Source organism: Carassius auratus, chromosome 47 (assembly GCF_003368295.1).
Source record: "Carassius auratus strain Wakin chromosome 47, ASM336829v1, whole genome shotgun sequence".
NCBI lineage: Eukaryota > Metazoa > Chordata > Actinopteri > Cypriniformes > Cyprinidae > Carassius > Carassius auratus.
In genome coordinates this window covers 1,316,772-1,438,667 of record NC_039289.1, presented here as the reverse complement: position 1 = coordinate 1,438,667, position 121,896 = coordinate 1,316,772, and the positions used below count along the sequence as shown (strand labels likewise).

General features: G+C 36.8%; 10 protein-coding genes and 2 pseudogenes across 24 annotated transcripts in view; 6 read left to right on the top strand and 6 right to left on the bottom strand.

Moving 5' to 3' along the window:
* Positions 1–1,584: 1,584 nt before the first annotated feature.
* LOC113064706 (uncharacterized) lies at positions 1,585–19,377 on the bottom strand. The gene is made up of 2 exons (XM_026235586.1): positions 19,277–19,377; positions 1,585–4,301 (listed from the first exon to the last, which is right to left on the bottom strand). The coding sequence occupies exon 2, from the start codon at positions 4,258–4,260 to the stop codon at positions 3,223–3,225; it is 1,038 nt and encodes a 345-aa protein (XP_026091371.1). The 5' UTR covers positions 4,261–4,301; positions 19,277–19,377; the 3' UTR covers positions 1,585–3,222.
* A 5,391-nt stretch (positions 19,378–24,768) lies between these two features.
* Positions 24,769–27,781, bottom strand: LOC113064529 (BTB/POZ domain-containing protein KCTD6-like; annotated as a pseudogene).
* Positions 27,782–28,770: 989 nt separating this feature from the next.
* Positions 28,771–37,541, bottom strand: pdhb (pyruvate dehydrogenase E1 subunit beta). Its single transcript, XM_026235583.1, has 10 exons — positions 37,416–37,541; positions 37,251–37,310; positions 33,594–33,701; positions 33,450–33,512; positions 33,326–33,361; positions 32,959–33,244; positions 32,773–32,883; positions 32,441–32,532; positions 32,211–32,352; positions 28,771–29,184 (listed from the first exon to the last, which is right to left on the bottom strand). The coding sequence occupies exons 1-10, from the start codon at positions 37,449–37,451 to the stop codon at positions 29,039–29,041; spliced, it is 1,080 nt and encodes a 359-aa protein (XP_026091368.1). The 5' UTR covers positions 37,452–37,541; the 3' UTR covers positions 28,771–29,038.
* Positions 37,542–40,576: 3,035 nt separating this feature from the next.
* LOC113064702 (PX domain-containing protein kinase-like protein) lies at positions 40,577–55,532 on the bottom strand. Of its 9 annotated transcripts, none has more exons than XM_026235580.1 (19): positions 55,211–55,532; positions 53,478–53,528; positions 52,508–52,555; positions 52,111–52,297; positions 51,949–52,026; positions 51,132–51,205; positions 50,859–50,933; positions 49,453–49,557; positions 49,252–49,353; positions 47,134–47,295; positions 46,910–47,027; positions 46,446–46,524; positions 45,467–45,515; positions 45,297–45,374; positions 44,967–45,053; positions 44,812–44,875; positions 44,680–44,739; positions 43,820–43,847; positions 41,909–42,038 (listed from the first exon to the last, which is right to left on the bottom strand). In XM_026235580.1, the coding sequence occupies exons 1-18, from the start codon at positions 55,322–55,324 to the stop codon at positions 43,831–43,833; spliced, it is 1,548 nt and encodes a 515-aa protein (XP_026091365.1). In that variant the 5' UTR covers positions 55,325–55,532; the 3' UTR covers positions 41,909–42,038; positions 43,820–43,830. The 9 variants fall into 9 exon arrangements, with proteins under 9 accessions (XP_026091361.1, XP_026091362.1, XP_026091359.1 ...); XM_026235578.1 differs by having other exon boundaries at positions 44,680–44,742; positions 55,211–55,530; XM_026235581.1 differs by having other exon boundaries at positions 41,919–42,041.
* Positions 55,533–56,407: 875 nt separating this feature from the next.
* rpp14 (ribonuclease P/MRP 14 subunit) lies at positions 56,408–59,086 on the bottom strand. The gene is made up of 6 exons (XM_026235573.1): positions 59,011–59,086; positions 58,517–58,640; positions 58,334–58,418; positions 57,823–57,899; positions 57,488–57,566; positions 56,408–57,178 (listed from the first exon to the last, which is right to left on the bottom strand). Exons 2-6 carry the CDS (start codon positions 58,588–58,590, stop codon positions 57,110–57,112), a joined length of 384 nt encoding a protein of 127 aa, XP_026091358.1. The 5' UTR covers positions 58,591–58,640; positions 59,011–59,086; the 3' UTR covers positions 56,408–57,109.
* Positions 59,087–59,404: 318 nt separating this feature from the next.
* On the top strand, positions 59,405–67,557 carry LOC113064696 (ranBP-type and C3HC4-type zinc finger-containing protein 1-like; annotated as a pseudogene).
* On the bottom strand, positions 66,675–74,372 carry LOC113064697 (TBC1 domain family member 20-like). Its single transcript, XM_026235568.1, has 8 exons — positions 74,327–74,372; positions 73,452–73,637; positions 72,361–72,441; positions 72,074–72,260; positions 70,647–70,748; positions 70,339–70,480; positions 69,212–69,384; positions 66,675–69,133 (listed from the first exon to the last, which is right to left on the bottom strand). Exons 1-8 carry the CDS (start codon positions 74,370–74,372, stop codon positions 68,863–68,865), a joined length of 1,188 nt encoding a protein of 395 aa, XP_026091353.1. The 3' UTR covers positions 66,675–68,862.
* A 580-nt stretch (positions 74,373–74,952) lies between these two features.
* On the top strand, positions 74,953–77,211 carry LOC113064699 (biogenesis of lysosome-related organelles complex 1 subunit 1-like). Its single transcript, XM_026235572.1, has 4 exons — positions 74,953–75,227; positions 75,643–75,715; positions 76,673–76,805; positions 76,915–77,211. Exons 1-4 carry the CDS (start codon positions 75,167–75,169, stop codon positions 77,023–77,025), a joined length of 378 nt encoding a protein of 125 aa, XP_026091357.1. The 5' UTR covers positions 74,953–75,166; the 3' UTR covers positions 77,026–77,211.
* A 963-nt stretch (positions 77,212–78,174) lies between these two features.
* Positions 78,175–81,398, top strand: LOC113064698 (retinol dehydrogenase 7-like). 3 transcript variants are annotated; one of them, XM_026235570.1, is made up of 6 exons: positions 78,175–78,547; positions 79,550–79,588; positions 79,684–80,009; positions 80,084–80,342; positions 80,456–80,619; positions 80,927–81,398. In XM_026235570.1, the coding sequence occupies exons 2-6, from the start codon at positions 79,572–79,574 to the stop codon at positions 81,145–81,147; spliced, it is 987 nt and encodes a 328-aa protein (XP_026091355.1). In that variant the 5' UTR covers positions 78,175–78,547; positions 79,550–79,571; the 3' UTR covers positions 81,148–81,398. The 3 variants fall into 3 exon arrangements, with proteins under 3 accessions (XP_026091355.1, XP_026091356.1, XP_026091354.1); XM_026235571.1 differs by having other exon boundaries at positions 79,524–79,588; XM_026235569.1 differs by lacking the exon at positions 78,175–78,547 and having other exon boundaries at positions 78,697–79,588.
* A 1,025-nt stretch (positions 81,399–82,423) lies between these two features.
* LOC113064695 (glutaminase liver isoform, mitochondrial-like) lies at positions 82,424–88,963 on the top strand. 3 transcript variants are annotated; one of them, XM_026235565.1, is made up of 18 exons: positions 82,424–82,769; positions 83,642–83,738; positions 84,301–84,422; positions 84,507–84,636; positions 84,712–84,791; positions 84,866–85,029; positions 85,219–85,277; positions 85,716–85,748; positions 85,964–86,022; positions 86,099–86,165; positions 86,247–86,297; positions 86,383–86,559; positions 87,793–87,924; positions 88,023–88,115; positions 88,244–88,305; positions 88,387–88,463; positions 88,563–88,626; positions 88,706–88,963. In XM_026235565.1, exons 1-18 carry the CDS (start codon positions 82,597–82,599, stop codon positions 88,863–88,865), a joined length of 1,800 nt encoding a protein of 599 aa, XP_026091350.1. In that variant the 5' UTR covers positions 82,424–82,596; the 3' UTR covers positions 88,866–88,963. The 3 variants fall into 3 exon arrangements, with proteins under 3 accessions (XP_026091350.1, XP_026091351.1, XP_026091352.1); XM_026235566.1 differs by having other exon boundaries at positions 82,425–82,769; positions 83,645–83,738; XM_026235567.1 differs by lacking the exons at positions 82,424–82,769; positions 83,642–83,738; positions 84,301–84,422 and having other exon boundaries at positions 84,584–84,636; positions 84,906–85,029.
* A 7,144-nt stretch (positions 88,964–96,107) lies between these two features.
* Positions 96,108–104,557, top strand: LOC113064694 (natural killer cell receptor 2B4-like). 3 transcript variants are annotated; one of them, XM_026235560.1, is made up of 6 exons: positions 96,108–96,165; positions 96,535–96,858; positions 97,838–99,090; positions 99,460–99,783; positions 103,325–103,627; positions 104,220–104,557. In XM_026235560.1, the coding sequence occupies exons 3-6, from the start codon at positions 99,042–99,044 to the stop codon at positions 104,312–104,314; spliced, it is 771 nt and encodes a 256-aa protein (XP_026091345.1). In that variant the 5' UTR covers positions 96,108–96,165; positions 96,535–96,858; positions 97,838–99,041; the 3' UTR covers positions 104,315–104,557. The 3 variants fall into 3 exon arrangements, with proteins under 3 accessions (XP_026091345.1, XP_026091347.1, XP_026091346.1); XM_026235561.1 differs by lacking the exons at positions 96,108–96,165; positions 96,535–96,858 and adding an exon at positions 97,299–97,450; XM_026235562.1 differs by lacking the exons at positions 97,838–99,090; positions 99,460–99,783 and having other exon boundaries at positions 96,114–96,165.
* A 12,811-nt stretch (positions 104,558–117,368) lies between these two features.
* LOC113064528 (natural killer cell receptor 2B4-like) overlaps positions 117,369–121,896 on the top strand; it is a 5,067-nt gene continuing 539 nt past the window's right edge. The window contains exons 1-2 of the mRNA XM_026235390.1: positions 117,369–117,679; positions 118,051–118,374. Of these exons, the coding sequence (XP_026091175.1) occupies positions 117,631–117,679; positions 118,051–118,374 (373 nt within the window). The 5' untranslated portion in view covers positions 117,369–117,630. The remainder of the gene's footprint in view (positions 117,680–118,050; positions 118,375–121,896) is intronic.

Here is a 121,896-nt window from a genome sequence, read left to right as displayed (position 1 = left end):
TCACACTACATACGTTATCAGGTGTGGCTACTTTTTTGGCTATAACTCTTGAACAGAATTACTTATTTTCATAAGCTTTGGTACACCCAAGGAAAGGTTCACCTTGAGAATACCAAAAAGATTGGGTGGGGCTTGGCCATTTGTTTGTGCCAATATGGTGCTAAAACTCTGGGACTGTTTGCAAAATTTACCCACCAACAAATTCAGTTGATTATCAATATTTGCCAAAATTTGGTGGGCATTTTTGACTTCAGGGAACTGGATAAAATATGTAATTATGTGTTACATGTACATTTGAAATTGAGACAAAGCATACTTGATGGGCCATCAAACAGCGTTCCTCATATCATTCCAATTATTTTATATTTCTCAATGTAAAAAATAAGGCCGTACAGTAAACCTCAATTATTGATTCTTGCAGCTTTGTTTTAATCTGTCCAGACTGGCATTTCTCCAAATTCACATGCCCAGACCAGAAAAGGCAGGGAAATACAGGCCAACAAGAGGCCTATGGCAACGTCAAAGAAACAGCAGTCCTCCATGACAGATGGTTGAAATGGTGCACAGCTTAACAATGCCCCACCCATTCTATTAACATAAAAGAAAGCTTTTGTTATAACATACCAATTCCTGGCTGGAATTTGTCCAATGGTATGAGAGATTTTCAACAGTTTGCTGTTCAAGCCAAACAATTAGAGTTACTGAAATGTTGAAACTGTGCGAGGAGACCAGACTTTTAAAAACATATAACCTTGATGGTAAGATCTACATTGGTTGGTTTGGTTTTGTGAAAAGAATGGTGGTGGCAACTTATGTTTTAGGGATGCTTCTCTTTTGCTTGGGTGGAAGACTTGAAAAGGGTTGGGCAAAGCGCAGAAAAATCCTGGTGCAGCTTTCCATAAAAGCACTAGAAAAGCAGCAAAGTTGGAGTTGGAACATTACTGCAAAAGACAGATTACAGAAAAATCAAAAGTATTGCATAAATTGAATTGTCTTTGAGTTTTAATGGTTTTCTCTCTTTTTTTTCTGGCCATCGAGTGCCAAAAAACATTACACATTTTGGTTGAAGAAAATGGATTAAAATATTTATAGATATTTATATGGGTTGGATTATTTAATGCTTAAGAAATGCTGTACGGCACATTAAACAGTCCCTAAAACCCCTTTTAATTATAGGAAGCAACATTAATATGGCAAACACAGTGTTCAATAAAAAATTAAATATACTTACAGTAATTATCACAATAAGCAATTCATCTGCTAAATAACATCTGGCGAGTTTATTAGCCAAACAGTAAGTAATTTACAGTTACCAAGCAACATGGCATAATAATATAAATTTGAATTAGTGCAGTTTGCTGATGTTTATATAAGCTAATTCTAAACAGCTTTGAACATGGCTTATCCGGTGAGATTTTAGAACAGTATCCCCAATTCTGAAATGGAATTGAATTGCTCTCAAGATCACTGTCCACGCCTCAACAGCTAACATAGACGTCTTTGAGAAAATTTCTTTGCTCACCAATAATCTTACTTGTTCATTTTAAAAAAGGAAACTCTGAGACTCCAGTAATCCACACCAAACACTTCTCAAACATATTTTAATCCACAACGTGATAACAGTAACTAAAGATACAACACTGACATTTACAGCTTTTGAGTGTCACGGATTCAACTGGATGAAAATAAAAATTGATTAACAGGAAAACAAAATCGGCTTGTATTTTGTGTGTGGACAAAAGTTTTTTTTTTTGTTTTTTTTTCTCAAATGGAACCCATATGCTGGTTAACTCTAAACTTAAATGTATATAAATAAAAAATTAAATGATAAATAGACTGCTGCATTGCCATAATCTACATTAGTTTGATTTTTTTGTTTTAAATTTATGAACCAAAGGCCTTAAGGCTTGTTAAACGCTTACTTAAATCTCACATATGTGTACCTCTTGTGCACAAAAAGCAAGCATCCATCCTGTTGTGCCTTAAAATGATTGCTCTATGCACATGTATCACCATCAACAAATGGAACCTGGTGAGGCAGAACATTGACCTTAGTAAAACATCTTGGGGAGATTTAGCAAACAACCTAAATTAAGTTTTTCTTTTCCAATTTGCTTCCTTCAGAAATCGCTGCATCAACACCACCCTTTTGAAGATCAGTTTGTAATTTTCAGAATTTAGTTAAATGTGTAGAAGGCGATCAAGATTGCCACGTCAAGGCGCCACAAATCGTTAAACAAAAACAAGGACTGAACAACTAACGGATGCATGGAATGAGCAATATACATAATTAACTGCAGGACTGATGAGGACAGCATTTTCTTGTTCAAGTGTTTGAGGTACGTTCAACCAATGGACAAGCAAGTCCACTGCTTGACGGGATTCTGAGAACTCTGAAAACTAAGAATTTTTTTTTTGCAATTCTTTGTGGTCATGGTACCAACAAAACTGTAAAATCATGAAAAACTAGGATTGGCACATTAAAAGAAACAGAGGAATTTATGAAAAGTGGAGTGCAGAAAGAAACAAGTACATCGAGAAGGAAAGCGTACAAAGATTCAGTTATATTCAACTCATCTCAAAGAATAAGGCCATTTATTTTGCCCTGAAATTAAATTAATGTGTAAAAAGTGCCCCCAATTTGAACATGTTAGAGTCTAAACAAAAGTGTCATATGCAGTCTATGCCAGCAGACTAACATATTACAAAACTGGTGATGTCAAAAAACCTGGGTGACATAGACATCAGCAGGATCCAAGGACGAAGAAAGCCATAAATACCAAATTAGGTTAGGCTATCATTGTCTTTTCAAGCAGTAGCATGTAATAAATCACTCTACAATTTCAGTCTGTTCCCATGATCCAGTAAGACAGCAGTCCATGCCCATTTTTCCAACAAAAGGAGCATTCTGGGAACTGCATAGTCATAAATAAGGTTTTGCTCATCAGTCCAATCCTTCAGAAGTTAGATAAAAATACACAAAATAAAAGGTAGGTTGGGATGTGTTGAGGAAACAAAATACTGTGAGAGCAGAAAAAAGTATCCCATCTTTGGATTATGATGTCAGTAACTACTTGACAACAATGGAAAATTTGGAGGTAACTGCAATGCTCCCAATCCAGAGATAACCTTGGGTTTGTTTCCAGAAAATGCAACTCTGTGAAACAAGAAAAAAAAAAAAGGAAAAAAAAGGAAATGAAACAAAAAATCTGCAGCAAGGGTCTATACAGAGTCAACAAGGGGATGGATCTGTATCACAGGCGACAAGTTAACTTGCAAGATTTTCTGTGCCTTTCTCCTCACCTCCTCATCCGTGACTGAATCATCTACTTTTATAACCTTCCATTCAAGACCATTGCCATTAAATCTAGAAACGTCTTGGCCATTGGTGAGTGCTGACTGGGACCAGTTATAGCTTTGGAAACGGAGTCTCCTCACTGAACCACTGTCCAGACCACTGGTCATCACATCAGGTTTACCTGATACAGTTTCCATCTTTTTATAAATGCTACCATCTTTAAGACCGAACCCATTCTGACAGACGACTGGGGCAGAGTCTCCAATCAGGGCATCTTCTACTTTGAACGGACACGACAAAACATGTTTGTTATCCAAGGCAACTACATTTGAGGTCTGACTGCCATTTTCGGTTGGTGAGTGAGGAATTCCCGAGAGATCCGGTGGCCTTCCCAGAGCAAAACTTGGGGCACTTTTTGAATCTGCACCAAAGTGAATTTGCAACCTTGCAGTGTGGCCTCCGGTCAACCCCTTTATGTTTGTTAGCTTGAGGCACTGCTGTGCTTGAACAGAATGTTTATTTAGCATTGTCGATGCAACATTCTGCTTAAGAGTGTCCACCGAGAGATTGGTAAGCAGGATCTTGGGTTGGTTTTGGAGAATAGTCTTTGCTGCTCTACTTAGCATCGCATAATTCACATCCTTGGTCTTGCTCAAAACCTTCCGCCCTTTCTTCTTGGAAGGTTTCGACACTCTCTGAACCTTGCTGCCAATCCTGGAAGTAATTGGCTCTGTGGTGCAAGACGTGTATCCATACACATCTTTGCTCCTCAAAATCACAGGCTTGGCTCCCTCCTTCCTCAGCTCTTGAAGAAAGGACACCATTTGTCTCTCGGTGTCCGACAGGTCCCTGGCCATGGGGTTAAAGACCCTCAGGGCCTCTTCGAGGGCAGTTTGTCCAGCTGGGGCAAATCTGGCCCAGGAATGGACTACTCTCCCCATGCCCTGCTCTTCACAATTCATGGTGCACCTTCACAGCTGGTATGCATAAGGACTTCAGGTGTCTGTGAATACGAAAAGGATATTAGTTTGAAGCTTTTTCACTGAACGCATGAACTACAGTTTATCAGTTTTACTATGAACAGCAGTGTAAACTCTGCAACACTAGTTCCAAATGGATTAGCAGAAATATGACTTGGCATCCCAACTTCAGTTGATCAAAAAACAGGTGGTCCTATCCCAAGCACACAACATTGGTTGAGCTAGCAGTCCAACTGCGTTATCCAATACTCGTTAGTCTGAAAATTCTGCTGATAGTTAAGATTATATCTTTGTGGATGTAGACCTAGATTTAAACTACTCACTCTACATTATCCCAGTCAGTCTTGACTGATGCTGTTCGGCAAAATGTTTTTTATTTATTATTGTTTGCTTTAGGACAAATACTCTGTATTGCTCCAATGCTGCGATTTTCTGCAGGATCGAAAATCTGATATTGTGTATACACACCATGTTATTGTTGAGCCCCACGAAAGGCACATTATAAAGCACCATAAAGTTTTTGTGCACTGTATTTAAAGTGTTCTGAGACCGTTCCATAGTTTAATGTGAGGTTCAGGTGAATATTTCAGTTGCTGTATTCAATTTCACAAACTATTCTCTTCGCTGCAGCTGTTGGTAATCCTCCACTCAGCATTCAAACTGCACGTTGCGTTCGGTTATGATAGTCAAGACGATGAAACTCTCTCTAAAATGGTACAAAGTTCATATTATAATTGTTCTGTAAATAAAGATCAATGGTTTTGCATTAAAGACATATTGAAAAATAACAGTTTTTAAACAGTTCTTTAAAAGTGCTCTTGAACTATAGGCCTAATACTTCACTAAATAAAGTATACTTCGCAAAGTAAAAAAGCTTGTAGCACTTGTATTCCATACAATCAAATTTGCATAACTGTCCCAAGAACATTTTTTGGTTGAGAAAATGACTTTAACTGTGAACTGGGCATTGACAGGAGTTCAAGTAGTGTAAAGTAATAGCCTTATACTATATACATATCTTCATATCTATCATCTCCAAATGCTTATTACCTTTATAATTTCTTTTTTTGAACAAGCATACACAATAAATGTTAGAAATAAAAAAAGAGCCATAAGATGGATCCATGTTCAAATTCAATCAAACTGAACTATTTTGAGATCTGATAGTGTTTGAAATAATTCCACATTGTTGAATGTTTTATTGCAAAATATTTGGCACTATGCCCATCGTAAAATACTGATATGCACTGATGCATCAAGAACAAAGTGTTTTGTTAAGCAAATTCCACATTTAGCAATTCAAGCATTCATGATTTTCTTTAAGGCTGTGTCTGAATGTTTGAATCACCTTACCAGAACTTTTTTTTCTCACTTCTGCTGACTGTGGGACATCGGAAGACGTGGAGGCGGATGTTGTAGTTCATGCACAAAATGAGAAAAAACCTTGGAGGATTTTGAAATGAGTCAAGAGGAGACTGGTTTCCTTCTCAAATTTAAGGAAACTTTGTTTCCTTTGCTCCTACATTTCCCAGAGGTGTGCGTGCGACGCATACATATTCAATCTTCCACTTGCACATCTTTGGTGTCCCGCAGTCAGAAGATGTTAGGAAAAAAAAGTGTTTATTATATTTGAAATTTGGATATTTATCTTATAAAAATGCATGGATTCACTACAGGGGGACCTTATTCACCCGCCGGAGGCGTGTGAGGGATGTTTTAATACAGATGCGTTTTAATCCTTTATTTCACGTCTCCTGAACAGTTGACAACAAACACTTGTCTTGGAAGAGCAAGGACAATTTTTTATATAACTCCGATTGGATTATTTTGAAAGAAAAAAAGTCACATACACCTGGGATGCTTTGAGGGTGAGTGGAAGATGTATGAATTTTCATTCTCAGGTGAAAAGGCTGATATATTCTTTGTGCATATTATAGTTCAATACAAGTCAAAAGTTTGGACACTTTCCCATGCTTGTGTCCAAACATTTGACAGGTTATATATATATATATATATATATATATATATATATATATATATATATATATATATATATATATATATATATTCAATTCAAGTTTATTTGTATAGCGCTTTTTACAATACAAATCGATACAAAGCAACTTGATTATTTATTTATTATATATATATATATATATATATATATACACACACATACACACACACACACACACACACACACACACACACACACACACATCACACACACTCCCCTAAAGGATTATTAGAAACACTAATACTCTGTTTGACCCCCTTTCTCCTTCAGAACGGCCTTAATTCTACGTGGCATTGATTCAACAAGGTGCTGGAAGCATTCTTTAGAAATGTTGGCCCATATTGATAGGAAAGCATCTTGCAGTTGATGGACATTTGTAGGATGCACATCCAGGGAACGAAGCTCCCGTTCCACCACATCCCAAAGATGCTCTATTAGGTTGAGATCTGGTGACTGTGGGGGCATTTTAGTACAGTGAACTCATTGTCATGTTCAAGAAACCAATCTGAAATGATTCAAGCTTTGTGATATGGTGCATTATCCTGCTGGAAGTAGCAATCAGAGGATGGGTACATGGTGGTCATAAAGGGATGGACATGGTCAGAAACAGTGCTTAGGTAGGCCTTGGCATTTAAATGATGCCCAGTTGGCAATAAGAGGCCTAAAGTGTGCCAGTAAAACATCCCCCACACCATTACACCACCACCAGCAGCCTGCACAGTGGTAACAAGGCATGATGGATCCATGTTCTCATTCGGTTTACGCCAAATTCTGACTCTACCATCTGAATGTCTCAACAGAAATCGAGACTCATCAGACCAGGAAACATTTTTCCAGTCTTCAACTGTCCAATTTTGGTGAGCTCGTGCAAATTATAGCCTCAGCTTGAATCAGTCGTCCCATTCTCCTCTGACGTCTAGCATCAACAAGGCATTTTCTCCCACAGGACGGCCACATACTGGATGTTTTTCCCTTTTCACACCATTCTTTGTAAACCCTAGAAATGGTTGTGTGTGAAAATCCCAGTAACTGAGCAGATTGTGAAATACTCAGACCGGCCCGTCTGGCACCAACAACCATGCCACGCTCAAAATTGCTTAGAATCACCTTTTTTCCCATTCTGACATTCAGTTTAGAGTTCAGGAGATTTTTTTTATTTTTACTTTATTTATTTGAACAGGGACACTGTAAAATATACATTAACCTTAAAAATTTACCAGGACCACACCCCTAAATGCATTGAAGCAACTGCAATGTGATTGGTTGATTAGATAATTGCATTAATGAGAAATTGAACAGGTGTTCCTAATAATCCTTTAGGTGTGTTATATATATATAGAATACAGTATATGCATAAACAGAATAAATATACATAATTTTTTGCAATGATCACTCAGATGTGGTGATCCAACACTTGACGTGTCGTGACAGAGTAATGGAGGCAGGGCATTTAACAATTTAACAATAAACGTTATTAACCAAAATGGGTCATCAGTGCGCTGAACAGTAAACTTGATTCATGGATTTGCACTATATACCTCTGTAAATAAATACAATATACGTCTCGCACATATATAATTCACTTCTCGCACATTTTACAAGAGACCTCCTTACTGAAGTGAAAGTGTTGACTGGTGTAACTCTCGTGAACGGGCCAGTGGATCTACACCAAATTTGTGAGAACCCTTCAGTTGGAGGAACCCTCTCGAACGCCACCCTTCACGTATAATTCAATATGTATCATGATATAATTTTTTTCAATAACAGTGATATGATATTTAAACATTTCCGATATACATTACCAGTGTTTCCCGTACGTTGATTTATTTGTAGCGTTTGACTTCGTTGAATAAACATGAGCCCTGCACGTTTCAAAATCAAAATGCATCGTGAGTTTTTTTACATTAATGTATATCTGAAGGGAACCGACTGTCTTCAGAAATGTTTGGATGGCATTTCCATTTTATCTGATAAAGAATTGTTCACGAGCTGAGCTGATTTGATTACAGCCGTTACTGGAGAAACCGTTAGTTCTACCGCTCTCACAGTGCCTCCTTGTTGGCGGACAAGGTTTTTTTTTTTTTTGGAAAAGAAATTATAGAAAGTTCTATTTCTGCTGGTGCTTGTTATGATTTTTGCGTCTTTTAGTTTTAAATGCTTATACACTGCTGACATGTTTGTTGCATTATAGAGTGCGTGCCTCTCACTCTACACTGGTTGGTATTTGATTGCATCACGTCACTGTTCAGTAGGGTTGAATACCGAAACCCATACCTATGGAACCGATATAAACCAAACGGAATGAGAAAGCAGATATCTCAGAAAATCTAGCCCTTAACTCATAGGAACGCATTAGGGCTGGGACAACGTGTTGAGGTCATCGATGAAATAATGCCAAAATATGCGCATCGATTCGTCGACCTGTTTTTATTTCTCTAAAAACAGCGCTGAATATACGCGATGGCCGGATCAACATTCTGTCCAACGTTATATAACCAATCCAGGGGTTTTCCTGCATTGATCTTTTTTCTTTTTGGCGGCTGTCAAAGCCTTATTTGATTGGTGAGTGAATGACTGCTGCGCCTGACAGGGCGAGAGAGAGCGCCCCGGCTGCACGCGCACTCACAGTCTTCAAACAACATGAGCTCTTCTTGCTCTCTCTCCCCCTTGTGCATATTAATCAAAATCATTAAACACAATAGAAAAAAGGTGAAACACCAAAGTTTCACGCGCACTCGCGCACTCACAGTCTTCAAACTACACGAGCGCTGTCTTTCTCTCTCTCTCTCTCTCTCTCTCTGTCTCTCTCTCTCTCTCGAGCATATTAACCAAAATCATTAGACACGATAGAAAAAGGGCGGAATGCCAAAGTTTCACGTGGAGCATTCGGAGATTTTTTTTTCTCCATGACAGGCTGCTGGCTCCCACTGTTAATTTATTTATTTTTTGGAAAATCACTCTCTGTATTAGCTTAAAGCCCTCAAGTTTACATTGGTTACTGTATTCTTTCAATTGCTCTAAACAAGTATTTTGGGTGACCTTTTTTATTGAATACTAAACATCAAACTAGGCCCTATGTGTTCAGTAAGCTTGTTTCAGTAAGCTATGTGTTTTCAAGGCTTCAGGGTTTTATTGAATGCTATCTCTATAAAAGTGCAAAGTAATGCATTCTTAGTCAGTCTTTTATTTTGTAATTGTAAGAGCAATAAACATATTGCAATGTTAAGGAATTCATGTTTTTTCATTCAGATATGTAAATCAACATGTATAAATTGTTAGTAGTCAATTAATGGGGAGATAATTGAAATCGAATCGGTCTGAAAAAATTAATCGTTAGATTAATCGATGCATCGAAAAAATTATCGCTAGATTAATCGTTTAAAAAATAATCGTTTATCCCAGCCCTAGAACGCATACTTTAATTATATTTAAATATACTTAATTTTATTATACTCACTTCATACATACACTACTGTGCAAAAGTCTTAGGCACGTTAGTATTTCCACCCAAAAGAATGGTGTTCAGCCAGTTATTTATATCTTTTGCTGTAGTGTGTCAGTAGAAAATATCAGTTTACATTTAGTTTGTTTCACTTTCATCTGTTTCTTCATGTAATCACAGACAGATTCGATGATGGTGAGATCAGATCTCCATGTGGAGCACCGGCTGTTGACTGCTTGTGCATTCAAAAATCTCACTAGATTATTATTAAAATTAATGACAAAATGAATCTTTGGAAATGTAAACTGGTATTCCCTACTGACACACCACATCAAAAGATATAAATAACTCTTAAAACCCTTTTTGGGGTGAAAATACTAATGTGCCCAAGACTTTTGCACAGTACTGTACTTTACAAATGACATGGTTGCTACTTTATAATGAATGACCATAAAGTAATCCACAGAACTGATTAAAGACAGTGACAGACAGCACTACTTTAAACTAAATACCACACTGAATTTATTTTTATTTGATATAAAAAATACATGAAATCAGTCCTGGAGAAATCAGATACCATGAAAAATGAGATTCCTGCAACCATTTTTCTGATACTATGTCTAGCCCCCCCCAAATATAAAAAATATTTCCCAACTGTATAAACTATTTTAGTCATTAAACATTCCACTGCATAGTTTTTCAATTATAAAACACATCTTAGACATGATTTGAGCACTAGAAAAATACAATAAGAATAATTTGAGTAATAAAAATAAATAAGAAAAATAAAAAAGACTTAACTATGTATGCCAATTACAGTACATGCTGAGATTGCTAGAAATCGAGCATTTACACTGATTTCTGCTCATATAGTCAATTATCATGTGTTGACATGATGATGGTAATCATACAAATGTGCCAGATTGCTAAGTTACACCTCCATCAGATGACAGGTGCGTCACAGCGCACGTCACAAGAGAGCGCCAGAATTCAAACAAACTATATTCCGCTTATCTTAGGTTTTTTTTTTTTTTTGTGTGGATAGTCTCATTGTGTTTGTGACACTGTAGGATACAAAACCATGCTGTTTTTTACTACCAAGATGCAGTTGTCTGAGTCTGAGTTATACCATAATGGACACAAATAGAGCTGAAACAACGAATCGATTTAATCGATTAAAATCGATTATTAAAATAGTTGTCAACTAATTTAGTAATCGATTCGTCGCTAAATAAATTTTATTTGCCATAAGCGGCTCATTTCGTGCATATTTCAAATCTGCGGTGACCAAAGTGTGGCAGTAATGAGCCACCGGAGGTTTTACTCAGCCAGTACAGCAGGTGAAGTAGCGAATAGCCAATAGCTGGCCTCGTTTTATGTCACGTGCTTCCCGAACAGCGTCTCTGCAGCATTCAGCGGGAAGTGGGAGTACTTTACTTTGAGCCTTTAAAATGAAGAGTAACCTGTAAACTCTGCACTACTGAACTGTTTAAGGGGCCGTTCACATATCGTGTCTTTTGCGTGCTCAAGTTCGTTATTTCCTATGTAGGCGCGCAGTATGCACTCTCATAATGGAAGCGACGCGTTCGCGACACGCACGCGGTGCGATGCGCCCATTTTTCCAGGCGCGTCCACACCGCATCCATTTATCCTTTGCTGAAATTTCCGGGTCTTCATGGAGAGGGCACGTCATGGAGAGAGCACGTCATGGTTGCTTAGCAAAGGCAGACGCCTCAGGGGCGCTTCTGCCCGAGCGCTTTGGAAAGAAGGAGAAAGCGACGCGACTAGCGTTTTCCACGCGTTTTTAGGTGCGATATGTGAACGGCCCATAAGAATTTTATTTGTGCAGATTCTCCAGTACAAGGTTGTTTGCAAATGTTTAGTCGTAAAAGCTGATAACATTGCTTTTTAACAGTTAACATTTAAAGCTTTACAAAATGTTATGTGATCAGTTTGTCGTTTACCAGTTCATAATTCAGACTTGCAGCCTAATTATGACTGAATGAGAGAGGTAAAATGCACTTCTTTTCTAAGTATTCACTGCTCTTTTTCACACAGCAGGTTTTTTGTGTGTGTCCCATTTTTTTTTTCTGGACAACCTTCTGATGGATTTTACTTTAAATTGTGAGTTCCATTCAGGTTTCATGCCATTGGCACTTTTTTTCGAAGGATTGTTTACAATTTCACAGCATAAGCTATAAAGCTTTTTCCCAGTAAATAATAAAATACAATGCACTGCAATTTTATTCTGTTTTATCCTTATACTTCGTGAAAATATGTTCTCAAAGATTCCTTAAGCTTTGTTTGGGATGTTAAACTACTTTAGGAGCTCTAAGGACTGCCATGGTGAAAACAATATTTGAAATCTCCTTGTGAATTTTGCTAGAGTATGGGTCAGTGTTTTGATTGCAGAAGAGTTCGACAAAGGATTACTAACATAAAACAACTCCAGGTATATTTTTGATGAGGATATGACAATGCAAAATGGTTAAAATCTCTTAAAAATCTATGCTGAATGATAAAGACCCTTTATTAATAATTTACTTGGGGAAAAAATGGAAAAAACTAAAATATAAGTACATAAACCGATTAATCGATTAATCGTAAAAATAATCGACAGATTAATCGATTATCAAAATAATCGTTAGTTGCAGCCCTAGACACAAACAATACTGTCCCTGAAGAACTGAAATGTAAACAAAGGAATTATCATCCATATTACAATGTTATTGCTTCGTTGGACAAAACGTGCTCTATGAGATGTCGTTCAGTGGACCCTTACCTTTCTAGCTTAACTGGGATTTACAGCTGTGGATGTGTTTATGACTCGTTATTATGACGAATCTGGTATGGACTGCATTTTTATTCTTCATGTTTTGATGTGTACTGCTTACACAAATTTAGCAAATACATTCTTGATAAGCTTTCCATCTGTCGTGATCTGTCGCCGATGTTTGAGGCTTAGATAATTATAAAGATGTTTGTCATGTTTAATTTTGTCCCGTTTCATTTAATCTATTCTTAAACATTTGACATGTGCAAACAGAGGTCAGTGCATGGGTATCCAGTTGTGGGTTAACAGGTTAAACTTTTTTTAATAATTTATGTACGTTAGTTTATATTTTTACAACTTATGTTTTAGACAATGTTAGTTGCACTATTTTAGTGTCAATGTATGTTACCATGATGGTGTTTTGTATTTGTGTTGCTTATATTGCATGTATTTCTGCTTGTGGAAAAGTTACTTTTGGTGAGCTTTGAGTCATCCTGTGGCTTTTTTATTACCACTTTTGTTTTTGAGTGGTTGTCAGTATATTATAACACTGTGTCTACACTGGACACCACTGATGCTTGTACTAACAAATAAAACAAATGTACAAATGATTTGCAATGTCCACTTTGTCATGTCTGGTGCAGACATGGTGTCAGGTACAAAAACAGATTTTAGTACTTCAGTAGGTTAGTATATTACACCAGTTAATGAAAAACAGGTTTTTACTGTAAATTTAAGTTCACCTAGGTAACATCTAAAATATTACATCTGTATTTTTTACAGTTAATTTCTGGCCACCACAGCTTCCACCATTTTGAGCACCACTTTGCAAGGCTCAATCGATAAATAACGCATTATTGGGGGAAACACTGAAGCTGATCTTTTACCCATAGTGTGTGCATTGATTCAGTGCATTGATCATTGTTGATGCCTGTCATGAGAAATCCCCTGAAACATTGAAAGGATACTACAACAAAGATATCACTTTCATCTTTGGACAACTGATGGCAAACCAATATATTTTCACAAATATATGAGTGGTCTCAAGGAAGGACAGATGTTGGTCCACACACTCAGTCGACCTATATCTGTTTAGGCTTCTTGAGAGCAAAATCAATGATTTTTTTTGCAGAGAAAAACAATGTAGATGACATTTTCAGAGAATGTGCCTTTAATACAAGTACACTTTTTCTTACAGCAACTGGCAGATTTTTTATTTGTTTCGACCATAAACAACTTAAAAAAGTGAAAAGATCTGCCAGTGCAGTAAGGTAAAACACACCAGATACTGTCTATGAAAACAAGTTTTAATATTCCAAGCCGCATTGCTTCCCGTGTAAATTTATGAAGTCCATGATGATTGATGATTCAAATCAATAAAGGCTAAGTAATGATTTTGGGATATGATACTCAATAAAAACTATAAAAAATTATAAAAAATAAAATAAAAAAACACCACCTACATCACTGAAATTACTTCAATATCATAGCAATAAAGAAAAAAAGAAATCAACAACTTGGCGTCACCTGGCCACTAGGATGGCAAAACCATGACCAACAGTACTCCTATATTGCTTTTCCATTACCGGTAACAGCTCAACTCGATTCGACTCGCTTTTTGCTCCGTTTTCCATTGCAGATAGTACCTCCACAATAGTACCTGGTCATCATAGCAATGCTGCAGTAAACTGCCGTGACGTAATCTTCTACGCGACACACACCCGCTACCCACACACACAGGACAATAGAGGAAATCGAGTGTATGGATGAAACACCTCCTCTTTTGACCATGGTGTATTCTTCTGAGTTACCATAATAGTAAAGGGTATATCACGCAATCTCTGTCCAAACTATTTAAAAACTCGAGCTGGTACTGTGTAGTGGAAAAGCACCAAAAGAAAAGATTGATTCATCTTTTTGTTTCATTCTTGGATTGAATGGGCCTTAGACTTATGAGACACCCGATTCTGAAGACTAGGGCTGCATCGATATCGCGCTGTAAGAATCCACGATAGTCACATCGCAGGACGTGCGATGTAGGCTGTCGTAGTTGATCCGTTATTCATTAACTGTATGGGCCAGCTGCTTCCCGGCCCTTGACGAATGTGATTTGCGGAGAGCACGTGAGAGAGAGCGCGTGCAAGAGAGAGAGAGAGAGACAGAGAGAGAGCGCTTCAAACAACATGAGCGCTGTCTTGCTCTCTCTCCCTCGCGCATATTAATCAATTGACACTATGGTGTCGATGTTTAAATCATTTAAAATGAAAATGTAAATCTGCTCACCCCATGTTTGTTTGTACAAAAATTGGATTAGATTTCATATCGCAATAAATCACAGAAAAATTTAACATCGCCAATGTCATTTTTCCCAATATCATGCAGAGTTCACTCATTCAAAATGGACGACCACACAAAAGCACAGTGGAACTGAAGAGCAACTATGATATCCAAAGTCCTACTCACATTGCAACCAACTAGGGATGTAACGATTAACTGCGAACCGGTCGAAAATCTACAAAATAATGTCACGATTCAAATCGATTGAGATGCCAAACAAATCACAATACAATTAGAGTAGGAGTTTATATGAATGTATCTCTGAAGGGAACTGACTGTCTTTATAAAAAAAAAAAAAAAAAAAAATTTACTTGGTATTTTCTTTTAATCTTGCCTCTGAACAATTCATATTAAACTAGTGTTCATAACTGCAATGATGCTTTGTTTACACTGGTAACCCAGGAAAAAAACACTGCATCATTGCGGTTCATAAGCACCACCTGCTGTCAGAGAGTGAATCTGCATCTCATTCAGCTTGTATGCGGTTTCGTGCAGATATGTTTTATGCATAATATTTTTACAAAACTTCCATTTTAAATGGAAAGAGCACAGACAAATCCTTAGTTTGTGCATATTAAGATATTTAATTACTAGACATACTTTGCTGTATGTCTCGTCACTTTATTTGATGTGTTTTTATCATTTTAGAGTATTTATCATCTGTAACGTCTAGAAAATGTAGTTTTAAGAAAATAATCAGATGTTAAGAGCCGCTCACACTTAATGCACTCCTGCATTATGAAAAATTGAAGTGCAGCACATGGCAAGTTTAAAGGATTTTTATTCATCCGATTTATAAGTAGTGACAGGTTTTTCGTATAGTGTGGCACACTGAGGGACTTGTTCAAAAAATAATAAATGTTGGATGGGGACGTGGTTCTATCTATTGTTGACTGGAAGAATTGCGGATGTGTATAAGACTTTGCAATAAACTGTAAGAAAGTGGCAGGGTTTAGCCACACTAAACGTTTTGAAGTTTAACATAAGTCAGGAGAAGTCTATCATTTCATTGGCAGAAAAAAAAAAAAATTAACCCTTGTGCGTTGTTGGGGACGTTTTCGTCCACTAGGGGGTAAAGTTGAGTCTTACTTTGGCCACAACTTTCTCTGTTTATGCTAATGGAATGATTTTTGGGGACAAATCTTATTTTGACCCATATTTTGGGAAAATACTTTGAAATTTTTCCAAAAACTCAATGGTACACTGTGGGCAAATTCACTACCCTTTCGTTATGTTCATGGATGAAAACGTCCTCTAAATTTAACTGCTGTAAAAATGTATCAGATAAATATTTTTCAAAAATTTATTTGCATAAATCTATTAATCAACCTCAGTCCTGATCAAAACTACCAAATGTTTAAAAAAAAATCCAAGATTTTAATTCTTTAATTACCAAGTTCATAAATATTGGGCATGTCAAAGATTAGTAACAAGATTGGCTTTGATGCATTGTTAGTTTTTGTGCAGCATTAGATTTTAATTTTTTCTCTCTCATTTGTTGTTAGTGGCTGTTTTTACCCCATTGACTTCCATTATAACGACATTTTTTTATTGCAAAGCCATGACACCATATAATCATGCATTCTTGATTGTTTGTGGTTTTCCCTTTTGGGAAGAGGTAAAATTTGTTATTTTTACAGTTGATCACTAGGTGGGACCATTAACCCTTTAGATAGGCCTGTGCAAAAAAAAAAAGGCTTAGTTTCTGGCTTGTATATGGAGTATAACAGCAAATTATAGTGTTTGTGTGTGTGTGTGAGATTCTTGATTGTTGGTGGTTTTCCCTGTTGGGAAGAGGTAACATTGGTTATTTTTTACAGTTGTTCACTAGGTGTGACCATAAACCCTTTAGATAGGCCTGTTTAAAAAAGGCTTAGTTTCTGTCTTATATATAGTGTTACAACAGCAAATTATAGTGTGTGTGTGTGTGTGTTAGAGAGAGAGAGAGAGAGAGAGAAAGAAAGAGTGTGTGAGAGAGACCTTTGTGCACATACCTTGATGTATCTGAAAAAAATCAAAATATGCACCTCAGCTCTCAGAACTACACGGAGTAAACAAAAAATAGTAGTGTGTTTATGCTCCTGCTGCCTTCTGATGGTGACAAGAACGGATGGCCTATGTGTGAAATGCTCATCTTTCTTGATCGTAAAGCCAGTTTAAAACCTTAAAATCCTGTAAAACAAAATCTACTTTGCATCAAATTTATGAACAATGTATTATGAACCAAAATGCAATACCTACTTCAAATAAGCTGCAGCTCGCTGGAAGGGTCAAGCTGCATAATCATTTCTAAAACTTCAGTACAAGTCAAGCCCTTTCTCGTGTTGCTTGCTTCTCTTCTCACCATTAAATGACCAGCACAATGGCATGCAAGTGTTTAAATCCACGTACTTTGCTTTTGTTTAGTCTATACTTATCACCACCATTAAAAGGCAGCAGGTGCAAAATACACTTTTGTTTACTCCATGTAGTTCTGAGAGATGAGGTGTACATTTTGATTTTCTCAAATACATCAAAGTGCGCAAAGGTCTCTTTCACACACTCTCTCTCTCTCTCACACACACATACACACACACAATATAATATGCTGTTATACTCCATATAGCTTCATATACAATTCAGAAAGTAAGATTTTTTTGCACAGGCCTATCTAAAGGGTTAATGGTCCCACCTAGTGATCAACTGTAAAAAATAACAAATGTTACCCCTTCCCAACAGGGAAAACCACCAACAATCAAGAATCTCACACACACAAACACTATAATTTGGTGTTATACTCCATATAACGCCATACACAAGCCAGAACTAAGCCTTTTTTTTGCAAAGGCCTATCTAAAGGGCTAATGGTCACACCTAGTGATAAACTGTAAAAATAACAAATTTAAAAGGGAAAACCACAATCAAGAATGCATGATTATATGGTCTCATGGCTTTGCAATCAAAAAATGTCATCATAATGGAAGTCAATGGGGCAAAAAGAGCCACCAACAACAAATGAGGGAGAAAAAATTTAAATCTAATGCTGCACAAAAACTAAAAATGCATCAAAGCCAATGTTGCTACTAATGTTTGACATGCCCAAGACTGTTATAAAAAGTAATAAAAAAAATCCAGCCACAATAACTCTTATATTGAAAATAAGTAATTTTGTGTGTTTTTTCCCCCCAAATCAGTGACATCATTTATGAACTTGGCAATTAAAGAGTTAAAATCTTGGTGTTACTACACAGAGCCGTTGTTAACTGAGAAGATGCGCCAAAAAACGCTGAAAATGAAGTGGATTTGCGCATCTTCTCTATTAACAACGGCTCTGTGTAGTAACAGCTGCTCTATGTGAAATCACGCACCTGATGGAATTAACCGCTGATTAGAAAACCGGCTTTACTGACGAGATGCGCATAACGATCGGCCGATCGTGATCGGAGCACCCCTATGATAAACGCATGCGATTCATCGTGCAGTCCTAGTGTGAATAGTCTCTTAAAAAGACATGAAAGAGCACTTTATGACATTTACAATTTAGAGAAGTAGGTGTTTTTCAAAAAATTTGCGGAATATTATTCTGAATAAGTATAACGCATAATTTTAACATGTTCTTTAACAAACATCTTGATATGATAGTTAATACTGGAAGCTAATTCCATCCAAAAACATAAATTATTGCAAATTTCTAGTTTGTATACAAAATGTGTTTTATTTAGTTGAAAAGTAATACGCCGTCCAAGTAAAGTTCAGCCAATTCTGACAATTTTACGCAGTCTAACTGAAAAATAGGCATGTCTTTTGTTTTGATGATTATTTGTAATGAAATCTTTACTTTATACCCATGTTTGTATTTTAAATTCACAACAAACACATGAATACAGAAACCTCTTTTTAGTAGCTAGATAGCGCGCGCAGCGCCCCTTAACTGCGATACTTCACGAGGTTTGACGTAACCAAGCGCATACGAAAATACAGATCCGGTCTTTACACGCTATATTAATCTTCCTTAGCAAACAAAGCGTTAAATAGATCGAATGATATGTAAGAAACCAACTGATACGGCGAAATAAGAGTTTTGTAGCAGTAAACGTCAATAATTTCGAATTATATTCAATAACATTTCAAATGGCGATGCAACACAATACAATAGAGCAACATTCAGCTGGCGAAAAGGAGAGATAAACATTCGTCTGATACTTAGAGGTTGAACAATACCTCGCAACTGGACCAGATGAAAACGATTCAAAAACAACAGACGTTTTTCTGCCCCACTTTGGGTGTCTACTTGAGAAAAAACTAATACGCAAAAAGCCAGGCTAAAATGTAGTTGAGCATAAGCCATATACGGAGACATTATGGCGAGCCTGCTTTAAGTAAATGTCATACAGCTGTAACACGCGCTTCCTCCTCAAAATAAATACATAATTTTTAAATAACGTCTTACCTTTAACCGAGTCCCTTATGAGAGCATTGAAATGAGAGCTGCTGAGCTCCCTGCCATGAAACAAAAATGGCTCTCAAAGCCTCAGAGGGCGAGAGTCTCGGAGTGGCTGACTGGAAGAAGGGGCGGAGCTATCGCGAAAATAGCTAGCTGAGGTTAAAAATTGTTTATTTAGTGCAAAAGAATAATTTCATTTTGTTGTGGGCAATGGTTTAGAAATATGTATGTAACATGGAAGGAAAAACTGACCACGGATCATTAAATTATTAAACATTTAATGTTTAATATCAATAGTAATGCAGTCAAGAATCGTCATAAAAAACTTGGTATAAATATAACAAATGTACATATATATATATATATATATATATATATATATATATATATATATATATATATATATATATATATATATATATATATATGTGTGTGTGTGTTTAATAAAAAGTATTACAAAAGGGTGATTACGTTCCTACAGGATTTGCAGATTAGTGGTGGGGGATGGGCAATCAAGAGCCCAACCGCCATAAATGGGACTGAAGAACATATGCTCGACAATAATGATGGGAATGTTGGAATGTCCAACTGTCTACTAGAAAAAAATATAAAAGAACACCACTTGAAGTTGAACTTCCAAATTCTTTTTTCACAGATTTCACAGAGGTGTGGCTGTATGACATTATGTTAGCATGGCGTCTCTCAGAGAGGTGAAGACAATTCACTTTTAAGGAAATAAAATGCATCAAACTTCCCACCATACACTATAATAAAACCTCTCTAGCCAACATTTGGAGAGACTTATGAGTATAACATGACAAATGATCCTCCATTTTGACAACTGTAGAACTACACACTGTACTACATTGCATTGCTGATCCTTAACAGTTTGGTTGCTAGGAGATTTTTTTTTTGTTTTTTTTTTTGATGATGATAATGAACTGCAATGCTAAAGACAGCATTGCTATGTTGTTTCCTTACAGATAATGGAACATCTTCGTAGTCAGAAGTTGGACATTTCAAGGTGGATTGTCACAAAGTTTAGAATGAAATTTTTGAGTACATTTTTTTCTTGACGCATTGTTTTTACTGGTAACATTGGACACCTTGTAGTGAACTCAATATGCCTTCATCTAGCTCATGCAATACTGTTGCTAACCACTAATGGCTTTATTAGATAGATGATCATAGCGACCATATGCTTTCTTCTAATGTTTTTGCCTTGTTTATTTTGGTTTGGAGGGACATCGTCCCAGTCCCCTGATGGCGGCCATTTTATGTTTTGGTGGATGGGTCAATAACAGTCTAACATAAAAAATAACGTTCTGCAATTTAAAAAAACTTAAATATTATACACAAATGAAGAAAAGACATGAATGCACTTTTCTTTTATTTTTTAAAATCTTTGATATTACAGCATTTGTTGAATTTGAGTGAAATTTATACTGTATATCTAAAGAAGCATTAGAACATTAGCATTAGCTTTCTTTGCTCAGGCATGTTGTTTAGTTGTAGCTAAACCTTGGTGGTGTTAGCTTTGTTGCAAGCAATGGTGCCCAGCAATGGCAGAAAGACATCTTTGGTGAGGTGCATAACATTAAATGAATAATTCCAATCATGTGGATTGTTGAGGTGATCTGACTTTTTTTCTTTCTTTCTTTTTTTTTTTTTTAATTGATCAGTCTTAGGCCAGAAATCGACAAAAATCTAATATCTGTACTGAATGGGGAACTCAAGCTTTATCTAGAGACCAGAATATCATAGAGCCTTGGTGATGGGCTATTTTTACTGAGGTTAGTGTGCATGCACATAGCAACCATCCAGAGCACCCTAGCAACTGCATAGTAATGTGCTAAAAACAACCACATTGCAATGCTATGGCTTACAGCCTAGTATAATACCAGTGGCTTTTACACAAGCAAACACCAATTACATTTTCTTCAGAAAAACAAACCTCACCTAACCTCACCTCCACCTGGTGGCCATAGGAGAACAGTGAACGTTGGGAAATATGCTTATAAAATGGTAAATATTTGTGCCAAATTTCTGCCCTTTCATTTCCTGCTATGATTATAACTGAATATTGGCATGTAGATGTAATTCAGCCCAGGACTCTTATCAAATGTGAAGTTTGGGGCAGATCGGACATTGCATGTTTAAGCTAGTTTAAAACAAGTAATTTCCTGTTGCCAGCAGGTGGCGGTATGATTATAACTGAAATATCGGCCTTAAGATCTGTTAAGCCAAGGACTCTTATCAAACATGTGAGGTTTAGTGCAGATCAGACATTGCATGTTTAAGCTAATGTGAAACAAGATATTTGAACACTGGCATAATTGGACACTTGCATTTCGATGTGTTCAGGCCAGGACACTTATAAAACGTGACGTTCGAGGTAGACTGGGCAGTGTATGCATGAGTTACAACAACTTCCTGTTTCATAGCATTAATAGCATGCTTTAGCACTTAGTAAGCGTTGCCAGCATGTTTGAGAATATATATATAGTATGTTTAGCACACAATGACATATTTTACAGTGTTGCTAATAGTGTAAAACAAGTTACTTCCTGCTGCCAGTAGGTGTCGTTATAAATATAACCAAATATGAGCTTGTAGATACCTTCAGGGCAGGACTCTAATCAAACTTGTGTAGTTTGAAGTAAGACTGGAAATTGTATGCACGAGTTGCATTAATGTTCTGTTTCATGCATTAATAGCATGCTTTAGCACTTAGCTAAGTGTTGCTAACATGTTTTAATATGTTTCTAGCATGTTGACAGTCTATTTAACACTTGTTGACACTTTTTAATATGTTTCTAAGAGTCCATAACAGAGTTAAACATGTCACTTCCTGTTGCCGGCAGCTGGCACTATGACTATAACTGTATTTGGGCATGAATGTTTGTTCAGAACAGAACACCTATCAAACGTGAAGTTTGTGTCACGCTGTCTAGTCTCTGTTTCCCTGGGTATCCACTAGTGAGCTCACTTCCCCTTAGGCACTAGAATTCCTCTAGTCTGGTCCTGTCTCCAGTTAATTGCACCAGGTGCAGGCAATATATTGTCATTAGCCTCCTTATAAATACCAGTCTTTCCCTGTTGTTTGTATGGAGTCCTTACCCTTCGTGTATGCAGCTTTCTCGTATTCCGAGTTCTCTCATTATCTTCTCGTCCTCAGAGTTCCTTTTCCTTGCCTCTTCCCTACTTGTTTATTTATTTGTTTGTTTGTTTTCGGACTGTCTGTATGGATTTGACCTCTGCTTGTTCGACTACGATTTGGATTACCCTATATTGATATTAAACATCTGCGATTGAATCTCGCTCTCTCCCTGTGTCTCTCTGCTGCACGATTCGTCACAGTTTGGGGCAGATCGGACATTGCTTGCCGAGTTACAGCAACTTAACTATTTCATGGTGAAACATCAAATTTTGTCTTATCTTCACAGTTTAACGTCACAAAGGTGTTATGATGACCCTTACCAAATCTGAAGAAGATCCGTTTAAAAATAAAGGATTTTGTCAATGTACGAGGCATGGAAATGGCAAAAAACTGCACAAAATTTTTACAGGAAATTCAAAATAAAGTAGGTTTTAGATTTTGTACCAAGATACTTTTTTTGTAGGTAATGGTCTGTTACACGTGTGTACGACTATTGAGCCATTTTGCCACACCTAGTTCTGAAACCTATATCAATAATGGGTAAAAATTAATAGCATGAATGCACTGTAAGTCGCTTTGGATAAAGGCGTCTGCTAAATGCATAAATTTAAATTTAATATCAGATGTAAATTTTTGCAAAGTTTTGTGAGGATTGGAGCATGTTTAGGTCCTCAAAAATGCAATTCACTTTGAAGTAGAAGAAGAAGAAGAAACAACCCAAGGCCCTAAATAGAACTAGCACACAAACACATGCACATTACTGGTAGACATCTCTTTTAGATTGGTGGCAGTATCACATATCCTGAATAAATTATCAATAAAACCACAATGACAAATGCAAGCTAACAAAATTATGCTAAAGCTGTCAGTCTTAAAAGGCCATGCGAGCTGTTCTATTAATGGTGAACCTTGATGTGAGCATTGTACAAAGCTTTTTAATATTATTGATGAATCAGGAAATGTGGCTAATTAGTGTGTCTTACAGGTCAGTTACCAACTTCTTTAGTGGTTAGGTAACAAAATTCAACTGCTGATACTTTTTTTTCAATGTTACAATTGTAGTATGCATAAATAGATTATTTAAACAAGTTTCCCTATTTATCACCCCTTACCCCAAACTCACACCACTGGTTGAGTTATTGTTGCTGTGCAACACCACTCAAACAGACTGAAATTTCCTTTGGCGTCTCTTGTGGCACTGAAATACACACTGCAGCTTAAAGTGCCATATTCACAAAAAGAGAAGCATGTTCATAGATTTTCATCCATTTAAGACTATGACTAACATATTAAAAATCCATAATTCATATATAAGATCTGCTGTTTTCAGCATTTTGAATAAGATTTTATTGTCAATTTCAACACAAAACCCTCAAAAAAAGAAAAAGAAAAAAAAAGCAAATATATTTATATAATCCTGTTATAATTTATTCAGGTTTTTGCATTTAAAAGAGAGAAGCACCAAAAGTAACTTAATATTCACATAAATATTCCATTAGAATAATCAATTAAATTAATTCCCATAATAAAACAAAAGGTCCTTCCAATGAAATGTTATACAAAGACACAATGTATAATGAAACTCTTGTTTTTCATGTGTAGGTCAAATTCATTACACACGTGAGTGAACTCTTTCAATTTCATATGGGTTTTCAAAACATTCAATGGATGCTCTCAGCTTCAAATACGCTAACCTGAGTCTAAAACGCATTTGAGCCTAACATGAATTTTAAATGGGACATTAACTCTGGTCTAGAACTGGTCTAGAAGCTGATCATAAAAGGTATTGTTTTGCTTAAAGCTTTAGGCCACAAAACATTGAGCAATATGCAAATTACATAAATGTATGTATCTCAAAGGGGGAAAATATTACTGTATCAATAATAGTGCAGATACCACAATCATGCAACCCATTTACATTTTATGGGCTCACTCACAAGACAAAATATCTGCAGAAATACTATAAATACAACTCAATACTGTATATTTAACACTGATGAAATATATATAAAAAGTTTCTGATTTAAAGGTTGCATAAATAGATTTGACAATTAAGAAAGAAATTTGGGTCACTCTTTCCTAGTATATGATATAGTACTTTTAGAAATTGTTGAGGTTCTTTTTATCCATAAACATCTGAAGACACATAAAACATCATAGGACTAGTCCACCCAAATATATACAGCAGAAAACATTTTCATTGTGTTCATTATTGGTTAGTCTGAACCAGGATCTGCAGTGGAGATGTGGTGAATTGAAGTAATTTTGGAATTACCCTAATTACGAGTTCATAAAAAATCGCTCAAATCTTTGTTAAACTCGTAGTTGCTCAAGTTGCTCTGAATATTAACAATAGATATGGTTAATATTCAGATGCAGCATAAATCAGTCCTCGACCTTCTGCGTAACTCTACAAACTGTCCAATAATGTTCTACCGTATTCTCATTGGCGCGTTCACTTATTTGATGCACCCGCGTGTTGCGAATCGAGAAGCCTTGCTTGGAGATGTACTCTACCAGATGCACCTGAAGGGAAACCTCTTGGTGGTAGTCACGTGGTCCAAAGGTAAGTCTCTGGTGTCCATCATGTGTTTATTCCATCTGGTGAAGTTGTTGGAGATGCCTTCCAGTAGTGCATGAACTTTGGTGGTGACGGTGAGTTGAGTGATAATGACCGCCACCGGGTTTGAGTACTTGGACAGCTTACGAGTACTTGAAAGTTCAACCACTTGTTCAAAAGTGTCCAGTGGATAAAGGGGTTTGGTTTCTCCTAAACATTGGATCAGGGGCTCTATCTGATAGAAGTTTGCTTCCTTCTGAAGGAGCTCTGTTTCTTGAAGGTTACATGGTAGTGTCAGTTTCGAGGTACGTAAAAGTTCAATATGTAACGGAATAGAGGACCACCTCGATCTATAAAATAGTTGCCCTGGGCGTTTCGTGCAGTGAGAAAGTCTCCACGAAACATGGCGCCCAACATAGAGTCTGGATAACGCTGGAGGGTGGAATGCAACATTTAGCATAATGTCCACCATCTACAACAAACAAGAACATAACAATAAACATGCATTTTGTTCCTGCTGAGAATGAGAAGATACTTGATACAGAAAAAACTGCCATGCAGGCCCATGGATATGGTGCTGTTCTAGGTGGTGAACCATCAAACCAATGTTGTTCTCCAGAAGTACTTCAATCAGCTTGGTTTTTCTTGTAAACTGGTTCACCAAGAAAGACTTTCTTGGGTCCATCCTTGAAAACAACATTTGCTGCTTTCAGTAGCTTTGACAATACCCTTAGGAACATAGGTTTCTATGGGAAACTGAGCTTCAGGAAGTATAGATTGTATGGTTTAAACCACCACATGAAATGTTTTCAATTCAACCCTGTTATTCATAAAATCTTGGTCTCAGAGAAAATGGACCAGTGAGAAAAGACAAAATGGCTAATCCTCAATGCATGTTTTCTTTTCCTTTTTGAGTCACTGGAGGTCCTGTTCTTAAAGTGGCAAGCATCCATTTAGTAATGACCTAGCAACTACCCAGAACAACCTAGCAACTTCCTTACAACAGCTTAGCGTCCAGCTTGACCAACATTTAGGGAAACTGTATCCATCATCTACAACCAAGAAGAACATAAATAGTTGATGATCAAAGCATTAAAGATGCATTTTGTGCCTGCTGAGATTGTCAAGATGGTACTTGCACTGATATGAAAGACCAGTTTAGACCATTTGGTGCTGTTCTAGTTGATGGACCATCAAAACCAAGCTGTTCCCAGCTAAACTTCAACCAGATTGGTTCTTCTGTAAAAGCTGTTTGACAATGAAAGCCTTGAAATAAACATATGCTGCTTTCAGCTGCATTGCCAATACCCTAAGGAATACTGGTTTCTATGGAAAATATAGTATGGTAAACTGAGCTTCACACCAGTAGTATGGTAAAAACCACATGAGATGTTTTAGAATTTAACCTTCTTCTCCAAAAAGCTTGCAAATTGGACAAATTGGACCACTAGGTTTAAAGGTGCAGTATGTAACATTGACAACTAGTGGTTGAAATGGTTACTGCAGTCCAAATTCAAAATGTTGTCTAGAATTGTTTCTCCCACCCCCTCCTCCTCAGACTCGAACCTCATATGAGTTGTCAAACTGAGGGCACACAACAGGAATGACCCCAATTGACAAAATTAGATACAGCTCCTTTAAAGGAGACGGCGCACTGGACGAGAAGCGCAGTGGATATAATCACCAAACAGGAAAACTAAACAGTTCATCAAACAGTTCATCTCATCACCAAACAGGAAAAAATTAACTTCAAGGGTCAATAAAATTGCATTGATCAAATATGGTGTTTGACAAAACAGAGCTAACAGAAACATAAAGAACATAACTCTCTATATAAAGCGCAAAGACTTTATTCAAGCCACAGAAAGCCAAACGTTTTGCTGAAAAACGCACAATTCACAATCAGCTGGAGAAGAAGACATTATATACATTAACAATCATTCTGGACAAATATAATGTGATTTTATGAAAAATTATGTAAGTGGCGCTCTGCGGCATGGCGGGATTTTGTACAGTGTCCCGAGTCCTAGTTGGGCGCCGATGTGCGCACACTCATAGAAAACAATGTGTTTGAATTTTAAAGGCTTGGCATGATATGACGGGGCACTGCGCTTCTCGTCCAGTGTGGGACAGCCTTAAGACAAAATGGCTGACCTTTCAAGCAACTGTTTCACGAGAGCGCCCTCTGGCCTTCGGATGGAGGTTTACTGCTGGTCACAGAACCATGGTTCACTGAAAGATTTGCATAAGAATCGCAGCTTCTGTCTTATTGCGATTTCATTTAAATTAATCATGCAGCCCGAATAGAAAGCATCCAAACTGAATATTAGCACTGGAATAGGGTTTCCCAAACTGAAAATAAGGCAAAAACCTATTCAAAAATAAAAACAAACAAATAAATAAATAAATGTTTGTTCTTAATGTTTTACTTATTTGTTTTTGTAAACGAATATGTGTTTGTTTTGGTTAATGTGAACATGAACAGCAAATTTTTTGTTAAATTAAAATAAAACAACACATTATTATTTTAGATCAAAAGGGTCAGCTGACAAAAATATTTGGGAATTCTTGCACTAGAATATCATAAAAACATGGGAGTTGACTCTTTTTACATGGAAGTGGGGAGTGATTATTAAATAATATCCTAGCAACACCTTAGCAACCACCCGAAACAAACAACATGTATTTTTTTATTTTTTATTTTTTTGGTACAGTAAACAATGCTGACACTGTTTTGGGTTCCGTGTCGCTGCTTTATATTTACCATGTGTGTCCAGTCTCCATTCTCCATGTGGCCAATTGTTCCTCTTCGATGATGCGATGAATGACGCTCTCTGCAGCCTTTATGGGTTATAAACACTACACCTGCAGTAAACTAAAGAAGTATTCAAAACTCTTCACAGTTTAGACAGCATGCTCAAGGGTAGTAGTGATGAATCAGATTAATGTGAAATGAATGACGCATTTGAAGGGTGTCCCTGCAATTTTTGTAACATCTCAAAAACAAGAAGAAATGTAAACGTAACTAGCTACGAAAAGCAGCAACCTATCGATATTGATGAAATGACTGACAATGACATAAGATGCTGCAGCACGCGCATCATTTATAGCGGCTGCAATATCATATAGAATGACAAAAAAAATGCATAATCAACAATAAATCGCATAATATGAATAAAACCAGATTACTTATATTACTTCGTTGCAAATATGCTGAAAGCTGAAATGACTCGCCCACGAAACAAACCCCGCCCCTTAAGCGAATCTCCGCCCGTCTTTATTGCCGTGTTTATCCAAAATACTTAAATCGGCAAACCTTTTACTTGTAATCTAATGCTGACAAGTGTACTTGTATTTATAAGTATTTCTTTTGTCAGAGTTGTTCTTTTTTTTAAACGAACAGATTTCAACATTTTCTGTTATTTATTTTTTTTTAGTTATCATTTATTTCTACCTTATTTATGCTTTTAAATGCCCTTTTTAGAATACTTTTATAGTAATATTTTATATTCTGATATTTATCGTTAAGCATCAGACTAAACAATCTGTTTGTTTTTTTACTTTTACTATTATTTATATGCATTTTTAATTTCCAAGTAGCCAATATATAGCTGTACAAAAAATGTGAAAATAAAATGTAAATTAATTTTGGTGTTACATCCACCCGATCATAATTTTACAAAGCTCTCCTAAATGGCTATGCCTAAAACTTTATTGCTTAAATACTGCAATTTTTTTTTTTATATTAATAATCAGATTAAAGAAGTCAGAACTCCTATAACCCATTGTGATAAAAGTTTATTACTTTAGCTTACAGTAGAATTTACACATAATACACATGGTAGGTTGTTTATAGCCATAATGAATGTCACCGTTATGACAAAATGAGAAAATGACTTTAAAATAGTGCCAATGAAGAAAGGGTCATGTAACAGAAGATCTGTATAAGATGAAAGAGCACGTCCTATTCCCCAAACACTGAGGCAGAAACAGGAGAGAACATGTCGTATTTAATATTTAATGTGGCCTGATAGGGAAATCTATTATGTTAAACATTCAAAGTCTTTTTGACGGTGTAGATGATGTCCTTGATTTGTGGTACGCTGTTGTCCTCCAAAATCTTGGCGTATGGCATAGGAATATCTACACCCGTGACTCGGACAGCAGGGGCGTCAAGGAAATTGAAAGCGGGACCTTGAATTAAAAAACAAGAATTAATAAATATGCTTATGACAAACTCCCTAATATTATCCAGAGAACATACGATTTCGTATAAAATGAATCATCCAACATAATGAGGTCATGAGACTGAAATACAGCATACTGCAGTTTCAATCCGTCTCAATCTCAAAGATCCCACGTTTTGGACCTGGTTCTTTCTCACAGCTTTTTTTCTATTACTGATGTTCTTGATCCTTTTATCAGATGCCTGTTCGACAACTGACTCGTTCCTTTTCTTCTCACTTTTGTGATGACTTCATAAACTCCTTTAACGAGATGTGCTTGTCTCTGTCCTTCGAGTCATCTTTACCTGACTTGGAAGCTGATCAGTATCGCAATCTGTTAAATAATGCCTGCTCAGAGGTTTTGAATACCAAGTCAAAACCTAAAACTCAACCATGGCTCAATGATAACATCCGCTCTGAGGCAAACTTGTAGAAGAGCTGAACGAAAATTAAAAAAGAAGTTAAATAAAAAGCCAGCATCCATCAATTATTAACTTGTATTATTTTTTCGATATTAACCTTAAATTGATTGCTGTCACTTTTTTACTTTATGATGGACAATATTTTCCTGAACTGATTAAATGTACACGTCTCTATTTACGTTGAATTCTTACTTGTGATCAATACATTAAGTTATTATTCCAAGACACTGTATGATTGCAGCTATTCGAATGAAATCAGCATCAACAAACTCCATCTGTCCAAATCATAAATAATGTTATTAGATTAATGTTTGACTTTTTTTGACATACAAATACGAAATGTTGGAAAAATTCAATGATACTTTTAGATATGTAATTAAACCACCAGTAGGTAGTAGCAAGTCACTGTCTTAATGAGTGAACCATTGTTTCACAACCAACCGATTAATTCAAACGGCTGTTTCATTCATTAAATAAAGCAAGTAACTGTTTTTATAAATGGCTTCCTGAATCATTGACTCGTTCAAAAATGAATCATTTAGTAATGAAAGACTGTTGGATGTTGCTCGCAGATGCCGCCTTCCTCAATTTCCTGTCTTCTTGTCCTGTCTACCCCCTTGTAATATTGTATGTATGGACAGGTTGATGGCTAATTTCGCTGGTACTTGTGACTTGATTTCTCCACGAGCCTCAACTGACGCAGCCTTGATACTGTAAATACATTATCCGTTATTAGTTGCCGTTTAAACTGAAAGCAATTAAATTCTCACCAAAGTTTCGGTGCTGCCCTAGTTATTGTTTGTTATTCAAATTTTGATCAGGTTACTTGTCCAGTCGGGCAAATTAAATTCTGTTTCACATGCCCCACTTTTTTGTGCAACGTTGGCCTCATACATCATCCTCCCGGAGCTGCTTCAGTGTACAACTGTTGATGCAAGCTGTGTGAGAAATTTTTTTAATGGATGGGCACTTTTTATTTCACTTCCTTTGGACCGATTCACTGCAACACCTGCTGAGTATCATGAAACGGCTTGAAAGATCAAAAGACAATTTTTTTTTAAATAACTCTGACTGGATTCGTCTGAAAGAAGAAAGTCATATACACCTTGGTCTCATTCAAGCTGAAGGTCTGTAATTCATGGCAGCTTTCATTGGCCAAGGCTCACCCATGAGGCTGTTTGACCGACATGTCCAACAAACAAGTTCAACCAACCACGGTTTGTTTCGTTCATCGTCATGTTTCGAAGCGAGGAAGGTCGCCACAATAACTATAGGACTGGTGTGTAAAACTCTCAAGAAATATTTGAAAGATTCTATGCCGCAAACTTTAAATTTTTCACATACATATTAAGACTTAATACTTAAGTATTTGGCACTGTGACGAACATCATAACAAATACACAAATCTGATTGGCAATTTTAAATTATTAAATAGGTTTTAGAAAGTAGGGCAGCTAGTTTATTTGTGGTGTTTCAAAAGTAAGGAATTAATTTTCTTTAGTTTAGCGCCATCTGCTGTCAGAGAGTGAATGTGCTTTCATTCAGCGCGTCTCTCACGTGCTCCTCCATGTGCTTCTCATGCCTGCTTGTTTACATCAGAGCGCATCTTTCAAACAGCATACAGCAGTTGTGCCTTTTGACCAGTTGATGGGAATGGTATTCTTAAAATGCATTCCAAATACGGAATCATTTATAATATATAATTATTCACGGTATTTAGAAGTGCCCATGATAACAATATCGTGCATATTCATTACCGTGATATATCGCATTACCGAATACCTGCACATATGTCCCATATGCATATATCTAGTCCCATATGCATCAGACGTTTAGCCAATGGTCCATGGGCATGACGACTGAGACTATATACACCAAGGATGACTTGAGGGCAAGTAATTAATGGCCTAATTAACATTTTTGGTGAACTAACCCTTTAAAGACTGTGCCGATCTGATATAGTTTGAAAGGCTGTTCCACAGGCTTTAACCCTGATCTGGGGACAGAGACGAGTCTTTGATCACCAGACCTCAGATTTTGTGTAGGATAGTAGCATCAAGTGAAGGTTTCTTAAGAAGAGGTGTTACAGTAGCTTCTTTATCAGGGATAGTCTCTGAAACTAAACAATTACTCAGAAAAGACGCCAAACTAGATCCAATCAAATCAAAAATTTGTTTTAAAATACATAGAGCTGCTTCCGTTTAAAACGGTGAACGCAAGCTAGATCGAAGTAATTATTAAGTTTTGAACAAGGATATTATTCTTACAAAAACGCATCGATTTTGCTATAGGAGGCCTTTGTTCAACAAGTTTACTCATTTGTATTTTTGGTGTAAAACACAGCACATTTCATTTCATTCATCATCCAGTGGGCTTGTTCCTGTTGGTGCAGTCAATCTGTCAAAATGATTGTACATCAAGTCTGAAGGAGGATGGGCCGGGTGAAAAAAAACCCTCTCCAATATTTTGAATTTGGACTGCAATACCTAGTTCAAGCACTTGGTGAGCATTTTTGCAATATTCTTTCATTAAAAATCATGTCATAAACTAAACAGATAAAAAAAATCTTTACCTTCCATGATCTCGGCAAGAATCTCAGCCCCAACTCCAAAATGAGGCCAGCCGCCCTCGACAGTGATCAGATGATTTGTTTTCATTACACTCGTTTCAATGGCTTCCGTGTCCATAGGCCGGATTGAGCGCAAGTTGATCACCTACAGAACAAAAATACAAAATATCACATTTTAAGCCGAACTGAAAATGGCACTTAAACCAACTACACCATGAAAAAAGGTGTCATACCTCACACTCGATCCCTTCCTTGGCCAAAACAACAGCAGCATCGAGACACAGACTGACCATTCGGGAGTGAGACACCAGAGTGACGTGACTTCCTACATCAGACCAACAATATTAATACGCAGAGATCAATTCAGTCGCAAACAATGGCTGGCACTTAATTGTCGCTCAATTAATACAATCAAAATAGCAGTTATAGATTTTTTTTATAGGCTAGAAAAAGATGAATAATATTAAATACATAATAAAAATATATAAAAAGTTAGATTTTTTAAATGCATAAATTCTAACTAAATATACATGAATAAATATTTTTCATTTATAATATTACCCACCCTGTCTTTCAATCTTAGCTTTTCCGATTGGGATGAGGAAGTCTTTTGACTGAGACTCTTCAGACATTTCAAATGGCACACCGTACATCAGCTCATTCTCCAAAAAAACCACTGAAAGAGACACGACAACAGTCAGAGCCACCTTCACTTCCTGTGAACATCAGCTTCACGCGGTGAGGAACTCACCGGGGTTGTCGTCACGGATGGCTGATTTCAGAAGGCCCCTAGCGTCCTCGGCGTTCCATGGACTGACCACCTTCAGTCCGGGACAGTGACCGTACCAAGCGGCAAAGCACTGGGAATGCTGAGCCGCCACTCCGGCCGAAGCGCCGTTGGGTCCACGAAACACAATGGGGACGGGCTGCAGGCCGGCAGACATGTAGTAGGTCTTGGCGGCGGAGTTGATGACCTGATCGATGGCTTGCATGGAGAAGTTGAAGGTCATGAACTCACAAATGGGCCTCAAACCAGCCTGAAAGAGGACGCGATTGGATTAGTTTGGGAACATGACGGAGTTTCACATTCTTCTATCAACATTACAGGAAAAACTCACCATGGCAGCACCAACAGCAATGCCAGCAAATCCCATCTGTATGAACAAATCAGGAAATTCTATTAAACATAACAATCAAGAACATACATAGATGAGTTCTGGACCAGTTTATCATCATTCCCACCTCTGTAATTGGTGTGTCCATGATGCGTTTGTCTCCATACTTCTTCCAAAGACCTCTGCTAACCTGCAACCCAATACAAGTAACTTTAAAAGATGGTGTGGCATTATTTACAACTGACTTATAATAAAAATCTTTGCATCAGACCTTGTATGCGCCGTCATACTGTGCGACTTCCTCTCCGAGAAGGAAAACCCGTTCATCCCTCTCCATCTCCTCATCCAAGGCCTGGTTGAGGGCATCTCGGACTGTCACCTGCAATAAAATGCAATAATTATACATATATAAGACGATAAAACATGGTACTCTGAATATAAAATGTTACTGAATAATTATCATGTTCATATACTAATGAGATTTACATGGTACTTCAATATACTGTGAATGTCTCAGAAACATAGTAACAAAAAGGTATCATTATAAAATTCCATATAAACCATAATATACTAATATGTATATGCCGAATACATATGAAGATTATCATTATAGATGGTAAAAACTATGCCATCCAAGGGCAAGCTTTTTTTTCCAATCCAACTCTCTAGGGTACGGTGCCCGTAAGGTGACTTGTTCGGTTTACTTAGTTTTGTCGTGGCCAAGAAATAATAACTTGTGGGAACGTGATAAAATGTTGTGGCCACGAGATATAAAATTGTGGGAACATCATATTAACTCATGGGAACGTCATATGTAGTGCCCATGAGATAATTTTGTCGAGGTAACAGCATCCTTATGTCGCGCTCCTAGCAAGGGGATTATCAGAGATATTTTATTTTGAATTATTTATTTTATAAAAAAATAAAATAAATAGTGTGTGCTATTTTAAGAGTATTGCAGAGATACAGCCTAAAGTGTCATTTTGGCATCATGCCTTAAATTCGTTGCTGTGGTATGCTTAAATGTTTATATCTATTCACACGAAATCCCAAAAATTTTCAGCACAGTCTGAAGATCATCTGACTATTTTGGTAAAAATAGGACCAACGGTTGGAGTTAAAAGTAGGTTTTCAACATAAATCAAAATGGCGGACAGGAAGTTCATCTTAATCTGGCATATGTTGTCAGCATAAGCCATGGAATATTTTGAAACCAGTTTCAATAACTGCAATAGGCTAATGCAATCAAAAGTTATTATCATTTTTGTAAATTGAATTACTAAAGGTTAATTACTCTTGACCAATAGGTGGCGCTGTTAGCATTTTAATGTGACATGGTCAGTGTGAGGTGGCAATGACACATGCAAAGTTTGGTGCAAATATGTCAAAGCTTTGCAGAAATATAGCCTAAAATTTTTAGTGGTGCTGTATGAAAACGTTTTTTTGGCAATCGACACGAAATGCATAACTTTTTGTCAGCACAGTCTGAAGATGATCAGACTCGATTTAGTTGAAAATCAGTTGAGGAGGAGTTAGAAAAAGTAGGATTTTACCATAAATCAAAAATGGCGGAGAGGGAGTTCAGATTTCTTACAAAAAAAAACTTATATGTCTGTTGTCGGCACGACCCAAGAAATATTTTGAGACCAGTTTAATTACAATAGCCTAATGAAATCAAAAGTTATTAGCATTGTTGGAAATTTTTTTATTTCACAATTAAAGGTTAATGAATGGTTTATTACTCTTTGCCAATAGGTGGCACTGTTACCAAATTTATGTGCCATGGTCAGTGTGAGGCGGCAATGACACATGCAAAGTTTGGTGTAAATATGTCAAACCATTGCAGAGATACAGCCCTCAGATATAGTTTGGCATCTTTCCAGCAAATTCGTTAATGCGCTAAACAAAAACAGTTTTGTGTATCGACACAAAATCCATAACTTTTTGCCAGCTTGGTCTGAAGATGATCAGAGCCAAATTTGTTGAAAATTGGACCAACGATCTAGGAGGAGTATGAAAAATAGATTGTCAACATGAATCAAAATAGTGGACAGGAAGTTCAGCCAATATTGGTAAAATTGGTATCTGTGTTCTCGTCATGATCCAAGAAATCTATCAACATCAGTCCGATTACAATAGGTGGTGCTGCCCCCAAACCTTTTGAGTACCATGAGGGTATGGAGCCAAAGATTTCTGTAATTAGTTTAGTAAAGATACGCAAATGCATTCGTAAAAATACAGCATTTTAGAGTATAATGCAAAATAGCCGATGTCCAAAATGGCTGACGTTGGAAAACTTGGTATCATTCAATTCAGCTTGATGCACCGAATCTAACAAGTTTTGGCTAAAGCATTCAGAAGTTATAAGCAAAAATATGCATTTCAGGGGGCACAGTGCCGAAACACTGCAGGTAGTCTCAGGTCATGCTTCAATAGGCCAAACTAGGGCTTCAAGATATTGGGAAAAAATTACATTGCGATATTATATTTTAATGCGATATATATTGCAATATGAAATCTAATATAATTTTTTCTTACAAACAAAAAATGAGGTGATCACACTTACATTCTCATTTTAATTTGATTTCAACAACAACACCATCGTGTCAATTGATTAATATGCGCGAGGGAGAGAGAGCAAGACAGCGCTCGTGTTGTTTGAAGACACTGAGCGTGCGGCCGGGGCTCGCTCGCTCTCTCTCTCTGTCTCTCTCTCGCGCTCTTTCTCTCTCTCACGTTCACTCGCTCTCTCTAGGACGAGTTCAAAAAAGTAGTTTTTACAAACAATTGAAAATAACGAAAAAACTAAACCTCACGATTTTTTTATTTTGGTGTCCTTTTGACTCTCATGAGCCAAGGTATCAGAAGAAAAAATAATTTTAATTTTGTGGTTCACGGTTCATAAGTTATTAGCATAACATTTTTGAAAGTTTAGACAAGTGGAGGCACTAGAGAGTTTGAGTTAGAGACTTCAAATTTGCTATGGTCAATTTTCTCACAGTCTTCTATCAGTGCGCAAATTTCACAACTTTCCCACAAGCGGTTCTATGGGCTGCCATAGACTTGCTGCCAAAAAACAACAACACACTAACGGATACTATACCAAATTTCTATTTTTTCCACTTTCAACCTTTTTTTCTTTCTTTTTAAGATCTTTCTAAAAAGATGAGACAACTAAACAACAATTTATTAGAGGCTCTGACAAAATGTTTCCTTGCTTAAGGCCCCGTCCACACTGAGACGCATTTCTGTGAATACGCACAATTTTTTTTTTATCGGATGGGCATTTAACGTTTATCCCAGTACTTCCGTTATCTAAATGTATTCTAACACTTAAACAATAAATCTTGTAGCTCTCATGTAAACACAGCAAACTGTTTTGCCAATATTATTGTCATGGTCTCGCGAGGACCAGTCAGACCAGTCGAGATCTCAATACATTCCTAATAGCTTTACCAAGTTACATATGGAAAAAAAAATTGTCATTACCATTGAAGATTCCAAAAGATTGTCAATTAAAAGATGGTAAATGTCTAATGTACCAAAGTTTTACCATGTTACATATGGAAAAAATTATGGCATTACCACTGAATATTACCAAAGATTGTCAACTAAACATGGTGAATGTCTAATGTACCAAAGTTTTACCATGTTCCATATTAAAACATGACTTTATCATGGTAAACGTGGGATTATCATGGACTATTACCAAAGAAAGTAAACGCTCATAATACCAAAGTATTACCAGAGTAACGTTACACACACAAATCTTGATATTACCACGCTGTTTTTGTTAGCACTCTTGACATGTATCGTTACTGTGCGTTCGGTTCGACAGACCAAACATAATATTAATGAACAGATTCACAGTTGTTTTCTGAAGGATTGGTGTTTATTCGCTGAAGATGAGAGCAGCTGCATCACTGACCTGAACCGCAGCCGGCGGCGTCCCGTGAAACTCCCGCCGCAAAACCGCTGCAACGGCATTCTGAGAGACACAAACACATCCAAATCAGTCTCAACGCTTTCATCTTATTATCATGGGCGTAATATGTTGCTAATATATGAATATATCATATTTCCACACAAATACCTTCCCCGAGCGCAGGAGTAACCTCAGAGACGCCATGTTTCACTGTCCTCTGTCTGGAAGCGGGGCTGTCATCCTAGCGGTTTCGACCAATCAGAGGGCGCGTTGTGAAATCAGAACAGGAAACACAGTGGCAGCGGCCAATCAGCGCAGCCGAATCATGACAGAGCGGAAGCTGCCTTTACTGTCATTGGGTTCCGGTCCAAGGGCAAGGAAAAAATCTTTTTATAGAAAACAAAATAAATCAATGATTTCTAAACAAATTGCTTCACTATTTAAAAAAGGATAAACGTGACGCAATATTCATTACTGTTAAAACATTGGGCGTGTTAAAAATTGACTAAACTAGTTTTAATCGATGTCCAAAAATATGCCATAATAGAGGGTTAAGAAGGTCAAACTAAAAGTCAAAAATATTTTATTAAAAAAACATCAGTTTTTAATATTTAGTATCAGTTAAAATGAATATGAATATAAGTAGTATAGTATATAGTAGTATATATAAACTACTATATACAACTCTTAGTAGTATTAATTATAATTTATATTAACCGCATTTACAATGTAATTATAATCCACATGAGATCTCATACCGTTTCTCCCAATCTAGTATGGATGAGGCGGTCTAGATACTTAACTGAGCAACAATTTTAATTCTCTCTCTCTCGCTCTCTCTCTCTCTATACACACACACACACACACACACACACACACATATAAACACACAGTGGCATGCGAAAGTTTGGGAACCCCTTTCAGAATCTGTGAAAATGTGAATAATTTTAACAAAATAAAAGAGATCATACTAAATGAATGTTATTTTTTTTTTATTTAGTACTGTCCTGAGTAAGATATTTAACATAAAAGATGTTTACATTTAGTTCAATTAACAAGACATGAACACGAATAGCATGTTAAATTGTATATATATATATATATATATACTGTATATTACAATTTAACATGCTATTCTTGTTATTCATATCTTGTTAATAAAGATATTATTATTACTTTTTTTTAGGCAGTTGGTTGAGGAAGGTTCTAACTACGGGATTACAAATGCATACATATTGATAAAGCATATGGTTAAATTAATATTACAATAAAAAAATTAATATTACAACTCCCAATTTAACTATATTTTCTGTTATCTATGTTTACATAATTATAAACCAAATGAGAAGAACATATATTAATTGGTCATTAAATATCTGAACTATTTACTATTTCTAAAATAAGTTACATTATAATCACTAATAAAAAAAATAAATGAATGTCAATGAAATTAAAAATCTTATAAATATTATTACAAATAATTACTTGAAACAGTAATATAAAATGTATCCATCATTATATATATATATATATATATATATATACAGTATTGTTCAAAATAATAGCAGTACAATGTGACTAACCAGAATAATCAAGGTTTTTAGTATATTTTTTATTGCTACGGGGCAAACAAGTTACCAGTAGGTTCAGTAGATTGTCAGAAAACAAACAAGACCCAGCATTCATGATATGCACGCTCTTAAGGCTGTGCAATTGGGCAATTAGTTGAAAGGGGTGTGTTCAAAAAAATAGCAGTGTCTACCTTTGACTGTACAAACTCAAAACTATTTTGTACAAACATTTTTTTTTTCTGGGATTTAGCAATCCTGTGAATCACTAAACTAATATTTAGTTGTATGACCACAGTTTTTTAAAACTGCTTGACATCTGTGTGGCATGGAGTCAACCAACTTGTGGCACCTCTCAGCTGTTATTCCACTCCATGATTCTTTAACAACATTCCACAATTCATTCACATTTCTTGGTTTTGCTTCAGAAACAGCATTTTTGATATCACCCCACAAGTTCTCAATTGGATTAAGGTCTGGAGATTGGGCTGGCCACTCCATAACATTAATTTTGTTGGTTTGGAACCAAGACTTTGCCCGTTTACTAGTGTGTTTTGGGTCATTGTCTTGTTGAAACAACCATTTCAAGGGCATGTCCTCTTCAGCATAGGGCAACATGACCTCTTCAAGTATTTTAACATATGCAAACTGATCCATGATCCCTGGTATGCGATAAAAAGGCCCAACACCATAGTAGGAGAAACATGCCCATATCATGATGCTTGCACCTCCATGCTTCACTGTCTTCACTGTGTACTGTGGCTTGAATTCAGAGTTTGGGGGTCGTCTCACAAACTGCCTGTGGCTCTTGGACCCAAAAAGAACAATTTTACTCTCATCAGTCCACAAAATGTTCCTCCATTTCTCTTTAGGCCAGTTGATGTGTTCTTTGGCAAATTGTAACCTCTTCTGCACATGCCTTTTTTTTAACAGAGGGACTTTGCGGGGGATTCTTGAAAATAGATTAGCTTCACACAGACGTCTTCTAACTGTCACAGTACTTACAGGTAACTCCAGACTGTCTTTGATCATCCTGGAGGTGATCATTGGCTGAGCCTTTGCCATTCTGGTTATTCTTCGATCCATTTTGATGGTTGTCTTCCGTTTTCTTCCACGTCTCTCTGGTTTTGCTCTCCATTTTAAGGCATTGGAGATCATTTTAGCTGAACAGCCTATCATTTTTTGCACCTCTTTATAGGTTTTCCCCTCTCTAATCAACTTTTTAATCAAAGTACGCTGTTCTTCTGAACAATGTCTTGAACGACCCATTTTCCTCAGCTTTCAAATGCATGTTCAACAAGTGTTGGCTTCATCCTTAAATAGGGGCCACCTGATTCACACCCGTTTCTTCATAAAATTGATGACCTCAGTGATTGAATGCCACACTGCTATTTTTTTGAACACACCCCTTTCAACTAATTGCCCAATTGCACATCCTTAAGAGCGTGCATATCATGAATGCTGGGTCTCATTTGTTTTCTGAGAATCTACTGAACCTACTGGTAACTTGTTTGCCACGTAGCAATAAAAAAATATACGAAAAACCTTGATTATTCTGGTTAGTCACATTGTACTGCTATTATTTTGAACAATACTGTATATATATATATATATATATATATATATATATATATATAAATGTATATATGTAAACAGTTATTATATTCTATTTCCACATACATTTATATTACCCACAACACCTATATGTAATCGTTATTTATTAGTTTATACAAGTTTGAAATAGAAATTAAACCACACACGATCTGTTCCTCTGTCTTTACTTCGAAGTTCACAACTAAGAACACAAGACCTTTCTTTGAAAATATTGCCAATATAAGTTTTTTAGAACAGGGAAAAAAACTGGTATCATATTGAGGATGTCCACCTTCAGTGGCAACTGTACAGAGGAAAAAATAAATGGCATTTTCTTTTATTATTAATCATTGATTACTCGATATTTCTCAGACGTACATAAATCTCTGTGTAACCTTGTGAAGGTTTCTTCTTCTCCAGACCACTGCTAAATATTCAGCGGTAAAGTGCTGTAGCAAAAACTCTTTCCCCACGAAAAAGCCAGGAATATGTGTTTCCGTATTCATCTGCAATGTTTTCAGTGTCTGTCTGTATGAATCTATATACAAATGAGTTTACGGTTACAGGAGCAGAACATGAATAATTGTGCCTCACTGTACATCGTTCTAGATCACAAATGGATCCGACTTTTAACAGGACCCCCGAAAATGAATATGAATGATAGAAGTTTCTTTCTTCCTATATGTGTGCAAAACAAGAAATCCCTTCTATTTACCACCACTTGCCTGATTGGCTGAAATTCTCTCCCAGGCCGCGACAGCCAATAGGATTAGAGGATGTCAGCCGCATCACACTGGTCATTATATAAATCACGTCAGTGGTAAATCAAAGCCATCGATCTTCTGGTACAGCAACTGTATCGTTAAGGGGCGTAAATGATACACGGATTGTATAAATAACTCTATTTTTGTGCAACATATTGATTGTGATATTGCAAAACGGAAATACAAATATTAGATTTTTCTGAAAGAAAATACGAACAATGTAGCTCCGCAGGAAAAAAAACGAAGAGAACAAAGAACGCTCTCAGCTTTTGCAGGCACAATGGTAGATGTGACAAACGCTTAAAAAGCATCATCCCAAACCCTCCGAAATAAACCATTACTGAAGTTGAATTCAAATATCAGAATCCGATATCATGAACCAACGATAAAATCCAGTTACGTTTTCATTCATAGTAAATGTGCCGCCCGCATTCTCCACCACACTGTGCCCTCGCCTTCAGAAGTCAGTACTTTGAAATGAAGATTGTTTTCATTTGCGTCTGGTCCAAGCAGAACTGTTTAGGTTACATCGAGTAGCTCGAAACGAAACAATGCAGGGCTGTGGATAAAACAAACACTGAAGACGTTCAGGTACAAATAGTCACGTTTCACTGCTGGACGTAAATGGCTTGGACGAATTGCACAAACAATGACAAGCATTTTTTTTTTTCACAAACGTGGGCCGCTGTGGTCAACAGTCTCTGATTTTTTCAGTTTGCCTTTGTTGAAGGACTGGATGGAGCTGAGGAGGGCGCTCCTGCCCACGCCGTTGGCACTGGGAGGCGAGAGGGACGGAGGGACGGGTTCAATCCCCGGAGGAGGAGGAGGAGGAGCAGCGGGAGGAAGAGGAGGTGCAGGAGGTGCTCCTGCTGGAATCAGAGAGAACAGTCCATCACCATCGGTCAAATATAACTAAACCGTAAGAAAACTACCGTATTTTCCGGACTATAAGTCACACTTTCTTTCATAGTTTGGCTGGTCCTGTGACTTATAGTCAGGTGCGACTTATTTATCAAAATTAATTTGACATGAACCGAGAGAAATGAACCAAGAGAAAACATTACCGTCTCCAGGCGCGAGAGGGCGCTCTATGCTGCTCAGTGCTCTTGTAGCCTACACTGAAAACATAGAGCGCCCTCTCGCAGCTGGAGACGGTAATGTTTTCTCTTGGTTCTAAATAAATGCAACTTATAGCCCAGTGCAACTTGTTTTTTTCATTGTCATGATGTATTTTTGGACGGATGCGACTTATACTTAGGTGCGACTTATAGTCCGAAAAATACGGTACTTAGAATCCTGTGCAGCAAGTAAGCAGGAAGTGATCAAGTGCAATAGCTGTTCAGAATGATACACTTACCACAAGCGGCAACATTTAAACAACATAAATTAATTTAATAGATTTTTAATTATGTATATTTAATACGTAAATACGCAATATTGCAGTATAAAAAAATACTATGCAATAAAACATGAAAAACATATATATTTTCAAAATATTAAAAAATATAATTAATGGGTAAAGATAATTTAAATTATATTTATTAATAAAAAAAGTATTATTATATATTATAATATTTGATATTTAATATATATATATATATATATATATATATATATATATATATATATATATATACACATATATACACACAAATACACATTATACAATATATATGTACATATACAATACACTACCTAAAAATATTAAATATAATTAGATTATTAATAATTATAAAATATAATATACAAAATATAAATATCTACTACTAATAATATAATACCCAACATATTATGATATTTAAATATACTGATATGAACTCTAATTCTTAATTATATCATAAACAATTGAAAACGTGCAATATTTATAAATAAATATACAAAATATAATGATATAAAAACATACTATGATATAACATAATTCAGATAAAAATACACAAAATAATTTTTTATACCTTTAATATTTTGATATAATAAATAAATATACATACTATTTTATTTAATAAATAAATATACTATATTTTATGAATATAACTTTCTATATAATAATAATAATAATAATAATAATAATATATTATAAATGACATAATTATTCATAATAAGTTAATATTAAATATAAATATAAATTAATATAATATGTATAACTTGTTATACAATTTGAACGATTTATATTTGAAACATTTTCTAAGCAAATATTTTATACAAAATATTTGAATACTAAAAATTGAATAGTGCCCTACTTGTGCTCACTTGTAATTGCTTTAAAACTAAACATTTTTTATTTTATTCCTCTTTCAAAAGAGTATATAGAATATTATCTACTACAGTATATTTACTAATATAAACACACAATATATAAGAAGAAAAAAACAACAACAACCATCACAATCCACAAAACGTTACCCTCAGAAAAGTCCAGAATGAAGCAAATTTGGTGCCTAAACAGACAATTGCAGATTGTGAACTTTTAAAGTTGCATAACCCTTCTCAGTAGGCTGGAAAGTGTCTGGAGGGACCTCATTTGCATGCATTTACATGCATTAATATTAATGAGCAACAGTTTTGCGGAGAGGAATCCGAATGTACTACTGAGGGAGGGTGAGCTGCAACTTTAAGGTGGAAAGAGATTATTATTATTGAATTACTTTACCCCAGACACGGTCAAAATGGTGCATGCTCTAGTTTTGAAGACAGCATATAAGAGAGAGAGGGAGAGAGAGAGAGGCACACACAAGTTACTGATCATATCAGAATGAGGCCACAGATCGGATGAGTATGATCTGGTAAGATGAATGGAGATTTGCAACTGATTTCATGAGGAATTTGATGATTAATTAAGGGAATGAAAAAGATTAGCTCTCAATTAGACAGAAGAAGAAAAAAAACAGGAGATGTTAATGCACGGATGAGTCACAATCGAAAACGTTTTACCAAATCATGCAACGAATACAGAATTATATGTGATTTACTGGAAAAACTGATTGTTTACATGGACATACTGACTGTGGAAAGTAAGACCAGGAAAAAAAAACCTCTTCTGATTTATTTGTGTCCCTGGAGGACAAAAGCAGTCTTAAGACTTTGGGGGTATATTTGTAGCAATAGTCAAAAATACATTGCATGGGTCAAAATTATAGATTTTTCTTTTATGCCAAAAATCATTAGGATATTAAATAACGTTCATGTTCCATGAAGATAGTTTGTAAATTTCCTACTTTAAATATATAAAAACTTAAATTTTGATGAGTAATATGCATTGCTAACAATTCATTTAGACAACTTTAAAGGCGATTTTCTTAATATTTAGAATTTTTTGGCACCCTCGGATTCCAGATTTTCAAATAGTTGGCCAAATATTATCCGATCCTAATAAACAATACATCAACTGAAAGCTTTAAGATGATATACAAATCTCGATTTCGGAAAATTGACACTCAAGACTGTTTTTTTGGTCCAGGGTCACATTAGACATAATGGTTGAGGATGGACGGGGTTATAAACGGGACGCACCTGATCCAGGAAGAGGAGTGGGCGAGGACGGGCAGGTTGGAGGTGAACTCGCCCCAGAACCTGCTGGAAGACAATAAATACTACTCCAATACGATTCCATTAATAAAGGAGAGTTAAAGCAATGAAACCTACCAGAGTTGTTATTGTATTTGACGGAAAGATCCTCCTCAGTTTCATACGTCGACTGTCTCGATTTCTGAAACCAAAACAGGAAGTTTTATTTTTAACAAGCATGTGTTTAGCACAAAACGGTGTAAGCATTAAATGCGACTCCTAATCTCATGCACCTTTCTGGCCAAGATCTTCCTTTTCCTCTTCTCTTCCTCCGAGCCGTGGTGAGACTGCGCTCGCGTCAGCCTCTTGTGCTGGTGGATCTGAAAACACACCAGGCTGCAGTTACATCAAAACCTAAACTTACAGGACTGCCAAGAAAACGTTTAATGCGAATTCCTGTTTTAAAGCATCGCATTTTATTCAGCCGATATCATCAAGTCGGCTTTTCCACACTGAAACGATGGAATCTGTGTTTGTGACACTGTTGTGTGATGTTTCCTAAGTAGGCCAAGTCAAACATTTGTTACACAAGAGTCTAAAAGTGGATCAAGCAATGCACTAACGGTCCTCTGTTCCTCCACTAAGCGCTTCTCCAAGCATTCCTTGGACGATTTCAGGGCCTCCTTTAATTTGGAGCTGATCTGAGTTTGGAAAGAGAGAAGAAGATTTAACCGATTATTTAAAAACAAAAGCAAAAGCTGCTTTGGTTAGTTTTTGACTTCAGTTGGTTTACCTTAAACTGGGGTTTCTCAGAGTTAAACAGCAGCGTGTCACTGAATAACCTGTTAGAAGCAGAGTTTGTGCTTCAGTTTTAAACAATGTCAACATTCACCATTACCACCGTAAAGAAGAAAACCACATGCTTCGGATTCACAATAGCGTGACTTAGACAGACAATGAAGACTTTATGCTTATGTACACATCACATCCATTTTGGGATGAATCACATAAAACGCTAGCTCATATTTCATCCCTAAAACAACAGAAGAAAACAGAAAATTGTATACTGAATAAAGAAAATGATGCCTTTCTTAACACCACTGCATACTGGCATATATATAAAATGTAACAAACAAACAGAATACCCAAATAAAATACTATATAAAAGGAAAATTATTTATTAAATGTTAACTAATTGTAAAAAATGTATTTGCCCTAAAGGAATAAGATATTAATTGACATGTTCCATAAAGAAAATGACACCTATTTTTTGCAATTTGACATTATTTTCATGATATTAAGCAATAAATGAACTGATTTATGACAATGACGTCCATTATTTTATTCTAAAAGAATAAATTATATTAAAAAATAAAACAAACAAACAAAAACCTAAATAAAATACTATGTAAAAGGATGATATATACAATGTTAACTAATTGTAAAAAATGAATTTGCCTAAAAAGGAATAAGATATTAAATTACATGTTTCATAAAGAAAATGACACCAATTTCAATTTGACATTTTCATGATATTATGCAATAACAATATTTTTTTTCTAAAATAATGTAAATTGTATACAAAAATGTATATATAAAATATTTAAAAAAAAAATGTAAAAAAACAAAAAAAAAAAAAACATAAGTGCTATAAAAAAAAATACATGCGAGCTAAATAATATTATAAATAAATATTTGAAAGTAATTTCAGAAATGTTTATGGTGCCAGAAGGAATAGGATCATTCTGTGCGATTATAAAGTCGTAACTCACGGTGTTTGTAGGAGCTGGGAAACGGTTGGCATTCCCGTTTTGCAAGCTTCTGTGGACAGGATGGACTGAAGTACAGAGACTGTGGGAACATGGAAAAACAAACGTATCACAAAAATACATAGCTATAAAAATATGACCCACAACAGACTTTGGGATTATCGCTGGATGGAGTCAACTAATGTATAATACTCAACAGCTGATGTTCTGTAGCTTAAAATAGCAAGTTCAACTTGAAATATAACTTATCTACTTAATGATTTAGCCAATTATACATTAGACATCCATGTTCTCCACATTCAGACCAGTGCTAATAAACACCTGTAAACTCCTACACATGCATGAAATATTGTGGCTAGTTTCTACTCTACTCCTCTACTACTCCCGACTTAAGCATATTTAAATCCATTTCTTTTTAGTCAGCTGCTAATGCTAAGCTCTTTAGTCAAACTGAAGATGGTACTGACCCACAGATGAGGACGGAGGCGGAGGATACTGATCCACAGGAACAGCGTCAGGCGGCCGGCCGTACGTCATTTCATAAAGCAAATGTCCAAACGAGTAGACGTCTACGCTTTCTGTTGTCTGATAAAAGTAAAAACATCAGATTCTGAAAATCAAGCATTTTAATGATCAATGTTCTAATTATTTACTACTAATAAGAAAATAGTAATATAAAAAGGTATCTTACATTAATTTTCCTGAACTGTGTTACATAGGGTCGGTAATATGACGGCAGTCCCAGTAACGAATTCTCTATATCCAACAATTTACACGTGTCCTCCTCAATCAGGACGTTAGACGCATGAAGATGTCCATACGGAAAACCCTTGTCGTGGAGAAATTTTAATGCCTGGAGTAAAACAAATGACATATTTACTTCTCTAGAAAATAAAGAAATACAACGGCAAAATAAGTTTAAAGTTTGAGGTGAAATAAGACTTGGCGAAAAAAAAAAAAAAAATATATTCAGCTTACCAAGGCTGAATTATTTAATCAAAAATAGATTGATACTGTGAAATACGATTATCATTTAAAATAACCGTTTTGTATTTTCATATATTTTATAATGTAATTTATTCCTGTGATCAAAACTGTATTTTCAGCATCGTTACTCCTGTCTTCAGTGTCACATGATCCTTCAGAAATCATTCTGATATTGCTACAAGTGTGACTGCATCATATAATAATTGCTGTTAATAATATTCATCGTCTGGCTGACTATGTCTTGTATTAATTTTTCAGAAAACTCCTGTCATACGCGCACGAACTGACAGTCACCACTTATAAGCTACCACTAAATATTGTAGAAACGTAATTTTCTGTAAAGTTGCTTTGTAACGATTTGTATTGTAAAAAGTGCTATACAAATAAACTTGAATTGAATTCTAATATGATGATTTACTACTCAAGAAACATTTCTATTATTATAAATGTTGAAACAGTTGTGTTGCTTCATATTTTTAGCATTTTTTTGTTGAATAGAAAGTTCAAAAGAACAGAATTTTTTTGAAACAGAATTCATTTTTAACATTAAAAATGTCTTTATCGCCATTTATCGTTCACCTTTTGAAGTGCCCCTATTATGGGTTATGAGAAGTTTATATTTTGGTTTTGGGAGTCCCAAACAACAGGTGACATCCATGGTCAAAGGTCAAAAACACTTTCATTTTCTTATAATATGCATATATTTTTACCTAACTTGTTCAACGACTCCCAAACGATTCGCTCAACGATTCATTTTTCCAAACCCCTCCTTTGCATGACGCTAATCTGCAGTGATTGGTTCGATTGGTCTCATTTTTATTTCATCATACCTGATAAAGCTGCTTTGTGTACAGCGTTACCATGGAAACTGCTAATTTTGCCGCCAAAAGTGGCATCTAGTGACAAAGAATGAATTTGCGTTTTCATTCGAACCAACTCGAAACGACCAAAAGTGGGCGGGGAATATGCTAATATTTCATGTTGACGTCAACATGAAACAGCTTGAAATAAGTTTGAAAAAAAAAGTTGTTTAAATGATTCAGAGTCAACTCTTTCTTTTGAGAGAAAACAACTTTTTACACATTGTTATTTTCAGATTTAAAACTTTGCAGGATATTTCCATGTTACACACTGTAATTTTAAATAGTCCATAATAGGGGTACTTTAATGCATTCTTCCTAAATAAAAGTATAAAAGAATAAAAATCTTACAGACCCCACATTTTTTAACAAAGCCTATGAGGATGGATGAATAAACAGATGCAAAACAGACCACAGATCAAATATAATTCTGTATGCAAATAAATGCAAAAAAATGGCAATTCACCATGCAAATATTACACTGTTGGTTAGATAATGAATGCAAACTGCTGACAACTGTGTAAATCAATGGGAGATGTTCAAACTTGAGTATAAAACCCAATTGGAGGAAGTTAAGCCGTTCAGGCTGAAAAAAACAGCAGAAGCTGAATACCTACAAACTAACAGTGGGTTTAGAAAAGAATCTCCCCTTTTAAAAGAATCACATTTTGTTGCTTGAAATGTAGACGGACATGGTTTTTGCTTTATCCAGCTGTATTTACTTAGTGCAACTTATAACATCTAAGTGAAAGATATAACAATTAAAGACTGCGTCCTTCTTCACTTCAGGCTGCAAAGCAACCAAATATATCTACTTTAAAGGGGGTTTCATTTCTATACCCACTGTAGAGATATAAAACAAACTTTAAATGGGATGTTTTACAGTGCTGCCTTAAAAGCTCAGTAAAGTCAAGACTGGTTCCTGTAAACTGGTTATTATAAGCATGAACTGGTAACCAGACCTCCAGAATCTGTCTTCCGTAGGTTTGGATCTGCTGCTGCTCCAGTCCCTGGATCTTTTTGGGATTGCAGTACTTCTTCAGAAAGGGCTCTTTGGGCTTCACCTGAAGGGTTGAACAAAATTCAAGAGCGAATGACAAGAGATACAGGTATGTTACAATATGAAAATACCTTGTCGATCAGCCAAATAAAAGAAAGCTAACCTTGCAGATGTGATCCCTGAGTGTCCCTTTCTCGCTGAAAACCCGAATGACTAGAGCAGATGATTCACTGGTTGCAGCGAAAGTGACGGGAGAGATGTTTGAATGCTACGGAAAATACCGAAAGAGATGAAGTCAGACACATACAAACACGTCACACTTGGTTTTCTCCATGCAAAATACATTTTTAGGACGTATGAAGTCGACGAACTTCATCTGACTGACTATTTGTCTTTAAGTAACCCTATTCCATGGTATTATATGGAATATTAACTAAATCTAAACTTATTAAAACCATTTTTTATATAATATTTTTGAAACAAAGCTGAAATAAAATAAAATATAATGTTTAGATGAAAAACTAAGCTTTAGCAACTAACTAAAATTACTAATTGGAAATAAATGGAAAACAACCTAATAGTAACAATAACAATGCATTTCTATAAAAATGATGCATTTCTTCATTGTTGCACACATTAGTTATTTAAATATACCTATTTAGTTGACAGATTTAACATTCATTTATAATATTAAAATTATTAAATATTTTATATAATAATTATAACATTAAAATAATAATAAAAATGAAATAAAAATGACAAAAGCGGTTAACAAAATTACTAAAAATTGAAATATATAATGTTTAAATAAAAGCTAATTAAAAAGTACTCATATAAACTACACCGTATATTTGAATTAAAACAAGAACTGAAAATAAAAAACATAATAAAAACTAAACTGTATATCTGTATTTAATTCAGAACTAGAGATCTAAAAAAATAAAAGCAAATTCAAAAATATTAGATGGAAACTAACTGCACTGTATACTTGACCACTAAAATATTTTGTAAATAAAATAAATAAATTTTTTTTTATTCAATATGTTAGTTGCTTTGTGTGTTTAATTGTAAAATTTACTAGCAATTTCTGAATTAAAATATATATAGAAATTATGGGGTGGATTATATTGGGGTGTCTACACATGATTTCCACAGCGAGTTAATGTGAGATGTGTTTCTCTCAGTGATCGGTTTCATCTCACTGCTTACGAAAACAAGAGCACATGACAGCATTCACACACAAATAATCCAAACATTCGGGTGTGCACAAAGACAGGCTCTTTTAGTTTCTTCCCCGCAGTGTGCCGGCTCTGCTTAACAGAGTGAAATTGAAAAGGTATATTCTCATTCGTTTTGCATTACTATAATAGCAGGGAAGCTGTGCTTAAGTATTATGAAAATAGTACTACAACAGTATTTTTTAATGAATAATAAATTATAATTACTACTAGTATATTTATGCTGAATTGATTTGCAATCAAAAAAGAATTGCAACCTAAAAACAAGCCATAAAACATTTTAGCAACCATATAGCAATGCCCTGGTAAGCGTCATGTTTTTAAGACTTACAGACAAAGTTGGAAGCAGCTTCATTGCAGACAGGAGATCTTTGTCAGACAGGAACTTATCTGGACCCAAATCCACCTAGAATTGGTAAAGAAATGTTTTATGGGGTACACAATGCTAATTACAGAAAAGAGCTTCATCAACAGGATCGACATCATCAGGGTTACGCAAAAATGGGAATTAAATCTGTTGAGGGTCAAAGTACTGGATTTACAGATCAGGAGTATCCAAAAAAAGATGTTGGTCTGTGTTAGGAAGGGTTGAGACCAAACTTACCCAACTTAATACTTGTTTGTCTTTGGGTTGATCTTTGTCTTTGATTAAGAAGTACCTCTTTCTCAATCGCCAGCCTAAGACAAGACAGATATTAGATGTCTGGATTCATCTCATGTATTAATGTCATATTTCAAACCAATACTAGAAAATATAAACAATATAAGAATTATAAAATATAAAATGTTTTGCATTGTGACACTGATTTAGTCAAAATAAGCATATTTTCTGCTTTAAATTTTCATTACCGTAACTCGTAAAAATCCAATTCTCATTACAAATGTACATTTTAAATACATAAAAAAAAAAAAATTATATATATAGCCTTTTTTGCATTACAGTAATGATGATGAGATTTAATTTTACTTGAGATTTCAAATTTGAACACGTCAAGGTAAATGTTAAAGCTTTGTTGATGAATCTCCCTACAAGAAACAAAAGATCAAACGTTTCTTCTCAATGTGCCTCGGCTGTAAAACTCAGGCTGTTTTTAGTGGATAAAAATTTCCCATGAGCCTCAAGTTGTCAGGAACGCTAAATGCGTCAAAATAAACCAACACCTGACACCGCATATAAACTCTCACTGGGAGAAACAGATCAATAAACCTTAAATCATTAACTATTATAGATGTGATATATCTCAAGGCTGACGGTGTTATCATTCATGGTCATTGGAAATGCCCATTCTGCCCAATATATTAAAATAAATATATATATACACAACTATTATAAAATGTTAAATATAATATAATATAATATAATATAATATAATATAATATAATATGAAACTGGATGGAAGTAACTGAACTGCTTTACTCACCAATGTCTTTTAACGGCTCAATAACCTCCCATTTTGGATCGGATCTGAAGAACATGGACACCTGCTGTAAGGCTATTTCTGAAAAATAAGGAAGGATTTTAACAATAATTCTGATGCAAAACATACATTTTCTAGTGTTAAAATAAGCCCCGGTTGCATTACCTGTGTAGTTTGCGGAGTAATTGTTAGTGTCGAGAAACTTTTTGACCAGCTCACAGCCGGAGAGGATGTGATGACATGTGATGTAGTTCAGATAAGCCTGAAGACCCTTCTGACGCTCGGCTATAAACTCTCGGTCCATGTTTCCTAACAGCTTCTTAGGAGGAAGCGGCAGGTTGAGGCCGGAGATCTGTGAACACAGACAGACTGACTCATGGTTACTCTTTCACTGATGGGAAGGCTAATGTGAAAAGCTTTGGCATGGGAGTTTTTGAGGACTCAGCAAGAGTGAATCATTGCCAATGACACGTCAGAGCAATGCTATGCAATTTATTTTGAAACAGCAGCTCTCAAACGCACACGTTTGTCCAGCACAGGTTTGTTCTAACGGTTCACTTACCAGTAAACTATTGTTCAGCATGTCAAAGTCGCTGTATCTCCGGATGACCTGCGAATACCAGAGCTGAAATCAATCATTCTGACAATAACAAACATGAGAGAGAAAGAGACAGACAGAAAACAGTCAGAGATGACAGGTGGAGGGATATACAGATGGACAGACGGACAACTTATAAACAGATAGACAGACGGACAGATAGATAGACAGATGACAGGAAGAGGGATAGATTCATAGATAGATAGATGGATAGATGAATGGATGGATGGATTGATGGACAGTTGGATGGATGGATGGACAGTTGAATGGACGGACAGACATAGATGAATGGATAGTTTGATTATAGATAGATAGATAGATAGATAGATAGATAGATAGATAGATAGATAGATAGATAGATAGATAGATAGATAGATAGATAGATAGTTAGTTGGATGAAAACTTGGATGGATGGATGGATAGTTGGATGGATAGTTGGATGGATGGATGGATGGATGGATGGATGGACGGATGGATGGACGGATGGATGGACGGATGGATAGATGGACGGATGGATGATGGATAGTTGGATGGATGGATGGATAGTTGGATGGATGGACAGTTGGATGGATGGATGGATAGTTGGATGGATGGATGGATGGATGGATGGATGGATAGTTGGATGGATGGATGGATGGATGGATGGATGGACAGTTGGATGGATGGATAGTTGGATGGATAGATGGATAGTTGGATGGATGGATGGATAGTTGGATGGATGGATGGGTGGATGGATAGATGATGGATAGTTGGATGGATGGATGGATGGACGGATGGATGGATGGATGGACGGATAGATAGTTGGATGGATGGATGGATGGATGGATGGATGGATGGATAGATGGATGGATGGATGGACGGACGGATGGATGGACGGACAGACATAGATGGATGTATAGTTGGATAGATAGATAGATAGATGGATGTAACTCACTGTCCAGCTGTTGTCTGTGGAAACTCCTCTCTGAACACGAATGATGTACTCCTGTTAACAGAGAAAAACACTGATGACTGAATCAGCAAACATACATTACATTAAGTGATAACATAAAGACCCTGCTGAAAAAAACTGATTTAGCTGCTCTTCAGTCCCCAAATCACCTTTAAATCACCAAACGAGTTCAGCCTGACTCGTGGAAACCAGCCTAAACAAGCCCATCATTCGTTTTTTCTTCTTCACTATATTTGGCATTCAAGGGATCAAAGTCATGCTGTCATGGATTTGTGGTTTTTCAGCAGAATTGTGAAGCAAGACCAAAGCAGGAAGTCAAGAGGCCAAATGTAACAGAGTCTCCAAAGTCCCTGCAGCAGCCTCCGACAGCCACTTCTCATTCACATTAATGTTTGACTCTCCTTCAGAAAGTCACCTGATGGTTTCCAGAAGACTAAAACAAGAGCAAAGGCACTCGGTTTCCATTCGCAACACTATTTCACATCACATCCGTTCTGTGGTTGATTATTTACACACTCGCCATATCTTAAGATCTTAACATCTTTCAACCTACAAAATAACATTAAATATACATAACTGATCATCTACCCTGAATCTACTCTACTCTAAAATGAACGTTTATATCACATAGAACTGAAAGCGGTTTACTAGATTGCACTTTCATTATGAATGACATTGAGAAACGAATAGATGAATAAATGAGAAAGGAAACACTCGTGTGTATTGTGGCTTCGGTTTCACAGCCAGAGGAAATGTCTTTCTGCACAAATGCAAATGATAAATGGTCAATTCCGCCGGTAAATTCACTAGAACAGATCCAGACTGCTTTATATATCACATGAGATCTAGCAGTATATGATGTTTTTATTTATTCATTTTTTTAAGGCTTATATGATGTTTACGTTAACTAAACCTATAGATATAATCAAAATTTAAAAAAGTAATATGCACACATTTTATTTTAAAGTTGATTATGCTCATTATATCATAAACACATATTAATATAAATCATATTTTTAAAGAATAGACAGATGACAGATAGACAGATCTCTAGACGGATAGACAACTAGATAGATAGATAGATAGATGGATGACTGGCAGAGATAGATAGATATTGAGATAAATAGAAATTAATAAAGTAATATCTACACATTTTCTTTTAAAGTCGATTATGCTCATTATACCATAAACACATAATAATATAAATCGTTTGTTAAAGAATTTCAATCACAATTTCGTCATCACTTTATTTAAATTTGATTATTCAAGTTTGAAAAATCTTAAAACTAAGGTAATGTATCAAATATAATTTTTAAAAAATTTACCTACCGTTATTTCTACATTCAGGATGTTGCTACATTTGAAATTTTTTTTTGTTTACATTTTATTTCACAAATATTTTCGCTTTACAAAATGTAATTGACTTCTGGCCTTAACATTAAACAACTAAACAAAAACGAATCTAAAACGACACTAAATGCGATTAATCTGATATTAATCGACTAACATTGGAGAAATACCGTTAAACGTCAAAAAACGACATACAAAGTAGAGTTTGACTTTAAACCCTTTTATAATCTAATCGAATGTTACTGACATGTAAACGCATATTTATAACAGAATTTAAAGGTGTAACTTAACGGATCGGTCTATTCGAAACCGTCTCCGCGCGCACATAAACAGCGATCCGCGCGGCTCCGGTTTGTGCCGTTTACCGTGTGTGACTGTAAACTCTGGCTGGCCTCGATCACGGCGGTCAGCGGCACGGTGTCGTCCAGCGGCGGCTTCCTGCCGATCATCGGCTGCGGCTGCTGCTCCATGAACGCCATCCCGGATCAAAACAACAAACCGCCCCGGTTCCACAGGGTTCGGTAACCGAGAGCCCACCCCGGTCGGTGTAAGGTTCACGGTTCACTGCGCGTCTGTGCTTGTGACAACGTGGGAGAAACGAATCAGAAACTGCCAGTGAAAATTTACGTGGATGCTTAAAGGAGCTCGTGCACTCAGTAGTGCGCACACTCGAGAGTAAGCGAGTGACGTCACAGATTTGTAACGCTCCAAATGTATCATTTGGGACTGTTTATTTATTTAAGAATACATGTGTAAAATGATTTACATTTGTATTTAGTGCTTGCGAGGTCGTCTTTCTAAAAAAGAAAAGAAGAAAAAAGAAAAAGTGAGTGACGCCATGTTTTAGTAAATAACGTTACCCCTACTTGTTCAAACAGGAAACATTCATAGGGCTCACGGCTAAATTCAATCATGTTATTTCCTCTGGGGCTTGGAATAAAATGAAACTTGACAAACTGTCAAACAAGCATTTTTCGACTTAAATTCTGTGCATGTTGTTTTGCATTTTCGTTTGGAGTTTGTAACATAAGCGTTGCATCTTGGCGAAGCTGCTAGCAGTATGCTAAATGTTGTCAAGAGAATCCTATCATGTGACTCAATGTGAACAGTGTTCCAGTTTCTATATTTCATGACATATTTTAAGAAAATATTAGAGCATAGAACATAAGAAATGCATGTGTCTATTTACACAATGAACAAACAAAAAACAAAGCCAAATATCAAAACAAAGGTCTGAGGAAAAAGTGTATATAGTTTAATATAATACAGTTCATCGACAAGCATTAAATACTACATGTAAATCTACACACATATGTATTTCCTCAACTAACCAAAAGAGAAAGCAAGCAAAAAATGTAAGGACTGAGGACCAAGAGGTAAATTGATCTTGGTTAATGTAAATTAAGCTGGAAGACGTTTGCAGGTTGGTTTTATGTAATTTTACCACTATTATGTTAACTTTATAATTTTTTAATTGCGGTTTTAGAGAACATAAAATGTCTTTGTTGAGGTTGGACACAGATAGTTATTGCCCACACCAAAGAACTAAGCCAAAGGGCGGGTTTATTTTCTCACACATTTTTTATTCAAATAACTCCCAGAGAACAAAAAACAAGAAATATTAAATCTCTGAGTGAGTGTTACATTCTGAAAGAACAAAAAGAAGCAAGAAAGAACATTTAATTCCTGGCAGCACATAAAAACCAAACAGCTGGATTCACTAAAGTTTCTCATGATTGTTGTGCGTCTTGTGGCATCATGACTATGACCTCTCCCTCCATGACCACTTTGTCTTTGGCAGCGCAGGAAACAGAAATAAAAGCAAAGGACATTTTGATCTTTTTGACCTCCGCTTCTGCCACAACCTCCTCTCCGATGTAGAGGGGTGCCGGAAAGCGTATTTCCTGGTGAAGAAACACACAGCCTTTGCCGGGCAACTTCGTCCCCAGAACTGCTGAGATCAGACCGTTAATCAGCACTCCGTGAACAATGGGGGTCTCGAAAGAGGTCGTTTTGGTGTATTCGGGGTCGAGGTGGAGAGGATTCGTGTCCCCCGTCAGCTCAGCAAAAAGTGTGACATCTCTGGCACTGAATGTTTTGCTAAGCGAGGCCCGTTCACCCACGTAAAGCGACCTGTGCCCTACTGTGAGGGATGTGGGAACTGAGTTGAAAAAACTGTTTATATTTCTGCTGAAAATACTTCTTCTGAGAAAAAACATTTTTTTCCACCCAATGTATTTTTTTTTTTCTGTAGGCCCACCTCACTATATCAACTGGTCTGCGAACCGCAGCTCACGGCTATTCCCAGACAACGCTAGTAAAAATGGCGACACCTGCAATGATAAATAAAATGAAATATGAGTTGCATTTAACACAATGTCTGTGTCATTTATTAGAAGTGCATTGGGGTTCAGTATCTATAATGAGATAAAGAGTAACCGCCCATCAGCATCTGACGCAAATTACAAAGTACACACAGTTTGGCTGAAGGAATGCCAATGGTCTCATTAAAATTCTGTCTAGTCATTCCTGGAAGATCTACAATTGATCCACAATCTTTTTACTGACATCTAGTGCCAACAAACTGCAAACTCAGGGCAAAGTAAATCTTTAATCTGCTTCAACACTGGGGGAAAACGTACCTGCGTGACTCTGAATGCACATGCCTCATTCTGATATGATCCCAGTAATGTTAAAGCGCTCCACAATTTCACCAGGCCGCTGAGATTAAAGCACAAAAGAATATAAAAACTGAACATCATTTGGGTTGGACAAATCCGTAAGTGTTTATTCCTTTCAGAAAAAAACATTCAAGAAATTAATTACTAACAGATTTGTCCAATTAAAACGGCCCTAAACTCGAGCCCTGAGGGACACTCAAAGTTTCTGTGTTTATAAACAGCTCTGTACCTCCAGTATATTATGTTTCAACTCTTTGGCCTAAATGTACAAGATTTGTTCTTTGAGCATGTCTTACCTGTTGTACACTCTCAGTATACCGGTCAGTTCGTTCTGATCAAATTTAAGCAAATCAAATGGAAAAGAAGCTCCAACCTGCCATACAAAAAAAACAAGTCAGAAATAAGGATCAAGTCGAAACAAATGACTCAACACAGCTCATATTATATATAACACAAAAAGGTTTATGGACTGTAAAATATATATATTTTTTACATTTTTAATTATTTATGTAATACAAAAAACTTGATCATTAAACTATAATCCAAAATGAAAATTTAGTTGGTTAATTAGATAATTTAAGCAATTTTTAATTATTTGACATTTATTATTCATAATTATTGTCATATATAATTATTTTACATTTCGGCATCATTTATGATTAAATTAACCATTCTCAATGTATTATGCTATTTCACAGTCTATTTTTGGACTCCCCCCCCCTCAGCAGTTAAGTTATTTTACAAAGAAACAATAACTGAATCATTACACTCAAATTGTAAAAAAAGAGAGAAATACTATGTGCTTACCTCTCCGTACAGGTCTTTGAGTCCACAGATAATCAATTGTTTGAACTGTGCATCAGTAATATTTTTGTTTCCACTCTCCAAAACTCTTAAAAAAATAATAAAGGCGAAAATTTAATTTCATGCACCATCTAATAATTGCATTAAAATTAGCAGATCAACACTGACCTATCTCATATCACTTACAGAGATATCTTCATATAATGGTAAACTGAAGCATTTTTGTACACATATCGCTCAAACTTTGAGGGTTCCTCCATAACTTGTATTTTTACCCAATGAAATCTTCCCAGATGGTCTGCGAGTATGCCTAAATGAAGGTAGATAAAAACCTGTCGTCAATTCAAATCAATTTGCAGTGCTAATTACTACAGGAATATGTAAATAAATGCATATAAGAGTTGAGTTGCATATTCAATACGAATATTCAAACACAATGACTGTATCATGGTACTGCCACAATATTCTTTATAATGATGAACTAATAGGATAATTCATGCATTTATGGAAGATCGGTGTCTTCCAGCTCACGTGTCAGTTCTGTATTAACTATGAACTCCAAAAAGACTAATACTTGTTAAAGAGTCTCCCGCCGCTATGTATTACAACATGCTGCATTTAAATATTAAATAAACGTCAAACAACTAACTGTTTGGAGGTCAGAAAACAGATGAACTTACAGAATTAAAGGTCGTGTTTGTCCTTTATGAACAGCATGCGCAGCGCCATGCGCCCTCTTGTTTTGCCAAATCTCGCGATAACTCCCTCAATAAAAGTAAATGAAAATAAAAATAAAACAACAACAGGGAAATTAATTTTTATTATGATGACGGACAATAATAATAATAATAATAAAAAAGACCCCCCCCCCAAAAATAAATAAATAAATAAAATAAAAAATAAAATAAAGATTATATATTTATTGATAACTTTTAGTAAAAAAAAAAAAATCAGTTCCACTGTTGTTATTTTTTTCCCAGTTCATTTCTATAATTTGTATTTTTTTGCTTGCATTTTTTTTTAATTATTTTTATGGCATAACTCTTCCAGTGAACTGAATTGCAACCGAGTGTGTCTTCCGCGTCTCTGTTTTGATGAAGTTACGCAACTCTGTTGAGTTTCACTTTTATTTCTTTAAACGTCCCTGGTTTCGTGAACAGCACGGATGATTTAATTAACACTGTATCGTTTAAAACACGAACCCGAAAAGCTTTTTAAATACTGCTCTCCTATGGTTGGTAAGTTTATTTCCTTATATTTCACTCTCTGCTGTTGAGCTGAACCAGCGCTTGTTACATATTTGATTAGTGAGCTGGTTAAGTTGGTTAGCATTGGTTGGTTACATAAAGTCTAAAATACGTAGTACACTTTTATGTTGACATTTCTGATATAGTACCATAGTATTCTGAAATCGCCATGGAGTAAAATACCATGGTGTACGAGGAAGGTAACCATTCATTACCTTTGCATGTATAAAAATACTATGGTACGACGACCAAGGTAATTTTTTGGAATGGAATTTAATATCGACAATAAAATATCAGGGATTCGCACATATATTTTAATATATATATTTCTATTATATGGAATAATAAATATAATAATATTTAAAATATTTCTAGCTTGAACTATGATACTGCTAGGTGTTTTGTATGCACTATAATTTACTGTATTTTTGGACATTTACTAAAGTATATAAATGCATATAATGTAATATGAATTTTATTTGTAATATTAATTGTTATAAAGTAATTTTTAATAGAATATATATATATATATATATATATATATATATATATATATATATATATATATATATATATATATATATAAACTATTTATGTAAACAATTGCTATATAAACCGATAATATTATATATAAACAAATGTTTATATTGAATATTTATTTTAACGAATAAAATAAATAAATTGGTATATTTACTTAATTTGTAATATTCAATTTATTAATAATATAAATATGTATATTAAAATATAAAACATTTAAAATACTAATATATATTTATTTTAATTTTTAATTTTTTCTAATTTTTACTTTGTGTGTGTGTGTATGTTTTAAAGCTTTCAAGGTAAAAGTATGGCTGCCCTAGATGCCTCTAGAAATATAAAAGAAGGTGAGTGCTAGTAAATGCATTACGCAATAAATTCATATATCAAAAGACACATTTTCCACATAGCAGCATGTTTTATGTTAACATCACATCTTTGCTGTCGCAGCCGAGGATGCAGCTCGAATGCTGAGTGACGCCATCAACTCTAGAGACAAAGATGAAGCGACCAAGTACCTGGATCAACTTTTGGATCTAAAACTCCCAGTGTGTGTCAAAATAAATCCTGAAGCATACTCTAAAGACAGCATCAGGTATGCTGTTAGACTTGTTTTATTGCGGTGCGAAAAACTTGTTACTGGGGATCTGAAGCTATATGTGATTTTTTGTTTTGTTTTGTGTGATGGTAGGTTGAGGGTAGGAGTGGCGGACGCCGTGTCAGATGCCCACATCCCAATAACAGTGATGGTACCAGTTTACATTACAATATCAGAGCTGAAAGAAAAGGTAAATAGTGTTAATGATGAACCTGTGTATGAAATTCTTGTTTGAAACGAACCCAAAATTGTACATATATTTAAGCCCTTACTGACTTTTTAGTCATTCACAATTTGTCTTTCAGATCAATCAAGACTATGGCTTCCACCCGTCCCTCCAGCGCTGGGTGATCGGGAAGCGCCTGGCCCAGGACAGAGAAACCCTGTATCAGTATGGGGTCAGAAACCATGATGATACAGCATTCCTCTTCATCCTTTCCCCCAGGCTGTCAATCTGAGCCGGGAACAAGAGAGAAAAGAGAAAGAGGATAGACGGATCTATGGTATCTAGCCTGTATTTCTGACTAAAAAAAAAATAACAGCTTTTATATGAGTTCCCTGAACTGCATTTCTTTCTTAATGAAGATATAATCGAGATAGTTGAACGTCCACCTCATCGCCCACCAGAACTCGTTGCCAGAGGAGATAATCGCCCTCCTCTACCTCCCAAACCTCAGGTCTGTCTCTCTATCATTCTGTCTGTTGCTCTGTCTATTGTTTTTTTGTCACTATCTGCAGCTCTCTCGTTTAGTCTGTCTATCTCTGTCATTTTATTAATTGTTCTATCTGTTGCTCTATCTGTAGCTCTATCGTTCAATCTGTTGTTCTTTTGTTCTGTTTGTCTCTATATCTATCATTCTGTTGTTCTGTCATTCTATCCATTGTTTTGTTGTTTTATTTGTAGCTCTATCTGTCGCTCTGTCTATGGTTCTGGCACTCTGTCGCATTATCTATCATTCTTCTGCTCCATCATTCTGTTTGTTGTCGCTCTGTCTACTAGCTTTCTTCCTATCTGTCGCTCCATCGTTCTATCTGTCACTCTATCCCTATCTCTATCTTTAATCTGATCATTAATCTGTTGCTATGTTTCTATTGCTTTATCGATCTCTGTTGCTCTGTCATTCTATCTATTTTTTATTTTATTTTGTCTGTCGCTGTCGTATGTTTCTGGTACTCTATCTGTCACTTTATCTATCATTCTATCTGTCGCTCTGTCTATGGTTCTCGCACTCAGTCACATTATCTATCATTCTTCCGCTCCATCATTCTGTTTGTTATCGCTCTGTCTACTATATATCTTTAGCTATCATCCTATCTCTATCCTGTCGCTCTATCGTTCTTTCTGTCACTCTATCCCTCGCTCTCTTTCATCTGTTCATTAATCTGTTGCTATGTTTCCATTGCTTTATCTGTCACTTTATCTATCATTCTCTGTCATTCTATCTGTAGTTCTATCATTTAATATGTTGTTCTTTTGTTCTGTTTGTCTGTATATCTATCATTCTGTTGTTCTGTCATTTTTTGTCATTTTATTTGTAGCTCTATCTGTTATTCTATCTGTCCCTCTGTCTATGGTTCTGGTGCTCCATCTGTCGCATTATCAATCATTCATCTGCTCCATCATTCTGTTTGTTGTCATTCTGTCTACTATATATTTTTTGCTATCATCCTATCTGTCGCTCTATCATTCTATCTGTCACTCTATCTCTTGCTCTATCTTTAATCTGTTCATTAATCTGTTGCTATGTTTCTATTGCTTTATCTGTCACTTTATCTATCGTTCTCTGTTGCTCTGTCATTCTATTTTGTTTGTAATTTTCTCTGTCGCTCTATGGTCCTGGTGCTCTATCTGTCACTTTATCTATCATTCTATTTGTCGCTCTTTCATTCTGTAATTCTGTCTTTAGCTCTATCTATCATTCTGTCTGTCACTCTAAGTTTCTACTGGTTTATCGGTCAATTTATATATTGTTCTCTGTCGCTGTAGCTATCATTCTATTGGTTGCTTTTTCTATGGTTCTGACGCTCTATCTGTCACTCTTTTATTCTATTCGTTGTTCTTTTATTCTGTCACTCTGTTATTCAGTCTTTCATTCTATCTGTCACATTATCCGTTTCGATCACTTTATCTATTGTTCTGCCACTCTACCTCTCATTTTATCTGTTGCTCTTTCTGTGGTTCTGATGCTCCTTCACCTTAACTATTGTTCTGTCCGTTGCTCTATCATTCTATTTGTTGTTCCATCATTCTTTCTCTTTATCTGTCCCTCTGTCTATCATTCTAACCGTTGCTCTATCTAGTTTCTATTGCTTTATCTGTCACTCTATCATTCTGTCACTCTATCATTCTATTTTTTGCTCTATCATTGTCACTTTGTCCGTTGCTCTATCTAGGTTTCTGTTGCTTTATCTGTCACTCTATCTATACTTTTCTGTCACTCTATCTATCATTCTACCTTTCTTAGTTCTGTGTCACTCTATCATTCTGTATGTTGCTGTCTGTAGCTCTATTGTTCTATCACTATATCTTTTGTTCTATCGGTCATTCTCTATCATTTTACCTGTTGCTCGCTCTATCTATCTATCTATCTATCTATCTATCTATCTATCTATCTATCTATCTATCTATCTATCTATCTATCTATCTATCATAATTATAATAATTTTATTTGGTTTTATAGCTAGTTGGTTGGTCATGTCCTGGTTGCACGTTTGTGAATAAACCAACACGTCCAGGTTGTGAGATGTGCGGTACAGAAAGACCTGACAACTATAATGTACCTGACATATACCAGCCAGATGAGACAGAAACCAGGAGACTCCAGCAGGAGGAACTGGCCAGACTGCAGTACGAGCAGGTTAGTTGAGGGGACCCAACATACTGGACTACAGTGAACTGTTAGATTGGACTGTGGGATGAAAAACACTCGAATGGAATATTGTTTAACTCATAAATTATATACAACTTTTTCCTCTTGGACAAATTTATAGGTTTTGATTTTTAAAGGATTTTGTTAGCATCTTTTAATATTGTGTCCGCATTATGATGAAAAAAATCAGCATTTTTACAACAGTGTCTTTTCCTGATCTGGTTTATTGTTATTAAAAGCAGATATATAATGCATGTTGTCTGTCCATTTATGTATGTAGTCTATGAAGGATGAACGGGAGAGGAATTTCCAAGAACTCCTTGAAACGGATTCCCACAGTTTGGTGGGGAATGTGGAAGAGCTGGATTGTGCCATCTGCTTTTGCACCATCATGCCAGGAGAGGGCGCTGTGCTGAGAGAGTGCCTTCATAGCTTCTGCAGGTGCTGCGAGAATGTTTATCAGTTATCAGTTTATCAGTTTTAACAGGAAGTAGTGAAACAGACTGAAATACAACTTTGAATATCCTACAGGGAATGTCTGAAGGAAACAGTTCTGAACTGCATGGATGCCGAGGTGGCTTGTCCTTACAGAGACCAAGCTTACTCCTGTAACTGCAAACTTCAAGATCGAGAAATCAAATCTGTAAGATCATAAATGCCATATTATTTAACCTTGGTGGTTATCTGTTCTCTTAATAAAACACACCAAACTTTACTGTTTCCCACCAGCTCCTCTCCCAGGATGAGTACCAGAAGTTTCTAGAACTGAGGCTGAACATCGCAGAGTCGCGCAGTGAGAACAGTTACCACTGCAAGACGCCCGACTGCGCCGGCTGGTGCATCTTCGAAGATGACGTGAACGAATTCACATGTGGCATCTGCAACGAGACCAACTGTATCCTCTGCAAGGTGAACACAAAGTTTGTCGGTGTCTTGTTCACGTTCAATTTTAAAAGTGCGTGTTATGGTGACCTAAAGTACTGTGCATGTGCATCTCAAGGCTATTCACAAGGGAATGAACTGCAAGGAGTACCAGGATGACCTCCGCATTCGAGCGCAGAATGACGACGCAGCCCTGCAGACCACACAGATGCTGGATGTAAGTGGAAAATTAATTTGTTCAGCTTTTTTGTCAGTATTTGAAATTAATTGCAATTGTGAAACAGCACCGACTAGGGGTGGGAATTGTAAAGAATTTCCTCACTGGAACTGCAGTTCTAATGGCTACACAAAGGAATAAGGAAATGCAATTTCATTGTGAAAATTAACATTATTGATAAGTAAATGTACAATAAATTGTTTGGGACTTGGACTACACTGGTAATGCTGTATGTGTTTGATAGACTAAAAAGAGCCGATTCAGAAGAGTCATTTGTTCGGGAATCAGACTACGTTGGTCGTGCTGTATGTGTTTGATTCACTACAGAGAAACGATTCATAAGAGTCACTTGTTTGGGAATTAGACTACATTGGCCGTGCTGTCTGTGTTTGATTCACTACAAAGAAACGATTCATAAGAGTCACTTGTTTGGGAATCAGACAACATTGGCCGTGCTGTCTGTGTTTGATTCACTACAAAGAAACGATTCATAAGAGTCACTTGTTTGGGAATTAGACTACATTGGTCGTGCTGTCTGTGTTTGATTCACTACAAAGAGATGATTCATGAGAGTAATTTATTTGCAAATAAGATGGTCGCACTGTACATGTTTGATTCACTAAAACAGTCAGATTCAAAAGAGTCGCTTGTTCAGGACTCATTCCACATTGGTCACACTGTGCGGCCGGATTCAAGAGTTGATTTATAAGAGTCATTTGTTTGAGAATCAGATTCCATTGGTCGTGCTGTATTTGTTTGATTCACTTCAGAGAAACGATTCATAAGAGTCAATTGTTCAGGAATCATAGTACACTGGTTACACCTTATGTTTTTCAAATACACACAAAAAAAACAATAAACTGTAATTATTTGTTACCCATTGACCGGTTTCACTTCCAGCAACTCCTGAAGAACGGCGAGGCGATGAACTGCCCCAAATGTCAGGTGATCGTCCAGAAGAAAGACGGCTGTGACTGGATCTGCTGTCTGATGTGCAAGACCGAAATCTGCTGGGTGACCAAACAAGCCCGATGGGGACCTCAGGTTAGAAACTAAAGTACATAAATCATTCGTTCAGTGATTAGCAAACATCAAATGGCTAACTTGGACCTGGTTTCGTCTCCGCAGGGTGCTGGAGACACATCGGGGGGTTGCAAATGTCGAATCAATGGAGTCCTTTGCCATCCGAAATGTCAGAACTGCCACTAAACACTGATTCCACGAGCAAAAACATGCGCTACAGCAACAAAACACTTACAAAACTCCTTAAAATAATCCAGGTGGGGTTGATGTGATGCATACAGTTTGCACTTATAGCTTTAAAACATTTGCTCAGTCTAGTGATATCACTGGCACAGTCATCTGGATGTCACGACTTAATAGATATGTTCTAGGACTAAATTTACAGACCGTGTTTACAAATGTAAAAATATCATGGGATAATATAAACGAATGAAAAAGTGACATTTTTAAAATATACGTCAAACTGTCTTAAATCACTACTGGCAAACTGATGCTCTCAGACTTTGTGCAATGATATTGTAAGAGGAAAGCATTATGGTGCAAGAATATTGTTTTTTTTTTTATCCAAAGATTTTTTTTGTGTGCACGATCATAGCAAAATATGCAATATGGAGCAATGAAGGAAAAAACACATTAAAGAAAAAGCAGAAGAAATGCAGCATAGAATGTAATCAAATGCATAATTACACATTACGGATATATTAAAAATTAATACTGAAAAAAATGTCGTCTAATAATTAGACTAGGTTTTTTTTCCCATATTGCATTTTTTTACATGTAGAAGCATTTTCATTCTGTTGACAATATGTCTTTGTTTACAAAATTGTACTATTCAATAAAGCTGGTGTACAGTTCAATTATTTATTCATTTTTTATAAACACCTTTAAATAACCTCTTAAAAAGAAGTAATAATTCATAAAACAAGCAGTGCAACATGAATTGAAAAGAACAAGTATTTTTGACTCAAATGATTTATCTTTTCTTTTTATTTAAACATATTTAGCAACATGGTCAAATGTGACATTAACATGAGAGAACCAAAGACGACTTAAGACGATCTCTCAAAGTGAAAAAAATGAGCAAGAAGCGCGTTCTTTAGTGAAAAAGTAATGCATAATAAAAGCAAAAGCAGTAGTTGTGTTGATGGCAGAGTGTTATTTCAAAAAATATTGATTCATGGATATTTTTTGAACCAAGCAGTGTTGGATGTTACTTGATGTTACTTTGATGTGGTTTAGTGGAAACGATCAGTTGTGAACATTTGAACAACAAAAATAACAACGTGCCATGATTCAACACAGAGTTCGAGAAACTATTGTTTACACACTCTGTTGATCAGCTGAAGTTATTCAGAAGTGCTTTCAATTCAATGTCTTGAGATTCACGAGAAGTGCACGTTATGTACTAGGACTGGCACTTATCATAAAAAAAATACTGTAATTAAGGTGATTCGGAGAGAGAAAAAACCCTGCAATGTAGTGGAAGAAAAAACAACTTCAAAAAACATTAACATGCAAATTACGAACATAATAAAAAGTTGTTTCGTTCACTGCATACACTTAACAAATGAGATTCGTGCCCATCAGGGGTCCTGGACCAATCAGACGCAATATCGAATTCTACAAACAGGTTTTCTAAAAATATTTTGGTCTCAATTTATTTGTAGGTTTTCAATGTTTGCAAAGCATAATAAAGAACATGGGGTCTCGATCATGAAGCACAAGTTGAGCAAATTTCTGAAAAAGCAATTTTTGTGAAATTGTTGATTTTGAGGGAATGGTTGTTTTTCTTTAATGTTGTTTTTGTTCGTGAATTTCAAACATAAATTAATCGCAAAAAGTCAAATGTTTTACAAAGGACTTGACAGCCTTCATAAACGCACATATTTTTTCAAACGTTAAATGTTTTTTGAGCTTGAATTTTAAAACAAAGACTCCTTTAATGATTTTATGTAGTTTATAAAACATTCTTATGTAAACTGTTTACATTACATTTTAATTTCAAAGCAAAAATTCTAACTATTGTTAATAAATTGTTGTATTCAATTTTGTAAAAAATTTATTATGAGAAATGCACGATTCTTAAATTGTTGCAGTCAATTTAAAACAACAATTTCGGTTATTTTGTATCATTATGAACGTGATGTCAAGGCATTCTTATGTAAATTGTCACATTCACTTAAATTTGAGAATTTTTTCAAAACGAAAACTTTGTTTTACAAACAATATACTTCTTTAATAGGTACATTTAAAAAATAAGCTTTAAATTATCGTTACTGAATGGTGGATATCAATTCAATGTGACAATTTATAAAAAAAAACATTACATTTTAAAAGAAATAGTTCCAACCAAAATGAAAATTTGCTGATATTTAACTCTTAGAGGTTGAAGAGTTTGTTTCTTCATCAGAACAGATTTGGAGAAATGTAGCATTACATCACCATTGAATCATCTGCAGTGAATGGGTGCCGTCAGAATGAGAGTCCTAACAGCTGATAAATGCATAACAATAATCCACTCGAATTTTTACTTTTAACTTTTTGCATCTCCTGCTGCCCCCCCACATCAAAATCTACCAATATATTTGTTTAGAGACGTTTTTCCATATTATGCTCCTGATTCAGACAAGACAATATTTACACCTGAGAAAGCAATATTATGGATAGAGAACATATATTTTAAAGTTTATAAATCTCTTAAAGATAGATTTCTTTCTTTTAAACATGACGCTTTTTCACTTCAGAAGACATTATCTGATGGACTGGATTACGTGTGGCTTATTGTGATGTTTTGATCAGCTGTTTGGACTCTCATTCTGACGGCACCCATTCACTGCAGACGATCCATTGGTGAGAAATCCATTCCGCTCAGATTGTGTTTCATGTATGAGACGTGGAGTATACATAGAGCCACTGTACATCCAATCCCACCCCAGGATTGTGTTGCTTGTCCTCAGTAGATCCAGGAAACTGTTTCTTCATCTGCTGGAGGAAGTGATCGCTCTGCTTTACTGAATATTTCAGACTCAGCACCTCATTCAATGGGAAAAGGCTTGTTTAATTATAATAACTATGATCACATGTATTATGTATTAGTCTAACCAGTATAAATACTTGGTTACAGCGTAACAAATATTCAGTGCTGTGCTTTGGCTCCTTCACGGGAAGAGTAAGGCTAGTTTAGGAGCCCATTCCAGGGCAGAGTTTACCACGGCTAAAGCGGCCGCCCCTAACGCCACGGTCAATCCCATGACCGCCAGCCGCATGAAGCGGCGCGCCGTGGGCCGGACGACTGCCACGCTCCCTCGCTGGGCCTCCAGGGGGCGCTCCTGCTGCTTCTGCTGCTCTTTCCGTCTCCGTCGAAGCACTGTGTCCGGACGCTGCTGCGTCGACGCCAACTCCAAGTCTTTGAAGGAGGAGACCGCCGTCCTGGACCAAACAACAAATAAACAGTGTTTGGTGGGACATGTCAGTTGTGAGAGAAACGTTTCTGGAAGGTAGACTTACAGGTGACTGCGCTCTCTGGCCAGCTCGGACGGGGGGAACTGAACGAACAGGTCTCCTGCGCGGCTGATCAGCGTCTCGTACGGCAGGTCCTCTGGGATACGGGACAGCAGATGGTGCATCATGGCCATGTCACACTCACAGTCCAACACCTCGTCCTCTCGATGCAACACGATCTGCAAAGAGAGAACCACGCTTGCACTGAGATTGAGTCAGACTTAGCACACTACTTCTCTTCCTTTACATTATCTTGTGTGGAAAATGTAAAGCATACATGTGGATTTTCTTTATCTGAGTGTATTTGATCTGAAAATCTTAACATTCTTTATGGTAGTATTAAAGGGTTAAAAATAATACTACTATTATGTAACTGTACTGTAAAAAAATGTTTAATTTGTGTTTACAATTTACTGCAAAATTTTAATATCAAATATATGTTTATACATATTTAAAGTATCTTATTTTATGTGAGCTCTGGAAAATATAGTAATGCCAATTAAATTATTATATAATATCTCATTTTTAGTAGATTTTTTTTTTTGCATTATGATACTGACAATATATTTGTTTAAATTAAATTAAATAATACCCCATTTTGTTAATGTAATGACTTTTTTTGCATTCCGGTAGTGACAATGTTTTTTTTTTACATATTAAAACAAGATCTAATTTTATGCTATGGTAATTACAATGAGGTTTTTTTAAATAATAAACAATATTTTGTTTTACGTTACAATAATGACAATGAGATTTTTTTTTTTCATTATAGTAGGCTACTGATAATTATGAGGAAAATGTACAGCAAAAACTAATTCATTAGTACAACAATAATGAAAGTAATAATTATGAGAAAAAGTCACCATGCACAAAATCTTAAAGGTCCTAAAAGAGGCTGTTTAATTTCCTTTTTTTTTCTTTTTGGTGCAAAATTCCCTTTATATAAAGCTTTTGGTTTTTAGTCCCTCACCTACATTTTGTCAAACATCAAAAAGTTTATGGAGAACACAGTACTTATAGTGTGGACATGACATGTCCGTTATTTATTCCCGATTCAGCTCTAAATAAAAAGCTGAACATCAGAGACTCAGAGATTCAGAAGGTGGTTTCGAGGACAACTACTGGAAACGTACCACAGCAGCAAAGTAGATGGGCATGAGGGGATGGCAGGCCAGGAAGAAGTCGTACAACCGAACCACATGCCGGAAATCTGACAGCACGTGTCCGAACCAGGTGATGAGCCAGCTGAGAGCGAAAATGGTGCCGACCTCGGCTCTGCAGACAAGATAAAGACTCTTATCTCAATAAAGAAGGCCTGTCATCATTCTTTCAGGAGATGCTTTTAATGTAATGTCATTAAAAAACCCGAATCAAACCACTGAGCTTCAGCACAGACTAACAAACAAACACATGAAATCCCAGAAAATGGGCGTCTACTCACTGCTGCATCCAGTCGTACACTTCAGGGTTGACCCGCTTGATTATGGGCATCAGGTAGTTCAGGATGTGTTTGGTGTTGTCCATAGTGGGGTCCATAAAGTCCCTGGAATAGAAATATCTACTAGATATAAAACAAAATCATTTCAAGTTTTTATTTTTTATTTTTTTTTATACAGTAACTGAAAAAAAAATGATAAAATCCATTTATTTTCAGAATAAATGCCCATATGAGAAATATATACATAAGTGTGTATAAATACTTTAAAACGTAAATGGAATTTAATTATAATAGTTTTTAATAATGTTAATAATAACAATTTTTTTTACAGTTGATAAAATGTAGCGAAATAATGAAACTAATTAAATTATATTTAATATATTCTATACACATTACCGTCACTATCATTTTAGTTATTGTTACAGATATTGTTATGATTACATTTATCATTATTATAGTTAGCATTATCATTAATTGTTATACATGATTACAGTTGTAGTTACTGTTATAATTGTTATCGTTATAATTATCGGTACAGATATTGTTATGATTACAGTTATTCTAATTCCCGTCATTTCATTATAGTTATCGTTACAGATATTATGATTAAATTTATCATTATTATTAAAGTTAGCATTATCATTAATTGTTATAGATATGATTACAGTTATAGTTACTGTTATAATTGTTATTGTTATCATTAAATAACAGTAATGAATGTATGCATAAATATATTAAAATGTAAATATAATTTAATTATATTAATATTTAATAATAATAACATAAATAATATTTTTATTTACAGTTGATGTGATTTTTTATTTTGAACAAAAATTAAAAATATTGAAATAATGAAACAAATTAAATTATATTTAATATCTTATATGCACATTAAATGTAATAATAATAATAATATTTATATATATATTTGTCAAATTACAGGAATGAGAATGATATTTCTTTGTTGAAGGTAACTGTGCTTGATCTTCAAAAAAACAAAATATATAAACATTTTAAAATGTAAACAATACTGAATAAAATTAAAATGCTAATTTGTACTGGTGAGAATAGTGCTTGATTAAGTTGAACAACATTTCAGAATGAATAAAAATCTGCAAAAATGAAGTGACGTGGTGGTGACCCATACTCTTCGTGCTCTGCTTTTAACCCATCCAAGTGCACACACACCCGGAGCGGTGGGCAGCCATTTATGTTGCGGTGCCCAGGGAGCAGTTGGGGGTTCAGAGCCTTGCTCAAAGGCACCTGAGACGTGGTATTGCCGGCCTGCGATTCGAGTAAAACTCTCACCACTAGGCCATGACTTCCCCGACTTATATGAATCAAAAGAAGTGAATAAATACATCCTGTGTCTGTGTTTTGGTGTGTCCTGAAGCGGTTCTTGCCGTGTGTGTTTGCTGCTGTCGGCCCACCTGAGGTGGTGAGTGGAGAGTTTCTCCACCAGGGCAGTGGCCAGTCGTTCCCCCAGCACCAGCAGGAAGGTCACCACGATGTCATGGTATCCCTGATAATAGTGCAGCTGTGGGTTTTTCACCAGCACCCGCAGAATAATATCGATCAGCTCTTCCTGAAGGCCTTCCCGCTGCTCGTCCGGCATCCCTGCATTCATTAAACACCGCAAACAAACAGAGAGCAGCTTAGACATGAACCGAGAGCAGCTGAGGGTCCTGAAGGAGCAGCGGGGGGCCGTTCTGCTCACCTGGAGGGAAGCGTCTCAGGGATCTCTGAACATCTAGAAGCACTTGGTTGAAGTCCTTGTTATTGTCTCGATCAACCGGCTCTGGAAATAAACACTGGATTCACATCACAGCACATGGCTTTCATGAAGTCAATTTCCATGGATTTCATTCACTGGTTGTTTCCCCTTTATCAGCATAAATTAAGGCATATACAAGAAATATATATATATATATATATATATATATATATATATATATATATATAAATAAAAGATGTGCATTCACTTTTTAAATGTAAATATTATAATTAGCTTATACGCATTAAAAATATGTACATTTAATAATTAATAATAATAATAATAACAATCAATAATATATATATTTTTTTCACATTACAATTATTGAAAATATTTTTTTTTGTTGAAGGTAATTGCACTTTACATAAATAAAAGATGTAGTAATATTTTAAAATGTAAATAATGCAAATTTAACTATGGTATATGCATGTTTTATTTAATTATATTTAAATTAAATTAAAAAATATTCAATTTAATTAAAAAAATATTAAATTAAATTAAGTTTATGAATTTAGCAGACGACTCACAGTGCATCCAGGCCAACCATTTTTACCTAACATTAATAAATAAATAATAATATATTTTTTCACATTACAGTGATGAGAATAGGAATTTTGGTTATTTTAACGGTGCTTAATTATCTCGGACATTAAAAGACCTATAATTATTTAAAATGTAAATAAAAGTTAATTTAAATTTCATAGTTAATAATAATATATTTTCAGTACAATGAGTGAATCAACAGAATGAGTGAATTATGCTAGATTATCTGGAACATTAAATAAGTATAAATATTAAAAAATGTTAATTATATTTAATATAAATTGAAGCACATTTAATAAATTACATGTATAAATATTGCATATAAATATTTTAAGTGTTAATAAATAATACAATTATTTAATAAGATATAATAAACTATATGTAGATTATTATTTATAGTTGAATCATATTTTGCACATTCCAGGGTGAGAGAATGAGAAAGAGACTGTTGTTGTTGGATGAAACAGCCTGTTTTGTTCTCAGAATCTCACCTAGCTGTTCAGGGAGGTTTTCCACAGACACGTTGAGCAGTCTGGGCCACACCAGCCGGCGGATCTCGTCGCTCAGCAGTCCTCCTTCACTGATGGCCATGCGTCTCAGAGCGGCCACATCCACGGGCGTCGTGTTCAGGGCCTGCGTGATCTCCGCCGTCTTCCTCTTCCGTCTGGACTCAGCATCTGCCAACATGATGACCGCACGGATGCTAACTGCACTTCAGCAGAACAGTTCACCAAGATCTTTCCCTTTCATTTGTGCTAGTGTTTTTGTCTAAACAGCTGTTCCCAGAGGGACAGCGCTTTTAAAAGACTTGGTTTGGTTTTGAAAGAGAACTATTTTTCTCTGGCACACAAAACACAGTCACGTGCAAAACGTCTGAAGGAGTTCGTGTAAGTACTGTAACAGTTTTACTGTACATAATGAGCGCAGATATCTCACCACGATACATTCTTCAAAAGTGTTCTGAATAGTGCTTAAGACACGAAATAATGAGCATAACACCTTTAAATATATAATTTATACATAATAATGTATACATAACTTATATATTCACACATATATATATATATATATATATATATATATATATATATATATATATAATATCGTAAATATTAATCTATTTATATTTTGTCTATCTTAACAAATATATTGCTTTTTATGCTATCTATTTATATATAACGTTAGTAGAGATAACGATAAAAAAAAAACGTATTTCAAACTCATAAATTATCCATCACACTCTACATTTTAAGAGCCTTAAGAGCTATAACATTTATAGCATTCACTTATCGACCGGTAACGTTAAAGTGAAGCAGTAACTTAAATCTCTCATCGTGTATTAAATGAACTCTTCAATTAAACCCACCATGTTTTCCGAGTCCATTGAGACTCCGAGACTTCTTCAGATTCATCCTGTCACTGATGTCTTCAGGTGCAGCTTCATCATTCACTCTCAGGGAAATACTAACAGCTGACGGGCTTCTACTACTTTAGCTTGACAGCTAAAGGCCACATCCTCTCCTCAGACCCGCGTTAGCTGGATAAACTCACGGCACGTGCAGCACATCTGTCGCTCCGGACGGTTTCACTCACGTCAAGGGTTTTACACGAATGTGTTCCGCCGAACAGAAGCGGCATCTCTGCGTGTCTTTTGTGTCATTTCATGCGAATCGCCGCAGCAGCTCCAGCTGTAGTTTCATCTGGTTGATGTTGAGGTGTGAGTGAAGGATTATGGGAGTTGTAGTTTAAATTGCTCACGCAAAAGGCGGCGTCAGTCAGCATTCAAAATAACGGTCACTTTTAAAAAACACAATAAACACATAAAACGTATTTAAAATGATCAGATAAAAAATAAACACGTTTAACGGTCTTTAGAAAATGCTGTTGTACCTACGAAAAGGCATTTACTGAAATTTGTTTTATAAAAAATAATTTCAATTTAGTACACTTTTTTTTTACATTCAGTCAAGTGCAGTCGAAGACAGTCGTGTCGTGCAGTTGTTGACGGTTTGTGATATTTTTGTAATAGTTTAACGAAACGTTTATTTTGAAATATCGTTTTAAAATACGCTCATACGTTTTGTCCCTCCGCGCTCTCCGTATGTTTTCGAGCTGTCATGTGAATCCAGCAATTGCCAAAACGTTTAGAGAAAACTGATTTTATCAGATGAACATCTTATATTTTCGATTATAATAAATAACCAAAATGCTCTCCCGATTATTAAAAGAACATCAAGCGAAGCAAAACGAAAGGAAAGAGTCGCAAGGTATGTGTTTCTGTAGCTCTCTACCGAAAGGCCCTTTGATATAATTCAAATGCAGAGATAAAGACTATATTTGTGTGTTAAATGTATTTAAGAAAAGATAGAGTTGTGACATTGCTATAAATTATAAAATTAAATTTTCATTCGAGTCGCAAATTCAGGTTTCAGTAATTTCCTGTTTCATTTAGTCAACAACACTGCTTGTTAACGTAAGAATAATAAAAAACGAATAAATTATTATAAGCAAATATTGAATAATGGTTCACACACACACACACACACACACACACACACACACACACACACACATATATATATATAATCCAAAACAAATTCAAAATAAAGTGAATTAATCTAGACAACTCAAGTGCAATGAAATCATTGCTTTTTCTTGAAGAAAAGTTTCTCTGTGTTACAGAAAAACGAAGGCGAGAGGCCATAGCAGCTGCTACAAGTTTAACAGAAGCTCTGGTGGACCATCTGAATGTAGGGTGAGTCGGACTCGTGTGTGATGTTTGTAACGGTGCGCAGGATTATATGTTCAGTTCATGTGATCTCTTGGGTCATAAGCCCAGTCTTTGTGTGGCCGTTATGATGAAACTCTGCCAAAGCAGCTTAGAGTTGCATGGTTGGATGCAACAGAACATTGTTCACGCAACAGACAAATTAATGCAAAGAGCGCTGGGATGGAAACTGAATATTTCAACAAAAACTGAAACCTTTGCTGAAAATGTACTCATCTTCAGGCCATCCAAGATGTGGATGAGTTTCTTTCTTTATCAGAACAGATTTGGAGAATTTAGCATTACATCACCAGTGGATCCTCTCCAGTGAATGGGTGCCGTCAGAATGAGAGTCCAAACAGCTGATAAAAACATCACAATAATCCACAAGAAATCGAGTCCACCAGTTAGTGTCTTGTAAAGTGAAAAGTTGCATGTTTGTAAGAAACAAATCCATCATTAACCAATTTTTTTATGTAAACTGTCACTGTTAAATTGAACACGTCATAATATTGCTTTCTCCGATGAAAAAGTCATCTGGTCTGAATCAGGAGAGAAATATGCACGGATCAAGCACTTATGTATGTCCTTATGTAAGAGGACAACAGGAGATGGACTTCTTCACTGGAGGAAATGTTATTATGAATTATGGACTCATATTTTGAAGTTTTGGATTTGTTTCTTACAAACGTGAAGCTTTTTAATTTCAGAAGACGTTCATTGATGGACTGGAGTGCTGTGGATCACTGTGATGTTTTTATCAGCTGTTTGGACGCTCATTCCGACGGCACCCATTCACTGCAATGGATCGAGTGATGTAATGCAAAATTTCTCCAAATATGTTCCCAAGAAGAAACAAACTTCTTGAATAGCCAGAGAAAATATTAGTATTTTTGGGTGAACTGTTCCTTTAAGAGATTGTCGAGTATAAGTGTCTCTGTTCAGGGTGGCGCAGGCGTACGTCAACCAGCGCAAGCTTGACAACGAGGTGAAGACGCTGCAGGTCCAGGCCAGTCAGTTCGCCAAGCAGACGGCTCAGTGGATCAACATGGTGGAGAACTTCAACCAGGCCTTAAAAGTACACAAGCTGTTTTTAAATACTGATTAATGCTGGATTGAAACAATGGCAAATTTAGAGTTGCATTCGGTGGACTGTGCAGATTTAATGGCAGATTATTCCCTTACAGGAAATCGGAGATGTGGAGAACTGGGCGCGGAGTATTGAGATGGACATGCGGACCGTCACGACAGCGCTGGAATATGTGCACAAAGGCCCGGTTCAGCCCACGTCTTCATGAGCACATGGACAGAAACGCTCAGGCTTTTCCTCCAGATGCTGGTCAAACTCGGACACTCGTGTCTGGTTTATCACAGTAAAGCATTGCCGGAACAGCTGTTTATTTCTAATTTGTTTCATTTGTATTTTGTGTTTTACATAATATTAATATGCTTGCATAATAAAAAAAATATCTGTTGTGCTAAAACTGCTGCTTTTTATATCACATTTTACCCCCAAAAGTTCCCTTGTACAGATCCGCTGCCCTGCTTCTGACTTTATACAAACTTTTGACCAGCGTTTAATGTGTTTTCCATTCAGCCTCCGTAATGAACGTACAGTGCCAGAATTACACATTTTCCCTGCCCCTTTTAAGCTTTTATAGACGTAACAGCGAGCTAAAATAGATTTGATACGTTTTTGTGGGATTTCACGGTTTGTTAATTTTTACTTAACCCATGTTAAGCCGTGCACACACTGTGACGCTGCATAATCCACATTTACAACAAGGTCTTTCAGCCTCAGGATTAACATAAGGAGAAAGAGTAAAGCGTTAAACTAAGACAACGAAAAGAAAGAACAGAATGTGGCTGCTTTAAGTCCAGATTTTACATAGTTGCCCCATGGGACTGCATAAGATTTTTAGCTTGATAGTTCTTAATTTAGGTCATTTTTATCATGATTTTTTGAACTCATATGGTATATATATATATACACACACATATACAGACACATCGATCAGATTTATCAAACTAAAACCATAAATTAAACCCAGTTTAACAAATTTAAAAATAACTTATTTGAAATAAAAACTTTTTTTCAGCTAGTTTACAGATTTTTATTTAGTTCAACTTGATGTACTACAATAAAATTATAAAAATTAACATGAAACTATATATATATATATATATATATATAGATATATAGATAGATAGATAGATAGATAGATAAATAAAATCACAAAAATCCATATAAAGAAAATGTTAACTAAAGTTTAAATCGATAAAAATACTGATAAAAACTTCTAGATCCATATGATAATTAATTTGTATAAATTTCAATGAAAATAAATTATATATTGTGTAATACTATACGATTTAATTGTATATTCTAATTTATTTAATTATTATTTCACACGTACTAATATTCCATAGTCTTCACATATGACCATTTGAACATAAATAGAAATGGTTTAAAACTGCCGTACAAAAAAGTGTCACATTAATGTCTCATCACTGGACGGACGCTCCTGTCATTGCTTAAAGTTTCCTATCAACCTCCCAAAAACTAATTCAATCAACCTAAAAATAAAGTGAATTGGCATGATTCTCCTTAAAAGTTCCTCCCAACCCAGCTATTTGTGGAGGACGCTTACACAAGCACACAAAAATGCCCAAACGTCAATACAGTGAGATTAGAGATTAGAAATCGCGGCCCTCTCTGAGAGGATCAGCTTTAGGGATAAATCTGAGACGCAGACCCACTTCAGATCACTCACCAAACGCGCTCAGGACCTCCAGCTCCAGAGCCAAGAAGGGAAAAAAGTAAGTCTAATAACTGACTACTTTAACTGATAGCAGAATTTTGTATTATTTCAAGGTGGATTAACGTTTATTTAAATGTGTATGCTTAAAGAGATTAAAAAGAGTATTAGTTGGTTTTATATTCTCTTAAAATTATGTTTTACTTGCGAACATTTAAAATTGATTAATTTTGAATTATTAATCAGGTTAATTTGAGTAATAATTTGATGTTTTTTGTTACAAATAAGGCAATTTCTTTAATGTATGTTGATAAGGGTTTTCAGTTTAGTAATTTATTTTTATATTTGTTATTTTTCTTATTTTTTGGACGTTATTTTTTTTAAGTTAATCGTAAAATATTGTGTGTACAACTTTTATGCATTTATTACCGGAAAGCATAATAATTTTTAGATAAAAGCATGTTTGCATGTTTATTTGATAATTAATTATCATACATTCCTCAAAGCATAATGTGCGTATAGGAGCTTAAATGGTTGGTTTTGTCCAATTCGTTATGTGGTAACACAGAGATGAATCTTCAACCTTTCTCTTTGCTCATAAGTCCCTGTAGCTAATAGGTTTTGAGCTTTGAGAAGCTTATAGTGTTTCTGTGGTGCTGGACTTTCAATTTTATTGCGTTGTTGAAATCTTTACGCCCTTTGTTTTTTAAGAGCCTTAGTTTTTAGCCAAGATTTCTCATGTGCTCTGAAAAACGACAGCGTTACGCATGTTAGCCCCCTGTGAATACATAATCTAAAACCAAAGAGAAGCTGTGAACATGGATCAATAAAGTCCAATAAGCCCGTAAAAACCATATTAAGTCATTTTATTAGAATATTTTAAGAAGTTTTATATAAATTCACAATACTTTTTTAAACTGGAGTTAGACTATGTTGCCCCATGTGGTGATTTAAGGAATTGCACCATGACGCTTCATAATTACACCTGCATTGTTGTTGTTTTTCTTTCTTTTATTCATTGGCATTCTACCAAAAAGCAATTGTTTACAAAACATCTTTGCAGAATCACTCAGGAGGCAGAAGCGATGTACGAGTACTTGAGGTAAGAATGCGTCTGACTGAAATACTATCAAAACAAGCTAATAAACCAACAAAACTCATAAATATGTCCATATTGTATGCATTTTATGCTTACAGTAATAACTGTACCTGCACATACGCCTTGGGTGCGTTCGTGCTGCTGTGGGTTCTGGTGTGGTTCTACCGGGACAACCTGGAGATCACCAAGGTCTCGGAGAAACACGTTTTTGTAACAGGTTGCGACTCTGGGTTCGGACACCTACTGTGCAAACGCCTGGACAAACGTGGTTTCCGTGTCCTAGCCGGGTGTCTCACGGAAAAGGGTGCAGATGATCTGAAGAGGGCGACGGGACCTTTCCTGAAGACCTGCATTTTGGACGTGACCAGCACAGATAGCATTCAGAAGGCTTTGGAATGGACCAAAAAAGAAGTTGGAGATAAAGGTATAGTGTTTCAGGTGGCACTTTAAAATAAGTTTTAGATACAAGGAGTGACATCTTTGCTTCCGATTTCCCAGGACTATGGGGTCTTGTGAACAACGCCGGGCGCTCGCTTCCCATGGGTCCATCCGAATGGATGAAAATCCAAGACTTCGAAAGCACGCTCAAAGTCAACATGACTGGTGTTATCGAGATGACCATGAACTTCTTTCCTCTTGTCAAAAAGGCCCGTGGACGAGTGGTGAACGTGGCCTCAGTGTTGGGAAGAGTGGCCGCTAACGGCGGAGGGTATTGCATCTCAAAGTTTGCAGTGGAGAGCTTCTCTGATTGTCTCAGGTACCACACGTCAATGAATACAGTGTTTTTATGGGGCTTTAATATCATTTTGACCTTTGAAACCATAGCTTTAGTCTTTAAAGAAAACCTTTGGATTTTGCATTCAATTTCAGGAGGGACATCCAGAATTTTGGGGTCAATGTGTGCATCATCGAACCTGGTTTCTTCAAGACCCAGGTGACCAGTCTGGAGCCCATCGAAAGGGAACTCCATCGCCTCTGGAACCAACTGACCCCTGAAGTAAAGGAGAGTTATGGAGACAAATACTTGGATAAATGTATGTTTTTTTTTATGCCAACAACTACTTTTCTCCATTTCTCCAAACATATAGTCTCAACTAGCCTATAAACATTGCATTATGCAATGGCAGAACCATTTTTGGTTCCCTAAAGAACCTTTCAGTTGAAGAATTCTAAAAAGAACCATAGAGTGAAGATCATTTAAGAGTCTAAAGATATTCTTTCTACTGCAAGAACCTTTTGCCCACTGAAAAGTTTCAATGGTTCTTCTCAAAATCATCAATGCTAATAAAATACATTTATTTATAAGAGTATAGTCCATTTTGACACTCTTTGTCTCTCCAGATATCAAGATCCAGAGGCTGATAATGAACACCATTTGCGACTCTGACCTCAGTAAAGTGACCAACTGCATGGAACACGCCCTGCTGGCCGTCCACCCGAGAACACGCTACAGCGCAGGCTGGGATGCCAAGCTCTTGTGGATTCCCTTGTCTTATATGCCCGCTTGCATTGTAGATATCGCCCTGAAGCTGGTGTTGCCAAAGCCAGCAAAAAGTGTCTAGATTTGGACGTGAGTGTAGGACCGATTCCCTTAAATCTTAACCTTTCATGTTCCTCTTATGATACACTGGATGACGCTTTATTTTGGGGTCTTACAAAGTAACTAGAGTTTACAAACACTATGTGTCTGTAAATTTAATACTGTAGTATTTATGATGCAAAGTTATCTGGTTACTAGACACTATTAGTAATTTTGTATATTTATGAACTATTATGCAACGTAATTAAAATGTGCCTTTCTAAGTGCATCACCAGTTTGTGCCCATTGGTCATCTAATGTAGAGGTGTTGCTTGAGTAACCTTTGGTGTTATATCTGTATGTTACTGCTAATTAAATTCATATAACTGTATAAACATCATTCAATAAATGTCATAAGAATATTGTCTATGCACTGAGAACCATGCATCAATCTCATAACTTGCATAAAACCATCTTTTATTGTTGTTTTTCAATACTTTACTCTGAAGGTCATGGTCTTCCAGCTTTTGGTGAGTTGAGACAACTTAACTACAATTAGCTTGTTCAGGTGTGTTTGGTTATGGTTATAGCTAAACTCCACAGGAAAGTGGATCTCCTGGGCCAGATTTGAGGATCCCTGGTCTAAATGGACTATACTATTATAAATAAATGTATGTTATTAGCATTGATGGTTCTATGAAGAACCATTATCATCCATTGAAACCTTTGAGTATGCAAAAGGTTCTTTTAGTAGAAAGATTTTCTTTAGATTAGCCTATTAAATGATCTTCACACTATGGTTCTTTTAAGAATTCTTCAAGTCAAAAGTTCTTTGGGCCACCAAAAATGGTTCTGCCATTCCATAATGATATCCAGAAGTGTAAGTCTAGTAAACAAGAGTTACACTTTGTACCATGATGAAAGATTCATTAAACCGATGCTGACATCTTAAAGACATCTGGAAACTTGACTTATATGAGCAAAGAAACCATGATGTAAACCCTGATAGCACATGTTCCTATATCAGATGTCAAGTAGACATTTAGAAAATGACTTAAAGATGTTTATTATTATTTATTAAAACTGACATCTTAAAGACGTCTATTAGATGTTTGTAGCCTACACAGCAGATCTTTCCAGATGAAGAGATCTTTAACAGACACTTGCAGCTTCACTTTTTTTTTTTTTTTTACCTCAAACGATCGTTTAAATGATTATAAACGTCTTATAAACGTCTCAAAACGTGATGTTTCAACATCATGCCATGAATTGGCTCCCCCCTCGATGTTTTATCAGTGAAAGTTATCCAGTAATCTGACAGTGAACTTTCCGGCGACGTCAGTGTTGATGAATTCCACGCGCACCTGTTCACGCGCCTCAAAACAAACCGGCCGCGCGCAACTCTGGAGACCGTTATTTGCAACAAGGAATAGTTGGAATATCCCCTTTTAACGCTTTAAACTTCGGATTTTGTCATACGAGATACTGGAAAATGATCTCTTTCAGGACCCTGCGACTGACTAATGTCGGAGTCATTGGTTTACTGGCGAAAGACATCGCAAAAAGCGGCTCAGTGTTTCACAATGTGGCGAGGAGGACGTTCAGTTTATCTTCGCGGATTCACTCGAGCCAAGAATTTATCGCCGATCAACCTACATCCAAACAGTGAGTCACTTCTACAATTAATGGATAGAGCGATAAATAATAGATGGAGGAGTTCAAGTGATTTATACAGTAAGGCTAGAGTATAATAATTCCCTGTATTAACCTGTTAACTGCCACCCGGCCCCTCGGTGAGCCGCCTCCGTTTACTTCACTATACAACAGTTAAATTCTAATCTAATCATAACAAACTATATATCGTTGGAAAGGTCTAAGACTCCTAAATAGATATCTTACCAATATTTTTTGTTAAAAATGATGTAGGAAAAGTAATAGATTAATTAATGGCAAGAGTGCACCTCAAAAACTACATCATAACAGGAGTTCTGAACCTTTGTCAAAAAAAAGTTCTTCTTCGTTTAGAAATCATCAGAAATTATATCACTTGAAAATTTTAAAATCTCAAAATTCATCCTTTGAAACACATTTTAAATTCAAACATTCCGTTACCATTAAAATGGTACATCAAAATCATGTTACAAAATGTTTTCAGGCACGAATTATACAAATTTAGGTTTGGATCAGGCACTTTCAAGTCTATGTTCAAAAATATGATTGACAGTTAACAGGTTAATGAGAAATTTGATTGAACTTTGGCCTATAAATTAATTTGTCAGCTGGAAGATTCACAAAATAATATTATAATGTTGTTGTCAAATCATAGGCTTACTGATATCAGTCCTCTATGACAAAGTATTGGTATAACTGTCTTATTTAATGTGTATTGTTTTGGTTTGTATTGTGTGTTTCTTGCTAATGGACCTAAAGTCATAAATGAAATAGTATATAAAAATAGTAATGCACAATAAAATTAACTAACTGAAATACAATATGTTTGGTGCTAGCAGCCTGTGTGTAATTGTATTTTGTTAAAGCAGACACGTGACCAGTCTGTTTTGTGGACTAGAGGACATGCTTTTCTACACCATAACTGAAGGAGCAGAGAAAGTTCCCGTGTCTCATTTCATTGCTGTGAGTTTATTAATTGACACACACATACAAAATCATATCCAATAAAGATTGAACTAGATTTTAAAATCTTTGCACTAGCAGTTTTCCAAGTCTATATATATATATATATATATATATATATATATATATATATATATATATATATGTGTGTGTGTATACAGGCAACAGTTGGGAGCAGCTCCGTTAACTCAGTTTCATGTTATAGCCTCAGTTACTATACGTACTATTACTATACGCTTATGTTTCTTCTGAAATCTGGTCATGAGAAGTCTGGGCCAGAACACACACAAACATTTACCTAGACTTTGTGGAACTGGTTTGTGTCAACGTTTATGTAATCATTTATAGGTAAAGTCAATAATCAGTATAGTATAATTAATTTTTTTACTTTTTATTAGATAAAATCTTAAACAGTTTGTATATTTATAGTCTTGTTTAGTTTACATTTATATACATTGGTTTTTAAATAATGCTTGCACAACAAATGCATTGCACAACGGCATTACACAAAGTAAACTGAACGGCTGTGAAAAGACAGAACATTACTCTCCCCATCTTACAGGCAGTGAAAAGCACTGGCCTACTGACCTCTGACCCCAGATTACGGGACTGCATGGAAAAGATTCGCGAAGCTGTCCGGGAGTCAGCCGGTGAAGTCATGATGGACCTTGAGCTGTTCCGAAAGTGAGTATCCAGGCGATGTAGATTTGCAACATTCCTGCATATGAGAAATATTTCGTTGTTTAGTAATTGCGATAATCAAATCAGGTGTGTTGGTGGCAACATAGTCCTGCTGAGTCTCGCTTTCAGACGGAAGTTTATCATTCCAGAATTTGAAGCATTTGTGGGCATTATCAATCATATTTACGAAACATCGAAACTCCAGCAAGATGGACAGGTAGAAACTGTATTTTTAAATCCATTTTCATTACTCATTTGTGAAGTTGGACTCACTTAGAATCTTTATTTTTAGGTTGCAAAATACATTCCCCATCTGACCAAGTTTAGTCCTGATCTTTGGGGCGTCTCTCTCTGCACAGTGGATGGACAAAGGTAAATAGATCAATCCGACCCCAACTTTTCTAAAATATGCAGTGGTGGTTTTTAAATCACATCTTGGAATTCAGACACTCAGTTGGAGACACAAAGATGCCGTTCTGCTTGCAGTCATGCGTGAAGCCGCTGGAATACGCCATCGCAGTACACGAACACGGCACAGAGCGCGTGCACCACTACGTGGGGAAGGAGCCAAGTGGATTCAAATTCAACAAACTCTCCCTGGCTGAAGAAGGTGGGTGGGAAAATGTGGTAGATTATCATTACGTGTAGAATATCTTATCTTTTTGCTAGACTGAACTTTTCAGTACTGAGAATAATCTCATTAGAAAAAAAAATCTAAATAAATGTATTATTCTATAATAATTTTTTTAAAGTAATAATAGTTGTATTTAATTTAAACAATTCGCTTTTCTGTTTTTAGATAAACCTCACAATCCTATGGTCAACGCTGGAGCAATCGTCATCAGTTCTCTTATCAAGGTCGACAAATTTTTATATAAATGGGAAATTCGATATGAATATTTTCTGGTGAACTTGAGTTTGGTGTCAAATTGGTTTGCGTTAATATTTACTTGTTTTCTGGTAATCAACTCTGCTGGACTCCCAAACAAACAGTGATATACGCCCATGTATTGACATGCAGACCGGGCCAAGAATTCATTTGATCTAACAAACCTTTGACCCAGAATGCAGCTCTGTGTGGACAGACCCAGTGCATCTGTTACACAAGTAGCATACTGACCTTGTGAAGCTATGAGCAGGAGTATTTATAACCTGGAATTAATCCAGCCTATTAAAAATGACCTTTACATAAGGTGTATATGACTTGTGTTTACGAGGTTCCCAGAGTTCTCCAGTACAAGCTAGAATACACAAAATTATTCGGTTGGTAAATTCTCCTGTTGTTGTTCTCTACAGCCAGGTGCCAACAAGGCCGAGAAGTTTGACTATGTAAGTAATAACCTGTTGGATGTTGCCATTAAAAAAAATTTAATCAAAAATGTAGTGCATACAGCTTTTCAGCTATATTATAAAAGTCATAGAGTATCTTTGTATTAGAAAGAGTTTTCATTCCTTGAAAATATATTGCCGTTATCCCAAAATGGACCAAATGTGATTCCAAAATCTTGACTGTAAGCTAATGACTGTTTGGATCTCTTTCACAGGTGATGGAGTTTGTGAAGAAAATGACGGGCAGGGAGTATGTGGGCTTCAGCAACGCAACGTATGTCTTTCATTGCTCAACTTACACTTGTTTTTCGCCCAGTGCTATTATTATTGACTTATTTTCATTTCAACAGGTTTCAGTCTGAGAAGGAAACGGGAGACCGAAACTACGCAATAGGATACTACCTAAAAGAGAAGAAGGTTTGTTCTTTAGCATCTTTAGCAAACTAGCAAGATATTGTCGGTTGTCTGCAAATGCAACCATGATGTCCTCCTTTACAGTGTTTTCCTGAGGGGGCAGATATGATGGATGCACTGGACTTTTATTTCCAGGTAGGCCCAGTTGAAATTTTTTCCCATTGTTAAATCGAACGCTAAATTGAACGCTCCATCAGAATTTCCTTTCCGTCCCTCATAGTTGTGCGCCATAGAAGTCACATGCGAATCTGGCAGCATAATGGCCGCTACACTGGCTAACGGAGGCATCTGTCCAATCACAGGAGAGAGAGTTCTGAGTACAGAAGCCGTACGAAACACACTGAGTCTCATGCACTCCTGCGGGATGTACGACTTCTCTGGAGAGTTCGCTTTCCACGTGAGAACAAATATTGTCTCTACAAACTGTGTGTCTTTATATGTCGTCAGAGTTTGAATTCTAATGCTTTGAATCTAGTGAACTTACATTTAAAATAATTTTTATTTAAAAAGTGCTTATTTAAGATAAGGTATTACAATCCTTACTAATTGAAACAAATTTAATTGTGCAGTCTGTTGAGGTAATACATATATGTTGTATACTGGAGAGCTTCAAAAACCTTTAATCAGTATAATATTAAGGACTTTTCTGCTAGCTTCTTGTAGTACATTGTAGTTCATTTTGTCATACTTAAACTTATCGTAGTGATAAATAGGGATGGGCGTATCGATCCGAAGTATCAATGTATTGATACTGATGCAAGTATCGAAAGTATCGATACTCAAACAAAACATATTGATACTAAGGTGTGTTTTATTTACCAATGATTTTATTTAACAAAAAAAATAATGCATTGAATTCGATGAATAAGCTATGTTAGCAAATAATTGTGTAGAACGATTTTCCTGCTCACGCAAATGTTGCAAGACAGAATCAATCCATGCCAGAGAGCGTTCACTCACTTCTGACAGCGCATTCAAACAAAGCTGCGTTTCCCAAAAGTATCATAAGAAAGCATTAAAGCTTTTGGGAATGGCAGTCCTGAACAATGCTTATCAGAGAAAAGAAAAAAACATACATATTCGAGTCATTTCAAATTAAACAAATTGATATTGTAGCCTACATAGTTTGTGCAATTACATTTATTGAAATTGACCATTTAAAGATAATATTGATCATGTTTTATTCTGTAATGTTAATGTAAATAGTACACTGTAAGAGAAAAGTTTTCATTTTATTCATGCAACAGTCTGTCACTGGCAGTCCCTTATGAAAATGAACCATGGTTTTACTAAAGTGACCATAGTTCAACTGTAGTATTTGTAGATTCGAATTATCTGTAAACAAAAAACATATCTGAACCATGTGTAAACAAAAATATACCCTCTTAAGTTACAATTAAGGCGTATTAAATGTTAAATGCATTTTAAATAAAGTTTACTAGTAATCATTACCCATTTTACTCATAGTAATTTAATAATTTAATAAATTTCATTTTAAAAGTTTAGTTCAGAAGTGTCGTATCGGTATCGGTTTCGACGATACTGCCTTGAAAAATATCGGTGTCATATTGGAAACAAAATAATTGGTATCGTCCCGAGTAAATCATAGGTATTTCTCAATACATGGCAGGTTGGATTACCTTCTAAATCCGGTGTGTCTGGTGCAGTTCTTCTGGTGGTGCCAAATGTGATGGGTGTCATGTGTTGGTCGCCCCCTGTGGACAAAGTTGGGAACAGTGTCCGTGGAATCCACTTCTGTCAGGTGTTTCAGGCATTGTCCTGTTAGTTTATCACTCTCTTTTTAATTCCACATTATACATTTAGTTTAAATAACTAATTTTGTAACCCTTCCATAATTAGGAACTGGTGTCTTTGTTCAACTTTCACAATTATGACAATCTGAGGCACTTTGTGAAGAAGCAGGACCCTCGCAGACAGTCTGATGATGACAGGGTAAATCTTACATTTGAAAAACAGCTTTCACTTCAACTAAACTCCAAAACTTGTGAAAATACCCTACATTAAGCTATTTTTTAGTCCCAGCAATGAACTCACCAAATGATTATTATTTGGTCTTGTAGAATAAGTACGTGATGAATCTGATGTTTGCAGCACACAGTGGAGATGTGTCAGCTCTGAGAAGGTAATTTTATACAGTTTATGTCTTTATTACTCCACATTTTTGAGTGCTACCGAAATATAAATTGCTTACTTCTTTCTCCAGGTTTGCCCTTTCATCCATGGATATGGATCTGAAGGACTATGACTCTCGTACACCTCTTCATGTAGCTGCTGCAGAGGGTAAAATCGTTTTCTGTAAACATAAAATAATATTTTAGTCCCAAACATGATTGGTTTAATCATAAATGTATTTTGCCATCTGTTCTTTCTCTGTTTTAGGTCACATGGATGTTGTGCTATTTCTGATGCAGTCCTGTAAGGTCAACCCTTTTGTGAAAGACCGGTACAGAGCCCTGTTTCTTTATACGATTACATTCAACTTCATCCATTTGGTTCTAACTAACCTCATAACTCTTATTCAGGTGGGGAAATATTCCTCGGGATGATGCCATGCAGTTCGGCCACAAGGACATGGTGAAAATCTTGGAAGAATATGAGCAGAAATGCATTCAGACATCTCAGACTGACGCAGAAGTCCCTAGTCATCAATCCAAAAGTTCGTCTCTGGAGGGACGAGTGTGATCTGCTGTGAATGTAACCAACTTTAGGAATATACAGCAGATCATGTCTTCAGATATTAAAAGAATAAGGGCACATTTACAGAAATATCTCTTTACAAAGATAAAAGGCTCCTTTTTTTGTTTCGATTTGTAAATATGAGATTTTTGTACATAATTTCTGTAAAAAATTGTTTTAGCTTAGCTTTGAAGCTATATTTATACAGTGTAATGAGAGTATAAAGTATTAGTGAATAATAAATCAAACCAAACATGCCAACAGATTCTTATTCTTATATCAAAAACCCATGACCTCACAAATAGTGTTTTCAATTAAATGTCAAGTATACTCAATTCACTATTATGATTCCTTTTATATGTAAAATATAAATCTATAACCCAACAACTATTAGCAGTATTATGATGCCATACGTCGCTGAGCATCATTTTAGTACACGAGTACTTGCATCAGTGAATGAAACTTGCACTATAGCACATTCACACCCTTCTGTCCATGTGACATCAGGGGTTCAGCCTTCATTTAATGAAGCTATGAGAATACTTTTGGGGGCAAAAAAAACAAAAATAGCTTCTTTAACAATTTCTTCTGTTCTGTGTAAGTAAGTCCCTACTCATCTATTGCCCTCTAAACAACATACCCTCTAACACAGTTAAATATAAGTATATGAGAGAGCTATAACCACAGTGCTGGAGATGGTCTTCAGCCTCGCACGCACCTGAAACTTCTCACGAATCTTTGTCTGCCCACAATGCCAACGCTGACGTTCTTGTGCTTAGGAACAAAATACATCACATGTTTATTTTAACACACTTTGGTCTTTGGCCTGTATATTAATCACTCAAGAATTTTACAACATTAGGAAAAATATGCTTAAAAGCTTTAGTAATATATGGAGGCTATTGGTAGGGTGAATACTGGTAAAGTGGTACACTTTCTGATAATTTATATTCTGCATACTTTTTTATTATGATCCAAATGTCTTAGCCGCTCATGTGATACTATTCTAAATAGCTTAGGATCTCTACTATACTATAGACAATAAAAAAGAAAGAAACATTAAACACAGGATGGATGAATCTTACCCAAACACACAATGACCCCAAACCACATTTTTCAAGGCACTACTGTCAAACTGGGACAGTGTCAAAATCGCATTAAAAAAAACCCCCAAGAAGATTAATATGAATCTGATTTTTAAAAATTCTGATTCACCATTACATCCTATAACTAAATATGTAACAATTACAAATGATCCATGAGTTGTTTTATTTTTATAACCTTAACATTATTTACCCCAGAATGCTATGTCATTTTACTTACCATCACAGTTCACTGCAAGGTTGTTAAATATGATGTGCCACACCCCGGAAGTGATGTCATAGCCACATTTTTTTTTTTTTAATCACGTACTTGCTACCGATGAGCTCAGTCCATGCAAAGATATTAATTATTAAGCTTAACTGTCCCACTTTACCAGTATTCACCCTACTTGAATTATGTTTAAACAACCAAGATGCTAAAAACCAATGTGTTCTGGACTCTAAAAAAAAAAAAATGAAGAGTCTGACTGATACTTACTCATAACAATACAATGAGCAGTGAGCTGTCATTGGCTGAATCTTTACTGGATACTCTGTTGTGTGTGTTGGTGTGAACTGAAACTTCAGTAACACAAGTTGCAGTTTGAAGATGCACACGCACAAGTGCTGTTTAATCTTGCTCTTCATTTGTGTGGAAGGTAAGATGTGTATTGCGACTTTACTTATTACATTCATGTGTTTTTGTAAATGCTTGGTGATATATATATATATATATACAAAATTTCAAGTTTTCAAGAGTCACTGAGCATCAGTGTCTGTAACAAGCTAAAATGATCCAATAATGTGCCTGTTTGACTGATATGTGCCAAAACATTATTGTATAAGGGTTAACTTTAAATTACTGAAGAAAACTCATCTAATCATTATAGAGACATTCATGAGCTAATAACCAACGGTAAAAACCACATCCTGTCATTTCTCTAAATGCTAAATGTTTTAAAAAATAAATATACTAGATACATTTTGAAGGATTTTTAAGATCTCTCGGTTCTGCCAAAGATGTTGTTCTGAATGTGTTTCAGGTGTGTTTGGTGCTGCTCCAGATGTAATGAAGTCGGTGACTGAGGGAGATTCTGTCACTCTAAACACTGATGTTACTGAACTACAGAGAGATGATCAGATACTGTGGATGTTTGGACCTAAAGAGACTCGTATAGCTGAAATCTATAAGCTTGTGATTGATATGTTTAACAGTCATGAGATATTTGGAGACAGACTGAAGCTGGACAATCAGACTGGATCTCTGACCATCAGAAACACCAGAAGCACAGACTCTGGGCTTTATAAACGACAGATCCGCAGCAACAGAGGGAACTCAGACAAGATATTTAATGTTACTGTCTATGGTGAGTCCGATATGACTTAAAATATACATGTAAACTTAAATCTGCTTAACCTGTAGTAAGGACTGTGAAGAGATGGACCAGTGAAACAGAGCAGGATTTACAATCTTGTTTTGACCTCACTGATTGGAGTGTTTTTGAAGCAGCTACCACCGATCTGGACGAACTCACAGAGACTGTAACATCCTATATTAGTTTCTGTGAGGATATATGCATTCCAACCAGGACTTATTTAACATTCAACAATGATAAGCCATGGTTTACAGTAAAACTCAGACATCTTCGTCAGGCCAAAGAGGATGCCTACAGAAATAGGGACAGGGTCTTGTACAATCAGGCCAGGAACACACTGAACAAAGAGATTGGAGCGACTAAAAAGACCTACGCTAAAAAGTTGGAAGACCAGTTTACTTCCAACCACTCAACTTCAGTTTGGAGTGGACTGAGAGCCATCACTAACTACAAGATACCATCCCCTTGCACTGAGGCAAATCAACGACTTGCTAACGACCTGAATGAGTTTTATTGCAGATTTGAAACCCCCATCACCCATTCTGACCATCTCCCTACACAACCATTAACACATCCTGCAATCCCACCCTCCACACCTCCTGCTCTTCAAATCTGTGAAGATGATGTGCGCCAGGTCTTCAAGAAGAACAAAAGAAGAAAAGCACCAGGCCCAGATGGTGTAACACCAGCCTGTCTGAAAATCTGTGCTGACCAGCTGGCCCCCATCTTTTCACAGATCTTCAACAGATCCCTGGAGTTGTGTGAAGTGCCTTCCTGCTTCAAACGCTCCACCATCATCCCCATCAAAGAAACCCAAGATAGCAGAACTTAACGACTACAGACCTGTGGCTCTAACGTCTGTCATCATTAAGTCGTTTGAAAAACTGGTTCTGTTTTATCTGAAGGACATCACTGAACCCTTACTGGACCCCCTGCAGTTTGCTTACCGAGCTAACAGGTCCGTGGATGATGCAATCAACATGGGATTGCACTTCATCCTGCAACATCTGGACAAAACAGGGACTTATGTGAGGATCCTATTTGTGGACTTTCGTTCGGCTTTCAACACCATCATCCCAACAACCCTCCAGACCAAACTGACGCAGCTCTCTGTTCCTAGCTCCATCTGTCAGTGGATCACCAGTTTTCTGACAGATAGGCAACAGTTAGTGAGACTGGGGAAATTCATGTCAAACAGCTGCTCCACCAACACTGGTGCCCCTCAGGGATGTGTTCTCTACCCTCTACTTTTCTCCCTGCACACCAACGACTGCACCTCTAAAGACCCCTCTGTCAAGCTCCTGAAGTTTGCAGACGACACTACAGTCATCGGCCTCATCCAGGACGGTGACGAGTCTGCTTACAGACAAGAGGTTGAGCAGCTGGCTGTCTGGTGCAGTCTTAACAACCTGGAGCTGAACACGCTCAAAACAGTGGAGATGATTGTGGACTTTAGGAGAAACCCACCTGCACTCCCCTCGCTCACCATCATGAACAGCACTGTGACTGCAGTGGAGTCATTCAGATTCCTGGGAACCATCATCTCTCAGGACCTGAAGTGGGACAATCACATTGACTCCATTGTTAAAAAGGCCCAGCAAAGGTTGTATTTCCTTCACCAGCTGAGGAAGTTTAACCTGCCACAGGAGCTGCTAAAACAGTTCTACTCAGCCGTCATTGAGTCTGTACTGTGTACCTCAATAACTGTCTGGTTTGGTTCAGCAACAAAATCAGACATCAGAAGACTACAGAGAACTGTTCGGACTGCTGAAAGGATTATTGGTGCTCCCCTGCCCACCCTTCAAGAACTGTATACATCCAGAGTGAGGAAAAGGTTCAGAAAATCACTCTGGATCCCTCACATCCAAGTCTCCCCATCTTTGAACTTTTGCCATCTGGCCAGCGCCTCAGAGCCGCAAACACCAGAATAGCAAGGCACAAGAACAGTTTCTTCCCCCAGGCAATCTACCTCATGAACAGTTAAATGTTCCCCACTTATGATTATGCAAATAAATGTGCAATATCCTTATATTTATTTGTTACCCCTCTATCTTAGTACATCCCTGCATATTATTCAATCCATTCCGTTATCATTTATAGCACAATTGTTTATACACTTATTTATTTGCCTTTTTTTGTTGTCTGTGTGTGGTTGTCTCTGTGTACTGGAAGCTTATGTCACTAAAACAAATTCCTTGTAAGTGCAAGCATACTTGGCAATAAGGCTCTTTCTGATCCTGATCTGATTCTGATTATAAACCTATCCTGTTTTACCTTTTGTATGAGTTTTCCCATGTCAAGGCAATATACTTATATTTATTTACATGTTTTCCAGCTCATCTTCCTGTTCCTGTCATCAGCAGTAACTCTTCACAATGTTCTTCATCATCATCATCATCATCCTCAGAGCAGAATTGTTCATTGGTGTGTTCAGTGGTGAATGTGGGTCATGTGACTCTCTCCTGGTACAAAGGAAACAGTTTATTGTCCAGCATCAGTGTGTCTGATCTCAGCATCAGTCTCTCTCTACCTCTGGAGGTGGAATATCAGGATAAAAACAGCTACAGCTGTGTGCTCAACAATCCCATCAGCAACCAGACTCAACATCTCGACATCACTCAGCTCTGTAAATGTCCAGGTAGCCTACTTCAGTGATCTTTCTTTTAATGGAACAATTCACCCAAAACTAAAATTATGTAATTTATACTAATTTCTAAACTTGTTTAAAACCGTTTGTTGGTTCACTGATGTTAATGAATTCATATTGAATTTGTCAAAGTTGACACAACACTGAAATGTTAACGTGATTACTCCGTGATGACCATAGATGATGAATCACTTAATAGTCACAAATGAACACCATGGTGTCACTTTCCTGGTCGAGTTTTTAATTGAAATAAATAAATATATATATATATATATATATATATATATATATATATATATATGTATATATATATATATATACACACACTGCAAACAACTAATTATAATTAAGAAGCTAGTGCCCTCTATTGGTAAAAATGTTAAAATTCACAGTCAGAAAAATAAGTTAAGTTTATTTAAATTCTAAGTGCTTTACATATCAGTAAAAAAAAAAAGAAAGAGTGCGAGTATTTACAAGGTTTGAGAACCAGGTCTGTTTCTCAAAGGTGCTTTTTTTAGAACACTGCATTTTAGAATTTTAAAAAATGAGCATAGTCTGATAAGTCTTTTCTTTCCCCAGACTTTCCCAGCAGTTCTTCGAGTGTGACGCCATCGTTGATTTATGCTGTGGTGGGCGTGGCCTCTGTCGCTCTGCTTGTTTTTTTACGTCAGATCTAGAATGGGCGTGAACAAGAAAAAGCCAGCATCACAACCTCACTCACGCCATTCTCTTCTGCAGACACGAGGAGGCAGTAACTCATAATTGTTCAATCGAATTCACATCCACTTTGTAATGTAAAATAGAGCAAAGGTGCTTCTAATACAGTGGTTCTCAATTTTTTTAACTACTCATTTAAAACTGTGTTTCACCATTTTAAAGAGGCAGTGTGTCATAACCAAATAAATTAAGGTGATTCTAAAAATCATAATTTACTCACCCTCCGGTCTAATTAACACACTGAATTTTATTTACAAATTGTATTAATTTACAAACACATTGAAAGTCACTGACCTAAAGCATGAACAAACACCTTCATAAACAGTGTTGTAATTGGAGTTAAATTTTAAACTCTTTATTTTTGGAAATAACTGACTTCTGATTTTCTGGAACGTTGGGATTTCTATAAAAATACTAATGACAATGAAAAGGGGAAAACAAAAAGATGGGGAAAAAATCAAGGTTTAACACAAACAAACAGCACAGATCAGGGTTATTTCAATTTCATCAGATGCAGCACAAAGCCTGTGGGAGTAAAGCGGTATAGTGTAGGATGAGACATGTAATGACTTGCAGTGCTATGATACAGGGCAGAATGGTAGAATTACTGGAATGACAGCATGAGTTGGGGCAGAGACCTGTGGCTTCACATAAAAACCCTGAGGAGTGAGGCCATGAATGACTACCAGACAAGCTGAAAGAAAATAAACAAGGCGTGCACGTTTTTACATTTTAATGCATCACATATAAAACTGCTTTTGTACAAAAATAAAGTAATTTCAGAGTAATTACAACTACATCATCAAAATAGTCCATGTGATATCAGGGGTTCAGCCTTCATTTAATGAAGCTATGAGAATACTTTTGGGGGCGAAGAAAACAAAAATAGCTTCTTTAACAATTTTTTCTCTTCTGTGTAAGTAAGTCCCTACTCATCTATTGCCCTCTAAACAACATACCCTCTAACACAGTTAGATATAAGTATATGAGAGAGCTATAACCACAGTGCTGGAGATGGTCTTCAGCCTCGCAAGCACCTGAAACTTCTCACGAATCTTTGTCTGCCCACAATGCCAACGCTGACGTTCTTGTGCTTAGGAACAAAATACATAGCATGTTTATTTTAACACACTTTGGTGTGTCTTTCACAACCTAGGGATAATTTAAAATATATTAATCACTCAAGAATTTTACAACATGAGGAAAAATATGGTTAAAAGCTTTAGTAACATATGGAGGCTATTGGTACTTGAATTATGTTTAAACAACCAAGATGCTAAAAACCAATGTGTTCTGGACTCTAAAAAGAAATGAAGGCTCTGACTGATACTTACTCATAACAATACAATGAGAAGTGAGCGGTGATTGGCTGAATATTTACCAGATACACTTGTTTGTGAACTGAAACTTCAGTAACACCAGTTGCAGTTTGAAGATGCACACGCACAAGTGCTGTTTAATCTTGCTCTTCATTTGTGTGGAAGGTAAGATGTGTATTGCTACTTATTACATTCATGTGTTTTTGTAAATGCTTGGTGATATATATATTAAATTTCAGAGGTTTTCAAGAGTCACTGAGCATCAGTGTCTGTAACAAGCTCAAATGATCCAATAATGTGCCTGTTTACTGATATGTGCCAAAACATTATTGTATAAGGGTTAACTTTAAATTACTGAAGAAAACTCATCTAATCATTATAGAGACATTCATGAGCTAATAACCAACGGTAAAAACCACATCCTGTCATTTCTCTAAATGCTAAATGTTTTAAAAATAAATATACTAGATACATTTTGAAGGTTTTTTGAGATCTCTCGGTTCTGCCAAAGATGTTGTTCTGAATGTGTTTCAGGTGTGTTTGGTGCTGCTCCAGATGTAATGAAGTCGGTGACTGAGGGAGATTCTGTCACTCTAAACACTGATGTTACTGAACTACAGAGAGATGATCAGATACTGTGGATGTTTGGACCTAAAGAGACCCGTATAGCTGAAATATATAAGCTTGTGATTGATATGTTTAACAGTCATGAGATATTTGGAGACAGACTGAAGCTGGACAATCAGACTGGATCTCTGACCATCAGAAACACCAGAAGCACAGACTCTGGGCTTTATAAACGACAGATCCGCAGCAACAGAGGGAACTCAGACAAGATATTTAATGTTACTGTCTATGGTGAGTCCGATATGACTTAAAATATACATGTAAACTTAAATCTGCTTAACCTGTAGTAAGGACTGTGAAGAGATGGACCAGTGAAACAGAGCAGGATTTACAACCTTGTTTTGACCTCACTGATTGGAGTGTTTTTGAAGCAGCTACCACCGATCTGGACGAACTCACAGAGACTGTAACATCCTATATTAGTTTCTGTAAGGATATATGCATTCCAACCAGGACTTATTTAACATTCAACAATGATAAGCCATGGTTTACAGTAAAACTCAGACATCTTCGTCAGGCCAAAGAGGATGCCTACAGAAATAGGGACAGGGTCTTGTACAATCGGGCCAGGAACACACTGAACAAAGAGATCAGAGCGGCTAAAAAGACCTACGCTAAAAAGTTGGAAGACCAGTTTACTTCCAACCACTCAACTTCAGTTTGGAGTGGACTGAGAGCCATCACTAACTACAAGACACCATCCCCTTGCACAGAGGCAAATCAACGACTTGCTAACGACCTGAATGAGTTTCAATGTAGATTTCAAACCCCCAACACCCATTCTGACTGAAGCCGATGATAACACCATGGTGTCACTTTCCTGGTCGAGTTTTTAATTAAAATAAATAAATAAATACAAATATATATATATATATATATATATATATATATATATATATATATATATATATATATATATATATATACACACACACTGCAAACAACTAATTATAATTAAGAAGCTAGTGCCCTCTATTGGTAAAAATGTTAAAATTCACAGTCAGAAAAATAAGTTAAGTTTATTTAAATAGTACATTTCATTCATAATGGTAATTCTAAGTGCTTTACATATCAGTAAAAAAAAAGAAAGAGTGCGAGTATTTACAAGGTTTGAGAACCAGGTCTGTTTCTCAAAGGTGCTTTTTTTAGAACACAGCATTTTAGAATTTTCCAAAATGAGCATAGTCTGATAAGTCTTTTCTTTCCCCAGACTTTCCCAGCAGTTCTTCGAGTGTGACGCCATCGTTGATTTATGCTGTGGTGGGCGTGGCCTCTGTCGCTCTGCTTGTTTTTTTACGTCAGATCTAGAATGGGCGTGAACAAGAAAAAGCCAGCATCACAACCTCACTCACGCCATTCTCTTCTGCAGACACGAGGAGGCAGTAACTCATAATTGTTCAATCGAATTCACATCCACTTTGTAATGTAAAATAGAGCAAAGGTGCTTCTAATACAGTGGTTCTCAATTTTTTTAACTACTCATTTAAAACTGTGTTTCACCATTTTAAAGAGGCAGTGTGTCATAACCAAATAAATTAAGGTGATTCTAAAAATCATAATTTGCTCACCCTCCGGTCTAATTAACACACTGAATTTTATTTACAAATTGTATTAATTTACAAACACATTGAAAGTCACTGACCTAAAGCATGAACAAACACCTTCATAAACAGTGTTGTAATTGGAGTTAAATTTCAAACTCTTTATTTTTGGAAATAACCGACTTCTGATTTTCTGGAACGTTGGGATTTCTATAAAAACACTAATGACAATGAAAAGGGGAAAACAAAAAGAGGGGAAAAATCAAGGTTTAACACAAACAAACAATACAGATCAGGGTTATTTCAATTTCATCAGATGCAGCACAAAGCCTGTGGGAGTAAAGCGGTATAGTGTAGGATGAGACATGTAATGACTTGCAGTGCTATGATACAGGGCAGAATGGTAGAATTACTGGAATGACAGCATGAGTTGGGGCAGAGACCTGTGGCTTCACATAAAAACGCTCGCAAGCACCTGAAAATTCTCACGAATCTTTGTCTGCCCACAATGCCAACGCTGACGTTCTTGTGCTTAGCAACAAAATACATCACATGTTTATTTTAACACACTTTGGTGTGTCTTTCACAACCTAGGGATAATTTAAAATATATTAATCACTCAAGAATTTTACAACATGAGGAAAAATAAGCTTAAAAGCTTTAGTAACATATGGAGGCTATTGGTACTTGAATTATGTTTAAACAACCAAGATGCTAAAAACCAATGTGTTCTGGACTCTAAAAAGAAATGAAGGCTCTGACTGATACTTACTCATAACAATACAATGAGAAGTGAGCGGTGATTGGCTGAATATTTACCAGATACACTTGTTTGTGAACTGAAACTTCAGTAACACCAGTTGCACTTTGAAGATGCACACGCACAAGTGCTGTTTAATCTTGCTCTTCATTTGTGTGGAAGGTAAGATGTGTATTGCTACTTATTACATTCATGTGTTTTTGTAAATGCTTGGTGATATATATATTAAATTTCAGAGGTTTTCAAGAGTCACTGAGCATCAGTGTCTGTAACAAGCTCAAATGATCCAATAATGTGCCTGTTTACTGATATGTGCCAAAACATTATTGTATAAGGGTTAACTTTAAATTACTGAAGAAAACTCATCTAATCATTATAGAGACATTCATGAGCTAATAACCAACGGTAAAAACCACATCCTGTCATTTCTCTATATGCTAAATGTTTTAAAAATAAATATATTAGATACATTTTGAAGGATTTTTAAGATCTCTCGGTTCTGCCAAAGATGTTGTTCTGAATGTGTTTCAGGTGTGTTTGGTGCTGCTCCAGATGTAATGAAGTCGGTGACTGAGGGAGATTCTGTCACTCTAAACACTGATGTTACTGAACTACAGAGAGATGATCAGATACTGTGGATGTTTGGACCTAAAGAGACTCGTATAGCTGAAATCTATAAGCTTGTGATTGATATGTTTAACAGTCATGAGATATTTGGAGACAGACTGAAGCTGGACAATCAGACTGGATCTCTGACCATCAGAAACACCAGAAGCACAGACTCTGGGCTTTATAAACGACAGATCCGCAGCAACAGAGGGAACTCAGACAAGATATTTAATGTTACTGTCTATGGTGAGTCCGATATGACTTAAAATATACATGTAAACTTAAATCTGCTTAACCTGTAGTAAGGACTGTGAAGAGATGGACCAGTGAAACGGAGCAGGATTTACAACCTTGTTTTGACCTCACTGATTGGAGTGTTTTTGAAGGTGCTACCACCGATCAGGACGAACTCACAGAGACCGTAACATCCTATATTAGTTTCTGTGAGGATATATGCATTCCAACCAGGACTTATTTAACATTCAACAATGATAAGCCATGGTTTACAGTAAAACTCAGACATCTTCGTCAGGCCAAAGAGGATGCCTACAGAAATAGGGACAGGGTCTTGTACAATCGGGCCAGGAACACACTGAACAAAGAGATCAGAGCGGCTAAAAAGACCTACGCTAAAAAGTTGGAAGACCAGTTTACTTCCAACCACTCAACTTCAGTTTGGAGTGGACTGAGAGCCATCACTAACTACAAGACACCATCCCCTTGCACTGAGGCTAATCAACGACTTGCTAACGACCTGAATGAGTTTTATTGCAGATTTGAAACCCCCAACACCCATTCTGACCATCTCCCTACACAACCATTAACACATCCTGCAATCCCCCTCTCCACACCTCCTGCTCTTCAAATCTGTGGAGATGATGTGCGCCAGGTCTTCAAGAAGAACAAAAGAAGAAAAGCACCAGGCCCAGATGGTGTTACACCAGCCTGTCTGAAAATCTGTGCTGACCAGCTGGCCCCCATCTTTTCACAGATCTTCAACAGATCCCTGGAGTTGTGTGAAGTGCCTTCCTGCTTCAAACGCTCCACCATCATCCCCATCCCAAAGAAACCCAAGATAGCAGAACTTTATGACTACAGACCTGTGGCTCTACCGTCTGTCGTTATGAAGTCGTTTGAAAAACTGGTTCTGGCTTATCTGAAGGACATCACTGGACCCTTACTGGACCCAGTGTTGTGGGTAACGCGTTACAAAGTAACGCGTTAGAGTACTCTAATTACTTTTTTCCTGAAATTTGTAACTTAACGCATTAGTTTCGTGCGTAAGTAATCAGTAACTTCGTTATTTTTTTAAAAAAGTAATCCGTTATTTTAAGGAAAGGAAAATCCCGACTGCAGCCGGCTTTTTGTCAGACAGTAGTCCTAGGTCTACTGTGCCACCTGCCGATGTACAGTATCAGCGGAGCCGAAGCTCTGTGATCGTAAAGTCAATGGCTGTGATGCGTCTGTGCCCTGCGCCTGACCCTGTGTGTGTGGGTTTTTTTTTCGAACTCCCGGCAAGATGGTAGAGAGGACAGCGTTTGGTTTATGGAAGTACGCACATTATTTTCAATTTGTCAACGAAAAAGAAAAGAACATAACGGTAAAATGCACACTCTGCTTCTGTCGACCGCCAAAAATTCTACCTCAAATTTAACGCTACGTTTTAATCACTACTTTGAAGAGTAAATGTAAGAGGACTGTGTTAAAGCGAATTTAGGCTTGTGACTGTGAGTGATACTTTAATAATAATTAGTTCGGCTTTTAAGCGATTTGTCATTTGCCTGTGTGGCAGTGAAGGATTTAATTCGGTTTGTTATCATTTTTGTTTGACAGGCAGCTGTTAATTTCTGTTAGATCGTTGGCTGGCTGGTTGTTCATCATTTCTAAATGGATTTAAATCTGCAAGCCTGTTTAAGGTTGTGTTTACAAGTAAGCATACTTGTACTTTGATAACTGCATTATTTAAAGTTAAAGAAAAATCAGGAGTTATCTTGTGGTGCTCATAATATACAGTAGCCTAGGCTAACCGGGCTGGGTAACGTTAGGTGCGAATTTTGATTAATAATATGTTCTGTGATAATAAATAAATAAAACGCCATGTGGAATAGCCGATTGCTGACTGTCTTTCCTGTTATTGTTATCCTGCAGTGTTAATTTATTCGGATGACGGACGTTATTCATTGTCGGTAGTCACGACTTCTAGGTGCATTTAAAGGGGCCGGGGGCTGTGTCTGTCGTGTGTGAGCCGCTGCAAACGGCTTTTAATTTTTGGTAACGCATGAGTACTCTAACGCGTTACTTTTATGAATAGGTAACGCTGTATCATAACTGATTACTTTTAATTGATGGTAACGTTGTAACCTAACTAACTACTTTCCAAAGTAACTATACCCAACACTGACTGGACCCCCTGTAATTTGCTTACCGAGCTAACAGATCGGTGGATGATGCAATCAACATGGGATTGCACTTCATCCTGCAACATCTGGACAAAACAGGGACTTATTTGAGGATCCTGTTTGTGGACTTCATCCCAACAACCCTCCAGATTAAACTGACCCAGCTCTCTGTTCCTAGCTCCATCTGTCAGTGGATCACCAGCTTTCTGACAGATAGGCAACAGCTAGTGAGACTGGGGAAATTCATGTCAAACAGCCGTTCCACCAACACTGGTGCCCCTCAGGGATGTGTTCTCTCCCCTCTGCTCTTCTCCCTGTACACCAACGACTGCACCTCTAAAGACCCCTCTGTCAAGCTCCTGAAGTTTGCAGATGACACTACAGTCATCGGCCTCATCCAGGACAGTGATGAGTCTGCTTACAGACAAGAGGTTGAGCAGCTGGCTGTCTGGTGCAGTCTTAACAACCTGGAGCTGAACACGCTCAAAACAGTGGAGATGATTGTGGACTTCAGGAGAAACCCCCCTGCACTCCCCCCACTCACCATCATGAACAGCCCTGTGACTGCAGTGGAGTCATCAGGTTCCTGGGAACCACCATCTCTCAGGACCTGAAGTGGGACAATCACATTGACGTTGTGAAAAAGGCCCAGCAAAGGTTGTATTTCCTTCACCAGCTGAGGAAGTTTAACCTGCCACAGGAGCTGCTGAAACAGTTCTACTCAGCCGTCATTGAGTCTGTACTGTGTACCTCAATAACTGTCTGGTTTGGTTCAGCAACAAAATCAGACATCAGAAGACTACAGAGAACTGTTCAGACTGCCGAAAGGATTATTGGTGCTCCCCTGCCCACCCTTCAAGCACTGTATACATCCAGAGTGAGGAAAAGGTTCAGAAAATCACTCTGGATCCCTCACATCCAAGTCTCCCCATCTTTGAACTTTTGCCATCTGGCCAGCGCCTCAGAGCCGCAAACACCACAGCAAGGCACAAGAACAGTTTCTTCCCCCAGGCAATCTACCTCATGAACAGTTAAATGTTCCCCACTTATGCTTATGCAAATAAATGTGCAATATCCTTATATTTATTTGTTACCCCTCCATCCTACATCCCTGCATCTTATTCAATCTTATTCCATTATCATTTATAGCACAATTGTTTATACAATTATTTATTTGCCAAATGTTTTTATTTATTTTTGTCTGTGTGTGGTTGTCTCTGAGTACTGGAAGCCCATGTTACTAAAACAAATTCCTTGTATGTGCAATTATACTTGGCATAAAGGTCTTTCTGATCCTGATTCTGATTATAAACCTATCCTATTTTCCCTTTTGTATGAGTTTTCCCATGTCAAGGCAATATACTTATATTTATTTACATGTTTTCCAGCTCATCTTCCTGTTCCTGTAATCAGCAGTAATTCTTCACAATGTTCTTCATCTTCATCATCCTCATCCTCAGAGCAGAATTGTTCATTGGTGTGTTCAGTGGTGAATGTGGGTCATGTGACTCTCTCCTGGTACAAAGGAAACAGTTTATTGTCCAGCATCAGTGTGTCTGATCTCAGCATCAGTCTCTCTCTACCTCTGGAGGTGGAATATCAGGATAAAAACAGCTACAGCTGTGTGCTCAACAATCCCATCAGCAACCAGACTCAACATCTCAACATCACTCAGCTCTGTAAATGTCCAGGTAGCCTACTTCAGTGATCTTTCTTTTAATGGAACAATTCACCCAAAAGTAAAATTATGTAATTTATACTAATTTCTAAACTTGTTTAAAACCGTTTGTTGGTTCTCTGATGTTAAGGAATTAATATGTTTGTTAATGAATTTGTCAAAGTTGACACAACACTGAAATGATAACGTGATGACTCACTTAATAGTCACAAATGAAGCCAATGAAAACACCATGGTGTCACTTTCCTGGTCGAGTTTTTCATTGAAATAAATAAATACAAATATGTATGTGTGTGTATATATATATATATATATATATATATATATATATATATATATATATATATATATATATATATATATATATATATATATATATATATGTAACTGCAAACAACTAATTATAATTAAGAAGCTAGTGCCCTCTATTGGTAGAAGTGCGAGTGTTTAAAAGGTTTGAGAACAAGGTCTGTTTCTCAAAGGGGTTTTTTAGAACACTGCATTTTAGAATTTTCATTCAAACATTTAATAAGCAAAAGATTTTTAGAAACGAGCATTTGATTCCTCATATGGGCTAGTCTAATATTAGTCTTTTCTTTCCCCAGACATCCCGAGCCGTTCTTCGAGTGTGACGCCATCGTTGATTTATGCTGTGGTGGGCGTGGCCTCTGTTGCTCCGTTTTTTTTACGTCAGATCTAGAATGGATGTGAACAAGAAAAAGCCAGCATCACAGAGAAGGGTATATACAAAGTAACGTGACCGCAAACTAAACCAACAGGATACTAGAACTGCGTTCCTGAAACTGCAGCCATCGCTATATTGGCCAGTACGGTAGGTGGCGCTGTCAGGAAAAACTAGGGTCCTAGAACTGCGGCCCAGATCTGCGGTCCTGAATCTGCAGCCTCCGGTTGTGCAGGAACATTCTATTGGCATCACAACCTCACTCACGCCATTCTCTTCTGCAGACACGAGGAGGCAGTAACTCATAATTGTTCAATCGAATTCACATCCACTTCGTAATGTAAATAGAGCAAACGTGCTTCTAATACAGTGGTTCTCAATTTTTTTAACTACTCATTTAAAACTGTGTGATTCACCATTTTAAAGAGGCAGTGTGTCATATCCAAATAAATTAATTTACTGGAGTAGTTTTATTTTGAGTAACTTTTACTTTTACTTCACTACATTCCAAAGCATAAGATCGTACTTTTAACTTAACTACATTTCATAAAACATGTTACTCCCTATAATATATCAAGTGCTCCGACACGCAGAAGCGGTGTCTGATTCATCATGAACGAACTGAGTCTTTTCAAAATAAACTTTAATCGGATCGCGAATCGCACCAAACGATTCGTTTACGAATTAGAATGATCCGATTGCAGCTGTTCTGGAGTCGACCGCTCACTGATTCAAATGAACCGTTAAGTGCGAGTCTACAGAAGTAAGAAGCGGGAGATCTTGTGAGCGCGCGTGCGTCTGATGTTGCTAAAAGTAAGTTATTAATGTCGAAATTTAGGATTAATTATTGTAACTGAAAATCATATTTAGGTCAAAATTGTCCGTTGTTTGGGAACTAAATCCGCTGTAAAGAGTGATCTGTTTAAGCCCACTGAAATGCTGACATGCAGACACATCAATCAGCGTCTCTGTGTTTTAGGTTAAAAAATAAAATAAAATAACCTTAAACTAACACAGATTAAATAAAATAACTCATGCATGTCCAAATTCCCCGCTACCGTAATATTAACCGTTTTATTAAAATGCTACCATGACATCTGTTTTTATATTGTGTATTAACAGTAACGTTATACATATGTATATTGTTTGGATTAACTAGACGAGTAACGTTAGACGTTAAATAAGTAAATATTGTAGCTGATGCTAAATGTCTAGCTAACAAGCTTGCTGGTGCTAACTTGAGGTAATTTTTATAAATAATGTCCAAATATTTTTATTCAACCACCTATATATATGTATATAGATTACATGATGTTCAGAACATGGTAACTAGTAATTATCAAAGAGGGGAAGAGATGCACCCCGTTTGGCCAGGGGTGTTTTTACACCACAGACAAGGTTTGAGAAGGAAAAAATCATTATGAAAATATAATTATATTTTCCTTAAAATGTTCCTCCTAACTTCGCCTTATTATCATGTCATATATAACTGTGATGTTCTGTAAAACCACAAACTTTAAAACACTTTCACAGATCACAGATTCCAAAATAATATTTGGTAGCACAACTATTAATAGTTCTAATAATAAATCATCATATTTTCATGATTTCTAAAGATCATGTGACACTGAAGACTGGAGGAATGATGCTGAAAATACAGCTGCACATCACAGAAATAGATTATATTTTAAAGGATATTAAAATAGAAACCATTATTTTATTTTATTTTGATAATTTAGAATTATTTCTGAAATACGACCTTTTTTTGTTTCAAACAGTTCAATGAACAATAATAAATGAAGTACCTGGAGCTGATGTGGTGGTTATAAAAATAGATAAAACTAATAATAATTAGTGTCATCAATATGTCATCAAAAAAAATAAATAAACTGAATGTCATTAATGCATAGTGTATGATTTTGGATGATGGCGATTGGTATTCCTTGCCTAGTATGGATGATTGATCATTTGATTATTTTTGCCTTGGAACTTTCACCTGCTGGGGGAGGGGCGCGCTGCTGAGACAATACAGAGACTCAGAAGATATTGCAGCAGCTCCGTGTCCTGTGTCTTTTATTGACTCTTTTTCTCCCCTAATCAGGTATGATATGAGTAAATCGTAGGGAAAATACACTTTATATAAGTCAAGGCTGTGAAAAATGGCAAGTGTCATTGTTTGAAGTGTATTCATTGTGTATATATCTATGTCTAAAAGTTCGGTTCAAGTTCCCGCGTCTGTATCACATGTACAACTAGTGAATGCTAAACTGATGGCAAAGACTATGCGGTCATAGAAATGTGAAAGCAGAGTGAATTAATAACATATTGGTGTTTTTGAGAACTAATTTAACAAGTTAAGTTACAGGTGGCAATGCTTAAAGGAAAGGAATCTGTTGGTTCATAAGAGAAAGTGTAATATATGTTTATGCTAATGGTGTGTAAAGAGATAATTAGTTTTGCTGACATGCTATGATTCCTGAGGTAATTTAAGAAGTTTAAAAGAGTTGAAGATATGGTAGACGGCACATATGTCTAAATGTTGAGTATCACATGAGAATATTGTATGTAATATGCAGTACGTATTATTAACATGCATTGAGATTCAAGTTTCTATTGAAATTATTTGTTTAACTTATGGAAACAGTATCTGTTGAGAAGCTATATCTGTGATTAATTCTATATTTTTTTTCTGTATATTGTTTTATCTAAAAGAGATATGTTGTTATACTCTTCACTGATATGAGAATGCAGAAATATTTGCATTAATGTGGGACAATACAGAGACTCAGAAGATATTGCAGCAGCTCTGTGTCCTGTGTCTTTTATTGACTCTTTTTCTCCCCTAATCAGGCGGTTAGGGTACTACATTTTGGAGGCACCGCTGGGATGAAATGCAGTGAAGGTCGGCGTCCATAGATGATGGTCTACCTCCAGTGTCATTCATTCTGACTTGCGGCTGAGGAGAACAGAGTGAGAACGTCTGGCGTCCACGTTGAGTCCGGAAGAACCGTGCGTGCTATCTGAGGTTGATCGTTGATACCCGGAACATTGCCATTTTCCGACCAGCTAAGACTGCTTTTCTGCATCACACACTGCACACACCCACAGCCCAAGTGAACCATGGATCAATTAGAGAATTTAAGACTTCAAGTTGTAGGAGCATTGTATTCACTATCAAGAGAAAACCTTGTAAAATTGTGTGTTTCTCTGCATATTGAACATGATATCGACACAAGCCGCTCGTATGTCATTTCTACACTTGTGAGACATTTTGAAAGGGAGGGGTTAGAAGAACTGGAAGATGGGGGCATGTCAGAACTTTTGTGTGTTAAAGACAAAATTTGTGAACTTCAACTGGGGGGTGAAAATATCTCTGAGCAACAGACAGCACAGGTGGTTCAGAACGCGACTTTAGTAGTGCAGGTCACAGAGCAAGAAAGGCTACAAAAAGAAATTGATACATTGCAGTTAGCCTTGCAAAAACTTATTGAACAAAAACATAACACTGTTACAAGCTCACAGCAGGATGTTAGTGTCTCACACCACACAAACACGCAGCTAAGCTATGACACACAGCAAAGCTCAAAACCACAAACTACCAACCTAAATTGGCCCTCAGCATCGACACGACCAGTTATGTCAACATGGAGCAGAGAGTTTAAAATATCTGGCCAGATAGGTGAACCTGGGCAAAAAGACAAACTCTCCTTCTCAAGTCTAGCTCACCAAATTGAACATGGACGGAGCAGAGGTTTCTCTGAGCTTGAAATTGTTGATGCTGTAATCCGAGCAATTGCGCCAGGCATGCAGCTTCGTAGCTACCTAGAGGGTAAGACAAATCTTACACTGCCCACATTAAGACGGATTCTCAGAGCTCATTTCCAAGAGAGGGGTGCTACTGAGCTGTATAAACAACTCACCTCAGAGGTACAGAGCAGCAAAGAGACCCCGCAAAGCTTTCTTGTTCGCTGTCTTGATTTAAGACAAAAGATTCTGTTTGCATCACAGGAGGCCGAATCCAGTTTGAAGTATGACCCAAAGCTAGTCCAGAGCATGTTTCTCCACACCATCCTGACGGGCCTACAGAATGACAGCGTTAGAGGTGATCTGCGACCTTATTTGACACAAACTGATGTAAGTGACGAACTACTCTTTGATAAAGTCAATCTGGCTTGCGCCCACGAAGCTGAGCGCCAAAGTAAAAAGAAACTCATCCAGCCATGCACCACTAAAGTACACATAGTTCAATCCAGCGATACCCCTATGGAGAAAAAGGGAAAAACACCACCTCAGCACAATCCAGATAATCACGAACTTCAGATCTTGAGTGAGTTGAGAGAAATGCGTTCAGGCATGGCGCTGTTGAAAGACCTCAGTGCGGAGGTATCTCAAATTAAAGAGTCAATCAAGCAACCTCAGGTCATGTCCACTCAGTGTCCCCCTCTAAATAGCGCATCCCCGCCACAGACTCAATACCCTGCACCGACTCAATACCCACCTCAATACTACTGGCAGCCTTACGACCAGAGGAGAGAGACAGTTCCACGACCACAGTGGCTCCCAGCACAACGCTATCACCCTCCTGCGACTCGAGTAAGGAAATGTTTTGCATGTCAACAAAGTGGATTGGATGTCTACTGTAGTCACTGTTACAAGTGTGGTGGTAGCGACCATTTCTCAGCTGGCTGTCGAGCACGGATGCCCATGACACACAGGGATGGTTCTTTAAACGAGGACGGGTCACGACCGCGGGACAGGCAGTGACCAGTGCGATGGAAGGGTCCCGTCAAAGCATATGGAGACACTGTGATACTGGTAAACAAACACTGTATCGCTCAAAAGCATGTCAATCTAATCACTGGACAGAAAATAAGAAGCAATGCAATCAGTCCTCCAATGTTATTATAAATTCGGCCATGTCAAAAGGGAAACCAAAAGAAAAAGAGTCTATGTGTACTGCTTTAGTAGGGAAGCAGTGTCTTGTACAGTGTTACATCCAAGACCAGCTTGTTGATGTATTATGGGATACAGGATCTCAAGTGTGTATAGTGGATGAACGGTGGAAAAATGAGCACTTACCAAATATCAGACTGAGAAATGTTGCAGAGGTAATTGATGCGCCTGAAGGACTCTGCCTTGTGGCAGCAAACGGACAGGACATACCTTATGCAGGGTGGGTGGAAGTGACTTTTGGGTTAGCATCAAATGAAGTGAAAACAAAAGAACTGGTCATACCTGTGTTGGTAATGAAGGGCAGAGAGCTTCGTCATCCTATCATCGGATACAACGTGATTGAGCAAATGATGAACAACAAGGAATTAACTCAGCCAATCACCAATGAATCAGTGGAAAGAGAAAAAGTTCAAGCTTTCATTGAGCAAGTTCATGCAGAAATGTCATGCGGATATTTAGTCAAAACCAAAAAAGAAAATGTTAATGTGCCCAAACACACATCAGTACAAATTGAATGCAGAGTACAGTCACACCGACCAAAAGAAAATACAGTGTTAATTTTTGAGCCTGACGTTAACCCACAGTGGGTGGAGGGGTTGGAGTTCTGTGAGACGATTGTAACCCTGCGACAACATGCATCTCCCCACATAATTGTCAGTGTACAGAACCCTACAGATCATGACCTACTGTTAGCAGGCAAGATGGTCATAGGCACCGTGCAACCTGTACAGGCGGTGTATCCAACTGCTACTTGTGAGGGACCTGACTTAACTTCTGTGAGGGTCAATCAAATAACAAATGAAACCAGACATAACTCTGACATCGCATGGGAACCACCGCTGGACTTAAGCCATCTCAGTGAGTCTAGAAGACAAATTGTAAGACAGATGCTGAGAGAGGAAGCAGCTTCCTTTTCAAAATCCGATGATGACATTGGCTGCATAGATGGGCTGCAGTTGACTATCAAACTAACAGACACGATCCCAGTTGCACGCACTTACCAGTCAGTACCGCGTCCCCTGTACAAAGAGATGAAGGATTACCTACACGATCTCATTGCCCAAGGATGGGTTAAACAATCAAACTCATCGTATTCCTCACCAGTGGTCTGCGTCCGGAAAAAGGATGGTAGCTTGCGGTTGTGTATTGACTACAGAGAATTAAATCGAAAAACAACCCCCGACCGACAGCCCATTCCACGTGTTCAAGATATCATGGACAGTCTTGGAGGGAACAGCTGGTTCTCACTACTTGACCAAGGAAAAGCATACCATCAGGGTTTCATGGCCAAAGAGAGTAGACCAATGACAGCTTTTGTTACGCCATGGGGATTGTATGAATGGATTCGTATCCCTTTTGGTCTGATGAACGCTCCCGCGGCTTTCCAATGCTGCATGGAAGAGTGTCTGAAAGATCTCCGAGACGATTGCTGTGTCCCCTACCTTGATGACACGCTAGTGTTCAGCAAATCCTTTGAAGACCATGTCAATGATGTGAGGAGAGTCCTGCAGCATTTAAGGCAATATGGGATCAAGCTCAAGCCTAGTAAATGTGAGGTGTTCAAGCGGGAAGTTCGTTACCTGGGGAGGATAGTGTCCGCGGAAGGAAGTAAAATTGACCCTGCTGACACCGAGGCTGTGAGAGCTCTGGGAGAGAAAAGACCCAGCACGGTGGGACAGTTGAGAGCCGTACTTGGCCTGTTAAGTTACTATAGGCAGTACATCAAAGATTTCTCCAAGATCGCTGGGCCGCTCTATGACTTGCTGAAAGGAGAAGTGGAGACAAAGGACGACGGACACAATGGAACCACCACCAAGTGTACAAAAAACAAAAAGAAAGGAGTGCCTTCCCAGAAGCCCATTTTATGGACAGAAAAACATCAGCAGAGATTGGAGACATTAATAGACTGCTTGGCGGAACCTCCGGTCCTTGGGTTTCCTGACTTCTCGCAGCCGTTTATACTCCATACGGATGCCTCAAACCAGGGACTTGGTGCTGTTCTGTACCAAAAGCAAGATGGGAAACTTCGAGTAATTGCTTATGGATCCCGTACATTGACAGCCGCTGAAAGAAACTATCATCTTCACTCGGGGAAATTGGAGTTTTTAGCTTTGAAGTGGTCCATCACAGAGAAGTTCCGTGATTATCTGTACTACGCACCTACCTTCACTGTGTACAGCGACAACAATCCGCTGACTTATGTATTGACTAGTGCCAAGCTCAATGCGACTGGGTCCAGGTGGGTTGCGGAGCTCGCGGATTTCCATTTCACCATAAAATACCGCCCTGGCAAAGAAAACATTGATGCAGACAGCTTATCCAGGATGCCACTGGAGGTTGGAACAATGATGGAGCAATGTACGGAGGAACTCTCATCCGATTGCGTCGAAGCAACCATACAGGCTGTAGAAGTTCAAGATCTTGCCATGTCATGGACAGCCATGAGTTCGCCATATGACCCAACGGAGTGTGCTGAGTCTGGCCAGTCTTTTTCCACCGATGATATACGTCAAGCGCAGAGAAGTGACACCCACATTGGACCTGTAGTACAATGTAAGATGGCTGGCGAAAAACCCTCCAGACACTTATTAAGGACATTCAGTGCACAGGGTAGAAGTTTGCTGCGTCAATGGGACAAATTGTGCATTGGAGAAGATGGAATACTCCGCCGGAAGACAGCTACCCGATCTCAGCTTGTGCTGCCTGAAATATATAAACAACGGGTCCTTCAGGAGTTACATAGTAAAATGGGGCATCAAGGAGTGGAGAGGACAACGTCATTGATTGGAGACAGATTCTTCTGGCCAAAAATGCAGGGTGAAATTGAACATTTTGTGACCAAGAGTTGTAACTGTCTGAAACAAAAGAAACCAAGTAGAGAAACCAGAGCACCACTCATGAATATTGTCACCACTCACCCATTTGAACTCATATCCATTGACTTTCTGCACCTGGACAGAAGTAAAGGAGGGTATGAATATATCCTGGTGATAATTGATCACTTCACAAGGTTTGCACAAGTGTACGCCACCACATCAAAATCTGCAAAAACTGTCGCTGATCGAATATTCAATGACTATGCACTAAAATTCGGATTTCCCCAAAGGATCCATCATGACCAGGGAGCAGAATTCGAGAATCAGTTGCTCTACCAGTTAAAAAAGAATTGTGGAATTGCAGGATCGCGAACAACTCCATATCACCCGCAAGGGAACGGACAGGTTGAACGTTTTAACCGGACGTTGCTCCAGATGTTAAAAACCTTGACAGAAACGCAGAAGTCCAACTGGAAGGAGTCATTGAACAAACTAACTTTTGCCTACAACAGTACGCGATGTGAGGTTACTGGATTTTCACCGTTCTATCTCTTGTTTGGGAGATCGCCGAGACTACCTGTTGACTTGCTCTTTGGATTAACGGCAGCAGAAGGGACTAACAACCATAAGGAATACGTAAAGAGATGGAGGCAAGGAATGCAGGAAGCTTTTGAGATTGCCAAAGAGAACAGCAAGAAGACCGCAGAAAGGAACAAAAGGAACCATGAGGGTAAAGTAAAGAGCTCAGTGCTGCACCCAGGAGATCGTGTTCTGGTACGAAATCTCACACCCAGAGGAGGTACAGGAAAGCTTCGCAATCACTGGGAAGACGAGATACATACAGTTATCCGTCGAGTGGGAGAAGAAGGCCCTGTTTATGAAGTCAAACCGGAACGAGGGAAGGGAAGATCAAGGGTTCTACACCGAAACCTCTTGCTACCATGTGATTACCTGCCAGTGGAAATGGAGCTCAGCACACTACCAAAGACAAAGAGAAAAGTGGATAAACCTACCTCTGTAGAAAGGGATGATTCTAGTTCAGAGGAAGACGATGAAGGATGTAGCCAGTGGTACTTACCTGCGGTCTCATCTCAGCAACCTGTGGAAGGAAACAGTGAGTTAGCAAGTGGAAACTTACCAGTTATCTGGCCCAGTGAACCTGAAAAGGAAGGGGAAGAAATTGGTCAAGAGGTCATGAAGGAGCATGAAATAGAAGTTCAAATGGAAAACACGGAGATACCTCAACAGGAAGCTGATGTGATGGAGGAGGAACAACTTGGAGAAAAAGCTGACGATACAGCAGATGAACATCGAGTCCTGTGGGAAAATAACAGTGAAGACGAACTGGAGTGTAGATTGCCTAAGAGAGAGAGGAGACCACCAAAGACATTCACTTATGATTACCTGGGTACCCCTGCATGCTATAGTGTAGAGCATACGAACACAATGGCGTGTCAGCCCACACAATATGAGATGCAGAACATGACTCAGTGGACTTACCCAGCACCACAGTATCAGCCAGTATACTTTTACACATACAGAGACTTATATGCACACTAAAAAGAATGGATTAGGAAATGAAAAAGTATTAGGGCGACGAGACTATGCAGTGGCCTACACATATCTTTATTGATGAACTGAACATACAGTTAACCGGCAGTGCATACATAAGTTAGAACAGTTGCATACAACACAGCACCACCTAAAGAAAGAAAGTAAAAACAAAGTAATGTCGGGACGACATGTATTTTCGAAGGGGAGAGTGTGGTGGTTATAAAAATAGATAAAACTAATAATAATTAGTGTCATCAATATGTCATCAAAAAAAATAAATAAACTGAATGTCATTAATGCATAGTGTATGATTTTGGATGATGGCGATTGGTATTCCTTGCCTAGTATGGATGATTGATCATTTGATTATTTTTGCCTTGGAACTTTCACCTGCTGGGGGAGGGGCGCGCTGCTGAGACAATACAGAGACTCAGAAGATATTGCAGCAGCTCCGTGTCCTGTGTCTTTTATTGACTCTTTTTCTCCCCTAATCAGGTATGATATGAGTAAATCGTAGGGAAAATACACTTTATATAAGTCAAGGCTGTGAAAAATGGCAAGTGTCATTGTTTGAAGTGTATTCATTGTGTATATATCTATGTCTAAAAGTTCGGTTCAAGTTCCCGCGTCTGTATCACATGTACAACTAGTGAATGCTAAACTGATGGCAAAGACTATGCGGTCATAGAAATGTGAAAGCAGAGTGAATTAATAACATATTGGTGTTTTTGAGAACTAATTTAACAAGTTAAGTTACAGGTGGCAATGCTTAAAGGAAAGGAATCTGTTGGTTCATAAGAGAAAGTGTAATATATGTTTATGCTAATGGTGTGTAAAGAGATAATTAGTTTTGCTGACATGCTATGATTCCTGAGGTAATTTAAGAAGTTTAAAAGAGTTGAAGATATGGTAGACGGCACATATGTCTAAATGTTGAGTATCACATGAGAATATTGTATGTAATATGCAGTACGTATTATTAACATGCATTGAGATTCAAGTTTCTATTGAAATTATTTGTTTAACTTATGGAAACAGTATCTGTTGAGAAGCTATATCTGTGATTAATTCTATATTTTTTTTCTGTATATTGTTTTATCTAAAAGAGATATGTTGTTATACTCTTCACTGATATGAGAATGCAGAAATATTTGCATTAATGTGGGACAATACAGAGACTCAGAAGATATTGCAGCAGCTCCGTGTCCTGTGTCTTTTATTGACTCTTTTTCTCCCCTAATCAGGCGGTTAGGGTACTACACTGACAATGAAGTAAATGTATAATAATTAGCAAAGATGATTAATTTAGTGCTGTAAACGCGCGTGTGAGGGGCGGAGACGCGCCGCAGAGCGTCAGACGCGCGTGAGGACCAAACACAGCAGAACGGTAGGAAACTTCACTCCTCTTATTATTTCTCTTTTACTAGCGATTTATTTTTAGACACGTGATCTGAGTCTTTCATAGATTTGTAGAGTTATTAGAGTATAGAGTTATTAGAGAAATTGAGAAAAAAAATTTTTTTACATTCTTTGGTCGAAGTTTTCAGATCGGCAATTCGGAGCCTGTTCGCGACTCTGTTGATTCAGATCGGGACTTCGGAGCCTGTTCGCGACTCCGTTGATTCAGATCGGCACTTCGGAGCCTGTTCGCGACTCGGTTGATTCAGATCGGCACTTCGGAGCCTGTTCGCGACTCGGTTGATTCAGATCGGGACTTCGGAGTCTGTTCGCGACTCGGTTGATTCACATCGCCACTTCGGATCATGTTCGCGACTCGGTTGATTCAGATCGGCACTTCGGAGCCTGTTCGCGACTCGGTTGATTCAGATCGGCACTTCGGAGCCTGTTCGCGACTCGGTTGATTCAGATCGGCACTTCGGAGCCTGTTCGCGACTCGGTTGATTCAGATCGGGACTTCGGAGTCTGTTCGCGACTCGGTTGATTCAGATCGGCACTTCGGAGCCTGGTCGCGACTCGGTTGATTCAGATCGGGACATCGGAGCATGTTTGAGATTTTTTAAAATTCAGATCTGGACATCGAAGCAGGAAGTGTTTGTCAAACAGTTAATTGGTGATAAATTAATATTTGGACTTGAGGCTTTTTTTTTACTTGTCGATTCAGCATGTACATGGACCCACACACAAAGGTGGACACACTCTAGACTTAATCATCAGTAGAGCTCTAAACTTTCATCCATTGTTATTAAGGACGTTATTCATAACCGTACTGAAAATAAGTAAATATTGTTAGCTGATGCTAACTGTCTAGCTAACAAGCTTGCTGGTGCTAACTTGAGGTCATTTGTATAAATAATGTCCAAATATTTTTATTCAACCACCTATATATATATATATATATATATATATATATATATATATATATATATATATATATATATATATATATATATATTACATCTGGGGAGAAAAGAAAGGATGTGATGTTCAGAACATGGTAACTACAGTAATTATCAAAGAGGGGAAGAGATGCACCCCGTTTGGCCAGTGGTGTTTTTACACCCCAGACAAGGTTTGAGAAGGAAAAAAATCATTATGAAAATATAATTATATTTTCCTTAAAATCTTCAGGCCTTATTATCATGTCATACATAACTGTGATGTTCAGTAAAACAACAAACTTTAAAATACTTTGTTCTTACTGGTGAAAATCAGATGGTCATCTCTGTTTTCTCTCAGGTACATCACAGTGTAAGCTTCACAGTTAACATTACTCTCATCAGTGTAGTCCATATCAACAACAAAATTATATCTTGACTCCATATAGTGGTTATTTTGGAAAAAATCCCAGGTATTTTGAGCAGTAGGGTTATAAAAAATAAAAAAAATGTGCTAATATAAAATTAAATTAGCCTATATAAAATTGCAAACATCTATCTTTCAGTACTTTTTTACTTAAGTACATTAAAAATTTAGTACTTTTGTACTTTCACTTGAGTAAAATTGAAAAAGGAGTACTTTTACTTTTACTGGAGTAATATTTTATTATACGTATCTGTACTTTTACTCAAGTACTTGATTTGTGTACTTCGTCCGCCACTGGACTTGCAATGCTATGATACAGGACAGAATGGTAAGTATTACTGGAATGACAGCATGAGTTGGGGCAGAGACCTGTGGCTTCACATAAAAACCCTGAGGAGTGAGGCCATGAATGACTACCAGACAAGCTGAAAGAAAATAAACAAAGCATGCACGTTTCTACATTTTAATGCATCACATATGAAACTGCTTTTGTACAAAAATAAAGTAATTTCAGAGTAATTACAACTACATCATCAAAATAGTCCATGTGATATCAGTGGTTCAGCCTTCATTTAATGAAGCTATGAGAATACTTTTGGGGGCAAAGAAAACAAAAATAGCTTCTTTAACAATTTCTTCTCTTCTGTGTAAGTCCCTTCTCACCTATTGCCCTCTAAACAACATACCGTCTAACACTGTTAGCATGCAGTAGAAAGTGGTCTTGTGGAAAGAGAGTATATGAGAGAGCTATAACCACAGTGCTGGAGATGGTCTTCAGCCTCGCAAGCACCTGAAACTTCTCACGATTCTTTGTCTGCCTACAATGCCAATGCGGACGTTCTTGTGCTTAGCAACAATTTAGCGTGTTTAGCTAAATAGTTCTTGTGTTTAGTTCTTGTGCTTAGCATGTTTATTTTAACACACTTTGGTGTGTCAAATATGAGATAGCCTGTTTATTTCACAACCTAGGGATAATTTATAATATATTAATCACTCAAGAATTTTACAACTTGAGGAAAAATAAGCTTAAAAGCTTTAGTAACATATGGAGGCTATTGGTACTTGAATTATGTTTAAACAACCAAGATGCTAAAAACGAATGTGTTCTGGACTCTAAAAAGAAATGAAGGCTCTGACTGATACTTACTCATAACAATACAATGAGCAGTGAGCGGTGATTGGCTGAATATTTACCAGATACTCTTGTTTGTGAACTGAAACTTCAGTAACACAAGTTGCACTTTGAAGATGCACACGCACAAGTGCTGTTTAATCTTGCTCTTCATTTGTGTGGAAGGTAAGATGTGTATTGCTACTTATTACATTCATGCGTTTTTGTAAATGCTTGGTGATATATATATTAAATTTCAGAGGTTTTCAAGAGTCACTGAGCATCAGTGTCTGTAACAAGCTCAAATGATCCAATAATGTGCCTGTTTGACTGATATGTGCCAAAACATTATTGTATAAGGGTTAACTTTAAATTACTGAAGAAAACTCATCTAATCATTATAGAGACATTCATGAGCTAATAACCAACGGTAAAAACCACATCCTGTCATTTCTCTATATGCTAAATGTTTTAAAAAATAAATATACTAGATACATTTTGAAGGATTTTTGAGATCTCTCGGTTCTGCCAAAGATGTTGTTCTGAATGTGTTTCAGGTGTGTTTGGTGCTGCTCCAGATGTAATGAAGTCGGTGACTGAGGGAGATTCTGTCACTCTAAACACTGATGTTACTGAACTACAGAGAGATGATCAGATACTGTGGATGTTTGGACCTAAAGAGACTCGTATAGCTGAAATCTATAAGCTTGTGATTGATATGTTTAACAGTCATGAGATATTTGGAGACAGACTGAAGCTGGACAATCAGACTGGATCTCTGACCATCAGAAACACCAGAAGCACAGACTCTGGGCTTTATAAACGACAGATCCGCAGCAACAGAGGGAACTCAGACAAGATATTCAGTGTTACTGTCTATGGTGAGTCCGATATGACTTAAAATATACATGTAAACTTAAATCTGCTTAACCTGTAGTAAGGACTGTGAAGAGATGGACCAGCGAAACAGAGCAGGATTTACAACCTTGTTTTGACCTCACTGATTGGAGTGTTTTTGAAGCAGCTACCACCGATCTGGACGAACTCACAGAGACTGTAACATCCTATATTAGTTTCTGTGAGGATATATGCATTCCAACCAGGACTTATTTAACATTCAACAATGATAAGCCATGGTTTACAGTAAAACTCAGACATCTTCGTCAGGCCAAAGAGGATGCCTACAGAAATAGGGACAGGGTCTTGTACAATCGGGCCAGGAACACACTGAACAAAGAGATCAGAGCGGCTAAAAAGACCTACGCTAAAAAGTTGGAAGACCAGTTTACTTCCAACCACTCAACTTCAGTTTGGAGTGGACTGAGAGCCATCACTAACTACACTAACTACATCCAAGTCACCCCATCTTTGAACTTTTGCCATCTGGCCGGCGCTTCAGAGCCACAAATAGCAGAACAGCAAGGCACAAAAACAGTTTCTTCCCCCAGGCAATCTACCTCATGAACAGTTAAATGTTCCCCACTTTTGCTTGTGCAAAAAATTTGCAATATCCTTATATTTATTTGTTACCCCTCTATCTTAGTACATCCCTGCATATTATTCAATCTTATTCCATTATCATTTATAGCACAATTGTTTATACACTTATTTATTTGCCAAATTTTTTTATTTATTTTTGTCTGTGTGTGGTTGTCTCTGTGTACTGGAAGCCCATGTTACTAAAACAAATTCCTTGTATGTGCAATTATACTTGGCATTAAGGTCTTTCTGATCTGATTCTGATTATAAACCTATCCTATTTTCCCTTTTGTATGAGTTTTCCCATGTCAAGGCAATATACTTATATTTATGTACATGTTTTCCAGCTCATCTTCCTGTTCCTGTCATCAGCAGTAACTCTTCACAATGTTCTACATCATCCTCCTCATCATCCTCAGTGCTCGGATGTTCATTGGTGTGTTCAGTGGTGAATGTGGGTCATGTGACTCTCTCCTGGTACAAAGGAAACAGTTTATTGTCCAGCATCAGTGTGTCTGATCTCAGCATCAGTCTCTCTCTACCTCTGGAGGTGGAATATCAGGATAAAAACAGCTACAGCTGTGTGCTCAACAATCCCATCAGCAACCAGACTCAACATCTCGACATCACTCAGCTCTGTAAATGTCCAGGTAGCCTACTTCAGTGATCTTTCTTTTAATGGAACAATTCACCCAAAACTAAAATTATGTAATTTATACTAATTTCTAAACTTGTTTAAAACCGTTTGTTGGTTCTCTGATGTTAAGGAATTAATATGTTTGTTAATGAATTTGTCAAAGTTGACACAACACTGAAATGATAACGTGATGACTCACTTAATAGTCACAAATGAAGCCAATGAAAACACCTTTCCTGGTCGAGTTTTTAATTGAAATAAATAAATACAAATACAAATATATATATATATATATATATATATATATATATATATATATATATATATATATATATATATATATATATACACTGCAAACAACTAATTATAATTAAGAAGCTAGTGCCATCTATTGGTAAAAATGTGAAAATTCACAGTCAGAAAAATAAGTTGTTTATTTAAATAGTACATTTCATCAGTAAACATTATATCAGTAAAAAAAATCATGATGATATATAAAATACAGTGCAATCAGTTCTCAGTCTAGTAAAAAGAGTGCGAGTGTTTATAAGGTTTGAGAACAAGGTCTGTTTCTCAAAGGGGCTTTTTTAGAACACTGCATTTTAGAATTTTCATTCAAACATTTAATAAGCAAAAGATTTTTAGAAACGAGCATTTGATTCCTCATATGGGCTAGTCTATATGAAAAATTTTATCTAAAAAATTTTTTTACATTCTTTGGTCGAAGTTTTCAGATCGGCACTTCGGAGCCTGTTCGCGACTCGGTTGATTCAGATCGGGACTTCGGATCATGTTCGCGACTCGGTTGATTCAGATCGGCACTTCGGAGCCTGTTCGCGACTCGGTTGATTCAGATCGGCACTTCGGAGCCTGTTCGCGACTCGGTTGATTCAGATCGGGACTTCGGAGCCTGTTCGCGACTCGGTTGATTCACATCGGGACTTCGGATCATGTTCGCGACTCGGTTGATTCAGTTCGGCACTTCGGAGCCTGTTCGCGACTCGGTTGATTCAGATCGGCACTTCGGAGCCTGTTCGCGACTCGGTTGATTCAGATCGGCACTTCGGAGCCTGTTCGCGACTCGGTAGATTCAGATCGCCACTTCGGAGCCTGTTCGCGACTCGGTTGATTCAGATCGGGACTTCGGAGCCTGTTCGCGACTCGGTTGATTCACATCGGGACACATCAACCTAGGGATAATTTATAATATATTAATCACTCAAGAATTTTACAACTTGAGGAAAAATAAGCTTAAAAGCTTTAGTAACATATGGAGGCTATTGGTACTTAAACAACCAAGATGCTAAAAACGAATGTGTTCTGGACTCTAAAAAGAAATTAAGAGTCTGACTGATACTTACTCGTAACAATACAATGAGCAGTGAGCGGTGATTGGCTGAATATTTACCAGATACTCTTGTTTGTGAACTGAAACTTCAGTAACACCAGTTGCAGTTTGAAGATGCACACGCACAAGTGCTGTTTAATCTTGCTCTTCATTTGTGTGGAAGGTAAGATGTGTATTGCTACTTATTACATTCATGTGTTTTTGTAAATGCTTGGTGATATATATATTAAATTTCAGAGGTTTTCAAGAGTCACTGAGCATCAGTGTCTGTAACAAGCTAAAATGATCCAATAATGTGCCTGTTTGACTGATATGTGCCAAAACATTATTGTATAAGGGTTAACTTTAAATTACTGAAGAAAACACATCTAATCATTATAGAGACATTCATGAGCTAATAACCAACGGTAAAAACCACATCCTGTCATTTCTCTATATGCTAAATGTTTTAAAAATAAATATACTAGATACATTTTGAAGGATTTTTAAGATCTCTCGGTTCTGCCAAAGATGTTGTTCTGAATGTGTTTCAGGTGTGTTTGGTGCTGCTCCAGATGTAATGAAGTCGGTGACTGAGGGAGATTCTGTCACTCTAAACACTGATGTTACTGAACTACAGAGAGATGATCAGATACTGTGGATGTTTGGACCTAAAGAGACTCGTATAGCTGAAATCTATAAGCTTGTGATTGATATGTTTAACAGTCATGAGATATTTGGAGACAGACTGAAGCTGGACAATCAGACTGGATCTCTGACCATCAGAAACACCAGAAGCACAGACTCTGGGCTTTATAAACGACAGATCCGCAGCAACAGAGGGAACTCAGACAAGATATTTAATGTTACTGTCTATGGTGAATCCAATATGACTTAAAATATACATGTATGAATGGATGTGAAGCTTATGAATGTTACAAATAAAATGTATTTCTCATT

What these genes read in the sequence shown, in the direction of transcription:
- LOC113064706 (XM_026235586.1), bottom strand. Translation starts at nt 4,260, where the DNA reads ATGAATTGTGAAGAGCAGGGCATGGGGAGAGTAGTCCATTCCTGGGCC.
- pdhb (XM_026235583.1), bottom strand. Translation starts at nt 37,451, where the DNA reads ATGGCGTCTCTGAGGTTACTCCTGCGCTCGGGGAAG. An exon ending in CGCCGCCGGCTGCGGTTCAG is followed by an intron (nt 33,702 to 37,250) that starts GTCAGTGATGCA and finishes ATTTTATTGCAG; the next exon opens with GTGACAGTCCGAGATGCCCT. An exon ending in CATCCGTGACGACAACCCCG is followed by an intron (nt 32,884 to 32,958) that starts GTGAGTTCCTCA and finishes TGTCTCTTTCAG; the next exon opens with TGGTTTTTTTGGAGAATGAG.
- LOC113064702 (XM_026235574.1), bottom strand. Translation starts at nt 55,324, where the DNA reads ATGGCGTTCATGGAGCAGCAGCCGCAGCCGATGATCGGCAGGAAGCCG. An exon ending in CACAGTTCAGGAAAATTAAT is followed by an intron (nt 47,028 to 47,133) that starts GTAAGATACCTT and finishes TACTTTTATCAG; the next exon opens with ACAACAGAAAGCGTAGACGT. An exon ending in CAAATACAATAACAACTCTG is followed by an intron (nt 44,743 to 44,811) that starts GTAGGTTTCATT and finishes ATTGTCTTCCAG; the next exon opens with CAGGTTCTGGGGCGAGTTCA.
- rpp14 (XM_026235573.1), bottom strand. Translation starts at nt 58,590, where the DNA reads ATGGAGGAACCCTCAAAGTTTGAGCGATATGTGTACAAAAATGCTTCA. An exon ending in CATTATATGAAGATATCTCT is followed by an intron (nt 58,419 to 58,516) that starts GTAAGTGATATG and finishes TATTTTTTTAAG; the next exon opens with AGTTTTGGAGAGTGGAAACA. An exon ending in GTGCATTCAGAGTCACGCAG is followed by an intron (nt 57,179 to 57,487) that starts GTACGTTTTCCC and finishes TTATCATTGCAG; the next exon opens with GTGTCGCCATTTTTACTAGC.
- LOC113064697 (XM_026235568.1), bottom strand. Translation starts at nt 74,372, where the DNA reads ATGAATCTGAAGAAGTCTCGGAGTCTCAATGGACTCGGAAAACATG. An exon ending in CAATGGACTCGGAAAACATG is followed by an intron (nt 73,638 to 74,326) that starts GTGGGTTTAATT and finishes TCATGTTGGCAG; the next exon opens with ATGCTGAGTCCAGACGGAAG. An exon ending in GTGTACGACTGGATGCAGCA is followed by an intron (nt 70,481 to 70,646) that starts GTGAGTAGACGC and finishes TCTTGTCTGCAG; the next exon opens with AGCCGAGGTCGGCACCATTT.
- LOC113064699 (XM_026235572.1), top strand. Translation starts at nt 75,167, where the DNA reads ATGCTCTCCCGATTATTAAAAGAACATCAAGCGAAGCAAAACGAAAGG. An exon ending in GTGGACCATCTGAATGTAGG is followed by an intron (nt 75,716 to 76,672) that starts GTGAGTCGGACT and finishes GTCTCTGTTCAG; the next exon opens with GGTGGCGCAGGCGTACGTCA. An exon ending in ACTTCAACCAGGCCTTAAAA is followed by an intron (nt 76,806 to 76,914) that starts GTACACAAGCTG and finishes ATTCCCTTACAG; the next exon opens with GAAATCGGAGATGTGGAGAA.
- LOC113064698 (XM_026235569.1), top strand. Translation starts at nt 79,452, where the DNA reads ATGACGCTTCATAATTACACCTGCATTGTTGTTGTTTTTCTTTCTTTT. An exon ending in AAAAGAAGTTGGAGATAAAG is followed by an intron (nt 80,010 to 80,083) that starts GTATAGTGTTTC and finishes CCGATTTCCCAG; the next exon opens with GACTATGGGGTCTTGTGAAC. An exon ending in AGACAAATACTTGGATAAAT is followed by an intron (nt 80,620 to 80,926) that starts GTATGTTTTTTT and finishes TTGTCTCTCCAG; the next exon opens with ATATCAAGATCCAGAGGCTG.
- LOC113064695 (XM_026235565.1), top strand. Translation starts at nt 82,597, where the DNA reads ATGATCTCTTTCAGGACCCTGCGACTGACTAATGTCGGAGTCATTGGT. An exon ending in TGCACAGTGGATGGACAAAG is followed by an intron (nt 84,792 to 84,865) that starts GTAAATAGATCA and finishes CTTGGAATTCAG; the next exon opens with ACACTCAGTTGGAGACACAA. An exon ending in ACTCTCCCTGGCTGAAGAAG is followed by an intron (nt 85,030 to 85,218) that starts GTGGGTGGGAAA and finishes TTCTGTTTTTAG; the next exon opens with ATAAACCTCACAATCCTATG.
- LOC113064694 (XM_026235560.1), top strand. Translation starts at nt 99,042, where the DNA reads ATGCACACGCACAAGTGCTGTTTAATCTTGCTCTTCATTTGTGTGGAA. An exon ending in ATTTAATGTTACTGTCTATG is followed by an intron (nt 99,784 to 103,324) that starts GTGAGTCCGATA and finishes CATGTTTTCCAG; the next exon opens with CTCATCTTCCTGTTCCTGTA. An exon ending in TCAGCTCTGTAAATGTCCAG is followed by an intron (nt 103,628 to 104,219) that starts GTAGCCTACTTC and finishes TTCTTTCCCCAG; the next exon opens with ACATCCCGAGCCGTTCTTCG.